This window comes from Camelus ferus, chromosome X (genome assembly GCF_009834535.1).
Source record: "Camelus ferus isolate YT-003-E chromosome X, BCGSAC_Cfer_1.0, whole genome shotgun sequence".
Classification (NCBI taxonomy): Eukaryota; Metazoa; Chordata; class Mammalia; order Artiodactyla; family Camelidae; genus Camelus; species Camelus ferus.
The window spans coordinates 22906867-23046279 of NC_045732.1; the positions used below are offsets into that span (position 1 = coordinate 22906867).

Here is a 139413-nt window from a genome sequence, read left to right on the forward strand (position 1 = left end):
TCTTGGGAATTGTCCACTGATGCCTCTCTTCCACTCCACCCCAACATCTTAGTTCTTCCACTCCTATCAATTTAAATTCTCAACTTCCCTCACCTCTCCGGCCATACTGGCCTCCTGGAGCTTTCTAATCTTCTACCTCCACAATCCATTTTCTACACTGCTGCCAGAGGGCACTTTCAAAAGATAAATCAGATCCCGAGATTCAACAGCCTTCAATAATCCCCCTTTGCCATGAGAATAGGATCCAGACTCTCTAGTATGCCCTTTGTATCTGTTCAGTTTCTCTTATGCCCTAAACTCTAGCTCTGCAAGCTACTCGGACTTCCCTGGATATGCCATGTTCTCTCCAACGTCTGCCTCTGCGCATGCTCTTCCCCTCTTCCTTTCCTGGCTAACCCTTTCTTGGCCTTCAAGAACCAGCCTGGGCATCGTGGCCTTTGTGAAGTTTTTTTAAACTGGCCACCTTGTTCTTACCATAGTACCTTGTGGATGCCTAGACCCTACCTCCTCTGATGCTTGATTATAACTGTCTTCTTCTCTATCCCACCTTTAACTGTACTCTTTGAGGGCAGATACTGTCTTTATTTTCCAAGAGTCTGACTTAACATCTGGCACATTGGTAAGTCCTGCTTAATAAAAATAGAACCCAGAAACTTGGAAGGTCACCAATGAAATACTCCTGGTGAGGAGGGGCAGCTGTATTAGAGAGCTTGATTGTCTGCCAAAATTGACCTCCCTGAGGAATTTCCCTCCATTCAGTTTCCACTACCACTGTTCCCATGTCTAGAAGGTTGATGCATGCATACAACTATCACAGTTGTCAACAGATAGTTCTTCCCTTAATATCCAGTATTTCTAATCCAGGCTGAAAATTTCAAGTAAGACAAGGCCAAAGTGTGTGGTGCAGATCATTACTTCCATGAAATGCTCTGTGTGTGGGGTGGAGGAGTGTTCAGCGGTCACCATAATCTTGAGAAACACTGTATGTCATTTTCTTAGAGAATCTCAAATATTAGCATACCAAAGGCTCCGAAAAGTCCTGATGTTAACTCATTTTGATTTTTGTTTAGCTCAATGTAAACAAAACATTTGACAATTGAGCTTTTTTTCATGGAATATACGTGATCCATGAATGTTCTTGAAAAAGCCTGGCTAAGGAGTAACTGGAAGAAAACAAGTACCAAGAACCACTAATTCAGGCACTCTGGTCTACAAAGGAGGACCTCCTCCTGCAGCTCCAGTTAGTTTCCAGGCTAAAGTCAACATTTTGCCAAGGTGACATTACCCTGGGATCTCATATCCCAAGGAAGGTCCCACCTTCTCCCTTCAGGAGTAGGATGAATTTGTATAATTTGTGCAACTTGTATCATTTAAGGAGCAGGACTTCCAGAATGGCCAAGTAAGGAGCTCAGCAAAACCTCTCCCTAAAAAGTAATGAAAAAACTGAACAAACTTGTCAAAAAAGAAAAAAATGTAAAGATTGGAAATTGACCAAAGGCATACAACAACTTGGGAAGCATGTATTCAAGAAAATGTACTGAACTTCCATGAGAACAGTGGGAGTCTGTGATGTTTTAGCCTGGGGCTGCTCCCATCACAACTCCCCTTCCCCCAGCTTTGTGTCACAGAAATTCTAGCAGGGCCATCGGAGGGGCCTGCCTTTATTTGGAGTGGAGTGTGAAAAATCCCATGTATGTCAGTGTGGCCGACACTGCAGCTAGCCTGAGGTCTCAACAGTGACTGGGTTTAGCAATAGACTGGTGGACAGACTCAGATCTTGGGAATGAGATAGCTACTTGAACCCTGGTAGTCTGGGAAGCTGTGCTCATGGACAAGACTATGTGTACCTAAGGGAAGACCTCAGAGGGTCCTAGCAAGCCACTTATCCCTGGCTGGATGTGAGGCCTTGTAAATAGAAAATAAAAGCTGGAATAGACTTGGAAACTGCTTAAACTTTGAATGCCTTCCTCAGGCCACACACAGATTGCTCAGCTAAGTGTGGAAGCCTTACTGGCTCAAGGTGTTTAAGTGTAACTTCTGACTAATCATTGGCTGACCATGAAGCTATGCTGACTATGAGCTTAAAAATAAAAACAAAAATTAAAAGAAAAAAACAGCTGAGACATCAGTGGCTATATGTGGGTGGGGGTGGGGGGGAGAGCCTCCACAGAATTCCTCCAGGCAAGTCACTAAACAAACACAACAAACCAAAAAAAAAACGCAAATGACCACACAGAATCCAGAGTTGCTACAATATATTATCTAAAATGTCATTTCCAAGGAGAAATAATGTCAAAGAAACAGGAAAGTGACCCATACCTGGGAAAATATGGAGTCAACAGAAAACTCTCAGGGATCAGAGTGTTATGAATATGAGTGAGATTAATTTTGTATCTTGTATTCCACATAAAATTTTATTAGAAACAATTTCACAAGTCATTAAAATTTCTTGGAAAATAATATTTTTAGTGACTGCTTAGTGTTCCATAATATGACTATACAATAATTTATCTAACCATGCCTCTATCGTGACACCATACTACATTAAAATTTTTTTCTTTCATTTGATTATATATATATATATATATATATATATATATATATATATATATATATATAAAAATTCCACACTTAAGATTATTTCCTTAATGTAGTTTTACAAGATGGAATTTAAAAAACAAACTAAAGTCCCAGACAAATAGTGCTAGATCAAGCTTCAGGGAAATTGTACGATATACCTGCATCAGCAGTTAAGGAGTTTATAACCACACTTTATACTTATAAATAAATTAGTGATCTACTAGGTAGAAACTGTATTTTAATTATTATGTCTTTGATTATAGTGAGGAGTAATTTTTCACATGTCTATTTGCCATATATGTTCTATGAATTCCTGTTCATGTCCTTTATGCATTTTTCAATGGTGTTTTGGTGTTTTATTATGGATTTTGAAGGGTTCTTCATCAAATATGCTTTGTAACACTTGAGAATACTATTCCAAATGATGACTAGGTATCTTTAATTATTGGGATGATTATCAAAAACCATATAATCAAATTTCATTAAATGTGGAAAGCAAATAAAACAATTTAGAGAAAACAAAGGGCTGTAAAGTACACTGACAGAAAAAAAAATGGTTAAGAATCAAGTATATTTGAAAGCTAGGAGAAGCTGATAAAAATATTAAGAAAGCCATGTAGTAAAGATTCAAAAGAAACCCATTCAAAAGTTAACAAACAGCATTCTCCTTAGATCTGGGGTATAAGAATTTTCTTTGTAGGGTTCCATCTTCTGTGATGGAAACATAAAAACATACATTAAAACTTTTATTGAATACCTGCTACATGGGTGCTAGCGGGAGTGAAAAAAAAGATCCACTCTGCTCTCAAACTAATGAGGAAACAAACACCTAAAAATCACTTAAGGCCAGAAAAGGTGCTAAGTAGAAGGAAGAACAGGATGCTGTGGAAGCTCAGAAAGTTAGTCACTACTGATGAGAATCAGTAAAAGGTTCATGGAGGAATTGGCATTTCTACTTGGTTATGGAGATTAAGTAGGATTTCTCTAGGTGGAGAATACGAGAAAGGGTTTTCAAGAAAGGATGTGCAAAAAAGCACAGGAGGTCACGAGAGGCAGGAGGTTCTGACCCAGGCATGCACCCAGATCCAATCTATCAGTTTTCTATTCAAGTGGATTCTAGTACCGGTAGAAATAATCAGCATAACAGCACCTCGTAAAATTTGTTATGAATGAAAAAATGGCTCATATTTATTTAATGGCTCATTTATTTTAACTCATTAATTTTTTTAAATCTCTGAGAATTAAAAAAAAACCAACCACAAAATTTTTTAGACTCTGTAAAAATAATCAACACAATAAAACTGACAATGTCAAAAACTTTATACAATTATATTTGTAGTCTTATGTTGGGCTCCCTGGAAGCTGACTCCAACTGAGATGAGAATGAGAGTGCAAGTTATCTGAGCAGTCATTCCAGAAAGCACCAATAGGGAGGGGGAAGTAAGAGAGGGATGGGGATGAGCCATTAAAGGGTGTGCCATCAAGCAGCTTTTCACTGAGGTTGACTGGGTTCAATCCCATCGCATCCCCGGGTACTACGAAAAACCGTGTATGTAGCACATACCTTAGTGTCACCCCACCAGAGGTCGAGGAAGCTGGGGTATTGATTCTCTGACTGCTGTCTGTCATTGACTTTAGGGTTATTCCCAGGCACTTTAACTTCCCAGCACTTCTGGCCTGGGATGTCTGAGTGAGAGAAAGCCCTCAGGTGAAGAGTTGCAGGTTGGAAGCCAACCACCATTCTTGTGTACTGAAGGGCGAGTGCCAAGGAGGTATGGGGAGGGCCACCACTATCTGCTACATTTGTCACTGACTCAAAACTATCAAAGAATCACATCTTGACAAAATTTAGGGCTACCAAATTTGCAACATGGGAATTGGTAGACATGATTGCCATAGAAGTAAACTCACTTGTAAGAGGTTAAAGTTTTTTTATTGGGACCAATTTTAAAACAAATCTTCATAGTGACATTTTTATAATAAGAATTTTCAAGGTGAAAATAATTTCAATAAAATAAAAGCAAATAAAAAAATTTAAAATATATACTAGAAACATTTTACCTGCATTATACAGAAAAATGGTATCAAGGAATTAAATTGATTTGAGTTTGCTCAGGAAAATATGTTCTTCATTAAATTTCATCAGTGTTGGCATGATTCTGATTAGAATGTTTGTACTCACAAACATGGATTCACAGTGTCCTCGGGCTCAAAACAAGAGGAGGATTGAAACATCCTGTTCTTGACTTGCTAGAGGCCAAAAAATGAGGATTTGTGCCAGGGGAAATTGCATGGGTAAATGTAGAGTGGAAAAGCATATGGAATGCTTTGGGAATGATGAATTCCTCACTGACAGAGCTATGGGAGCAGATGTTAAGCAAAAAAAAAATCATATTCATGAATATTCTGTGGATCTGCAGAGTTCTTTGTTGAAAGGCGATAAGAGAAAAATTGGATATTACAGCTCTCCAGTGAATTTCCTCACAACTTTTCACTAAAATAGCCCATGACCTTACAGAAAAGAATAAAAACCCATTAAAATAATGAGAGATTGACAGATAACATAATATAAAATTGTGAGCAGCCTTGAAAATAATTTTAAGGCAAATGGAGTTAGACTGAGAAAAACAGATCCATACGTCACCTTATGGAATATTCAGGCTTCCCTTCATGGAGAAAGATTTTCTTTTTTAAAAAAAGGTACATTGTTCTTGCTCCACCAACTGTGTCCTGACTCAGAGATTCGGGCCTTTACTAGCCAACGGACTGGGCCTTCATCTCTCTTGATTCTAAGGAGCTACATTGTGTGGCAGGCAGTTTTGATCCTCAGTTTTGCCCCTTGCCTTGAAACCCTTTGCCCCTACCCCTGCCAGTGCCCTCTGCCCCTGCCCCGGCCCCTGGCCCCTATCCCTACCCCTCAGTCTACCCACTGTCTTTTTTCACATTGAGACAGAACAAGCCCAGTAATCAACTAGGCAGGTAGTGACGATGGACTGGCCATGGTATAAAGCATATCCTCCCCCATTACTCACTCAGTGTAGGTGACCATAGACATAGAAGAACCATTTCACTTACTGCCATTGGCTTCCAGTACCAGAGGAGACAATGAGAGGAGGGCGATAACTATCAGAATACAAAGAGGTACAATAAGGGAAAGCCTATTAGAAGCGGAAATGTGGACTGGAAGCTGTGCTCAACTCTCCCACTTTCCAACTACAGATATATCAAAGAGATGGAACCACTACTCAAATGGATAGAAGCTGAGACTAAAGTCAAGCCACAAGTTCTGTTGTCACACTGAGTCTGGAAGGGTCTTCCCTTATTTGTATATGAATTAAAAGAAAAAAATAAATTAGAGTTTACAAACAAAGACGATGGGATAAGAGAAGTAGTTGGAAGACTCAGGGAAAGAAAATACTTGTGGAAAACTATTTGCTTTCAGAGCCAGAAGAAAAAGTCAAAACTATCTGGCATCTTCAAAAGATTGCAAATAATCATAACCTCTGCACACAGGAAGCAAAAGATCATAGGTAGATGAAGAGCAAAGGTGAAAAAGTAGCTGACTCAAAGAAAGAGTATAAGAAAATCCCAAAGGCAATAGGAGAATTAAAATCCACATGAAGTCAGCAAGGAATAGAAAGGATGCCGTAGAAAATTCACTTGCTGATGTGAAAGACATCTTTGAGATGCTTTCCCAGGGTGCAGATGAAAATGACAGAGATTCAGTTCTTCACCACATGCTTCATGAACACCTGCTATGTGCTGGTCACTGTATTAGGTGCTGGATCTAAAGGCTTTCACATTCTCTATCCTCAGAGTATGAGAGGCAGCCATTAAACCCTTAAATACAAATTAACATATAATTGCAAATTATGCTGGTTGCTGCAACTGGCACTATAAAGACTGCTCAGGAGAAGCCAATTCTGATTGGGTGCATAAGAAAGGTCTCTCTAAAGAAGGAATATATAGCTGGAGATATAAAGATGAGTAAGAGAAAAAAAAAAAAGTAGGTTAGGGCGTGTGGCTCTACAGCAAAAAAAGGATGTGGGGCAGCAGAGAGCCTGAAAGAGGACTGAGAAGAGAAAGGTAGGGAATGTGGTGCAAGATGTGTTGGGAGAGGTACTATGGCCAGATCACACAAGCCCACCTAAAGCTGGGTGAGGAGTTTGTATTTTATTCTAAGGGAAATGGGAAGTCATTTGAAGGGTTCTAAGTAGGTGGCTGATGTGATTTATGTTTTAAAGGGTCATCTGTTTCCCCAGTGGAGATAAGGATGGAATTGGGAATCTCACTGAGGGGGTCGGGGAAGTATGAAGTGTGATGATGACGTGGACAATGGTGGTGGCTAACACTGCAGAGAGAGAAGCGTATGGAGTTAGGACATGCGCTGGAGGTTACAACTGGCAGAAGTTGGTGATGGGTTGGGTAAAGGTGCTGGAGAGGGGACCATCTTGAATACAGTACATGTGATGATGCCATTAATTACAATGGGAAGATGAGCAGGAGAGCAATTTGGGGAGTGCAGGTTCAGGCCCTTCAGGTCTCAGATGCTTGTGAGGTGTTCATGAGTGAAAATGTCAAAAAAGTCCCTGGATATAGAAATCTATATGAAGTTCAGAAAAGAGATGAGAACTAGAGAGATAAATTGGACAGTCATCCACTATTACAGATAGTACTTATTTATTTTGGTTTTATGCACCTTTTCCTGATGGAAATATTCAAAGATACACAGAAGTAGACAAAATAGTATACTGAATTTCTATATACCCATCATAGTACACATAATGTTTTGTCATGAGAATGGTAAGTATCCTAAAGAGAGAAAGATCCAACTCCCCCTAAGTTTCTTCATCCTCAAAGTGGGAATATCTGAACCTACCTCATGGAGTTACAGTGAGAATAAAATGAGATTAACAGTGTGTGGTAACCAACTTTAGCCAGTAATATTTTGTTGTTGAGTGGGCAATATTGATCCAATATTGGAGGAAGAAAATAAATCAAGGTTAGTGAGTAGAAACAAATTAAGTTTCTAAACTCCAGAAGAAAGTATTCAAACCATTGCACTCTTACGGAAAGAAGAATGAAACAGAAGCTGCTGACACAGCTATGGCATGTTTTGTAATTCTCAAAAGGTGAGGCAAGCCAAGGACACAGCAGGAATCTGACCTAGTAAAATTCAAGTTTCAATGAAGTGTGAATTGTGTATATAAGACCACTAGTCCCTGGCAATGGAGCCCCCACTTTATGGCAGAAACATTACATTAAGGGAAAAGTCACATGACAATGAAGTACATAGTGAAAGGTCAGAACATGACAGGATCTGGTCTGGTGTGGGGTTGGGAAGGTTTCCACTGTAAAGAATGACTTCCTGAATAGACCAAAAGAGAGGGTTAAACTGTGCCTGTGCTCTAGAGCACAGCTTCTCAAACGTTAATAGGCACACTAATCGCCCGGGGGTGTTGTGAAGAAAAAGCTCCCTCTGCGGCAGTGGGTCCAGGATGGGGCCTGAGATTCTGCATTTCCAACAAGCTCCCAGGGGTCTCTGGGATCCTCCCCTGACTGCCTAAGTCTGTCACTGAGGAGTATGTGTGGCAGGTACCTGCCAGCACTGCTGCTAGAAAGACAGTAGCCCTGGGAAAATGGCAGAACCCATTCCTTCGGGAACCCTCCCGGATAAAGGCGCTGGCTTGTGGTGGCCAGGGGCTTTGTCCATCCCCCTGGGCCTTCTGTGGCCCAGGGCTGGGAGTAGAACAACGAAGGAGTCAACCGCTATTGGGATCAACACTGTCACCCACGTCCACGCCCCCAGGAACTCAGCATGCAGAGGTAGAGGAGAGAGAAAATGATGGGAGAGATGACAGATACGGAGAACGGAGAGTGAGCACTGGCACACAGGGACTCGCTGTTCCTAGCCAAGAGATGCAATGAAAGATCTTCTTAGAAAAAGGTTTTCCTAAACTTAAAGAAGATTTGTATCTGCAGGCTGAAAGAACTTACTACAGTTCAGGGAAAACGAACTACCTACACACAGACACATTTGGCAACAAGTTTTAACTACAAGGGGGAAAAACCTACAATCTAATGACAGGAGAAAACAAATCGTCATTAATTGAGGGCTTACCTTGAGTTCTGCACGCTACTTGGTGCTTTCCCTGAGTTTGCTCATTGAAACCTCATAGCATTCTAACAGAGTGCTGGTGTTGGCCTTTAAGTGGACTGGATCCAGAAACTCGGACGATCGTGTCAGGATCCCTCTGCTCTCCAGCTGCCTCAGCTCTCTCATTCCACGTGGGAGCAGGCAGGCTGCCCCAGACGCGGCACAGGCAGCTCCAGGCTCACGTTGTCCCAGCTCAGCTACCCCAGGAGGAAGAGAGTCCCTCTTCTGGTTTCACCATAGAAGGACACCCATTGTCTTGTTCTGCGCTTGCCCTTGGATCCATCACGGTGACCAAGAGGATGGAGTGAGATTATTTGGCCAGGGGCTGAGGGTCTATGTTTAGAAGTCCCACCAGAATTAAAAGGTTGGAGTAAGAAAAATAGACAAAAGAGAGGAAGGATGGTTTGGCCAACAAAAGCAAAATGTCCACGACAGGGGGGTCTATGAGTTGCCCCACTTTACAGATGACAACAGTAAGGATTAGAGGTCAAGTGACTTGCCCAAGGTCACACATCCAGTGTAACTGAAGAGCCAGGATATAAACCAAGGCAGTCTGAGCAGAACTCTTAACCACTGTGCTGTAGGCAACAAAGTGAGTTTGGTTTCAGACTTCTCTGCAACATCAGCTCTCAGAAGAAAATGGAGCAACAGTTAGACTTTCTGGAGAAAAAGACTAACCAAAGATTTCTGTGCTCAAATTATCTTTCACAATAATAGCTAACAAATGTTAAACATACACTGTGTGACAGTAACTGTTCTAAGTGCTTTATATATATTGACTCATTCACTTCATGGACAGCCCTGTAAGAGAAGAATTCTTATTATGCTCATTTTACAGATGAGAAAACTGAAGCCCAGAGAGGTTAAGTAAAAGGTTATCTAAGAGACAGGATGGTGCCTAGGGAATCTGATCTTTTAAGCCTACGCTGTGAACCGCTATTCCATACTGCCAGGGTTCAAAAGCATATTATCAACACACACTTCTTGAAAAAAATTAATGAAAATATACACCCCAATAACAAGAAAGTTAAAAAAACTGAGTTCTAAAATTAGAAAATTGTGTAAAAATGACAAAGTTTTTAAAAGTCTAAATGATTAATCTGTATCTTCATAAAAGATTTTATTAACAGAGAGAAGAGGGAGGGAAGTAAAAATGAGCTTAACCTGGGTGAATCAGAAGGAACTAAAAGATTAGCATTTCATTTTTCAAAAACATTTTTATAGGGGGAGGTAATTAGATTTATTTATTTCATTTATTTTTAATGGAGGTACCAAGGATTGAACCCAGGACCTTGTGCATGCTAGGCATGCACTCTACCACTGAGCTATACCCACCCCCCAGCATTTCATTTAAAAATTCTGATAATTTAAGAAATACAGGCCACAGAATGCCTTTTTTAAAATTGTTACTCAGCTTGAAAATTTTGTTTCTAAAAGAAAACAATAAGTTTTTTTTTTTTAAAAAGGTAAGCAGTAAGGGTTTTTGGTAATATGCACTTGTGGATGCAAACTTATTTGATGTGTTTCACACCACTGCTGTTATCTTTATTGGTGCTCAAATTATCACAACTGGGGCTAGTGGGAATTTGAAGTTGGCTCCTCAGTCCTTTTGCTGTGATCTAGTAGTCTCTAATAGCTTTACTGTTATCAAAATACCTTGTATGTGTTCTTCCCCAGACCCACAGGATGCTTAAAGGTCATACTTACTAGTCCTAAAAGGAGTATATATGCCTTCCAAAGCATGAGGAAGATAAAAGCAAAGGAAATACTCATAAGAGAAAAAGAAATCATAAACCAAAGGAAATGACAAAAGAATTTTTTAAATAGCATAGCAAAAAGATGAAACATAATAAACTAAATATATTAGTTACCATGATAAATATAAATAGATCCTGCTCCCATATTTAAAAATAAAATTTCCCAGACTAGATTTTAAAACATCAATTCTATGTTATTTAAAAGAATCACACAATGGCACAAAAAGATCAATGTAAGAGAATGGGAAAAAATATGCAAAACAGATACAAATGAAGGGAAACAAAGATCAAAATACTTGAATTAGTAGAATTTAAGACCAAAAACTGAATGAAATGAGACTGAAATGTATAAAACCAAAATATGAAGGATAGAGACTCAATAATAACAATTAGTAAGTCTTATTTAATAGATTCCTGGAAAGAAACATGTATACCAAACAATACACCTTTTTTCCTAGTGCCCATGGAACGCTTACAAAAACTGAATATATAGCTGCACTATCATGGCACTTACACAGGGTTCAGTTGCTGAAGGGGACTCACAGGACCCAAACTGGCAAAGCTTACAAATGTACAGTTTATTATAGGGAAAGGACACACTATAGCAAAAGCGTGAAAGTCAGAATATACATTGGGCCTATGACTCACAGCAGGGGTCTGTCCTCTCGCTGTAAGGGCCAGCCCAGATGACTCGTGGATCGGGAGCCACTGATGTATGCACAGAACACTCCAGAACCAGGGAGACTAAAATGAAATCTTTGCTGAGGTTGTTTATATTTTGCTTGTCACCTAGGCATAGCTCTGCTGCAGGACCAGCAGAACCCTGGGGCAGGGGCTGGAGAGTATCACACTAAGAGCAGGTGCAACTCTTCAATCTCATTGTTATTAATAAACAAAGCTGACAAGCTGGGTGAAACTACCCTGAAATTCTTTGGACTCATGGTTACATAGAGACACTATACATTAATGTTTCATGCTTTGACCAGGAGTCAGCGTCAAGCAGGAGCTTTAATATAACCAAACAGCTCAGGTTAATTGCAGATCTGCTGTGATTATCCTTTACAGCACAATCACAAAACATGAAGTATAGTTCAATAATTTCCAATATGCTGAGACCACACAAACTCTATTTTTGGATCACAATAAAAAAATTAATAAATAGGATGAGTACAAAGTAATCAAAAACACAAATTATAGTAAGGCACTTTTTTGAGAATATATGTCTGATGAAAATTGACAAGAATGTTAATATCCAGCATCAGTAAGGATCCAGGGGAACTAGGCCTCTTCATTTACTGCTCCTGGAAACATAAATCTGTAGAATCTTTCCCAGGTACATCTTGATAATGTATATAAAAATCCTTAAAAAGGTACATTCTTTCAGCTCAGAAATTATCTATTTGGCATTTCATTTTGAAAAAATAATTGAGAATATGGGCAGATGTTTATTGTAGCACAGTGCATAATAGCAAAATATTGGAAACAGTCAAAACGACCAGCAATATGGGGACTGTTTCAGAAGTTATATCCATGTCCAATTATTCAAAATAATTTTGTAGAGGTCTTTTTGTGGCAGGCTCTGTTAGTTGCAGGTCTAAAATCCTTTCCTGTCTTCTTCTGTAGTGACAGATCCCAGATATTGTTCAGAGCAGCAATGTTCACTTTCCAGGCAGAAAACCATAACAATCCTGTTCCCACTTTCCTAGCTTCCCTTCACCTAGGAATGGCCATGTGATCCGGTTCTGGCCAATGAAATGTGAAGAGAAGTCTCCTGGGGGCTTTGAGAAAGTTTTTTGCTTTTCTTATAAAAGGGCAAGATTCTGTTGATACCAATAATCATCTACTGCAGACCTTATATTTAGGGTGAAAAATTAACTATTTGTTAGGCAAGAATTGATTAGGTTTTCTTTTATTTGGAGCCCAAGGTGTCTCTCACTGTGGCAGATGCAGTGATGCGCTTCCTCAGATCTCCCTTCAGGACTCCCAGGTACTGGCAGTTCTCTAGGCTGCTGGTCTTCACCTGCCAACTATCTCCAGGAATTGTACTCAGGTGAAGTCAGCTGCCTTGCCCAGTGTCACATCCTCGTCCTGGGAGGCAGTCCACATCAACCTCTCCGTAGAAGTGTAAAGGCCCCACCTCCTTTCTTCAGTTTGCAGGGTCCTCCCAGCTCCAGGGCTGGAGCCCCTGTGACTACTGCACCATTGCCTAACTTCCCTTTCTGCCTAATCCTACTTTATTCCCTTCCCTGATGGTGTTGATTTTAAGAGTACTCTGTAATAAACTTCCTGCACTCAAATCTCTCAGAGTCTGTTTCCTGGGGAACCCCACCCACAGCACTGCTGACACATTTATTCACATAAAGGAGATGTTCCAAATATACTGCTAAATGACACAACAACAGGTTATAGAGCAGTATGTATGGTGTTTTCTTATTATACAGATTATATATCTGCAGTGAAAGAAATTCTGCAAAGGAAAACACTAACAATTTAACACCAGAACTTGTGTTTCCAACAATACATTGAACTAGATATTTAGAGAAACTCCTAATTCAGAACACATTAAATGCCAAAAAAAGAAGTTTTAGTATTTTAATACACATACTAGTGATGGGAAAGTAAGGGAATTCCTGGCCGGGGCAAGGGGAGGGAGGCAGAAATAATAGGAAAGCATAAATCCACAAGAGCTAGAGATCATATTTACTCTGGAGGTATCTGCTGATTCCTGATGGCCTTGAGCAAGGTTTTCATGAGCCACTGCTATAGGGGAGAGGAGACAAAGCCTAGAGCCCAAGCAGTGTGAGAGGTCAGGATGGAGATGCTTGCATAAAGGCAGGAAAGTCAAAGAACAGTAGCCTCAAAAAGTTTAGCAGGAAAAAGCCCACCTTGAAGACGGAGCTGGAGGAAGTAAACTTCATGGCAGTAGCCAAGCACAAGCAAACTCACATTGGTGTGGGTCAGATCTAAACTTGAATTGCTGTGGTCAAAATAAACCTTTTACCCAAAACAGAGTTCAAAGTGGTCCTTGGTAGTACCCTCAGAAAATTGTCAGAAGAAAACAAAAATTCTTCTTGGGAGGAATACATTTACCAACTTCAAAGAATTACCATAAAGTTACAAATTCAGAATAATAAATAAATCACTAAATCCATGAGGGTCAGCATAAATATCAAAATTCAGTATCAGGCACATGGACACACAAAACTATAGATATAGGACATCCAGATACAGATTACAAAATAATAACATTTGTTGTATGTAAAGAATTGAAAATAGAGTTAACAGAATAAGGGCAGAGACTATCAAAACTGACTAGGGTGAATTTGAAAGAAAGTCAAATAGGAGTTTATACAATAAAAAAGTAATAATTTAAATTAGAAACACAAAGAATGTTTCAAACAGCAGACAGGACTAAAAATAAAATTAGAGAATTAGAAGATAGATCTAAATAAATGACCAGTATAGGAAAAAAGACAATGATAGAAAATTTTAATTAGAGGTTAAGAGAAATAGAGCATAGAGAAGGTCCAATACATGTTCCAAGTGGAATTCCAGGAGAGAGAAATGATAATAGAGGAAAAGGCAATATACAAAGAGATAAGATTTCAGATATTACAAAGAACAACAATCTTCAGAGGCAGAAACCTAAGAACTCCAAGTAGGATAATTAAAATAAGTCCACATTTAAACACATAGTAATACAACTGCAGAATACCAAAGACAAGCAGAAGACTTTTCAGTAATGGCAGCCAGAAGACAATAAGATATTATCTTCGAAGTGGCAAGAGAAATTACTGTCAATCTAGAATTTTATACCTAGCAAATAAACTTTTATGAATGACAGTAAAATAGAGATATTTCCAAACAGAAATAGACATCATTAAAAGAACTTTTAAAGAACATATCCTGGAAGGATAAAAATGATTCTAGGAGGAATATCTGGGACACTGTCAGAAAAAAAGATAAGAAAAAGAAATAAAGGGTATACATATCAGAGAAGAAAGAAAATCATTTATATTGACAAACAACACTTCCATGTATAAAAACCCAAAGAGTCTACCAAAAAACTACTAGAACCAATAAGTGAGTTTATCAAGGTTATAGGACAGGAGGTCAATATACAAAAATCAACTAATTTCTGTATACTAGCAAAAGACAATCAGAAATTGAAAACTGAAAATAGTACTATTTACAAGAGCACCAAAAACATGAACTCTTTAGGTATGATTTTTACAGAATATGTGCAAGATCTGTATGCTGAAAATTACAAAACATCAATGAAAGAAATCAAAGAAGACCTAAATATATAGTGATATACTGTCTTCATAAATTGGGAGACTCATTGTTAAGATGTCTGTAGTAGGCAGCCTTTAAGATGGCCCTTAATGATCTCTGCCTTCTTGTATTCACGCCCTTGTACAAACCCCTGAACTTGAACGTGGGCTACACTGGGTATTGAACTTCTAATGAACAGAATAGGGCAAAAATGATGTCACCTCCTAGATTAGGTTGCAAAGAGTCTGTGGTTTTGTCTTGAGCACTTTCACCCTCTCACTCTGAGGAAAGCTAGCTGCAATGTTGTGAGCTGTTCTAGAGAGGCTCACAAGTAAAGGAACTGAGGGAGGCTTCCAGCCAACACCCCAAAAGGAACTGAATCTTGCCAACAACTACATGAGTGAATATGGGAGCAGATCCTCCCCAGTTGAGTCTTTAACTCAGCCTTGAATGACAACTTGATTACGATCTTATGAAAGGTCTTATGAAAGGCCCTGAGGCAGAAGCACCCCACTAAGCTGCACCCAGACACCTGATGCACAGAATCTGTGAGGTAATGAATATTTGATGGCGTAGACTGCTTAATTTTAGGCTAGTTTGTCATGTAATAATAGATAATACAATGTCAATTCTCCTCAAATTGAGGGATAGATCCCAGAAAGACTTTTGTAGAAATTTTCAAGCTGACTCTAAAACTGATATGGTAAAGCAAAGGAACTAGAATAGTCAAAACAGTTTTGAAAAAGAAAAAAAAGTTGGAGGACTCACAGTGCGTGATTTCAAGATGTGATATAAAGCTAGAGTAATTAAGTGTGGTAGTGGCAAAAAGATAGATACAATAGATCCATGAGCTAGAACACAGAGTCCAGAAATAAACCCACACATATATGGTCAATTGATTTTTGACATAGGTGAAAAGGCAATTTTTAAATAGATAATCTCTTCAACAAATGTTGCTGGAACCACTGAACATTCACATGCAAAAGAAACAAACAAAAGAGCCTCATTGTATACTTCACATCATATATACAGATGAATTAAGCATAGATCATAAACCTACATGTAAAGTTGAAAACAATAAAACTTTTACAATAAAATCTTTGTGACTTGGGTTAGACAAAGATTTCTTATCTCTGACACTAAAAGGATAATCTATAAAAAATTGATAAATTGGACTTCACCAAAAATCTGCTCTTTGAAAAACACTTTTTTTTTGAAAAACACTTTTAAGAAAAGGAAACAGACAAACCATAGTCTGAGAAAAATATTTTCAAAATACATATCTAATAAAGGAATTGTAAGCAAAATACATAATGAACTCTCTAAAGTCAATAATAAGAGCACAAACAATCCAATTAAAAATGGTCAAAATATTTGAATAGACACTTCACTAAAGGATATGTATGGATGACAAAAAGCATAAGAAAAGCTGCCTGACATCATTAGTTATTAGGGAAACGCAAATTAAAACTACAATGAAGTACCATTCCACTCCCTCTAGAATGGTTAAGATTCAGACAACTAATAACATCAAGGGCAAAGTAAGGTTGTGGGACTACTAGAACCCTTGCCTGTGGGAATGCAAAATGCTACAGCCACTTTGGAAAGCAGTTTGGCAGTTTCTTATAGAGTCTGACATACACTTACAAAGTTAAACATACATATAAGAATAATAGCCTTCCAAATATGCCCACATCCTAATTTCTGGAATTTGTAAAAGTTACTTTACATGCTAAAAGGAACAAGCTGCAGATGTGATAAAAATAAGGGATGAGGAGATTATCCTGGGTTATGTGGGTGGGCCTGATGTAATCACAATGGTACTTATAAGAGGGACACAAGAGGAGTCAGAACAAAAGGAGAAGGTAATTTGATGATGCAAGTAGAGATTAGAGTGATGCGCTTTGAAGATGAAAAAAGGGGCCTCCATCCATCCTCCTGTATTCCACCTGAAGAAGGAATATAGTGGCCACTAGAAGCTGAAAAAGGCAAAGAAAAGGATTCTCTCCTCAGAGTCTCCAAAGGGAATCAGCTCTACTGACATCTTAGTTTTGGTCACTTAAGACTCATTTTGGACTTTCAACCTCCAGAACTGTAAGAGAGTAAGTTTGTGTTGTTTTAAGCCACTAAGTTTATGGTAATTTGTTATAGCAGCAGTAGGAAACTAACACAATTTACTATATCACTCAAAATCCTAACTCAGTAGTCTTATTCCTAGATATTTACACAAGAGAAATGAAAACATATGTTTAGACAAAATCCTGCATGCATACGTGTATGGTAACTTTATTCACAGTTGTCAACAACTGGATACAACCCAGATATCATTCTACTAGTGAATGGATAAACAAACTGTGGTATATCAATAAAATGGAATAATATTCATTATTAAAAAGGAACAAACTACTGATGCTTGCAACACCCAACTCAAGATCACATTACAAAGATTTTCTCCTATGTTTTCTTCTAGCTTTATAGTTACAGGTTTTACATTTAAGTATATGATCCATTTTGAATTAATGTTGGTATACGGTGAGCATATGGTGTTAGGATCAAATGCATTATGGTAAGTAGGGCTGGGGGTGGGGGCAGTGGTAGAGGGTAAATGGAGAATGACTGCTAATGGGTATGAGATTTCCTTTTGCTGTATGAAAATGTCCTAGAATTGACTGCAATGATGAAACTGTACATTTTAAATGGATGAATTGTATGGTATGTGAGTTGTATCTCAGTTAACCTGTTTTTTAAAAAGTCATCCAGATTGGAAAAAGGGAGCAAAATTGTCTGGTACCAGATGATCTATGTGGAAAATTTGATGGAATCCACAAAGAAGCTACTAGAATTAATGAGTTAGTAGGATACAAGAACAATATACAAACATCAATTTTATGTCTATATATTCACAATGAACAGCTGAAAATTAAAATTTTGAAAAAGTAATTTCATTTATATTAGCATAAAAATATTAAATATTTGGGGATAAACTTGCCAAAAGACGTGAAAAACCTGTACACTGAAAACTACAAAATATTGCTGAGAGAAATTTAAAAAGGCTAAATTACTGGCCAGATATACCTAGTTCATGGGTTGGAAGACTCAATATAAAGATATTAATTCTCTCCCACATTCATCTATAGATTCAGTGCAATCCCAAAGTCCTAGTAGGCATTTTTTTTGGTAAAAAAAATGACAAGTAGATTAATGGAATAGTATAGAGAGTTCACAAACAAATCCACCCATATATGAACAACTTATTTTTTCAAAGGGTACAAAGGCACTGCAGTGGAGAAAGAATAGACTTTTCAACAAATGGTACTGTAATAATTGGTTATCCACATGCAAACCCCCCCAAAAGACAAAAGGAACTTGGATCCTCACACCATATACTCACTATATATCAAAATTAATTCAAAATGGATCATATACCTATATGTAAAACCTATAATTATAAAGCTAGAAGAAAACAGGAGAAAATCTTTGTGACCTTGAGTTAGGTGAAAATTTCTTAGATAGCACAATAAAAGTGTAAGGCATTAAAAACCAAACTGATGAATTAGACTTCATCAAAATTAAGAACTGCTCTTCAGAAAACACTTGTGATAGATTGAAAAGACAAGGCACAGACTGGGAGAAAATCTCTGCAAAGAAGATCTGATAAAGGATTTGTACCCAGAGTATATAAAAACTTTCAACATCCAGCAATAAGAAAACAAGTAACCCAATAAAAATATAGGCAAAAGATTTGGCAAGATACTTCACCAAAGATATACGAACAGCAAATAAACACATGAAAAGATGTTCAAAATCATTAGTCCTCGAGGAAATGTATGTCAAACCACAGTGAGATACCACTTCACACCTATCAGAACAGCTAAAATTAAAAAGACTGATGATATCAAGATAAATGGAAAGCCTATGTTCACACAAAGACTATACATAAATATTCAAAGTAGTAGTTTTAATTGTAATAGCCCCAAACTGGATACAACTCAAATGTCCATTTACAGGTGACCTACCCAACATGGATAAACAAATTGTGGTCTAGCCAAACAATGGAATACTACTCAGATGAACCACTGATATATGCAACAACATGGATGAATCTCAAAATTATCACATTGAGTGAAAGAAGCTAGACCCAAAAAGAGCACATGCTATTTGATTCCTCTTATATAGAACTCTAGAAAATGCAAACTAATTTATCCTGACAGAAAACAGATCAGTGGTTGCTTAGAGATGGGGGCTGGGAAAGGAAAAAGGGAGGGACTAAAGTGGCGTGAGGAAACTTATGGGCATGATGGAGGATACGTTCACTATTTTGACTGTGGTGATGGGTGTATGCATATGTCAAAACTTCTCAAATTGTTCTTTCAATGTGTACAATTTATCATATGTCTATTATACCTCAACAAAGCAGTTGAATTTTTTAAATTAAGATTTGTGTATTGTATATTGAGAATATTTTTCCCTGGCCCAATTTTCTATGTGAAGATTATAACCATAGTCATGCTTAACTAGGCACTCACCATTTATTAGTTATCAGAGGCAGAAAAACAGGGATTAAAAGCATGTTATTTTCCTCCTCTTTGAAAATTATTCATCTTTTTACTTGCAGAATTAAACTTCTTCAATCAGTATACTTCAACATTTGGCTAGAATGTGAAACGTTTCAGTAAAGTCCGGAAGGAAATAAATGACTTGATAAAACATAACATTTAAATTTGAAAAATTCTATCATACTGTTTTGTCCATTATATTGTTGATCTCTCATCTCAATCTGACTAAAATACTATTAAGTATTATTAATTTCACTAGCATGGAGCTTCAAGTCTAGAATCAACTGAAAAAAAATGGAGTTCTGTCAGAAAAGGAATGTGACTCTATAATTCAGCCCCTGTTCCAGCTGTTCTTCACGTGTGAAGGCAAACATTTCTGACACTTAAGGAGTCATGTCCGTTTCTGAAGCGATAACTGGAAGCAATAAGAATGGCATATGAAAAATTAATCAGAATGAAGCAAGCTCCAAATGTGAGAAACATTGGTGTGATGTTCAAGTTAATGTTCTTTGATTTTTGCTTATGAATGTCCAATTGATCAAGCATCATTTGTTGAAAAGATTATTCTTTTTCCATTGAATTGCTTTTGCATGTTTGTAAAAAAAATTAATTTGGTGCATTTCTGGGTTCTATTTTGTTCTATTGATCTATGTGTCTATTCCTCCACCAGTATCACACTATCTTGATTACTATAGCTATATAGTATGTTAACATCAGGTAGAGTGATTCTTCCCACTTTATTCCTCTTTATCAAAATGTTTTAGCTATTCTAGTTCCTTTGTCTTTCCATGTAACTTTTATTTTTTTATTTATTCTTTTTTAAAATTAAAAATTTTTGTTGTTTTGTTTTGTTTTTAAATTTCCAAATTCCATTTAGAATAAACTTGTCCATATCTACAAAAAAGTCTTGCTGGAATTTTGATAGGAATGGTGGTAAACCTGCATATCAATTTAGAGTTAATTAACATCTCTACTATATTGTAACATCTCTACTATATTGTCTGCCAATTCATGAACACAGTATGTCTCTCTATTTATTTAAATCTTTGATTTCTTTCTTCAATGTTTAAAATTTTTCAGCATACATATCCTTTACATGTTTTTCCTAGATGGGTTTTTTTTTTTGGCAGTCATTTTAAATGGCATTGTTTTTCAGTTTTCACATGTTTATTGCTAGTATATAGGAATAGACTGATTTGTGTGTATTTATCTTGTACTCTGCAGCCTTGTTGAACTCATTAGTTCTATGAGTTTTTTTGTGGATTCTTTGGGATTTCCTATGTAGACAATCACGTCATCTGCAAATAGAAATAGCGTACATTCTTTCTTTCTGATCTGTATGCATCTTATTTCCTAAGTGCTATGTTGAATAAAAGTGATGAGAGTGGACCTCCTTGCCTTGTTCCTGATCGAGGGAGAAAGCAGTCAGTCTTTTACCATTAAGTATGATGTTAGCTATATGGTTTTTTTTTTCAGTGCTCTTTATCAAGGTAAGGAAGTTCCCCTACGTTCCTAATTTGCTGAGTGTTTATTATGAATGGGTGTTTAATTTTGTTAAATGCTTTTTCTGCATCAATTATGTTATCATGTGATTATTCTACCTTAGCCTGTTGATACAATGGATTACAGTGATTGACTTTTGAATATTTTACCTTTATATCCTGGAATAAACCCCACTTGGTCGTGGTGTGTATACTTCTTTTTATATATTGTAGGATTTGATTTGCTAAAATTTTTTGAGGATGTTTATGTCTAAGTTCGTGAGTGATATCATTCTGTTGTTTTCTTTTTTGCACTGCTTTTGTCTGGTTTGGGTATTATATTGCCCTCAAAATGAGTTGGGAAGCATTCCTTCCTCTTCAATTTTCTGCAATAGTTTCTGTAGAATTGGTGCTAAAACTTATAGAATTTTAAAGCTGGAAGGCACCTTTGAAATCACTGAGTACTGACTGGGATCTTGATTTGACCATAGGGACACCAGAGACCCCATTTTTTTCTCTCTAGGTAGCCAGATTCAATTGTAGATTTCTATATCTTGGCAGATTAGCAAAGGAATTAAAACGACTATTCTTGACACAGAATTAAAAGAAGACAGTATGTTCAGAAGGCACTAAAAAGTCATTTACTAACAAAGCTGATATTTGTTCTCTTCAGTGCACTATAAAACCAGGAAATGATGAATGAATTCAAACGTTGAAGAAATAATGAACCAAAGCAGTAAAGGCTGGTGAGTCTTAGGTTGTTTTTCACCAGAAACTGACTCTGAAGCAAGGATTCCAGTGCAAGTAGTTTATGTAGAAGGTACAAAAACAAACAAATACCTCAGTAGGTGAATGAGGAAGTTACTGGGGAAGTAAGACAAGGAAGGTAGGGCAGCCAACAGAGTGAATTATTAAGTCCACTGCCACTGTGGGTGACTGAAACTTAATCATGTCAGGGAAATTCTGAGAACCAGTGTAAGGCACACACATGCCTCAGTTACTCCACCAAAGACAGAAGGAGCTGGGATATTTATATATCAAGTTCTTTCAGGCACTGAGTTAGAGTCACGTTTGAGGGGCATTAATTCCCTGGCACTTCTGGTCTGTTATGTAAAAACCAACAGCAGAATGCCCTAAACAAAGGTCTGCTTACAAAACAAAAACAAAAAAATCCACAAAAAAAAACTCCAAAACCAAAACAAAAGCAATAGTTTTACCTATGGGTCCCAAAATTACTATTGTGGGTTTTGCATTCCTCTCTTAATCCATTCTTCTCTTCTTTTTGTGGTTCTTCATTTGTCTATACTGACATTTTACAAAATTACATTTTCCTAGGTTTAAATTTAAAAAATTGTTTACCACTCGTACATTGTGGTGGTCTTCCTAATGATGCTATTAAATATGAATACAGAATTTTATGAATAAGAAAAAAAAGGTGGTCAGGGGTTGGTAAGTTGGAAGTTAGGCTGTGTGCATGAAGCGGTAAAGGCCAGGGGATACATGCTGCACATCTACAGCACCTGCCATAGCTGGGGAGGGGAATCACATTTTGAAGACAGTGAAATCACCTTCCATAGAAAGATTTGTGTGATTTTAGAGGGAAAATATGAATATCATGATTTAATTTATTCCAAAATTACTCAAACTATAGAAATATATTCCTGGGAGTGATGCTGTAAAACTTGTCAAAAATAATATTCCTTTGATGCTGTGCCTTCAAAAATAATCTATGAAGGCAAAAAGGGACTGACAATGCATAGTCTTTGCATAGAGCATTTTTATTCACTTTAAATTAATGCAAACCTGAATATTATCATCTTATGCTATTTAGCATGTTAAAAGAATTACATCAACTTATTTGTGCTAAATGAAAAAGTACTCTGAATGAGAAAAAAAAAGTAATGGATTGCATGCTGAGAATAACCTATGGATTAATATTTAAAGTTTCTCAAGAGATGATGTCATAATAAAACTTCCTGGGACAGAGAGTATAATGGCATTAGTCATAGATTTCCAGAAATGCTGATCCAACATCTTTTAACACTGGAGGATTTTTATTTATAGAAATCTGTAACAATTATTGATCCAAAGTAAGCTCAGGTTGTGTTTGATTCTTTCTTAATATTCCATGATGGAATGGTATAATGTTTGCTATTTATTTTTTTAGTCTGGTCCATAACCATCATATCTTGATTTTTTTCACTTTTCGAAGTTTCTCATATCTTTGCAAGTGTTGGAGAATATAATTTGACAGGTTAATTTTAATACCAAAGATTGTCACAATTTAATATTACCAGGGAGAAATGAATATTCACTCTTCCAAAAATACAGAAGGAAATGACTTACTTGTGGAGAACTTTAAAAAATGATACACATGAATATTTTAAACTTAATGTCATTTGTATGAATCATAGCTGAATATAATACTGTAAATTTATAGAGTTGGGTTGAAATTTCTTGGTATTTGGGCAATCTTCATTCTTTCTTATCGTTCTGGTCCACAGATTTGAGCATCTGACCTTACTTCCAAGCAAAGATTGAATAGTAGAGGTGAAGTAATTTCTTGTTACTAAAACTTCATTAATTTCATAAGCATAATATATATATACAAAACGTTCACTATCAAAACAAGCCACAAACTTATTTTAAATTAAGCCACACTTAAAATAATTTAGCCAAGTACTGTTTATGAACAGGAAGACCTGATGTCTTATTTAAAGCAAATCAACATTTCTTCAAGTTGTCAGTATTATTTTAGAAATAATTAGCATTAGTTAAGGAGACTGTATTATTGGTTTATCATAGGAAAAAGTTACAGAGAGCATCAACTTATAGAGTCTTATTATTCTGTGTCCTTTTTTAAACTTAAGGTTCTGATAACTTAGAACTATGTAATCAAATTTCCTCTTCTTTTAAAAAATCCTTTATTGCTGAGTTCCTACAAACTGTTCCTATAAAAGTTGCAGTCACCGTCAGTGGTGCCTGGTAAATGTACTAGCCTTGAACAACAGACAGAGGTTTCTATACAAGTGGTTATGCAGTTAATAATTTCTTCAGGAAGGCATTGCTGCACTACTTCTATGCTATTATCAGGAGTCCCTTTGTCAGTTAATATATGTTTCACATATAAGGCCTAACACTTGAAGATGCCTCCTAAGTTGGCGACCAAGCTAATGTTACAGAGTAAACTATAACAATTTGTCCCTCAAAAAGATTCTGTCAGTTGTCTGAAAATATTGAAAGTATTTAAAAATTACTTCATATTTTTTATAGCATCTCATTCAGGCATGTAATAAATGTTCAATATATATTCACTGAATTAGTATTTTTGCTGTTGTCATTGTTGTTAATAATAAAGAATGAGCCTTTAGATCCATCTACCAATTTACAAGAAATACAGGGGGCAAAAGAACATGTTAAGCTACCCCATGGGAATTTAATCAACAAAATCCAGATCATGGGAGATGCTACAGATAAACAATTTAGTTTTGTCAACAAATTGTAAGAGGGGGAAAGAGAGGTGGATGGGGAACCTACAGATTAAAAAGAGGTAAAAGATGTATAAAAATAGTAGGTGAAATTAAATCATAGTGTTTATGGATGCACACTTAGGTGAGGAAACTATAAAATAATGAAGTGATTACCACAATAGTCAGAAGGATGGTTACTCTTAGGAGAGGAGGAGCAGGTGGAGCACTTCTGGGGTGGTCAGCCATCGTTCTTTTTCTGACATGGATGGTAATTACAAAGGTGTCCCGGCTTCCAATAATTCATTAAATTGTATATTAGTTTTCTATAGTTTTCTATAGGTGTGTTATATTTAACAACAAAAAAGTTTAAGAAATAAACAAGAAATACATATATTTTCAAGTTAGTTACCAACATGACACCACAACAGATGTCCTCAACACCTCAACAGATGTTGAGAAGAGATGTCCTGTAGCTCACCATTATATAGTATAGACAGATACAATAGATATAAATAACAGCAAGGTCACAGAGCATAGTAAAATGTAGTAAAATAATTAGGAAGTGATGAGTTTTGAGTAACTAACTGTGCTTTTAATATAACAGTTTACTCACTTGTATGTTTATACAACTTAATTTTTAATAATGGCTATATTTAACAACTGGCTCACGAAATTCCTGGAAATGTAACAACCAGCTTGAGCAAAGCTAAGTATGAGCTGCTCTGGCACACTCCTGTCTGCATCCCAACAATTCTGCTTTCTCGTATTTTTAAAAGAAATTTAGTTTTTAAAATGAAATGCATACTTGCACAATGTTTTAAAAGTCAAATAGCTCTGCAATGATTGTTGAAAAATCCACTGGACTCTGCTCCTCTTCACCCCATTTTATGATTCTTAGAGGTAACCATTTCAATTATTTTAAGTGATTCTTTCTTATAAAGACACCAGTCCTATTGGATTAGGGGCCCACCCTACTCTAGTATGACCTCATCTTAAGTAATTACATCTACAACAACTTTATTTCCAAATAAGGTCACATTCTGAAGTACTGGGGGTTAGGACTTCAACATACATTTTCTGGGGAAGAGGACAGGACACAATTCAACTCATAACAGTGGGAAAGGGATTTTGTGTTTTAATTGCTTCTTAAACAGATTTTCAGACAATTTCTTCTCCTTCACTTCACCCCTTACTTTCAAAAATAGCCTGTGTGCTGCTGCCAATTCCTGAGCCTTCGGGGTGGGGGGGGGTGTCTCATGGTGTGAACTGCTTGGCTTCTTAGCTTTCCTTAGCCAGTTTAAGACACAGTTTTCTCAGATATGCTAAGTCAACTACTACTCATAAGTTTTCCAACTGACAAAATTTTGCCACTGTTTTCTCTGATCTTCTCTGATCTCTCTGTATCATTGAAGGTTTATGCCTTTAAGAAAAGTCTCTTTACCATTGTTTTAGTGGGTTTGAGGGGGTAACAGAGACTAAAATAGATACTCAAGCCAGCATTTTCATTCTCTCCTTCTTAAATAATGTCTTCTTTCTTAATTCTCTTGCATCTCAAACCACAACAAAACTTTTTAGAGAAAGAGTTTCTCTAATCTCTATATATGTGAATAATGGAGGGATAGAGAGAGACATGGGGTAGGGAGAGACAGAATCAGATTTGGTTGATTTAAATCCACACTCTATGATACTACTCTGCCTCCATGGAGTGGATAAACAAACATCGATATAGTACTCACCACTCAAAAAGTGAATGGCTGGAAAGCAATCTGACAATGCATATGAAAAACAATGCATATGTTTAACATCTCTGATGCATAAGTAGTACAACTCTCAACATTTTATCCTAAGGATATAATTTAACAGAATGAAGTGACACTGTGAACTTTCACTTATGGTGAATGGTAGACTAAATATTCTGAAAAACCATCCCACTACAAAAACCTACAAACCCTAGATAAAATACAAAAAACCAAAAAAACCTTTTAAAAGGTATAGTTGAGCTTGTAAGAAGGAAAATCCTCAGGAGTGAAAAATAAAGAGGGAGCTATAAGCTAGCATGGGATGTGACTGATGACCCTGAGTACATGTATCACTCCCAGGAACCTAAAGTCTCAGGTCTTCATAACCTCATGTATGTGGGAGACAAGATCTTGGGCTCAGATAAGGTTGGAATTGAGACCTCCACATAAAACCAGACTCTCAACAGACAGTAAGGTAAGACAAAATGTAGATAAAAGAGAAGGAATGCGGGAGACTCAATCTTCAGTATAACTAAAGAGCACATAGTATATTAAAGTTTCGAGACAGAAAAGAGAGAGCATCTAAAAGGAACAACAATTAGACAGGCAGTAACAGTGGAACAACTTCAGATTGCTGAGAGAAAACCAAACTACTGTCAATGTAGAATATGACATCTACTGAAATTATGTGTTTAAGAATAAGGGTAAAATGAGGACATTTTCAGAAAACCAAAAACTGAGCTATCACCAAAAGATGTTCATTAAAGAAGTTTTCAAGCGTATTCATCAGGATAAAAAAAAATAATCCCAGAAAAAAAAGTCTGAGATTTATAAAAACAACGATAATGTCTAATTTGGAGGTTAAAAACAAGATGGTGCTAAAAAAAATTGGATAACAATAACTTTAAAGACAACAGGATGATGATTAGCATTCTAAGGCCCTTGGATAGTTTGGGAAGGGAGGTGGGGCTATTGATTTAGATTTTACGGACACATTGCTAAACTTTAAGAGTAATTACTAAGAATAAAAATAGAGTTATAACTCTCAAAATAATAGAGGGGGAAATGTATAATCAAAAGAACAATCTGAAAGAAAAAAAGACAGGAGGGGAAGACAAAAAATCAAGACAGATAGCACAAAATAAAATGGTAAAGATAATTCCACATATCAACAATTAATTAAAATCACAATAAAGTGTAAAGTTTCCAAACTCACCAGTTAAAAGAAAGATATCCTCAGACTGGATTAAAACAAAACAAAACAATCCAGATACTTGCTGTTATCCTAGAGAAAACCTAAAACACAAAGAAGACATGGTATATCAGAATAATTAATGTTAGCTGCTATAACAAACCATCCCTATGATCTCTGAGGCTTAACACAACAATCAGGTTTATTTCTTGCTCACATCAGAGTTCATCAGGTCAGAGTGCTGCTTTGGCTGTTGTTCCTTCAATCAGTGACATAGGAATCTGGGGTCTTTCAATCTTAGTTCTACCATTTTGGAGTTTTTTTGCCTCAAGCCACGTGAGCAGGGGAAAGAGTGCATTGAAAACCACGTATGACATTTTAGGGGCCAAGCACAGAAAGGCTATACATCACTTCCACAACTGTAACTGTAAAAAGAGCTTGGAAATGCAGTCTTGTGTTGCCAGGAAGAGGAAATGGAATTAGTGAGCATCTAGCCAGTCTCTGACACACACAAATGTTGAAAATAAGAAAAGATGGAAAAAGGTATGCCAGGCAGACACTAACCAGAAGAAAGCTAGAGTAGCTGTGTTCATAATGGACAAAACGGTCTTCAAAGAAAAATATATTGTTAGGAATAAAGATAGTAGCCATATAACGATAACAGATTCAATTCGCCAGTAAGAGATGCAGTTTCTAAAATAAGGTGCCTAATGATATCTTCAAATAACATAAAGCGAATATTGACAATTACAAGGAGAAACCAACAAGTCCACTACCATTGTAGGATGTAACATATATCTTTCTCAGGAATTGATGTCGCACAGACTAAAAATGAGTAGCATAGTATAGGAAATAATAATACAATTAACAAGTTTGATCGAAAGGACATGTATCTAACTACAGGGAATGCACATTTTTCTGAAGAGTACAAGAAAGATTCATGAAAACTGACCATATACTTAGCTATAAAGCCAGTCTCAACAAGTTTCCCAGAATCAATATCATACAAATCATGTTCTCTGATTACAGTACAATTAGGTTAAAATAAATACCAGAAAGATAACCAAAATAAAGAAGACCGTGTATGATGATGTTCACTCTAGCATTAATTACCTATAATAGTGAAAAATTCAAATCACCGAAATATCCAATGATATGGGTATGGTCAAGTAAATTATGCCTTATCAACCCAATGGGGTATCATGTGGACATTAAAAATTACTTGTTTAAAAAAGACTATGTTTAAAATATAATATTAAGAGAAAATTTAAAATCTATATGTTACTTATGATTACAACCATGGGAAAATATTTGTGCATTTAGACAAAATAAGTGTGCAAATTAGAAAGGTATGAACAATTGAAAACAGTTGTTATAGTGGTGAGATTATATGTAATTCTACTTTTAAAAGGATTTTCTGTGATGTGGTTACATTGTTTAATGTGAGTTAAAAGAATCAATAGAAGACAGGCTCTCTGTCTGGCAGCTGATGCTAGTTATGCCTTAATATCCATTACCCCTTTCTTTTCTAACAATAGAATTTTAGTTGGGTACATAACTGCCCAAAACAAGAGTACATTTCCCTGCCTCCCTTCTAGCTAAGCATTATGATGGGACAAAGTCATAGCCAGTGAAATATGAGAAGTGGGTGCCCTTAAACGTAAAGAGTCTGTCCTCCTTTGACCTTTTCCTTCATCTTGTTACCTGAAATCTTCCTTTAGCTTTGTTATGGCCTGTTACATGGGGGTACTGAATCTGATATGCATTTGACTGGATGAGGGACTGCTTTCCAGTTTAATAAATGAGAATCTGTGTGACTCATGAGGACAAATATGTGTTTTCTATTCAACCGGTGCCAGTACAAGCTCTGAAAACAACAGGATTATCCATCCTATTTTTGGAAATCAAATGAGGACATATTAATATTGAAGAGTACACATGTATGTTGAATATATTCCAGTGGGAAATATACATATTTACTCCAATATTCTTTATCATTTAAGAGAATGTTTTAGGAAAGGATGGAATCCATTTATAGGCTACTTTGCACAATTTAAATCAGGAATAAACCTCCACATTTTAAATGTTAAACAAAATCAAAAACTATTTTTAAAATGCAATAAATAATGCACTTTGTTTAATTATCACAGCCTCAGGGAAGATTTGATATAATCTAATAGCCTGGATCACAAAAAATCAATAATTTGTACTATATCAGGAATGAGAATTTATCAATTCAAAAGGAAATTGATAAATATTACTCAAAACAGTCTTTATATTTAAAAAAATACAAAGCACAACATTTTTTTGGTAGTGGGAGGTAATTAGGTTTATTTATTTATTTATTTTCAATGGAGGTACTAGGGATTGAACCCAGGATCTGGGTTAGCATGTGCTAAGCATGCGCTCTACCACTGAGCTGTACCCTCCCTCAACAAGGTGCAACACTGAAGCGGAGACAACATTCTGCCCCAGGTGCTCACAATGCTCAATAATGATTAGGTATGCCATGTCATGCCTGCTGTAGCAACAAATTCATTATTATTTTTATTATAATTCAGAGTAGGTCAATCACAAGCTGTTCTATAAAAACAACATGCTACTAAAAAAAAGATACTGGAGGCTGACTCAAGAGCAGCCTTTTATTCTGTGAATTCTAATATTTATGCGAAGCATAGCCTGCTCAAATATTTTTTTAAATGAAGGAAAATCGAAATTGAATAAAAGGTACAGGGACTAAATACTCATCATCTTGAACAAAACCATATACAGCTAGACTGAGTGCATCTAGTTGAAATAATTTATTTAGGTTAAAATTCTGTCAGCAAGAAATATTTATACCTATGTTAATACAAAAGGGCTTAAAAATCTGCCACACTTTTGGTTAAGAGAGCATACCAAGGGCTTGTTTATATTTCGTTTTCCTTGAATGCACATACTCATCATTTATAGACAGACAAGCAGATTATTGAATAACTTGATTTTCTGTCAATTAGCTGTGCATTAACATGATGGAGAACTATTAATACACAAGTCTTGACACCAGGCAAATAATTCCTTTTCCTCTTTTTCCAATTCATCATTTGACACGAGTTCATTAACTTTCACAATGTCAAAAGAGGGGGTGGATAAAACGATTGTCTGTTTTTGCTTTGTACCTGATGTGTCCATTTGCAGCTCCTAGGTAGAATTATAAATAAAAGTGGAAAGTGTTTTATATTTTATTTTTCACTATTTTATGTTTTTATATTTGACTGTTTATACTTAGCCTCATCTCAAAATATTTTATAGCAGATTTTTAAAAAATTACAAAGTAAAATATGAATACATGTTCATTGTAAATATTCCTGCAATGCAGTATACTGAAGCAGATTTTCCACTGCATATAGTTCTTAGTAAGTGTAGATAGAAATGACTTCCATTTTGAGAAAAGCACCATTAGAGATGCGCTGAATCAACAATGTCAACATATAGAAATAGGGTTTTTTGCCAACTCATGCTGATGTGGAGCCAAAACGGCCGTTATTTACCAGAATAGCTACTCATACTGTTTAAGAATTTTTAAAATATGTGTTACCAAGAGGAACGTAGCTTTATACTATCCAGGGTATATACCAAATGTATGTATTTCATCCTTGAACTTGTAGATTAGGAAAATTCTACTTATGAAAGTAGAATTACTTACAGTTTGAATATTGTCCAAAAAAATACAAGTTAAACTTACACTTTCTGCAGAAACATTTTTCTCTTTAGCCATCTTATAAGCTTTTCTCATTTTTTCAACTTTCATTTGAGCTTGCTTGGATCGACGACCCAGATGTTTAATTTGACTTTGCTGCTGGTAGCGTCGATATAAAGGTTGAAGACTTGAGAAGGATGAGGGGCACCTAGAAAATATTTGTAGTATAGACAGAAAAATTCCATAAAATAATACAATTTAAATGTAAAGCAAGTTCCAAATTTTATTAAAGCATCCTCTAGCAAATACGTCATAAACCTCAGTGCTTAGAGCAATACTGCATGTAAGTTTTTAGGTCAAAGTTATCATTTCTGCCTATTATATAGCATGGTTCTTTATCTGCCACTTATGAAGGTGTATAGATAGATGATGTTTATGATGATGATGATGAAAATTATAAGACATGGTATCAATTTAGAATCAGTTTTCTTAGAAAACACCATGCAGTAGCCATTTGAATCTTTATATATAATCGTATATTAACATCAAAAAGGATTACATTGCATAATGGCTGAAACAAGCTGTTTTTATGTGTTGGGACCAGACACAGTTGGTGCCGTGCTCATAATCCCCTTGGCCATACCAATGCAGGACACGAAGGCCCAACTTATAACTGTCAGCATTGGCCTCAATTAGGCGGAGAGCTTTCTTACGAAAACAAGAGCCCACATGCAGGGAAAGTGCCCCAGAATTAATACCTCCCCTCCTGAGCTACCCTTAACCAATGACTAATGGGTGCTGGTGTATAAATATCTTAACTCCCTTGCCCGCTGCGGGATAACTTGAATTGCATGTTCTACACTGGTTAGGGCGTTCCCAGGAGGAATTAAGTTTCAGTTACCCACAGGGATAACCTGCTTGTTAACATACACTGTTTTGGCTGCCTGCTCTTTCCTGTTTCATTTCTCTACCCCACTGATGAGATCCTGGTGCTTCCTGGGATCACCTCCCAAATAAGCTACTCGTACTCAAATCCTTATCTCAGAGTTTGCTTCTGGGAGATCCTAAACTAAGACTTCATTAAAAGAAGCCTTTAAGAAAGTACTTTTTCCCTCTTCAATTGATATAGAATTTGGCTACTTATTTGCCTCTTTAAATGACTCATTCTTGGATAATCAGAGCAGGGAGCCTACAGTTACATATGGTGACAGAGAAAATTACACCATTTATTCAACCTTGGTGGTAATAGGGTTAAGTTCCATATTCAGTGCTTATACGGATGAGTTAGAGGAAATCTATTTCATGATGACAGACTGAGCCCTATACCAGGCCATCTGTCTGGTAAATGTATAGCTTTGATTATAAAATAAATGGGCTAAATTATGTTATTGGGTCAGCACCCACTCATTTCTACTTCTGAAAAAAGCCCAGTGTGTTTGCCTAACAGTGCGTCACCAGTGTCATTTCATGTACTAAAGGAGTATTTTTCATTCCAAATACGACTGTGTGAAAACAGACTATCAACAGGTCCTCTTCAGTCTGATTATCTCTTTTTAAGAAAAAAGGCTCAACTTGTAAATAAGATAGGCTAGGTAAGACTTGGTAATGGAAAGAAAAAAGGAATATAATTGGTGCAGTCATATTCTGTCCATGTTGTTCCAGATCATAATACAGTCTATTTTGCTACAACATACTTTTCTATAATGTGAACTGGCTCATATATTATTGGTAAAGAAGGGAATAATGTCACTGTAATTTATATGCAATTTATCCTCGGCAAGGGGAGCCAGAATAGCAAGAGAAGAATTACAACCTTCAGCAGAAAAGGAAAAAGTCTTGCTCTGTGCAGCATGGGCAACAGGGGCCCTTTTGGCTACATTTATGAAAACAAGAATTAACACCAGCACCTAGGACTCTCTCCCCAGAGAGGCCCCCCACGGCCAACAAGCACAATCTTACTGCCCTCCACCCTACTCCTTGCTTTGGGTGGTACATGGTTCTTGGCAGGTCACACTGCCTCTCATGCCCACTTAAAAGGCCATCACATTGGCCCAGGTCTCCACTTCCATCTGCACTGCCTCGGTGCCCACTACCTGCTCTAATTAAAGAGTGGCCAGTATTTCCACTCTATTGTACCTTTTTTTTTTTAATATTTTCTGGGGCAGACTGCCTAGTGATACAAGTTATCTCCCCAGGTACCAACTGTCCTTTTTGTTAGTGCTCTGTTTACAAAGTTGCATAAGTTTTGAGCAATCTGCCCCAACCTCATTTTTCCCAAATGCTGTTATTATCTTTTGTGAGCTATTTGGCAGAATGTGACCATTTCCAGAAGTGCCCCTAGTATTGCAAACCCCAGTGAAGGATCAACTTTTCCTAACTTCAGAAACAATTCGTAGCTGGTGCTGACGCATCTCTTCTGTTTTTGGTCTTTGTAACAGATACTTCATTTACTTTTTTAAGACGGTTTGAGATTATTCCAGTCTCTGCATAATCAACTATGTCATACATTATCATTGTCCTGGGAATGCTTTCGAGGTTTAACCTTCGCCAATAGTTATTTCTGCCACCAGAAGATGCAGGGGTCTCATCCAGAAGACTGGAATACTATATGGAAAAAATAACTAAGCATGATTAGCTGTAGTGCTTTAGAATGTTTGTAGACACATTTCCCAAGGTTCCACTCAAATGTTACTTCGTCCAAACAGCATTCCTTGATCCCATCTCTGAACTTTACTGGAATTCCTCTTCTGTGACTCTTATTTCTGACTACTTGATGTTTTAGCTCTCTGTGTATCTCTCAGCTCCCCTACTGGAAGGGAGGATCCTTCTCATACAGTATCATGTACATAATGTCACACTCACTAAATATATATCTAATGCATAAACATTACTATTTATTTAATGTATAATCTTATTTATTTAATGCATAAACATTAAACCTTTAAGGTAAATATAACTTAGATAAACTAAACTCAGGATGAGCCTAAAAACTGAAAATAGCTATGTGATCTACGTATCTGCCAATGTTTGTTTGTGACATGCTTGCATTGAGAAGACAGTTGCACAAACCTTTTTAGAAATAATTAGCTCATCTCTGGCGCTAAGTGGCGAATTTCACTATTTTCATTTCAAGTATTTGTAGAAATCGCACTTTTCTCTTTTTAAAATTTAAAATATCAAATTAGGAATTAAAAAGGTAAATACATGTAATCAATCAACCTTATCAATGTTCACTTAAGAGATAGAAATAGGGCAGGAGGAGCTACAATGCTAGGAAATGGAATAATAGCTACGCATTTAGGATATTACCCACCCCTCCATACACACACACTCTCTTGCACCTAAACAAATACAGGCAGTCCTCCTTTTGTATCATTTAGGTATGCACGAATTTCAATTACCACCATTTAGTCAAATGAACTCAGTCCTTCAACACCATGGTTCAAATTTCAGTTATCACAGTATTACTGAGTAATTGCATAAAGTACAAACTCTGCTGCTAGCTTTTCAGTCCATTGATTAGTACATAAATAACAGATATGCACGGTGGTAAATGACAAATCAGTTCACTTCTTTCAGAGTGTGTCAGTGACTGGTCACTGTGGATCTGCTATTTAGTTCACACACAGACAGCAAAGTATGTAACTGTGTTGCCTCTTCGTCTCCCAGTGATAAACCCATGTGACATTTTATAGATAAAGATAATCAAAGGGGAGAAAAGTCCAACAAAGAAACAAAGTGGTAAGACTGGAAATGAAATTCACAGACTGTTAATTGGAGTTCTAGAAGAAACAGGTGACCATGGGGATGTTGACACTATCATCATTCAAGAGACTGCAGGTAGGCTGCTAGAGGAACTTGGTGAAAGTGAATCTAGCAACATAAATGAGGAAAATGGCTGTGATGAAAAGGATGAAGTTTTCTCAGAGGAAGTAATGCTGGCAAAAAAGACACTTCATATTAAAGAAGCTCTGAGATATTCCACAACATTAATTTATTAAAAAAATTTAGAACATTTATTTTATCTTAGTACAATTAATTCAATTTAATTTATTTTAGGGGGAGGCAATTAGATTTATTTATTTATTCTTAGAGGAGGTACTGGGGATTAAACCCATGACTTCATACATGCTGAGCATGCACTCTTACCACTGAGCTATACCTATCCCCCAAGATATTCCACAACACTTAAAGTGCAAAGGACAAAATGTTGGTAGGTGATCCAAGGTTAGAAAGAAGTATGGCAATTTGCCAGGGCATAGAGAAGATGTTCACTCCTTATTGCTAGTTATATGAGAAGAACAAGAGGGCAAGCGCGGTTTAAATTACTCTTGATAAACTGGGTTTTAGGTTTTTATTTTTAAACAGATTTATTGAGATTCACATCTCAATAAAATGCAGAGTATAAAATTTAATAGTTTTTAGTATGATTGATAAGCTTTTTACAAAGAAGTTAATAAGCTTTTTACAGAGAAGTAAAACATTTTAATTCTCAATGTTTCTATTTTAAATTATAGTGTACTAAATACATGTTTTGCTTTTTTCCATTTTCCTATATATTTATAACAGACAGTAAGAGTTTTTAATGTTCTGACAAGATTTTTGAAAGGCAGGAAACAATCACAATTTTTCCCATTGATGACTGAGTTTGCTCTGCATGGTTTACAGCTTGTGTGGTCATTTTTATGGCCCTGAACTACTGTGCAAAGTGAGGACTGCTCGTATATTTTATTTCCAGAGAGTGGAGTGGTAAAATGGGTAAACATCTCAGAACTGTCAATGATCGGCTCTGTATTTATTGGCTATATATGACCTTGGGCAAGTTTTTAAAAATCTCATTAAACTCCATTTTTCTAATCTGTTAAAGGGTCACATAATTTACAAACTTGAAGATTAAAGCAGATAATATGCATATAAAGAACTAAAAACAATGCTGTGTCTGTCCATAAAGGGCTCAATGAATGTCAGCAATCATTATATCTCTCTCTTCCAATTCGTCAATCTGGTGACTTCTTTCTATGACACCAATGCTTGGCAGAGTCACAGTCTGCAAGTATGAGACCCATGTCCTTAGCAAATATAGTTGACATCCCCAAACTCTACTTATTTCCTGGTTCACTTCCCTATTCTTCCAGGTTTAGGCTCTCAAAGAAAGAAAACAGAATTGGGAATCTCTAAAGCACTGCATTTAATTTCATGTTTCACAAGGAAGCAACTGAGTGAACAGTTAAGGCCATATATTATCATTACTATGAGCTAGAATTTTGGGATCACTTGTTTCTTTAGAACTTCTAAAATAAAACAGGGTAATAATAGTACCTACTTCTTAGGGTTGTCATGATAATAAAGGGAGTTGGCATTACACAGCATTTGCTATTATTATTATTCAGGTATCTAGTTTAAGTTCCCTGAGTCAGCACTGCTGTCCGACCTGTTACGCAAACCAGAAACCTAGGAGCCATGTTGGACAACTTCTTTCGGCTTACCTCCCTGTCTTCAAGGCCCACTGCTTTTATTCTCTAATTATCTCTTGCATCTCCAGCCAGCCCTAAACCAAGATACCACCATCTCTCCTAAAATCTGTAGGAACCTCTCAACTAGGAGAATGCTTCTGCTGTCTCTAATCTGTTCTCTACATTGCAGCCAGGCGGATCTCTTCACTTATTAGATTATATCACCTCATTTCCTGAAACACTGCACCAGCTTCTCACTGGGCACAGAATTAAGGCAAAAAACAAACACCTTACTATGGTTGAAAGCCCTGCATGATGATCTCCTACCAGCCCTCCAGCCTGACTGCATACCACACCGTCTGTGCTCTCTCTTCTCCAGGTCCACAAATTTGCTTTCAGGATGTGCAGCTCCTCCTGCCACAGAGTCCTGGGGTGCACCACCTGCTGAGCCCCAGACTGAGGCTGTGATATATTGTTGATTGCCTGCCTATCAACCATTTCTCACTTTTCTCTTACGGAGCCGATTTTTTTTTTTCAGGTATGGAACTGACATATGATCCAGGAAGGAGGCCCCCAGCTCATGAACCATGAACGTTCTAAGTCAGTTGTGGAAAATGATCTCCTTTCCCCTTATCACTGATTGGTTTATGGGGAGCATGTGATCCACTTCTGACCAATGGTACCTGTGGGGAAGTCTGTTGAGGGCTTCTGGGAAAGTTTTCTTCCTGAGATAAGCAAAAAGATGCTAGGAATCCCCTTCTTCCTGCCTTTTAATGTAGTTGAGAATGTGATACTCATCTTGTTACTGTGTGAAGGAAGCCACGAGAACTGTAGAGAAGCTGACCCAGGACCCTGATGTCCTTGAGCTGTGGCATTAGCTAGCCCAGGACACACCTGTCCAGGGACTTCTTATATGGAACAACAAATGTCCTTTATTGTTTAAGCCTCTTGTGAATTGGGATATTCCATTACTTGTAGCAGAAAGCATCCAAACAATAATAGAACCCTTCCTCACTAGGTCAAATTCCCGTCATGCACTCTTAGCACCATGTATTTATTTTTTTCTGATGTTTTTAATTGAGATAAAATTCACATAATATAAAGTTTACCATTTTAACCATTTCAAAGTGTAAAATTCAGTGGTTTTTAGTAAATTCAAAGTATATATCACTACTAATTCCAAAACACTGCCATCACCCCAAGAAGAAACCCTACATTCCTTAGCTATCACTCCCCAGACACAAAAAGCCACATATTATATGATTCCATTAATATGAAATATCCAGAATAGGCCAATTCCGAAAGACAGTAGATTAGTGGTTGATAGAGGCTGGCGTGATGGAGGAATGGGAGGTAACTGCTTAATGGATGTAAGGTTCCCTTTTGGGTGACAAAAAGGTTCTAAAACTAGATGGTAGTGATGTTTGCACAACACTGGGAATGTACTTAGCTCCGCTGAATTGTACACTTTAAAATGGGTAAATTTTATATTGTGTGTATTTTACCACAGTAAGATAATGGATGATTCTTTATTCTTAGAGGATAGGATCAGATGGCTTATTTTGTTGTTTGTTTTCAGTATATAAATCTAAATTCCTTACTTGCACGTAGTCTTTCAGAGTGACAATATCTATTTTTTTAGTTATTTTGAACTTCTGGAAAAGATGTTCATCTTCCATAATTTGATGATAAAATTTCTTTTCCCCCATCACTTTGCAAGCATCAACCACTGCCTATAAAGAGAATAGAAAATACTTTTAAAATAGTAGTATAACAGTAATAACTATCAGCACACACTTTACATTTTTTTTGTGACAAATACATCAAATACTGTTCCTTTCTTCTAGCAGTTTGCTATTCAATAAAAAGACTGTATTTACAAAGAAAATATTTTATAGGATTTTTAAACCACTTAAAATTTGTTTCCATAACCATATCCACATAGTTTTAAAATGCAGCTAGAGGAGTAGTTGAATCTATAATCCTCAGAGGACCATAGTTTTTAAAAAAAAATCTGTTTTTCCCTCTATGAAAAACATTATTTTCCTTAAAAAAAACAAACAAACCTATAACGTCATTCATGCTGTCAATGCAGAGAAAACTTATCTGGTTATTAAGCAGGTTGCCCTAGGAACCGCACTGAAAGGTGGTACTGGGGCCAGCTCTCTTTTATGTGGTAGTTAATACATCGCCCCCAAACGGAAACATGTCTGTTTCAGAGTGCTTAGACCTCCCTCTCCTTCAAGCTTCATGCTCAGTAGCAAAAGAGCAGCAAAGGGTTTTTTCTTTTCTCTCCGAAATGTCAACATTTTGTACTCAAGAAAAGCACCTGAGAGGGCAGAGACAGAAGAATCACAGAAAATACGGAGTCTCAAATCGTGTCTGGCCCTATTTGCACCATACCCTTCCACATGTATCTACCCTTGTGCGAAGAGCTATACACAGACTGTGAGTACAGACTTAAGAGCTCCCCATCCTCCTCCCCACCCCACATCAGTATGTGCTGACTTTTCTAATACATATTTATATTATATGTTTGTGCTTTTGGCCACAAAGGGTATGCTCATGTGAAGGGAGACGTGGCATAAATGAAAATTCAAGTATTGTTTGATTCCAGATCAGTTTCTCTTTTTCTTTGTATCTTAGAATGTGATACTGTGAAAGTATGGGAACTCGGTGTTATAATGCTGATATAAGGCCACAGAACAGCAGTTGAGACAGGATTAAAAATCGGAATCTCTATTTTTTCCTTAATACACAGTACAACAGCAAGCCTTAATGTATTTTCTACTCCGATCCTCACTTTTGTTATCCAGAGTATTTCTTACTTATTTCTTTATTTAAATTCCAAAACTTAGAACTCAGACACATATGGAAAAATGAAAGAAAATATTCAAATGGTTGTAGTTTTATTCCTAATGTGCTAAATTGAAGGGACAGAAACAGTTTCCTAAGAATGTGATGGAACCTTTCTTTAGGCAGATTATTTTTGTTTTCCATTTCATTAGTTTCTCTATACATGATGCATCTATGGAAAGGGCAGTATTGGCACATATCCATTATGCGTTCTTGCAATTAATTTCCTGTGGGTTCAAATTAACCATCCCTACAGTGACATTAAAGGTAAAAGCAAATAGTTATACACTGAAAGGTCTGAAAACTATATAATTTCTGTCTTGAGAATTTCTTTAGATATAACTATATTTTATTTTAGCTCAAGTTACTTAGAAAAGGTATTTCTTGCCAGTTCCTCCCTACTCTACTCCACTCAGCCATCGGCACCATTCTCTCCAAGTCCCAGTTTCCTTATTTGTACAGTGTCTCAGCTGTGTGGCTCAGCTGTGTCAGGCCCACTCCAGTCTCTCGGCCAAAAAAACCCCATGCCTGGCAGCACAGGGCAGGCTCGTTGCCCACTTGTGACAGGGGTTTGAAAGAGAGTTTGTCCTCCAATGACCAAGATGTTCTTTATCAGACATCGACCGTGTATGGTCAAATTTAGGAAAGTCCTTCTGGATAGGAAGGGATAGGAATGAAGAGCCCAGCACCAGGAGAAAGGGAAGGTGAAACTAGGCAAGGATTCCAGGAGAGCAGTCAATCAGACAAGGATTCCAGAGGCAGGTTCCATTCCTAGTGGGTGACTCAAAGGGTCAGAAGGGGGCATCTCTAAATTTGACACCTTCCTTGATACCTGGCATCACTGTGGCCCAGAAGCCCCCACAGCCCTGCAGCTACTTACTGGCATATATCTATACTTGGGCTTGTCAAGTTACTCTAATATCTCAAGTCACTTCCCTGCCTGGCTGGAAATTCTCACTCACAAAGGTAGTAATAGCTGGGATCCCCACACAGGAAGGTTTCTTGGTTCGGTACAATTCAATCAGTCTCAGAATTAATAAAACCACCATAACTGCTAGTGTTCTTTCAACCTTGAAGGGTGCACAGTACAGTGGAAAGATGGAGAAGGGTTCAAGTCTCAGTTCTGGACTTGACAAGTCTCTCCAAGTTCCAGGTTCCCCTTTAGGCAAAATGGGATAACATGTACCTCATCCGAGTTATCAGGGGCCATATAAGAGAACATGCTTAGCGGGGTTCCTGACTCTGGAGTCAGGCTCACTGGGTCTTGGTGTCAGTTCCTTCACTTTGTAGTTGTGAGACCCTAAGCAAGACACTTAGTCTTTCAAAAATGAAGACAATAACAGAATCTACATTCTAGAGTTTATGAGAATTAAATGATAATGCACACAAAATGTTTAACATCATACTTGATAGTGCTCAATAAGGGCAGCTATTATTAATGATAATATATTTTTTGTTTTTTACATAAATGCCCAATCCTCAAAAAGAACAAGGATTTTCAATTTAAAATAATCGTTGCTGGATGTTAATGCTTAAGAATTGTCATTTACCCAGAGGTGTCCAGGCCACAGTGGGTTTGAGCACCTTTAGGACAGTGTTTGTCAAATCATATTGTGCCTAGGATCACCTGGGGGTCTTGTTAAAATTCAGGTGCTGATTTGGTTGGTCTGAGAGCCTGCATTTCTAATAAGCTCCAGGGGAAGCCAGTGCTGTGGGTCTGCAGACTACACTTTGAGCAGCAAGCTTTAAAATATTCTAAATATAGTTGGTAGACTAACTATAGTGACAACCCTCTGTAAATAAGCATTGCTCTGAAAATAGACCATTGAAGTAGGTAATTGAAAGGAGATCTCTTTTTTATACACATGGCTATCCAACTGTTCTAGCACCATTTGAACTGCTTTGCACCTTTGATGAAAATCAATTGATCTTCTATGCGTGTGTCTATTTCTGAATTGTCTTTTCTATCCCATTGATTTACGTATCTATCTTTTTGCCGTCACTTCACTGCTGGGATTACTGTAACTTTTAAAGTCTTGAAATCAGGTAGTGTAAATCGTCTAATTTTATTCTTCTTCTCCAAAGTTGTTTTAGGCTATTCTACATCCTTTCCCTTGTTTTTGCTTTTTGTTTGTGTGTGTGTGTGTGTGTGTGAATATATAAGAAATGCTATTGGAAAGCAGTAAGGAAATGAAACCAGAAATGGAAATAAGAACGAGGGGAAAGATGGAGCAACTAAAAAAGAATTGCTGAAACTCTTCTCCTTCATAAATGAACTTGATTAAATACCTGATTGGTCTAAAACTGACTTATTTCTTTCATATTAAGAAATAAATAAACTTAGGAAAGTTATATCAGTTTGCTAAAGACACAATGTCTACATTCAAAGAGCAGAGGAGTTGAGTGAGCTTACAGTGAGAAAATTTCCACTTCTACAGGTTTTATATTAACCATGAATCCAAGTTTTGCCAGAGTTTGTTTTGAAGCTGAAATAAAGGGAAAAGGAACCCTAAACTATTTTCTCCAAGTTGGGTATGTTCTGATTATTGCAAACCCCTTATAATGTTTAGTGAAAAACTCAAGCTGAATAGTATAATCACATTTTAAAAATAACAAAATTAAAAAAATATATATTTGTGTGTTTTCATGGAAAAAATGAAGTTTACACAGCAAATTATCAACAGTGATTACACCGTGTGAGTGAAAGTTACAGCACAGAGAAGAAAGGCATAAAGGCATATATGCCTTTAAAAAAAACTCTGTGCTATTTCCTTTTTTCAACAGTTACTTTGTAGTTAAAATAACATTTAAGCTATCATACAGCACTTTAATGCATTTTGATATACACACAGTACTTTCCAGTCACTGTCTCTAAGGTTTTTATTTGCTCCAGCCTGGGGATAGCAGGGGCCGCCAGGAACGGTCTCTGGGAAACTTCAGTTCTTAAAAAAGTTCTATTGTATAATCTCAGAGAGGCAACAATTGATGACATTTTATAGGGACAACTATAAACTTATTTTCTAGATAAATCTGGCATGAATTTATCTCTTGAATATAGAATAAATACCTACGTTCACATTTGAAGTCTTTCTATATAAATAAATATTAATGCTTCTGAAACACCATATTTCACATGAAACCACTAGTTCTTTTGATACATTTCTGAAACTGAGTTAAATTTTTTCTGATATTTCCTGAGAAGAGAGAGAAAAGCAGTTTCTTTTCCTTCTCTAATATTCGTCAGAGAATAAATGCTGCACATGCTGGATCTGATCAGAAACTGCCAGGCTGTGTGGTCTTCTATCCTGAACATGTGTCATTATTGATGATTTCATATGGGTCATACTTTTAATGTAAAATATTTCCAGAAAGCTACAGGAAAATAATCTTTGAGGTATGGTTTATAAAAGGCTAAATATGAGAATGTACATTATCTTTTACTCTATTAGAGTCATGTGTAAGGGTCACAGGAGTAAAACTTATGCTGCAGATCCTCGCTATTAAAATTGTGGTCAATGGATTAGCAGCAGTGGCAGCACCTGGGAGCTGGCTGGAAATGCAGAATCTCAGGCCCCATCCCAGATCTACTGAATCAGAAATTGCATTTTAACAAGATCCTCAGGTGAGTGCTATGTCGTAGACATAATTATGAAGAATTACATGAAACTTAAAAGTATGAGAACTCACAAAAAAGGATTAGTATTTTAAAAGTTCATTTTCAATACTGTAGCACAGTTTTTCTAAATATGCTATCAGAATCCAAGAAATAATGATAAAATGCCATTAAAACAAAATTGCATCAAATGTTCAGAATTAAAAAGCCCTGACTAATGGGCCACTTTAATTCATTATTAACAAACCCAAATTTTCATACAAAGAAAACTGATGGGTATTTTCTAGGGCCTTATATAAGTAATTCATTTCAAATTTTTTTAGCTATTAAACGCAGACAATTTGAAACATGATGCTTAAAAATTACTACCTGCCTGCTAGGTGGTTGAATGATGAAACAACTTAGCCTGTATAGTTTGAATGCAATTCGTATACTACATAGATTAACACAAAATGTACATCATGAAACATTACCTCACTTGATGGCTTTAATAAATTTTTTCCGCTGAAATACTTGTAACCATGGCCTTCAGTATGAAGGAAAATTTTAAACACGATCAAAGGTGGAAATGTTTCACCGCTAAATCTGAAATAGAGACCAAAAATTAGTTATTTGGCACCAGGCTTGGGGCTCAGTTACTTCTTCCCCTTGTACTTAAGATCGTTCACATAGTTTCTTGCATGCAGGGTAAAGGCTATGCCAGAGCACAGAAAGAACTAGTAATGAAACGGATCACAGAGGATAAAAGAGCCACACTTTGGCATGTGTGCTCACAACTATTCTCATATATGTGTCAGACATACTATGGGAGATGAGAGCCACTCTCAAGGCAACTTTTGGCCCAAGAGTCATGCCTCAGCTTCTTCACATAATAATTGTAAATAAGAGTAACACATTCAGTTTGTAATTATACCCTGAAAAGTTATGAGGACTTAAAATAAATTTCTAACATTTCTTCAAATTAACCAGTACTTCTTGAAATAAATCAGCATAAAAACATTACCTCACTCTAACTTTACACTTCATGCAAGGATCTTTAACAAGCTCAGCCTCTAAGGGGCTTACTTTCTTCAGAATTTCATGTGTCACGTGATATTCCTGAAATAGATGATGGTGCTATAAATGGAAAGTGGTACCCTACTCAGACACAATTTATTGAAAATAACAGAGCGGGCATGGTAAAGTGAAAAGTATACTGAACTTCAAGTTCTGAAGATCTGAGTTCTAGTCTTGGCTCCCCTACTTATCATCTATGTAGCCTTGAGTTAATTACTTCATCATTTTGGCCTTCATGTTTGCATATGTGTCCCTCCTTGAGATCCCAGGCACTGTTCTTTCCCTATGACAACACTTTTCACAATGTGTTGTAACTACCGATACATACATGTTTCTTGCTAGACTGTAAGCTTCATGAAGGTAGGGGCTATCTCTTTCTTCTTTACCATTGTATTCCTAGCACCTAGTACAGTGCCTGGAACACAGCAGGTGCTTGGAAAGTATCTGATGTTGACTGAATCACTGTAAAATGAGGATGATAATAGAAATGTTACTAAATTTTAAGTACCTCTTATATACCACACACTACGTTGGGTGCCTTATATACATAACGTCATTTAATCCTTACAACTCAGCAATATTATTTGAATATTATCATTCCCATTTTACAAATGAGTAAGCTGAGGCTCTGGGAGTGTCTGTAACTTAACCAAAGGCACAGAGGTGGTAAACAGAGATGCCAGGATTCAAACTTAGGTCTGTTTGATTCTAAAGCCCCCACGTTCTCCCTATACAACACTGCTCAACCTTTATGCCTGTGACAATCACATAAAAATGTACACCAAAGGGCTTTTAAAATGACAAAGCATTATTAATGTAAGGTAGTAACTTGAAGAGCTAGGGTAACAGATAAAAAAAGAATTTCCTTCTTTTTTTTACTAAAAGAGTCTAAAATTATGACAAACCAGCCTTATGATAATTAAATATAAGTTCCATATATGAAGATAAGAGAATGGACCTGAAATGTCACGAGTTTACCTAGGTGGGTTTTCTCTGAGGTATTTTGCTTTTACTGACATCAGAAATGGGTCTGTGGGTCAGATGGTGAAGTGTACACATTGCTGAGAGCTCACAATTTTTTTCAGAGCTGCTAAAATTCTCTTAATGTGACTATTACTATTTATAGACTGCTGTAATCACCGGTGAGTTTATTAGGAGAATATTTGGTACTATATGAAAGAAGGCTTAATACTCTGCCAGGGTCGCCAGAGTTTTTTCTTTGGGGAGTGGGGGGATATGCACCTGTTTGTTTTTGCTCAAATAGAACTACATTGTTCATAATGTTCTGCTGACTGCTGTAATCACCGGTGAGTTTATTAGGAGAATATTTGATACTCTATTCGAAAGAAGGCTTAATACTCTGCTAGGCTCGCCAGAGTTCTTTCTTTGGGGAGTGGGGGGATATGCACCTGTTTGTTTTTACTAAAATAGAACTATTGTTCATAATGTTCTGCACTTGCCGTTCTCACTAATGAGACATTTTAGCTACCTTTCTGTTGCTAAATCATATGCAAGGCTGCAAGATTTAAAGGTATGAAAGCACCAACATTTATTTAACCAGTATCCTACTGATGGATTTATATGGTTTAGAATCTTTGCTCTTAGAAACAACAGTGCAATGAAATTGTACATATATTGTAGAATGGATTTCTAGAATTGAAATTGCTGAGTGGAAGGCAAAGGCACTTTTAATTCAGAGATTTTTTTATTGTTGAAAGATCATTGTCTCAAATCTTCAAATAAGAAATCGAATTTTAAAAATCATATTGGTTCCAGAAAAAGGAAATAATAGTTACCCATGTTAAAGATAAATCCAGAAATATTCATTTAGGGTTAACCAAAGAAAAAAATCCCACAACCCCATGCAATATTATTAGATTCAAATAGAAGAGATTTTAAAAGGTTATATATTCTACCTTTACTTAAGACACCTTTTAGCTTGGTAAGTAATTAAACCTATCAGATCAAATGAAAAGCAAAATACATACCGCCGCACAAACTGTGTACTTAAGGAGTTGAAACACTGTTTTGTCCAGATGAGATAACCAAGCTCTCTGTATCCTGTGGGCTGAAATCTCTTTATTTCTGAGAGGAAGAAAAAAAAAGTTAAGATTTGTGAAGCAGTTTTCATTTTCTTAAAGTCTCGGGGGAACTCTGCATTTATGCTTCCTCCTCCTGTGCCTCCTCATCCCCCACCCTAAGACTGACCTAATGAGGAACATTTGGATGTGGTAATTAGAACTGGTCATCTGCAGAATCCAGTCAGAATGAGGATATGAAATACTTGAGAATATTTCCCTTGAGATTAAAAAAAGTCTTGGCCAAAACTTTATCCTTGAAAGGCATATATATACATATATTTTTATAAAATTAAAAAGTGTGAGGAGACAAACATGCTTCCTAAAAACGTCCATGACCTAAAATGATTCCATTATAGTTAGTTCTTTAAAATGCTGCCCAACTAGTTCAAGTGCTATGAAAATAGAATGTGGAATAGTTGAAGTTACAGTAGGCCCAATTCTCTTCCAGGAGCTGATGACCATGCCCTAGAAAAAGAAACTCCCTTCTCTGATCTTTCTTTGAACCAGGCTCATCCCAGTCAGGTCAGAGCATTCTTCTACTTCTGATCACATCCCACTCACTCTCCAGGAACCACCCCACCAACCCTGTCATTACTCCTCACAGGGCTACAGACAAAGAGAGGTAGATACTCCTGCATAATGCCACCATTGGCTGGCAAAATGCAGACTGTAAGATGTAGAGTAGAAAAGTCCTGAAATATAGAAACAAACCCTTGAATACTAGCTGATGCCATTTACTAGCTGTTTAACCTGCAAATCACTTACTTTCTCTTGGATGCTGCTTCCTCACTTACAAAATGTAATAATAAGACAGGTTGTGTCAGGATCAAAGAGATGTGTGTTAACATGCTTTGTCAATTATGAAATACTGTAATTATAATAATTATTATTCAATTCAAAAGTAATTTGAAAACACACAAAACCCCTCTAATTTACCTTGTTTGGTAAATTGGTAAGTGTTTGATATTAGCTGGGCAAATACCACACCAAAACTGTCCAGTTCAGGAAAATGACACAAGGCGAAAGGTGGTTAGTTACTGTTGTTCTCCCTTTGTCTTTACAGTATTTGACAAATATACTTTGTCACCTTTTTTCAAGCACGGATTATCTGATTTTGGAACACCAGTAACTGATGTCTTCAGAGAATGACTCATTTTCCTTACAATGAAGTACTCTGAAAGTACATAAATTAAACATTTGAGGTCTTAATCTTTATTATTACACTGTTTGGATGAGACTCAAGTGCTATATGATTGTTGCACTAATCCCAGAACCCCTTAAAAAGGAAGGTTTCATGGATCTCTTAATGTTGCGTATATTTTTTGTGTACTAAAAATATGCGGTATATTGGAAGACAAGTGGATCTGCCCTTAGCCTTCTAACTGGTCTTCCTGTCTCCAGTCTCTTCATCCTCTACACTGCAGCTGGAGTTAACTTTTTAGAGCAATAATCCAACTTTATCACTCTTCAACTTAAAATCTTTCAGGGACACCTTATTTCCTCCAAGCTAAAGTCCAGGCTCCTTAGACTTGCATTCAAGTCTTTTCACAATCTAGTTCCATTCTTTCAAATCTCAAAATATCAACTTTCTACTAAGATTCCTCTCTATATGGTAAGAACAAGAACTTGCCAAAATCAATGTTTTACAACTCTGTGTTGCTGATCATACCATTTCCTTTAGCTGGACTGACTTCCCTACCACCAGCAAACATCAATTCATCCTTCAAAATCCCAGCTAATTCATGCCTTTTCTCTGAAGTTTTCCACCTTTTCCTTTTTACAGAACTACTCACTACTGTCTCCAAGTCCTGTAATACTGTACATGTTTTTCTTTTATAGTACTTCTCATATTGCATCATAATTTGTTTTCTTGGCTGTCACCCCAACATACTTGTTGAAGGCAGGAGGCATCGTGCTAATATGGAATCCCTAATGCCTAACAGAGAGGAGGGTTTTTTATATGCTTTTCACCCGTTTTACCATGGAATAGCTGTGAGATTTTGGGCAAGTCCCTTAACCTCTCAGTAGCTCAGTTCCCTTCCTGGTAAAGTGAGAGGATGTGTACTGAGTGATCTGATTCCACCTCTGATTTTCCACCCTTTGACACATTATTCCAATTTGGATACTGCTCCCAAATTCTTAGCCTCTGCTTAGTGTTTTGTACTAAACCAGGGCCTCCTTATTTATTTATTTTTTTAGTGCCATGGACCCCTGTGGACAGATTCCTTCTAAGAACTATTTTTTTTAATGCATAACATAAAATATACAGGATTGCAGAAGACTCCAATTATATTGAAATCATTGTCAAAATATTTTCAAAAACAAAATTACAGAAATGTGTCTTCTTTATGCATTAAATAAAATGAGAGCTCTAATAACTATTGTCTCATGAAGTGGTAATGAGCAGAAATATTTCAAGAAATCTGCCATGACTGTAGCATGATATGAAAATATCTGTGCTTTCTACTGATGACAAAGTCACAAGTACTGCTGATACTACTGTGGTTTGTTACCTACACTATAATTGAGAGAAATGCTAAAGTTCAGTTAGAGGTTAGTGAAAATAAAGTTGCTATTTTTCCCCAAGTTCTTGTACCCCCTGAATTAAAAATTTCTGCCCTAATTTATCATTTATAAATCACACTTTTATATAATATGACATTCCAGTACTGATGTAGAACCTTCAGAGTTCCCTTAATATTCCTCCTTAGGGATGCGGATGGGGATAGCTTGGAATATACAATTCTCTTGAGAAGGAGAAAATCAGCCCTTAACATCTGGGAGCTGGCCTGGCACTCACAGCTGGGCTATGGTGTTAACCCTGGCTTACACCACCCAGCCCAGAGCAAAGCCCAGCTTCCTTGAACTTGCGCCAAATCACCCAACCAAAACCCAAACCCTACAACAAATCTTTCTAACACCCTCTTACTGAGATGCCCCACTGTTTCCCAAGGTGTGCATTTTCCTGGCAAGAATAATAAATAAAACCAACTTGTTCAACTACAGATGTGGTCTTTGGCTGGAGAGCAGTGACACAGCACCACTCAAACCCCCAAAATCTTCTGGATGCCCACCTGAATGGGTTTATACTTTCTATGGGGTTAGAAGGGGAAATACAGAATGAAATTTTAAACATACCTCCCATTATGGGACACTATAACAGTTCCCTAGGTGAGATCATAGAGTTTAAAGGCAGACTACCTAGGTTTGGATCCCGGCTTCCCAATTTCCTCCCGTGTGACCTTGTACATATTACCTCTTTGTGCCTCAGTTTCCTCATCTATTAGATGGGGGAATAATAATCGTGTCCACCTACTTGGGATGTCGGAAAGAGTGAGGAGAATATGTGTAAGGAATTTCGATCATAGCTGGGCCTATAGTAAAAGCTGTTGGTGCTTGTTATTCTTGTTAATAATTATTGTCATATTAAGGGATAAACATCTGATTCCCTGTGAGGGATAGACGCTTAAGAATTTTACAGAGAAAAAAAAGAGTCTTTCGAGGCTAAAGGAAGTAGCAAATTAGTTTAAATTTAAAATATTAGAAATGTCCAGCCCAGGGTAAAAAAAAAATTTGAAAACCTTTTGTGAGGTAAATCCAGGCCCCGAGGTCGGCGGCTTCCGGCTGCAAGGCTTTCGAGGCCGCCTGAGGCCTGCTGAGCGCCCCCGCCCGGCGGCCTCCGCACATAGGATTCCCAGCCTACGCCGCTGGGCGCCCAATCGCGGCGGTGACGGAAGATTCCCAGCGCCGCGCGGCTCCCGGCCCCTCCCTCCTTGCGCCCCCGCGTGCCGCCCACACTGAGCGGGCGCTTTCCTGCCGCCTAGCAACAGCCGGCGCAGGGGCGGAGCCTCCGGAAGGCGGGGCTTGAGTTCGCTTGCCGCCCGAGGCGCGACGCGCGGCAGCTCAACGACACCGCTTCCAGCCCAGGCTTCCGAGCTAAGCCTTCGCGGAATCAAATTGGCTGTACAGCCGTCATCCGCACCGCGGCCCACTTGCGGTCGGAGGAATTCGACCCTACCCGGCCGCCGTAGCTACCTCTCCCTAGTGGGCGGGGCCAAGGTCCGGGTGACCCCGCCGGAGCCGCCGCTGCCAGCGACATGTTCAAGGTGAGAGCGTGGAGCAGGGTCACAGCTGTCGCCGCCCCCTCCCGGCCGCCCGGAGCCCTCCCCGCGCTCTCGTGGGCCTCTCCGGGGACCGGGCCCCGCTCGCCCCGAGGCTTTTCCCGCCTCCGGGCCGGCTGCGTCTCGGCCCCGCGGTTCATTCACCGGTCCCCTTGGAGCGAGCGGCTGCCGGGCGGAGGCGTGAGACTGGGGGTGGGTGGGTGGGGCCGTTTGGGTCTTGCTCTCATGAATAAAACGCTTTAAAAAGCTAAAGTACCTCACAAAGCATCCACCCTTCGGCACGTGCCCTCTTGAATCCGTGGGTAGGGTGAGGCCAGCTCAGGACACTAAGGGGTCCAGCTTTGGTTTGGCGAGGTCAGGTTTCAGAACCTGGTGTATGAATGGGGGAGGGTCACCTTCGGAGAAGCTGCTGCAGGATGTCGGGGAGGCTGGCATGGAAATGGCTGGGTGAGAGGGGGAAGCTGAAACTTCTCTCCCCTCCCCAATGAACATTATGTAGATAGACCCCCTTCTGAACATTTTATGAATTATTGTCTTTTGAAAGAAATCTACTTTTATAGTGAAGACTTTCGAAAATCTGCATTTGAACATGAAGCTATTCTACTACTTAAAAAAAAGTAAATGTTTTTCTATCATGAAAAACAAATCACTAGCTACCAGAAATGAGTCTCTAAGAAGCATTGCACCCATTAAATAGTGCTAGGGAAATCTCACAATTGTACTACTCATTTAAAAGTTCTTTTGCGCTTCTGCAATGTGCTCTGGGTGCATTAGGACAGGCTATAAAATCAGAACATGGATTTGGCCTTCCAGTCCTGGCATTGCCACTTTCTAGCTATATGACCTTGGGCACGTCACTTAACCTTTCTGTGCCTGTTTTCCTATTAGTGAAATTGAGGGAATAGCATCTACCTTGTAGGTTTATTATAAGGGATAAATAAGTTACTATGTGTAAAACACTTGGAAAAGGCCCTGGCACATGGAATTGACATCTAAGTATTTGCTTTTATTTTGTTTTCAGACAGCTCACAGTTTAGTTAAGAAATCAGATCCCATAAGCAACTTGGGTTCACTTGATAAATTTGTGTTGAACACCTATTATGTGCTAGGAGCTCAACTCAGTTTTAGGGTTGCAACAACAAAGGTTATGCTGTGATCAGTTTATGACTATCAACAATGTACTGTGATAGTTAAAAGGAGAGCAGGATCTCCTCTGTCTTACCAGGGATTCTTAACCTGTGGTTCTATGCCTTCAGAGGGTCTGTGGATAGAATTCAGGGAGTTCTTGAACTCTAATGGGAGAAAAAATAATCTTTTTTACCAATCATTTCCTTCAGTTATGAATGTAGATAACTGTTTCAGTTATGTATTTCCAAATAACGACCTTAAAACAACAATTTATTATTTCTCACCGTCTATAGATTGGCTGGGCAGTTCTGCTGGCATCCCCCAATGATTGAATTCAGCTAGTGGCTAGACTCCAAGGTTGCCTTATTCCCCTGTCTGTGGGCCTGAAGCCCCTCAGTGTTGCTATCTTGGGCTTCCTCACATTGTTACTGGGTTCCAAGAGGGCTAGTCCCCATGTGTGAACAGCCGCTTGCATCACATTTGCTGATGTCAAAACAAGTTACGTGGCCAAGCCTAGAGTCAATATGGTGGGCACCTGCACAAGAGCATGGATATAAAGACATGTGGTTCATTGGGAATGATTAATAAGCTACTACAGCAACAAAGTATACTAGTATTAGCAGTACCTGTCACCAATAGAAGTCAACAGGACTCATGAATGTCAGACATTTTCATATCACATTACAGTTGTTGCAGATCTCAAAATAACATGCTCATCACTGCTTCAAAATTATAAGATTCACTATTATATCTTTTTATTTAATGAGCAAATAAAGAAGCACATATTACTATATCAGTTTTGGGGTTTTAAAAATATTTTTGTAAGTATATTGCCATATAATTGGCATCTTATGCAGTTAGAAGCATCATTTTGAGAAAGGGTCTGTAGAGCTTATCAGACTGTCAAAGAGGTCTATGGCACAAAAAAGGCAAGGAACCCCTGTGGATTTCAGGGGAGGCAAATTCTGAAAGATGGGAGTTTCCTCAGGGGAAAGTCAGCAGTGGTACTCCATTGGGGGAAGTGCCAGTAGCTCATTTCTGCTGTGTCATGGGAAAGGTAAAGGGAGCTGAATAGAAAAGCTCACAAGGAACCTTGGCGGACACCAAAATGTAAGAAAGAGAAAGAGGGGAGGCCAGGGCTGTTTGAGAAGCAACTTTTGATAAGCAGAAGTAGGAGCACAAGAGTGATACTTGGAAAATTAAAGGAAGAAAAGTTTCAAGGACAGACTATGTTAGGATGCTTTTAGGTGGAAAAACCCAATTGCTTAAATAGTAAGGAAAATTATCTCACAGAGTCCAGAGGAAGGGTGAACTCCTGTGGGTCAACTATGTCTTCAAGGAGCCCGTCTCTTCTTGGCTTTCTGCTATAAGATTGGTTCCCCTAATGGTTGTTAAGATGACTGCCAGTAACACATGTTTGCCCATTTACTAGAGCAAGAGAGAGGACAAAACGCCCATGTTTGGATTACACTTTTACTTCAGTCTCATTGGATCACCTTAGGTCAGGTGCCTGCTGAATACCAGTGCTGGGGGAATACCATACCCTGATTGGCTTAGACTAAACAGGATCAGCTCAGGATGGGGTCACTTTACCTTAGTCACATGGGAAAGAAATGAATCCATGAACACAATGAGGGAATGGAGACTGGATGTGCGCCCATGATGTCCATTACAGAAAGATGAGTTAGATGAGTTTGGAGCCGTGTTCACTGATTTGGGCAATTTGTTTGGAAAGCTTTCATGATCTTTTTTATGTAGGTTTTACTGATGGACTTGAAAGCTAGATTAGTATGGGTTGGTGACTGAAAAATGAGTAAATAAATGGACACAGTGTTGGGGTTTATAAGCTTGACTGTCAAGGGAGGAGGGAGAACATAGTAACTAGAGGGACATGTTTGGTCAAGATTCTAGAGTTGCTTTGTGGTTGTTCCAGTATTCAAGATTTGGCAGTGTTTATGGCTTAGAGAGGAATGTAGGGAGGGAACTTTTATAAAAGAGAATCCCTCAGCTTTAAAAAGGAGGAGAGATACTCCCTTCCACCTGTGAGATGGAAAGAAAAGAAGGGTGGGAGTGATTATAGACTAGTGGCTCTCAACTGGATGATACCTCCCGCCTAGGGTATGTTTTAGAAATTTGGGTGGTTCTTCACGTCTTTAATTTAGTTGTGTTAAATGTTTATATATTGAAATATAATTCTTGTAAATCTTTCCTTTTTGTTCTCCATTGTGTTCCCATCAAATCAACATACTGGTCTCTTTTTTGGAACTTATGTGTGTAAGTGGGTGATGAATTTTATTTCAAGAGAGCAAAAGAATTTAGAAAAATATGTCATAAAATGGCAGTGTCAGGTCTAGTAGGTGAGAACCAGTGCTTCTCAAACTTTAATGTGCGTGCAACTCTTGTTAAAATACAGATTCTGATCCAGTAGGTCTTGGGAGGGGGACGCCTCAGAGTGTCCATTTTTTAACAAGCTTCTAGGTGGTTTAGATGCTACTGGTCTTTGAATAGCAAGAACTGAGGCAGATTGGTAGATGAATGGTTTCTTGTGTTTTCGAGGTGGGTGATTTTATGAGCTGGTGGTGGTGGGATTTGGAAGAGGCATTGATAAAGAACAACAACAACAACAACAAACCAAATGAGAGGCTTTGAGGGCTGTGCTGAGAGCCACTAAGGGCAGCCTATCATGATTGCAGCCTGGGAGTGGGCTTGAGCAAATGGTAGGATTGATCTGGCTTTGAGAGTTATCATCTTGGGTCAACTAGGACTGGAGGGCAAAAGAATTGATAGTATAGGCATTGATGGGAAAAGTACAATGTGTTTGACGAGTTATTTGCATATGCAGTTAAAATATTTAAACTCTAATCATTGTTTTGATTTAGTTTTCCATCTTCAAGTCAGTAGGGGGCACTGCTGGATTACAAAACACATTGAAAATCTGCCCTGTGTTTGCATTCTGTTGCAGCAAGTAGTTTTTCCGGGTGTTGAATATTGGATACATACACCCAGTCTCCAGATTCACGTTACTAGATTTCATTCGTTACACAAATGTTTATCACAGTTCAGCTATGGGCTGGGCACTGTGTTGTACCTTGGCGGGTATAAATGAAAAGACTTGTTTCTTACCTAGGAGAGAGTCCCCAAATTTGGCCACACGTCAGAGTTATTTGTGAGACAGTTCCCAAGGCCCTGCCCATGGGTCTGATACAGTTTTTGGTGAAGTCCAGGAACCTCTAGTTTTGAAAAAGCCCCCCAGGGTGACCGTGAAACTTGAGTTTCAGGAGCTCACAATGCGGTTAGTGGCACAGACATGAAGAGTTCATTCAGGTGCAGTGGGATAAGTGCTCTGATATAAAAAGGTTGGGGAAACATAGAGCAGTATGTCTCAACCTTGACTGCACATTAAAATCACCTGGGGAGCTTTTATAAGTCCTGATGCCCAGGCTGCACCCAGACCGATGTCATCAGGATCTCTAGGGTTGAGATCTAGGTGTCTAGTTTCTAGGGCATGTAACCAACCTTGAGAACTACTGACTTAGAGGAATGAGCACCAGCAGGGGGCATCAGGACACTTTGTAGAACATGCTTGCCCTGGCCTTTGAAGCTGAGCAGACAAGGTTGAAAGGGCCTTCCAAGCAGAGCAGAAAAGTGCATGCAAGGAAACAGAAGCTGAGTGTTCAGTGCCAAGTTAAAACCTTGGACTTTACCATGTTACCTAGGTGTGAGACACTAAAGTTCTCTGTAGCTGTGTCCTCATCTGTAAAACAAGAATAAGACTAGCACCAACCTCAAATTGTTGTGTGGATTAAATTAACTCAAACCCAAAGTTCAGCACAGTGTTCGGTACAAAGGAAATGTTTGATAAATATGAGCTGTTACTAACTTTTAGTTGGTGTCTTGTAGGAGGCTGCTATGGTAGTGTTATGGTGGTGCACAGTCTTGGAGCTTTCCAAAAGTTTTTTGTTTTTGATGTCAAAAGTTGGTAGTTGACTGAATGTGGCAGAGTTGGGAGAAGGAGAATTTAAGGATGCCACCCAGGTTTTTGGCTTGGAAATTTGAGTGGTTGTTAGAACTATTCATTGAGGTGGGAAAGTAGAAGAAGGCTGAGTTTGGTTTTGGGGGAGGTGGTAATTTGCTTTTCAACAAGTTGGACTTGTTGAAGTATCTGTGGACATTAAGAGGTGGTAATCAGTTGACATGGAACCCAAGAGTATGGAGTTTTCATTAGACAGATGTGGGCTGGAAATGGGGGAATCATCAGATGCTTCAAAGGCCAGAAAATGGCCTAGGGAAAGCTGGTCTGCGTCATTTCCTTCCTGAAGGGCGGAGTTGTGACCTGTACTCAGAGCTCAGTGCTCAGAGGAGCCTGAGATGACCATAGCTTTGGCTATAAGGCATTATTACCTCACATACTTGTTTTGTGGCTGTTTGGTCTCAATATAATTCCTTTCTTTCTGAAATTAATTTTCTGACCATGAATAGTACATTACTAGCACAAACTGAGGGGAGAATTACACTGCTAAGTGGAAAAGGAAAATCATCTGTAAATTGGAAAAGAAATACTGTAACTTTATTTTACTTGAATATTATTTTCAATGTCACATATTTTGAAAGATAACAAGAATTTTCCCCCTTAGAATGTATCTCTGAGGGAATTCTCCTTGAGGAATTATAGCGAGTACATTTTTACTCACATAAATACATATTTGTATGCAGAATTAGTTGGATGTTCTGCCTTTCTTACCCTTCAGAGATGTTGGGTGGTAGATCACAAAGAAGAAAAAACTGCCCTTCGCTGCTGGCTGCAGTCAGAAAGCACAGGCTTGGGTTTCAGTTGTAGTTTCTGGTTTCTGGCTGAGCAACCTTAATGAGGTTTCTTAATCTCTCAGAGTCCCCACATCAGGGTACTGTGGGGACAGTCACATGCTCCTCCATATCACACAGGATTGTTGGGAGGTTCAAATGCGATAACATGTAAAAAGAACAGTAAACTACAAAGCACTGTATGAATGTTTCAGATATTTTCAATCCCTTCTGCATCACATCTGTCCACGGAAGTGATCTAGTGTTTTAGGTTAGCACTATGGACTTCGGACTGTAAAAAGTAGCTGAAACTTAAGTAAATTCACTTCTCATTTGGAACTGAATTTACTCAGGACCCTGTAATACTCTTCTATCTATTTCTAAAATACAAATAGCCTCTTATGTGCAGGTAACACTGAAAGAGGAGAAGGAAGAAGTAGATGAATTACACCTTAAAGGAATGGAGAGCAAAGACAAAATGGAGAACAGTAGATAATTCACTAGACATTTATGATAAATGAATTTATTACCCCCATGATCCCTATGCATATTTGTAGACTTTATTATGATTTAAAGGTTTAATTTTTAATTTATATGTATGTGTGTTCCACACCCATATCCTTTCTAGGCTAGTCTGGGACTTCTTAGAGGCCAAGAAATGAACTTTGATACCTGTTTGTATGGTACATTTAAAATTAGTGTAAGTAAGTAGATGCATAAGAAATCTCTATAGCAAAGGTACGTATCTGTTTCAAAAACTTGAGAGTTGACTTATTTATAATATGACAGGAACGTACCAAAAGATTTTTTAATGAAAGAATTAAAAGAGTTTGTATCAGTTGATTTCACCCAGTAATGCTTAAGTGGAATTTTAGTGCATACAACATGAAACTTTATGTGGATATTTTCAGGGGGGAAAACATGCCTAAAGATAGATTTTAAAATTTGGAAGCTATTTTTTTTTTTTACTTTTGCTGGGGTTTTCCTGATCTTTGCATGGCCTCATGCCATTTTTTTCTTTAGAAAACTTGAACAGTGCCAGTTTCTTAGTGTAGTGGGCTTTAAAACTTGTGTTCTTTGTGCCCTAAAACTTGTAGCAGCAAGAATTTAGAACAAGGGTTGTAGAGTTTTCAATATGCTGAGAGTCTATAACTTTGAATATTAAGCCATATTTTCATAATAGCCTTATAGGCAACGAGTTGTATTTTGAATGAATATTGTTTTAAAGGCGCTTTAGATACAGTTACCCTTTGTTTTTCTACTTATGGTAACTCTTTGAAGCAATGCAGTGTGTTTTATTCAAAGCCCACACTGGCTCCAATTTAAGGAGGTCTTTGGTTGGGTGAGGATGGGGAGGCCTCAGTGGGAGCTGGAGATAGGTTTGCAAGTGCACGTTCATTGCTTTAGTTGGGAGGAATACTCAGTGGTTTCTTTTTTCAGATGTGCCTTTTCATTCCTTTGAAGAGTGTTTTTAAATAGGATGTATGAAAATAATAAAGGTTCATTTGTCTCCCTCCCCATCCCACAGACGTCAATCCTTGTGAAAAAACAGCCTGTTTTTCTTTGTGCTTGCTGAAATGCGTCTCCTTTCCCATTAGGGGTGCTGCTTCGTGTGTCGTATGATGACATGGGTTAAACTGGTGAGTGAGTAAGTCAGCATCAAGTGATACGAGGACTCCACCAAGTTTCCTAAGTCTTCTGTTAATGGCTGACCTCACTTGGCAAATATTGATTCTGAGCCTGTTGGTAGAGTCACATCGTTTGGGAGCACTGTTAAAAGTTGCTGTGTGTAGTCCAAATATTGATTTTTCTTGTTTTCGTTCCTTATTCTCAGAGATTTTTCATTATGAATCCAGATTGTCATCAGCTGAGTTGAGCCTTGCACACGATTTTTTTTCCCAAAAGAGTTTTGTGGTTTCCTTTTTTCCTTAGAGAAGAAAAAGGCTGTGAATAACTGAGATGAGGTTGAAGGCAGTTATTGTCAGTTCCGTGTTCTCTGTGCACACAGTGATCTATTAGGAACCGAAACCTGGGTCTTTAAAGATAAACTTTACTAGCTCTTCCTCTTAGAAAGTGGAATTTTTTTTTAGTTGTTTGAAAATGTAGAAACATTTGAAAGGCAAGTTTTGTAGTAAATGTTCCCCCTATGATTTTTTTTCCTCTCTATATTTCCTTAACTCAGAAGAGATTGAATGGGTCTTGGGATGCCATTCCAAGAGGGAAAAGAAACATACATATTTTAGAGTTTTAGGTAAGCACTATTAACTTTCTGTCTGAATGAGGAAGTTCAAAATAAATTTGAAACATGGTAAATTACATGTCATCTGTGTTCCAAGTCTGTAAAACCAGTACAGCCCAACCAGATGACTCAAAACCTGCCTGAATGAACAATTATCTCACTCTTTGGCTCTGAGGTTTCCTTCCTGTTTATCAGACAAGTTTATTATTTTTTTGGCATGAATTTAACGAAATCTGATAACTAGCAGAAAATGAAACAATTGCAAATGAAACATCTTTGCTTTGCTGACCTAATTTTGTGGTGAATTCTGCCCTCCAAAGATAAAACAGAAGCTGGTTTTCTGTTAAAAAAATAATGTTAATCTTGAAAACAGTCTCAGTTTTCTTCTTTACTTATCTCTTGAGATCACAGTGTGCTTTTGCAGTGGATAAGGAAGAACTAGGAAGTATCAGTTACTCCAGTACAGAATGACAGAATCGAAAGTTTCTTGTAAAATAGCTGTTTGTCATAGTTGGAAGACATTTTTCTTTTCATTGGTTAAAGTCTGAACTTTAAAAATATTGGCTTCATAATTCCTTCACTGTGAAACAGATTGAAATGATTGTGGTTTCTCTTGTTGTTAAAGTGTAAGTGCTGTCAGATTTATACACCCAAATGAGTGCCTGTCAAAACAGTCATTTTGAGAGGACAGATTTAATTATTCTGTCACTACATCTCTTCCAAACACACCGTCACTGATCAATATATTTATTCCAAAAATATCATCACTGATCAAAACATTTTTGTCCCTTTTCATTTGGAGTTGTCATCATACTCTGAGGTGGATTCTTTAGAATATTCTCAGGAGCCAGCCATTTTCGTTTCTTGCATGTTTCAAAACAAATTAATATTCATTGCAAAAACTTTAGGAAATACAGATAATACTAAAGAATCTTCTTAATCCCACCACCTATAGATAACCACTGTTAACATCTTTCTCAGACTCGTTTCTGGGCATACTTATATACCCTCAATTTGACATTTTCAGAAATCACACAAATCCCTCCCCCCTGCTTTTTAAACAAATACCATTTTCTAGTCTCCTTTTATTTCAAATATGTTGAGACTGATTTTTTTATAGGCTTAAAATTTGATCTGAAGGCATTTGGAAATGGAAGCCATATGATCACATATCAAAAGTAATTTTCCTTTATTTGTTATATAAATAGTTGCAGTAAATTCTGACTCAGTATATGATATGTCAAGGTTACTACTTTGAAGAGAAAATACTTTTTTTTTGGAGGAGGTACACTTTTTTTCTGGCTGCATTTTAAAAAATCATCTTAAGCAATTTTTTTTAGTTCCATATTTTTGAATTGTGGTAAAAAAACTACATAATATGATATTTACCATCTTAACCATTTTTAAATATACTGTTCAGTTGTATTAAATATATTCACACTGTTGTGGAAAAGATCTCCAGAATTTTTTCATGTGGCCAACTTGAAACTGTACCCATTAAACAACAAATCCCAATTTCCTCCTTCCCCCCAAGCCTCTGGTAACCACCATTCTACTTTCTGTTTCTATGAATTTGACTACTTTAAATACTTCATATAGGTGAAATCATACAGTATTTGTCTTTTGTGACTGGCTTATTTCACTTAGCATAATATCCTCTAGGTTCTAATTTTCCATTGTGTGTATATACTGCGTTTTGTTTATCCATTCATCTGTCCACAGACACTTGGGTATCTTTCACCTGTTGGCTATTATGAATAATGCTGCTATGAAGGTGGATGTGTAAATTTATCTTTGAGACCCTGCTTTCAATTCTTTTGGATGTATATGCAGAAGGGGAATTGCTGGATCATATGGTAATTCTATTTTTAGTTTTTTGAAGAACCTCCATATTGTTTTCCTTGTTAATTGCACCGTTTTATAATCCCACCAGCCATGAACAAGGGTTCCAGTTTCTCTATATCCTCGTCAACACTTGTTATTTTCTGTTTTTTTGATAGTGGCCATTGGGTGTGAGGTGAGAAAATACCTATTTTAAAAATTATATAAGTAATATTATATTAAAAACTAATATATATTAAAATAGATAAACAACAAGTTCGTACTGTTTAGCACAGGGAACTATATATTCAATATCTTGTAGTAGCTTACAGAGAAAAAGAATATGAAAATGAATATATGTATGTTCATGTATGACTGAAGCATTACGCTGTACACCAGAAATTGACACATTGTAAACTGACTATACTTTAATAAAAATATATATATTAAAAATTGTGTAAGTAATGCTGAATTAACTTTTCCTTGTAAAAAGTCAGTGTATAATACAAGGGAATATATTCAATATCTTGTAGTAGCTCATGGTGAAAAATAATATGAAAATGGATATATGCATATTCATGTATGACTGAAGAATTGTGCTGTACACTAGAAATTGACACAGCATTGTAAATTGACTAACTCAATTTAAAAAAGAAGCAAAAAAAAGGTCAAACAGTGCAGTTAAGATAATTATCAGTTTCCCATCATCTGCTTCCCTCTAACCCTTTTCTCAGAGAATAGCCTCTGTTACAGGCTTGGTATGTGGCCCTCCAGATTAGAAAGGATGTGTAAAATACAAGTTCTGTACTGAATACTCGTTATGAGGGAGGCATAGTCTTCTGATGTTTGAAGAATGTGGACTCATTTAGTTTCTCTTTATTTTTAATTCAGTTTATGACACATTACTAAGGACAGCAATGCAACCTGTTTGGGCAATATTGTTGATTGTTTTCATCATTTTGTTTTACCCTAAATTCTTTCACATAATTTATTTTTTGTTTTATGTTCTTTTTTAAGAACAAAGATAACCTCAAAAGTATTGTCAGTTTTTTTAAAAATCCATTTCAGATTTTTACCTCTTAAACAACTGAAAAGAATCAGATTAAAAGCATTTTGTTTTTACATGAAAAATGCTTTCAGTTGGAAATTTGTGCAGAAAAGTTTAACCGAAGATCAAAGAACCAGTGTAACATATGGGGAAAAATACATAATTGTGCCTCATTTCCTATAAATAGGGGAATATTTAATTTTAAATGGCATTTACTTTTTTTTTTACATTTTTTATTGAGTTATAGTCATTTTACAATGTTGTGAAATGGCATTTACTTTTAAAATGTCTCCAAATGCGTTTATTTTCCACCCACAGTGATAGATATAAAAATGATGTTATTCAGTAACTTTGGCCATAGCTGCACATTTTAGTATATAGGATATATGACAGCTAAATGATATAATAGCTAAAATGCAATAATTAAAACATTAGATTTATTTATGCAGTTTTTGATACCAAGTTGTTTTGAGTAGATTACCAATGACTTTCCATCTGACCTTGAAATTAAAAGGGAACTTCTGGATTGAGAATGTTTGTGATATGCAGCAGCCATGGTTTATGGTTGCTTATATTTTCTCCATCTAGAGATTGTAGCTACGTATGAGTATAGCTGAACAGATTGTAGTGTGTCAGAAATCATCCTCATGTTCCAAACCTTCGGTTTATTTTGTTACAGCTCTTTACAGAGGCTCTTTTTAGTGAACTGAATCTTAACATCAATATGGTGGGTGACTTTGCTTAAAAAAAAATGGAAGGAAGGAACGGAGAAAGGCAGAAAGGCATAAACTTCTGATTGTTGATTCTGTCTTCTCTCTACAGTTGTTTCCCAGAATTACCAGTTGTGGTACATAATTCCTTTTTCTGTGTTACTCCTGTCCTTTGGTAGTGCATTTCTCATAGGTGGTGTAATTCTTTGCTTATTCACTTTATCAGATGACGGAGCCTGCAACCACATCTTGTTGTTTTTGAAGTCTATTTTCATTGTTTCATTAAAGAGTTGCTTTGATGTTGTCCTTTGACTGTGTGACTTGTAAGGCTATTGAATGAGGTAGGGAACTCAGAGAAAAACAGGTTTTTGGAGAAAGAGAATTCATTATGAGGCAGCAATTGAAAAACCTGGTGAGACACACAAGCCTGAGGCTTAGGGAGAGGCCAGGCTGGAAATATGATTTGGGCATCAGTAGCATAAGGTGGGTGTTAAAGACCTAGATTTAAATGAAATTGCTCTGGAGTGAGAAGAGGAGAGGGTTAAGTACTACTCTGACTCATTAACCTTGAAGAGATGGGCAGAAGAAGAGAAGGCCCAAAAGGAGAGTAAAAGTGCCCTGCAAAAAAAGCTTATAGGATGGGGCCAGAGTAGAATCGGAAGCCAGAGTAAGAGAGAGTTTCAAGATGGGGGAGTGGTCACAGTTTCAGGGTGCAGCCGAGGTACCACATGTCCATTGGAGTTTAGTAACTGGGAGGCCATTGGTGGCCTTGGGAAAACTGGTTTTAGATATATTGAGTAGTGAAGGGAGGAGGGAATAAAGTAGAGAAGGCAGACAGAATCTGTCTAACTTTGTGTTGACATATACCATATATACAGGAAAGTGCACAGATCACACGGAATTTTCAGAAACTGACCATACTAGTATATCTGGTACTCAAGAAGCCTTCAGGGCCCTTCTAGTCATTGCCCAGCTTGCTAAGGGTATCCACTATTCTGCCTTCTAACCAGACTTAAAAAAAAATTTGTCATTGGAGGGAGATGGAAGGATAAAATAGTTAGAAAGGGGATCAGGGGTGGGGAGGTGTTGTTTGTGTTGTGTTTAAGATGGGAAAGATTTTCTTGAATGTAAATAAATCCCATAATTTCTCTAGTGGGTGGCCAGTCACTGTTTCTTTTTAGGTTTAGGATGATTTTCATTTCATTTTTTCAAATGTTTTTAGAAATAAGTACGATTGAGTGTTTATACAAACTTAAGTTGAATAACTGTTCCCAAAGCATCTGCTTGTAGAATAGTGGTTTTCTAAACTTGGCTGATCGTGGGAATAGATTCTTGGAGCTCTCTTAGGTTTATTGAATCAGACACTCTGGGGGAAGGCATTGGAATCTGCGCTTCTAAAAACTCCCCAGGTGATTCTGAAACCTTCTGTGTATACAGGCCTGCAACGCGAGGCTTACGTTTTATTGAACAGGAAACATGTATTTTTAATGGAAGGTCTAATAAGATAATAGATCTGTAATTGTAGGAGAATAAAAGATTACCCTTCTTAATAAGGAGGGAGACTATATACTGGGTTTTTCATGAAGTTGAAGAAGAAAGCAAGTTATCAAGGATTTGAGCCCCACCATTCCTGAGCGTCCTTGAATAATTCTAAGGGTGACTTATTTAGCTTGAGATTTTTATTTGTCTTTAAAGCAGTTTTACTGGGACACAATCAGAAAGTGGTCCTGGAACTAGAGAGTGGGCAGTACACTTTTATTTGCAAAACAAAGATAGTTTAGCCTTCTGAATATCCATTATGATCTGAGTGTGACCTCATCCAATTCATACCTTGGTTAACTGTGTCCTAGAATCTGCCCTTGCTGCTGGTGCTGAAGACTAAACTCAATCTCATGCCTGAGTCTCTAGAAAAATATTTTTTTTTAAATTGTGACCTGTGTCTTTCTGAGTAAACGCATGAGCTTCCCGGAAACTCTGTAAGGGCAAGCAGGGATTACGTCTGCTTAAGTGTTGTGTCCTGTTTAGCACTGTGCCTGACATGTAATAGGTATATAGTAAATATTTGTTTTCGAAATAAAATTCTAGTTGACCTCTTCCAATTGTTATATCACATATAACCCCGCTTACCTAACCAGATTTATTTTGTTCTCATCAGTCCTTGATGGGCTTCATTGGAGAGACTAAGACGTGAAAGCCTTTAAGACAGTGGTGGCCTACTCCTTTGCACCACTTCTTGTTAGGGCCCCATCCAACCAACTGCCAATCCTGGTGCTCAGTTTCCATTGACATTTAAGCCCTCTGAGAACTATGTAAAATAAAAGTTGAAAGACAAAGAGAGTCCAGAGGTCTAAGATGGAGAATATACCTTGATAGGGGGAGAGTGTATAAGATATCTTGCTGGGGAATAGAATCAGACAAAAAGAAAGAGGGTTTAACCACATGAGCCAGGGAACTCAATGACACTCCCTCTGAGGTTTGCAAAGCTAAGGGTCACTAACTCACCTTTGTCTGAGCTAAATTTTAGTTTCCCCTATGACTATGGGTCTCTTACAGCTATATTCAAAACCTCAATCAAGCCAATAAATTAGGGTCCTTAATTTGAGATCCCCAACTAGCTGAATTCCAAGGGGGCATCTAATAACTGAAGGGCCCACTGCAGAGGAAAGGCTGGATCTAAAGCAGTGCAACTTTTGAATCTAGTTAGTCTGTGGCTGTGGCTTAGCACTCATTGAAGATAGAGCTCTTAGCAGAGTGGGCTTGACTTTGTTCTAGTAAGCCAAACTCATCTAATCCAAAGTAGAGAATGTTTAATTAGCTCTTAGAAAGTGCATATATACCCACTTACTGAGCCAGGCCATCTGCCCTGGGTGGAGAGTGAGCCTGGCAAATAAGAATTCTCAAGGACTGTCACTTGGGACAGTGAGTGCTCAGGCCATCGGTACCTACAGCCTAGAGGCTTCAGCTACTCATCGGAAAAGGTCCAGAGGCGATCTCACTTCCCAGGAAAAAGTCTGGCTGTACTATAATGGGTCAGAACCCGTTACTGAGAGAGAACGTCTTTGTGTTCATATCTGACCAGGCAACCTAGCAGGAGTGCCCTTGGTGATAAAGCCAGAGCTTCAGTGATTATTACCTGATTGGTTAAATCTTTCTTCAGGACATCTAACTTCTAGATTTGTATTTCTTTTCTTCCCTGGGGAGACAAAGGATTGAAGAAGGTTCTTCTTTGCCCCCCCTTATTGCCTTCACACTTTCCTGGCGTGATCTCTGCCAATTGTAACAACGTTTCCTTCTTAAATTGTAATATTGAATGGGTTCACCTGAATAATCAATATGAGCTCTGACAAATTATGATAGCCACCTGGCAGGGGCCCAGCATCTAGAATCCCCATTTGTGATAACTCTGGTCTGGTCAAGGCAGGATAAGGTAGTCTCTCACCAAGAGGAGCCCTCTTTGAGGCCCAAAAAGAAAGTGAACCACCCAAGATGATGGGCAGTGCATCTGCATCAGGCTTGTCTGCCTCTGGATCTTTTACCCAGGCTCTTCCTGTGGGTTTCCATTGCACAGTTCTGTACCACCCAGATCCTTACTACAGTCAGGTATGTGGCTGACTCCTTCCTAAGAATGACCCCCCTGGTCTGTGGTTCCCACCCATATTTTGGCATGAACTTGGCATGGTTTAGGTGTGTGTGGATTTTTTTTGAGATATAGTTTACGTACAGTGAGATGGACAGATGGTAAATTGTACAGATCATACAGCAATTTGAGTTTTGACAAATGTATACACCTTTTGTAAACCACACCCAATCAAGATATAGATCATTTCTGTCACCCCAGAAAGTTCCCTTGTGCTCCTTCTCAGTAAGTCTAACCCCCACCCCCACACGCTTCTCTCCCAGGCATTAACTGTTCTGATCTCTATCACTGTGTATTAAGTTTGAGGCCGTGGATTTTAAAACATACAAATTTTCTTAAAGTCTGGCAAGATACGTCAGAAAATAATATTTGTTCAGATAAATCAGTGCTCCCTAATGCAGGGGGATGCCCCCAGGAGACTTTTGACGGTGTCTAGAAACAGTTTTGACTCATGAGTGAGAAGGGTTCCTACTGGCATCTAGTGGATGGAGGCCAGGGATGCTCCTAAGCCTCCCACAGCGCCCAGGGCAGCCCCACAGCGGAGTGATCCAACCCCAAATGCCAACAGTGCTGAGGTTGAGAAACCCTGAGGTAAATCATGTGCTCTCTGCTGAGAGAATTGTGGCCCTGGGGAGTGTTAATCTGTGGCTCTTCCAGGCCTCTAGGGGTGAGAGGTGTTTTTTTTTTTTTTTTGGTTATTTGTTAAGAGCCTACAGAAAGCTCAAAAGGCAACTGCAGGAAGGGGCATTCTTGGGTGCCACCACCCTTGTGGCCACAGTCCTTGCTGTGTAGTGGGAGTGAGCATGGGCTTGGGCAGGCGGAGATGAACAGGAGAAGAGGGAGGTGAAGAAAACAACTTGGGCAATAAAGGGACAGGCTTAGCATAATATTAAAACTAGAAAAATGGACAAGAGGGGAAAATAAAGTGGAAATTAATGATACCTGAAGTACAAGCAACAGCATCAAAAATAAGCAAGTGAGGCTACATCAAACTAAAAACCTCTGCACGGCAAAAAAAAAAAAATCAACCTACAGAATGGGAAAAAATATTTGCAAACCATGTATCTGATAAGGGATTAATAGCCAAAATATATAAATATACATACAATTCAATAGCAGAAAAACTAATAACCCAATTTAAAAATGGGAAAAGGACCTGAATAGACATTTCTCCAAAGAAGATATACAAAAGGCTAGAAGATATATGAAAAGATGCTCAACATCACAAGTCATTAGGAAAATATAAATTAAAGCCACAATGAGATACCATCTCACTCCTGTTACAATGGCCATCATCAAAAGGGCAAGAGATAAATGCTGGCATGGATATGGAGAAAACAGAACCCTTGTTCACTGTTGGTAGGACTGTAAATTGATGCAGCCACTGTGAAAAACAGTATAGTGGTTTCTCAAAAAATTCAAAATAGAACTACCATATGGTCCAGCAATTCCACTTCTGGGAATATATCAAAAGGAAACAAAAGCACTAACTTGAAAAGGTATCTGCACCCCCATGTTCATAGCTGTGTTATTTACAATAGCCAAGACAAGGAGACAAGCTAAGTGTCTACTGATGGATGAATGGATAAAGAAGTTGTGGTATATATATATATATGTATATATATATAGTGAAATATTGTTCAGGCATAAAAAATGAAGAAATCCTACCATTTGCAACAACATGGATGGACCTTGAGGTCATTATGCTAAGTGAAATAAGTCAGACAGAAAAAGACAAATACTGTATGATCTCACTTGTATGTGGAATCTAAAAGCAAGCAAATAAAAAAACCAAACTTGTAGAAAAAGTGATCGGACTTGTGGTTATCATAGTTGGAGGAAGGTGGGAGGGAGGAGGAATTGGAGGAAGGTGGTCAAAAGGTACACATTTTCAGTTATAAATAAGTACTAGACATGTAATGTACAACATGATGACTATAGATAACACTCTTGTACAATATATAGGAAAGTTGTTGAGAGAGTTAATCTTAAGAATTCTCATCACAAGGAGAAAATTTTTTCTTTTTTTTCAATGTTTTTATATTTTTATTGAAGTATAGTCGGCTTACAGTGTGTCAATTTCTGGTGTACAGCCCAATACTTCAGTTATATAGGAACATACATATATTCATTTTTATATTCTCTTTCACTGTAAGTTACAAGATATTGAATATAGGCCCCTGTGCCATACAATATAAACTTATTGTTTATCTGTTGGTTTTTTTAATATATTAGTATCTGCAAATCTCGAACTCCCAATTTATCCCTTCCCACCCTGGTAACCATAAGTTTGTTTTCTATGTCTGTGAGTCTGTTTCTGTTTTGTAAATAAGTTCTTTTGTCTTTTTTTTTTTTAGATTCCACATATAAGTGATATCGTATAGTATTTTTCTTTCTCTTTCTGGCTTACTTCACTTAGAATGACATTCTCCAGGACCATCCATGTTGCTGCAAATGACATTGTTTTATTATTTTCTGTGGCTGAGAAGTACTCCATTGTGTAAATACACCACAACTTCTTTATCCAGTTATCTGTTGATGGACACTTAGGTTGCTTCCATGTCTTGGCTATTGTAAATAGTGCTGCTATGAACATTGGGGTGCATGTGTCTTTTTGAATTAAGGTTCCCCCTGGATATATGCCCAAGAGTGGGATTGCTGGATCATATGGTAAGTCTGTTTTTAGTTTTTTGAGGAATCTCCATACTGTTTTCCATAATGGCTGCACCAAACTCTTTTATTTTCTTTTTTAAAAATTGTATCTATATGAGAAGATAGACATTCGTTGAACCTATTGTGGTAATCATTTTACAGTATATGTAAATCAAACCATCATGCTGTACATCTTAAATTTATATAATGATGTGTCAGTTATTTCTCAATAAAACTGGAAAAATGCATTAAAATTCAAGAAAACGTTAAATTTAAAAAGCAAACGAGTTGAGATATAAAATAAAAGATGAAAGTGAGTGAGAATATTCAGTAAGAACATAAAAGAACATCTGAATTAAAAAACAGTAGAAGGCTGTGAGATGAAAAATGAAATATGTGAAAAGTAGATAGGATTACAGGTTGAAAGCAGGAATTGAGAATTAAAATGGTCAACACACGGCATTATATCTAATGAGGATGAAATAGGGGACAGTATGAACCCAAAATGTTTGGATGATGGAGTAGGAAAAGGGGTGGGGCACCAGCTATTGCCAGTAAGGAAGGGAATCTGAAACACAGTTGGGGCAGGGCCAGCCAGCTGGCTCAGTGGAAAGTCCCCAGTTTAAGCAGCATTGTCAGTAAGTTGTGGTCAGACCCAGAGGGCAGAGAGCATTGAGTTGGCACTTCCAGATACCAGCAGCCTCGTAGGCCCTCTCCAGGGGCCACCCTTACTGTCAGCAGTGGCTTACACTAACCTTTATTCTGGAAGCAAAAGAAATTAGTGGCAATATTGCCTTGAAAATAATACCTTTCAAGTATTTCACTTAATGCTTCAGGGTGTGTGAATTATTTTTAAACCAGTTAAAGTAATAACCACTCTTTTAAAAAAAATAGCTTCTAGCTTTTTATTTGCTTCTACAATACAGGAATTTCCTTTTTTGGTGTGTGACTCCAGGCATACATTTCAACAGATCTTTTTAGGTTTTATCCAGCATTATATGTTTTGTGAGGATTACAGAATAGCCTAGTCTTTCATATTACAGGCACTGTAATCTTAGGAATATGATTTCCATGGTGCTGAATCATGCCTAAGTAGTTAGAGCAAGTCAATAGCTCATTTATTTTTCTCCTCTCTTTTGTCCATTCACTTAGGCAATAAACAGTTATTGAGCATTTCTTTTGTGCTAGGCACAGTTAAGGGCACTAGAAATATAGGATAAGACACAGCCCCATCCTGAAAGGACTTCCATCTTGGTAGGGAGAACTTGGTAGACATAAACAAACGGGTAAGTGAGAAAAGAAAATCAGTAAATCTCCCTGCTCTTTGGTAGTTCTATAGAAAGACAAAGCAAATATAGAACATTCTAGCCAGAGGAAGCAGCATGTGAGAACCCATGATTCTGGGAAGCAGCATGAGAGAAATATTGAGAGTTCAAGTTTTGTGGGAAAAGGCAAAAGGACAGAGAGATGAAGTTAAGAAGGTGGTTGAGGTCAGATCATAAATGAGCCCTGTTTGTCTCACATAAAAATCCTAGGTAATAAATACCAAAAGATCTCAAATAAGGATATAGAAGATAATCAGGTTTGCAGTTTAGAAAGATCATTCTTTCGCAGTGTGGTGGTTCAAGTCATCAGAGGGCCTGATGAATTAAGCTGTTGAAACAATCCAGGAAAGAAGCAAGGGCCCAAGGGAAGATTGTACTGGAGGGCATAGAGAAGAGAGAGTGACTTGAGGCCATTTAGTAGGCAGAATTAACAGGACTTAATGGCCAGTGGGATGGGGGTGGTGCTGAAGATGACCTCAGAGTTTCTGATTGGGTTGTCCTGGATGGAATTACCATTCCTGAGAGAAGTAGAGGAAGAGGGGGCATATCTGAGGGAAAGATGCTAGGTGGTGAACTGCTGTGTAATACATTTTTAAAATGTATTATTTTTTGAAAAGCTTTCATGATTCCACAGCACACATCCACCCATCAGGCCTAGTGTGGACTCAGAGGCACAGACAGGATCCTGATGACTTGGTTTTTGGTGTGTTTGGTCTGGGGACCCTGTGTCCCATCCAAGTGGGAATGTCCAGAAATAATAGGATAAGCGAGTTGGGAGCTTGGGAGGGAACTCTGCGCTGGAGCTGCATATCTGGGAGTCACTGGCTTTGTGTCGAAGCCATGGGCATGAGTGACCCAGTCAGAGAGAGCAAAGCACAGAAAGAGACGAGTTCGGGAACTGAGATCAGGGGAGACCAGATCTGGATGGGAATGGAAAGGGAGAGCTGAAAGTTTGATTAGTAGAATTACAGGAAGAATCTTCACTCTGTTCAGGGAATCACTAGGTAGGATCGTTTAAAACTCCTTCCCTTGTTGTTATTGATGATTGTGTGTGTGTATCTTTTATTTCACTTGAAAGGCTAAGTAGAAAAACCTCAGGAACTACTGTCTTTTAGGAATTAGAATAAAGGTGACCTGAAACTTTAAGTTCGTGAGAACATGTTTTTTAGGTTCTGATTCCCATAAGACTTCAAGAATACATTTATTTCTCATAAAGTGCAATAAGCCTTTCAAGACAGGAGTGGCTGAGGTCACAAATGTGCTCACATTATGTACATTCAGTTTGTAGCCATGAGAGAAGACTTAAGATGGCTTCTGTGTTTCAGGTAATTCAGAGGTCTGTGGGGCCGGCCAGCCTGAGTCTGCTCACCTTCAAAGTCTATGCGTCACCAAAAAAGGACTCACCTCACAAGGCTTCTGTGAAAGTTAATGAGGTAACATGTTGTGATATATTTTCAATGTCTGATTTAGTTACTATAGGAAGTATACACATTGAATATCAATTCTGAAGATACGTTTTTTATAGTTTGTTTTTCTTTGTGGGAAGCCTCTAAACTATGGCTTTTTCAATTGATAAACTTTAATTAATGGTACTTAGCTAAGGGCATAATTAAGGAATATTTCCTAGATTTTTTTAGTGGAGAATCTGCTGTGTCCTAGTAGATTGTAAGCACAACTCACTTCTAAGTGATCTGCCCGATTCTAGACTGCTTATCAAGCCAGGAAAACATACGTGTTTTTCCCTCTCCTAGGAAATTAAAGACCTGGGCTCATTCTGCTTCTTGGCTGGATTAGAGGCTCATAAGTAGATGCTTAATAAATACTAAGTAAAGAAAACAAGAAATTGTCTCTCCATTGTTGACATTCTTTTTCGTCTATACTTCTCACTGATTATTTTGGATATCTGGTTTCTTTTGACTTTGAGTAAGTGTCATAAAGGTCTACCTCCAGTCATGGCTATGGTTACTTATGTGGTGCTTACCTAAAACTAAATACCTTACTTCTTTGCCCTTTACTCTCTTCTTCTCAGGCTTTGGGACAGTGGTATTTTTAAGGGTGAAGAAGGCAGCCAGTGGTGGCTGTGAAGTGTCACCAGTCTGTGTTGGGAGCAAACCTCTCCGGCTTTGGTTAGCACTAGACTGCTCATTAGAACTATGTCACATGCTTTTTAGTTACTCTCAAGCTTTTTTTCCTACCCTTCCTCCCACTCACCCTTTAGAGTAATACAATCCTTCCAAACTAAATCTAAGGGGGAATATCAAATACCAATATATAAAACGTGTCAAGGAAGACTGCTTTGTCTGCTACCAGTAGGTTGGTGGGAGGCTAGGGCACCTCATAGCCCTGCTCTCTTGGCCTGATTGATTAAGGAAATAAGCAAGGTGCCAAGATCCTCTGAAGCAAGGTGCACATAATCCTTGGTCACTGTAATTCATGAATTATTAGAGATACAATGCTTACAAATTTGATAATGATTATGTTATCTCATTCCTGTGTACACGTTTTGATTTTTGTTTTGTTTTTTTAATCTATACAGCTTTCACTCTACTCCATTCCTGAGGGGCAGTCTAAATATGTGGAAGAGCCAAGGACCCAACTTGAAGAAAGCATCTCCCATCTCCGACATTATTGTGAGCCATATACAAATTGGTGTCAGGTACAGCTGTTCTGAAAATGGAATGAGTGCATTTCTGTTGAAGTCAGTAGTGAAAAGTCTGTATTGGCTGATTATTTTCAGAAAAAGGCAGTATAAAGGGCCCTGCCTTAAGAGTGCCCAACTTAAAAATGCTCATCAGTCCCATCTCTGGGGGCGGGGCAGGGTGGGGAGCAGAGAGCCCTAGCTTCCTGTTGGTGACTGTTGCCACAGCCACAGAGAGAATTTCCTTCTCACTGAATAGCATGTGGCACCTTGACTAGAAAGCAGAGGACTGGTACCTATCTTGTTGGTCACAACTAGGAAAACATCACCCACAAGGGGAGGATATGGGGCTGGATGTAAACATTTATATCAAAATTAGAAAGTTTCCCTCCCTACAGAGATACTACAGCTCAGTACCACTTTAAACTGGAATGGGTTCAGAGCTTTTTGAATGCTGTAATAGGAGGGTACATAACTAGAAACGGGTGGAATTACATACTTGAGTGATCAAAGAACTAAATATGCAGATTGACTTCTACTGCTTAGGTTTTAGATCAGGCATTTGTCCTTCTGTTCATGAAGGCATGTCTGTGATTTTTAACATCTGAAACCGAAGTTTACAGTCTATAGAATGCTTTTGTGGGCTTTGATACACGTATTTGCCGTACTTGATTTTGATTTTAAAAGTTGATGACGGAATAAAAGTATGAGTGTGGCGTGGTCTAGATTTATTTTGCTTGAGATTTATAAGCTTAATTTTTATCTAGAACTTGTTTTAAAATTTTTAATTTCCTCTATCTGTGCCAGTGCTGAAGTTTTGTTCACCAATTTAGAAAGAAAATAATAAGCATAGACTCTGTCAGCTGTGTAAATTAGACCACTATACTTCAGTATCTTGACTGTATTACTGAGTCTTGAAATACCTAAAGACTTTATATATAATGTGTTGTAACTCACTTAGACTTTATTCTCTTGTTCTAGAAGATTTTTAAACCATCTGCTGGTGGTTAAGGTCAGCACATTTGCAAATATTTTTGTGTCATGTAGATATGACTACTGTTATTTCTCTTTGTTTTTGGAGGGCGGGGATTATAAAAGTTCTTTGTCTTTTTACCTTTCAACCTAAGGTTGATTTTTGTTTTTTACTTTGTCGCCTGTGCATGTCACTCAGTGCAGCAAAATACCCCTTTACCTGATAGAATAGTTATTACATATTTGTTTGTACTACTTCTAAATAAAAACACTTTCTTTGTGATTATACTGTTTTCATTTTCCTATAGATTGAAGTCTTTTTTCCCCCTTAACAGAGGCACTGGGGATTGAACCCGGGACCTTGTGCACACCAAGCACATGTTTTACCACTGAGCCATACTCCCCACCCCCGATTTAAGTTTTGATAAATGAAAATATTTTTAATTCCTTGCTCCTTTTTAAGGCCTACAAGTTCTAGTCTCTTTCTTTAAGAACTAATTTAATTTTTCTTCATGATAAACAGATTATGCTAGCAAAAGAAGTGGGCAGTCACTCTAGACATTGATCTGCAGTTTTTCTTTTTTTATGGGCAGAAAAAATTAATAATGGATTTTAATGAGACATATGCAGTTTTTGTAATGTTCTTTATGTCCTCCACCAAATTCAGCATTTAATATTTTAGGCCATTTTTAACAGTACTAGGGTAACTTGCTCTGACTTGAACTGAATTAAATAAAACAAATCCTTTTCCAAGTGGCAACTGGTTCTGTTACCTTCTGATACCCACGTATCTCTTTTCCCAGCCTTACTGTAGACTTCTTGAATGTGGGTCCCTTCTTTTCTTTAGGATCATCTGTTGTTCTTATACAAAGCCTTTGTTGTTGTTGTTGTTGTTAAAAGAATGTTAGCACTTCATTTGCTTCAGGATTGTGGTGTTTCTCCAAACCTGCATATAGACTCCTTTGTCCCATTAAAGCTGGTCATTCCTGCTTCAAATGGACAGTTTTCAGATATAGGCTCTAAAATCCAGGCAAATCAGGAAATAGACTTAATATGAAAGATTTAATCTCAAATAGAAAGGATTTCCACTTAAATTTTCAAGGGGATTGATTTTTGTCCATTTTCTTCAATTTTAATAGAAGACCAAAAGGGCTGGGTTGTTGAAACCACTTCACTTGAAATCTTTGCTTCCTGTGGCAATAATAAGCTGTTCTGCTGAGGAGTTTGCGGTGAAGGAGAAATTACAAAAGAATAAACAACACAAAAAACCCCAGATAGACAGTATATCCCTTTGTTCAAAAAGTGTTAGTAATATGATAATTTATTCAGTAAAGACAAATATATTTATTGTTACTTTCTAATCAGTAAATGCTACTCATTGATTTTTTTAATCTTTTTAGGAAATGTACTCCCAAACTAAGCCCAAGATGCAAAATTTGGTTCAATGGGGGTTAGGTAAGTTGATTTTTAATTAAGCATAATCAGTTTGTTTGACATTAAACTCTTTAACTGGGATTCCATGGATGGGCTCCAGGAGATCTGTGAATTCCTTAACATTATATGCAGAATTAAGAGCTATTTGGATTTTTCTGGAAAGAGGATCAATTTTTTTCATCCGATTACAGAGAACTAGTGTCCCCAAATACTCAGGTAAGTCTCTTCAGGATCATTAGGATTTTTGGCCTAGTAAGTGTGGATTTACTGGATTTTCTGTCTTTAAATCTATTTCCAGGTGCATGTTTTAACTCATCAATAGGTTTTCAGAATCAGGATAGCTCATTTGCACGGCTATTAACACATAGAAGTTTAGAGGCAGGAAGGAACTGGGCTGGTAGACCTGAGAAAGGCTTTATTACATAATTATTAGTGTTCTTACATTTTTCCTTTGTTTTTAATTGCTTTTGATTGTTTTTCACATCCACTTAACACATACACTCATAGGGTGGGTTCATAGTCTGTTCTAACTAGTTTCAGGAACTGGTGAATTAATAGACATAGATCATATTTCATTCCCCTTATTGGGCATCTCAGCCAGTCAACTTCTTGTTTATACAGTTGTTTGTTTCCGTGACAGTATAAAATAAATAAACGTGAGTGTAATTTATTTCTTTGTGAAGATCGTCATAGAGTATTGATGTGCAGATACCGCAAAACTACCAGATAAATTTTTCATTTGAAGACAGACATGTTAGTAGCTTACCAGTTCTTTAAATTATTCATGTATGTTAATTAACATCTTAATTTTATAAATATTTATTTAGTGCTTATTATGTGTCAGGAACTAGTCTAAGTGCTTTAAAAATATTAATTTATGTATAATCCCCATAACAACTCTGACAGGTACTTTTACCTTCATGTTTTACCTGAGGAAGCTAAAGAACTCCTGATCTTTTATTTATATATGTGACTGAGGTGGTCGCTTCATTGTCCCCTCTCATTTCCCATTGAGTCATAGCAGTAGACATTATCTGCAATGTGAGTCTTTTTTTTTTTTTTTCCTTCTCTTGGACTCGTAGTTACTGTAAAGACTCTTAAGAAGAAACATTCCATTATGAGTTGCGTTGTTGTCTGCCAAGGCAACTAGTCCATTTCCCAGCAGTCACAGCCAAGACATGTTACTAGAAGCTGGGCTTCAGCCTCATTGCAGTCTTCCAGCGTGTCTTCTTTCCCATTTCTTTGTGATTTACCCACTTTGGCTCAGCTTACCAAGGCTTCTGGATGTCCTTCTATCAGCTGCTCTGTGTGCGTGTCTAGAATTGAAAATACCATGCTGGTAGGCAAAGGGAAGTGGAAAGCTGCCTCAAATGACCCAGACAAGAAGATGAAAAGTTAAAATCAGGTTAAAGGCAAAATAAGTAAAAGTCCAGACAGGAATTAGTGCAAACAACACAAGCCCTATAGTAGTGTTTAAAATGACCACATTTCCTGAAGAACCCAAGAACAGGAAAATTGGCACATGTCTGGTATTATCTTGAGGAGAGAATTACTGAGTATTCAGTAATAAGTTCAGTTCCACTTACATTTGTTAAGTCACCATCATGGCAGGCATTGAAGAGAGAGAGAGAGGCTGGTTAAGAGAGTGGTCACAACCACTGAGCTGCATGTAATAAAGTATTCAGTACTAGGAGAAATACAGAGGTAGTCATGGACCACTATCAAAGATACAGAGGAAGGAGACTAGTTTGATAGAGACTGAGGACATGGGAGCAGTCAGGGAAGGAGTTCTGAGATGAGTCTTGAAGGAACAGAGCCACACAAAACGTGGGGGTGGGACTTGGGCAGCATTCCACTCAGAGGGCACGGCATGACCAAGGCTCGGAGTGGTGGTTCAGCGTTGGGTGTCCGGGAACTGAAAGCAGATAGGGAGTGTTGAAGATGAGGCTGAGAGACGTGAAGGCTTTTCAAGTCATGACCTGCCTGAAATCCATTGTTGATTAATTCAGTGTCCGTTAACTCCTAGCAGTGTTTTTAATAAATGTCTGTTGAGTGAACATCCACTATTTACCACTGGAGGAAAAATGGCATAGAAGTCTAAGCTGTCCACAATTAAGGGGCAGATATTCTCCTTGAGGAGACGTGAAATACACCCCTGAATAATTAAACACACGGGCTGTACAATTAGGTACCGAATGGTGGTACCGAGAATAAGTATAATGGGACTTTAGAAGAGAAAGAGGTGTGGACTGATGAGTGTAGGAAAGGCTTTTCTGAGGAGGTAGGACTTAAGCTGGCTCTTATTTGGTGGCATTGGCTCAGTGGAGAGGAGAGGAGGGGAGAGGGTAAGAGGCATCATGTGAATGAGTCATACGGCATGTTCAGGCATGGCAAATAGGCTCACGTGCTGCATTTATTTGTATTTATTTTACCTATTAACAGTGTCTGTTTCCCTCATATACTTGCACTACAAGTTTTCTTCATTATCCAGATTTACTCTGTTCTTGAGTTTGAATAATGAATTCACATGGCAAAGGATACATTTTTTTTCCTGAATCTAATGTTTTTGGTTCCTGAGTTTCAGAGCGTAGGCAACAAAGCTTCAGATAGTGACAGATCTATCTAAAGATTTATCCAAGTTTATTCTGTTTCTAGGTTTGGGTAACAAGCAAGGGATCCCTGTATTTGTATTTCTCCCCTTATGAATAGTTGATTCAGATTTATTGCCTTCAGGAATATGAAGGTAATCTAACATTACTTTATTGTCAGAATGTTGTTAGACCAAAAACTTTGAAAATTGGGTACTTTCTCTGTGACTAGTAAATCATGTTTACATGTGCATAAAAAGAATGTGTTGAAAAAAGTCTATTAACAGAAAGCAAAAAATAGGCATATGTTAGATATTTTGTTCTTTTTATTTTTATTTTGAATTGGAATATGGTTGATTTACATGTTTTATTTTTAATGAGCAATTTATGGAACTATTTCCCGTTTTGATTCTATTGTAGACAGCTATGAATATCTCCAAAATGCACCTCCTGGATTTTTTCCAAGACTTGGTGTTATTGGTTTTGCTGGTATTATTGGACTCCTTTTGGCTAGAGGTAGGTACAGTTTTGTTTTGTTTTTTTAACAGTTCATAAGAGAGAGATAAGATATATATTTGGTTCTTTCTTTTTATCTACCAGTTTTCAGAATACTGAGTTGGTTCCTGGATATGTCCTTCTTAGTATGTAATTGACATGATTGTTTTCTCCAGTATATTTGGTTTTAAGCATATATAGAAATTATTTTAAAAATAAAGTGAAAGAAATTATATACTCTTGGTTAAAGAAAGAAATTAGTTACCCTTTATAGGCACATTTACTTGGTCAAATTCCTATTGCCCTTTGGTACAGAAAGAGTGAACATTCTTTAACCAAAATCTGTCACACCTGAGAAATTGTTTCTGTTTCACTATTAAGATCAGGCTATTAATCATAGTAACTAGAACAGTGATTTCATAGAGATTTTATTAATTTCCTGATGTAGCTTCATTCAGTGATGATATAAAAACTTTTAAAACACTTAAAATTAAAAACTAACACATATTAACTTAAAACATTACTGTACTTCACTGCTGGATTATAAAATGTTTATAGGAAATAAAGGATGATAAAATACTTCACTATAATGAGATTATTATGAGTTACTTGAAGTTTCACTGATTATAAAATTCATACTTCACAAAAATCCCTAAAACCGGAAGACTGAACCTTGTGATCAGGTCCTCATAAAAGATAACTTTAGAGACTAGTTTGGTACCCAATTTCTCTGATATTAAAAACCTTTTCTGTAGATACCTTAACCATTCTTTTAGAATCTGGTGGAAAGCTGCCCTGGTACCAGTCCCTCAACCTGTGGAATAAATTCCTATTGTGGTTTCTGTGCCCTCCTCCTGTCTTGTGCAGAATATATAAGAATTGAATTTAGAGTTTATTTTTACTAATCAACTTGGGCAATAGTTGAACCAGCTTTTTTCCCCAAACTTCTTTCCCCTCCTTTCTTTAAAACTGTCCAGAAAAGCGTTCCTGTCTTGTTTAGATAGTGTTTAGAATTTATGAAGAACCCAAGGCCAGGGTGTTGGAATGTTGGCTGCAATTAAGGAGCCAGGAATGTGGAATCAAGTGAGATTAGCGTCTTTCTTCCTCTCCGTGGTTAGAGCACGTGGAAGAGTCGAACAGGCTTAAAGAAGGCTCTCCGTGCCGTACGTGCGTTTTCACTGTCAAGTGTTTATCTTCCCCGTATCCACTGGGGTGACCATCCTGAGGAGGATTGGCGACTGTGCTCTCCTGGGCAGAACAGCAGCATAAGGATACCCACTATGGTGGGTGGGTCCTAATCCTTTGTATTTTGTTTGCTTGTTTGTTTCTTTGTGCCTCTCTCTTTTTCCTTTTCCTAAGAGAGCTCAGTAGTATTAAAATAATTTAAAACCTTAATTCTTTTTCTGAAAAGTACACATGCACACATAGTCATGTGCACATACCAAGCAGCAGATCTCTTCCCGTGGGTGCTGAGGTACAAGGGCCTGAGGTACAACGTCGGGGGTGAGGGTGTCCCTAAGCAAGATGAGTAGGAGTGTAGGTATGTTTCTGGGTGGTCAGTGGTTTGCAGGCCCCTCCAGGTACATGATCCCCTATGCTGGCAGCAGTAGGATGGGCTCAGAAAGTCATTCCTGGGGGAGTTTCTTTTCTTTCTTTTTCAGCCTAACATTTCTTTTAATTTTATTTTTAAATAAACTTAGATATATTTAAGGTGTACAACATGATGTTTTGACATACATATACCTAGTGAAATGATTACTGGAGTCAAGCTAATTAATACATCTTTTCACATAGTTGCCTTTTTTGTGTGTGAGAGCACCTGGAATCTCCTCTCTTAGTAAATGTCCAAGGTTCAGTGTTACTAACTCTAGTCATCATGCCATACATTAGATCTCTAGATTTATTCATCCTGTATTGCTGCAGCTTTGTACCTTTGACCAACATCTCCCTGTTTCCCCCACCTCCCCACTCCTGATAACCACCCTTCTACTATCTGCTTTTATATATTTGACTTTTTTAGATTCTACATATCAGTGAGAATGGTTCCCTAGGGCTGGGGGTGATGGAGGAACTGGGGGGTAACTCCTAATGGATGTGAGGTTTCTTTTTGGATGATGAAAATATTCTAAAATTGATTGTGGTGATGGCTGTGCACTCTGTCAATACACGAAAAGCCATTGAATGGTACACTTTAGATGGTGAGTTGTGTGAATTATATCTCCCTAAAGCTTTGAAAATGTAGTGGTCCTTTCTGGTGTGTATATTAGGCACATTCTCTGTCAATCTAGGATCAAAGAAGTCTTTCTAGTGTTAGATGTACAAAAGCAAATTGTGATGATAAGGATAATGAAACATCTGATGGTGTCCACAACCTTTTATTTAATAGGTTCAAAAATAAAGAAGCTGGTGTATCCACCTGGTTTCATGGGATTAGCTGCCTCTCTTTATTACCCACAACAAGCCATCGTATTTGTCCAGGTAAGTTAGACCCAGTAAGCTAAGATGTTTCTCATACTGTATGGGTTTACTGCTTAATTTTATTTTATTTTGCAGCATTTGTCACACTAGACTAAAATTTGTTGGTACAGAATGAACTATAGCAAAGTTTAATGTTTTTCTCCAATATGTACCTCAGTTCTGGCTCTCCTTCCAATGTCAGTATTCAGAAAACACATGCTAATTTGAATATTAATCAAAGAAAATTTAAGATACCTTTTTTCCATAATTACATGGAAGTCTAGAGACTCAAATTCCAAAGCTGATAGTTATGGGCCATTCTCAGTTTGGGCATATCTGGTCCTTGGAGTTGCAGGCATGGGCCTGTGCTCTGGCCCTCTGTGCCTTCTCCCTCATCCTGGTGCCAGCCTCTCTATCCTTGCTGGGGACTTCAGGGAGTGCAGTCCGCTCTGCTGGGAACACCCTTCTCAGGGCTGTCACTTGGCCACTCCTTTCAGTAGTTTTCCTTCAGGCCTCAGCTTGATGGCATCCTGGCAAGTAGAACACAGAGTCAGGGACACGGGTAAAGCCGATGCCTGAGTCAGCTTGAGCTGCCATAACAAAATACCACAGACTGTGAGGCTTAAATAACAAGTGTGTTTTCTCACAGTTCTGGAGACTGAAAGTCCAAGATCAAGGTGTCAGCAGGGTTGGTTTCTCCTGAGGCCTCTCTCCTTGGTTTGCAGATGGCCACCTTCTCAGTGTGTTCTCACACAGCCTTGTCACTGTGCACACACATCCCTCGTGTATCATCCTTGTCTTGTAATGACACCATTTATATCGAATTAGAGCCCCACCCTATGACTTCATTTAACCTTAATTACCTTTTTAAAGGCCTTGTCTCCACATATAGTCACATGGTGGGTTAGGGCTTCAACATACAAATTTGGGGGACACAGTTCAGTCCATAACAGCTGGGCCAGCAGTTCTTAAGAGTGTAGTCCCTGGAACAGCAGCATCAGGATCACCAGGGAACTTGTTAGAAATGGAAATTTTCAGGCCCCATCCCAGACCTACCTACTCAGACACTCAAGGTTAGGGTCAGCAGTTTGTGTTTTAGTAAGCCCTCTAGGGGATTTTTGGCAAGCCCATGATATTTGAGAATGACCGATGTACTAGATTCCCTCAGGGCAGTGGTGTCTGCACATAGTGGGACTCTTCACATCGTGTCCCTTGGAAAACTGGTGAGACCAACGCAGACTGTAGGTTTTGGGGTCATAGACAGCTTATGGAGGCAGGGACCCAGTTGCCAGAATTGCCATATCACACTGAGACTTGGTCCTGGGAAGAGTAGCAGTGCCGTCACCAGAATTGGGCCCTGAACCAAACTGACCTGACATTGAGCTCCCTGGAGTCCTCGTGACAGGATTGAGCCTAGATCCTTGGATGGCACAGCAGTTGTCGATGGGAGCCCAGTGGCTCCAGCTGTGGGAAATTGTTGGCTTTGGGGGCAAATACCAGTAAGATCTTTCTAGCATGGGCTTGATGTTGTTTATAGCAGTCTTCGAGGGGTGAGGCAGATGGTTACTGTTCCTCTGCCTGCTTCAGCCCCAGCTCTGGAACACTGAATCATGTCTACCTGCCCTAAATTGTAAAAATAATCAAACATCATCTCAGTCTGTTACGGTTTAGATAGTAGATGGATTGGGTGGGGAGGGTGAGCTTGGCTGCTGGTGGAGAAGCATATGTAGCTGCCCTTTGAGGAGAAGTCTTTTTTTATCTTATGTGCCACAGCATATGTTGCAAAAGATTTTTTGTATTCACAATCAAGCTAGTAGGATGCAAATCTGAGTTGTATTCTGACTTATTTTTAAGTCAGTGGGAATGAGTTTTGTCTTTTATTTTGTACCTAGGGTAAGCCAGAACAAAGCAATTAACTATTTTCACTAGATATAAAACCTTAGTGATCTGTTTGGAATGATGAACAAATTCTGGAAATAAATGGTGGTGATAATTGTATAACATTGTGAATGTAATTAATGCCACTGAATGTACACCTATAAATGGTTAAAATGGTAAATTTTTTGTTATGATCATTGCTTTGATCAGCAATGATCTACATTTTTTTCCTTGAAATTGCTACAATAAAACAAATCAAATGTTAGTGATTGAAAGAGAATTTCTGATACTGTTTCAGTGTCGTTTAGTTCCTATTTTATATTTTCTTTTTTATCTGTCTCTGTCTCTTTTTTTAATGGATACTATGACCTTGAACAAGTCACTTAATTGCTTATATTCTGTTTTCTGTTCAGTGGTGTTTGGATAAAAGTACTGTAAGAAAACCCTTAAAGTGATGACATATGTTATTTTTCTCTCAGAAATTTAAAATACTGAGAAGAGTGCCATATTCGTGGTAAATGCTTGATCTGTCTACCAATGGGTCTGAGAATCATATCATATTTTAAGAACAGTTGGAGCAACTGGAAGAACATAACTTATAAGAAACCAGCATGTTCGGTTTACTAGCACTGTGATCTTGGATTAGTCACTTGGACTCTGAATATTTCCTTATAATTTTTGCTTACTTACCACATAGAGTTGTTATATAGAATAGAGATAAATCATGTGAACGTGCTTTGTAAGTTAAGATGCTATATATAGATAAATTACTATAAAAATTAGAGAATAGTAACTACTTTTATGAATTCAAAGTACTGTCATATGAAGGAGTAATCAACATTGTCATAAATAGGACCAATGAATGCAAATTATTGTCAGGATTTTTTTAAGAAATCTCAATGCTTAAAAGAAAAGTTTCTGACAATTAAAGCCAGCTACTAAAAGGTAGACAAGTGCATTTTAAGGTAGTGAGCTCCCTGACCCCAAGATATTCTCTGACCCTGGGGCCTGCCTCTCAGGGTATTGTAGAAAGGATTTTGGATCAGAAGGCAAAGTCCCTGCAGAAACTCAAAGACTTTATGTTTTGGGGGACCTGGGAAAACGGAGAGCATCTTTACTAGGTTCACCTATGTTTTTTTTTTAACCTAAACCCCTAAAGTAAATGATTGATTTTCATTTTGGCAGATGTTACTTGGTTGTCTGTTATGTGCTAAATGTGATAGGTAAAAGCCTTCTTTCTTGTCTTATTTTCAGGAATTTCCCATATCAGCTATTATCTACATTTTTTTCCTCGAAATTGTGAAGGTTTGAAATATACACCTTTAATTTATGGCAGATTATTTTGAACAATACTATGTATGGCTAAACTATTTTTTCTTCTTATGTTATCATTCTTACTATCTTTTTATTTGCTTACATTGCACACTTTTAATTTGTATGTCCCAAGGTTTCTGTGGTCGTCGTGGTTGTCATATGCGTAAATACAGTTCTTTTGGAAACAGGAAAAAGGAAAATGAAAAATTATCTTCCTTACCGGTCATGTATGGAATAATAATGAATTTTTATATTTTGTTTCAAGGTCAGTGGGGAGAAATTATATGACTGGGGTTTACGAGGATACATAGTCATAGAAGATTTATGGAAGGAGAACTTTCAAAAGGTGAGAAAGATCTTTTTCATTATCTTCCTTTTGGTTTAAATACGTAGTTTCTCTAGGATTTTAGAAAATTCTTGATAACCACGTTGCTTGCTCTTGCTTTTTCTGTTTGTTTTCCTTTATGCCTCAGCTCAGATTCTCTGGTGGCCTTTATTGGAGGAACAATAGAATTTCTATGCATTTCGTTATTTTCAGCAGGTCTGAATAAGTAATGACCATAAAATGCATTCCACCTCAGTCTTAGACCGTAATTTCCACTATATTGCTTTACAATTTGCTGAAAGTGTTGCATATTATCTGATAATTTTATCAAAACTAGATTTGGGGGTGGGGGGTGGGGGTATAGCTCAGTGCTAGAGTGCGTGCTTGGCATGCATGAGGTCCTGGGTTCAATCCCCAGTGCTTCCGTTAAGGAAAAATAATTAAAAATAAATTTTTAAAAATTAAAAAATAAAGAAAACTAGTTTCAAAGGGAACATGCTGTGCTCCCAGCAAAAGACAAATAACCAAGCCGCCTCCTCTTGCTATTTCATCATAGGCTTCATTCTTTCCTTTATCAGTACTGTATCTGCCCGTCACCTAGCCATCTGGGCTCAGTTAAGGGTGGAAGCCATGGCATGTTGGGGACCAGCCGCCAGTTATAGGCCATGTCCTCTGTGTTGACTGGCGGATGAGCAGCAGAGGGAAGGAGGTTGTGGAATTATAAGGACCTGTCATTTTTCGTCTTTTCTCACAGCCCATGTTTAGATGTTGCCCATGTTTGCTGGAACATTCTCTCTTTCCTCTGATAAGGCATAGAGCAAGTCATATCTCCTCCAAGTGCCTGTCAGGCACAGCTTGATAAGGAATAGTTAGGGTTCTTATACTAGCATACCTTCTATATCATAGAAGACTTTTCACTCCTGTCATCTCAAATCAAAATACTCCTTTACAAAATATAAATAACTATCTCAAAATTAAAATCCAGGATTTCACATTGGAATTTGGAAGTAACATTATAGAATAAACTATACACCTGCCCCATTTGTTACATAAATAGTCTTCTAGTGAAATCTCAAGACTAATTTTTGTACTGATGATTTTTAAAGGAATTAGTCTCTATCAAGCCTGTTTAAACTAGCTCTTGAATAGGAAGTTCTGTATTAATATAAAGTGCCCTTTGGCAATCCCTTTTAAAGAATAAACACTCATAGTTTTATTTTCATTTCTCTGACATTTTCTTTGGAAGCTTTCTTTCCTGTTTAAAAATCTCCTTAAGTCCACACTGAGTTTAATATGGGAAAGGAAACAGAATGTCAGGAAAGCTATACACAGCCTTAGAAAGAAATGAGGAAAATGAAACTCAGCCTCTGAGTGATCACTGCAGTGTTGAGCAGATGTGTGCACACTGATGGGACTATGGTTGGAATATAAGCTAAAAAGGCCAGCATTTTGTGATAATTTGAAAACATTAGATATTAAAGCAACTCAAATTTATATGCAAGTTGTTAGGGAGTGAGATAGTAAAGCTGTCTCATTAGCCCATGGTGCATCTGCGTGTCTTCCTCTGGGCTTCTCTCTGCGCTTGTCTTCTTCAGTGTCACGAGAACTTAGTGTTCTTCCATTTGTTTACTCTCAAAGCACAGTTCTCCCGACAGCTCTCTGTCCTGAATAGAAGGTAATAAAATGGATGTTGACTACTTAAACATTTAGTACAAGTTTTAAGTGAAAAATAGCAGAAGGCCCTATTAGTTCAAGATTTGCTATGCTTAGATTTCGGGAGTTATTTGATAGTGAAATGCCATTGTTTTTTATTGATTCCCTTGCCCCCCCCCCTTATTGGATCTTGTGGGTTTCAGTATTTTTTTGTTTTGTTTTTGCTTTATTAGAGCAAATATTTAAGCTGCCCTGAAACAGGAATCTTTTGGGACCTGGGAATTGTCTCTTTCAAGGGAATTGGGGAACACTTTATGAAGTACATTTTTGTTTCTTAGCTTATTTGGAAATTTTTTTTAACTTTTTTTATTGAGTTATAGTCATTTTACAACGTTGTGTCAAATTCTAGTGTAGAGCACAATTTTTCAGTTACACATGAGCATACATATATTCATTGTCACTCTTTTTCGCTGTGAGCTACCACAAAATCTTGTACATATTTCCCTGTGCTATACACTATAATCTTATTTATCTATTAGTTTTTAAGTCAAGCTTCCATTACCAGTTTCAGGTGCAATCCTATTCATAATTGTGCTATAATAATGTAACAGATGTACATATTTTCAGTTGTATGTAGTCAAAGAAATTTGTAGACATTGTGTTTAAAGTGGGGCCCTGAAATTTTAAGTGGTATGAATGATGGTTCAGTTCTCAATTATGTTATTTCCCATAATGTGTCAGAACTGTGAATCAGAGATGGCTGTGTGCAGAAATATTGTCATCATAGTGGGTCTAGGTTTTTGTTTTATTTTTTTGAGATAAAAGAACACAAAATATGTTATAAATATAACATATGTAAATAAAAAATAACTGTATATATCTATATACATACAGTTTAAAATCCAACAATATAATGACCACACATATACCAACCAACCACCCATCTTTAAAAACAGGAAATTACCAGTGTCTTCCAAGTTCTCCATGGGCTCTTCCAGCTCCCCATAAAGAACCACTATCTAGAATTTGGGGCTTTTCATTCCTTTGTGTTTTCTTTTAGTTTAACCATGTATATATTTTTTCTAAAACACCGTAGTTGAGCTTGCCTGTTTTTTGCCTTTGTAATACAAATAGCTATATCAAAATACATATAAATAAATATATAGTTTATCTAGATGGAGTCTTACTACATGTATTATTTAGTAAGTTGTTTTGTTCCCTAAACATAATGTTTATGGACTATATGTGGCTGTAGCTTATTAATTTTTGCTGCTATAGAATATTTCCTTGTGGGAAAGTACCCATGTTGATGGCTAGTTGGGTGGTTTTCAGTATATTGTTGTTGCACACACAGGTCTGAGCATATTTTTGTATGTGTGTCTTGATTTATTAAGAGTTTTTCTAGACCAGGATTCCTTGTTCATAGGATCTGCACATCAATTTTACTAGATGGCGGCAAATTTTCCATTTTTGCCAGTCTGGTGGCTTTATAATAGTTTTTCACTATGGTGTGTATGTTGTGTGTGTGTGTGTGTTTGTGTGTATGTATGTGTGCGGCTTTATTTTGTTCCCCAATTATTATTTTGAAAAAATTTCAAAACTACAGAACAATTATAGGAATGATATAAACGAATATATGCTTCACTTAGATTCACCAGTTAACATTTTGCTACACTTGCTTTGTCTTTTTATACATGCTCAGGCACTTACACATATGTGTATTTATTTTTATGCACCATTTGAGAGTTAGTTGTAGATATTGTGCTTTGTAATCATATCTAATTCAGTGTGTATTTCCAAAGAGCATGGACATTCACTAATATAATGACATTACCATTATCATACTCAGGAAAGTTGACATTTCATTGTTTATATAAACATTATCTAATATATAGTCCATAGTCATATTCCCCCAGTTGCCCCAATAATTTGCTTTCCTTTAACAATTTTTTCATTTCTTTTTTCTATAGCTGAGTGAATTATTATAAGGCACACATTCTTATAGCCATTATCTGGGACAAAAAACCAGAATTTTGCCAGCCTCCCCAGAAGCTCTTCCATGTAACTCACCCCAATCACACTCCTCTCTTGCTGTGCAAAACTACCGACTATCGTGACTTTTGTCATAATTACTTCCTTGTCTTTCTTAATGGCTTTATCACCTCAGTATTTATCCCTTTCAGTTAAGTCTTGCCTGTCATTATTATTTTTACTTGATATTCCTTTGAAGTCTTATTTTCCCCTTGTAAGTCACTTTTTAAAAAATATTTTTTATTGATTTATAATCATTTTACAATGTTGTGTCAAATTCCAGTGTAGAGCACAATTTTTCAGTTATACATGAACATATATATATATTCATTGTCACATTTTTTTCTCTGTGAGCTACCATAAGATCTTGTGTATATTTCCCTGTGCTATACAGTATAATCTTGTTTATCTATTCTAAAATTTTGAAATCCTGTCTATCCCTTCCCACCCTCCGCCCCCTTGGCAACCACAAGTTTGTATTCTGTGTCTATGAGTCTGTTTCTGTTTTGTATTTATGCTTTGTTTGTTTTTGTCACTTTTAATCTAGAAGTTCTCCTTCCATCTTCCTCTTTTCCTTAACGCTGTTATCTGTTAAGAGAACCTGGCATGTTGGACCTGTGGCATTTCCAGCAGTTTGGGTTGTGTTGATTGCACACTGATAGTGTAGTTGAACATGCTCCTCTCTTCTCTGCATTTCCAACAGATGGACTGCTGGACCTAGAGGCTGCATAATCAAGTCTGTGTTTGATCTTGTTGGCAAGGCTGTAGGTCTGTGTGGGCACCTACGCTTCACTTCAGCATTTTAGTGATTGTCGAGGCTCAGTGCCTAGATCCACTGATTCACTGGGAGCTGGAAATGGTGATATTCTACTTCTGTCATTTCATTTTCACATATTAGCTGGAATACTTTAATAAGGAGCTGCTTTTCCTCATCTTCAGAAGGTCACCAATTAGTTTTTTTTAAGTAACATGAATTTGTAGATTTAAACATATTTAGGTTTGAATTTTTTATAATCCTTATCCTTATTAAAGTTCAGATTATCCCATTTTAGCAAGTAGAACTTGACTCTGCATCCTTTTACATTACTCAGCTAGTCTGCAATAGTTCCCTTGCTATCTGGGATGTCACAGTGGTCCCAGAATTTCTCATTGTTGTTTTAATGTACATTTCTTTGATTGCTAATGAGGTTGAGCATCTTTTCACGTTTCTTGGTTTCTTCTTCTTGAAATGCCTATTGATGTCTTTTGGTCATTTTTCATGTGGGTCATTTGTCCCTTTCTTAATAATTTATAAGGATTCTGTACTTTTCCCCAGATGCTAATAATTTTGGTCACATGTTTGCAGATGTCTTCTCCCAGTTTGAGGCTTGTCTTTTGAGTTTTGGTATCTTTTGATGAGCAGAAGTTCTTAGTGTAGTTGATTCATTGATCTTTTCCATTATTCATTGATCTTCTCCATTTCACTCTTTGTCTCTAGAGGCTTAATAAAAGCATGAAACTCTTTATCGCTTGTCCATTGCTAATCTGAAGCCCTTTCAGAATAGTCTAAACCCAAGGTCTGAGTATCAGAGTTGGAGGCCTCTTGTGGGTGTCGGGTGCCAGGGTAACAGATGGCACTTTTGGAGTTGTCTTCTAAATTAGCCAAACACAGCAGTGTATCTCAGTAAAAGCCATGTTTAGTTTTCACTAGGGTTTTTTTTTTTTTTTATAAATGTAACAAGTTACTATCAAAGAAGTGTAGAATGACTCAAAGGCCAACAGTAACTAAAAAGAAAAATCTTAATAATTCTTTAAAGGACAGGAAATACATAAAGAAATATAAACCTGTTACTAATGTGAAAACTGAGCAGAACTTCTAAAGCTACACTTTGCACAGTTGTATTCACGCCCTTGCTGGCTCAGCGGGAAAATGAACGGGAAGCAGCAGCCATCATGCTGAGTAAATGTGGCCAGCTTCCTCTTCCTGCATTTGAAATTCCTCAGCTTTCTAAACACTCAAGTTTAGCTGTAAGTAAGTTACATGATTTAAAAGTGATCGTCTTTGAAATAAGGAGTCACAGAAGGTGAAATACAATATGATTCCACTTACATGAGGTGTCAAAAATAATCAAACTTGTGTAAGCTGAGAGTAGAATGATGGTTGCCAGGGGGTGGGGTTGGGGAAACGGGGAGTTGCTATTCAGTGGGTATAAAGTTTCAGTTGTGCAGGATGAATGAGTTCTAGAGATCTGCTGTACAACATCGTGCTTATAGTTAACAATACTGTATTATACACTTAAAAATTTGTCAAGAGGGTAGATCTCATGATAAGTGTTCTTAACCACAATAAAATGAAAATGAAAATAAGGACAATATGGTGGGTTTTCTGTAAAGCTAAATTTGTTCTGAATTAGTGCCCTTTCTAGTTTTTGCTATTTAAAATTCTAAGACATAAAGGTACTAGGCAATGATTTTTCTTTTTTCTTTTGTTTTTAAGCATCATTACTTAGCAAAATAAAAAGTAAGAAATCCTGAAAAATACATCTCTTTCTTCAAAAGGCATACACTTTTGGTATCAGAAAGGGCAGACAAGGCAGGCTGCAGCATGGCCTGATGGCTAAGAGAGTGGACTCCAGAGTGGGTGCACCAAGCTCTCCCATCACTCCCACCCCCACTTCTTACAAGCCTTGTAAATTGCTCCAGTGCTCTGGGAAATGGAGGTAATACCTCCTGGCACTGTTTTGAGGATTAAGTGAGTTTATCCACATGAGAAGCCCAAAATGGACAGACTCTAGCACCTGATAGCCATGATGGATGTCATGTGACGTATGCACATGAGAAGGTAACATCTCCTCATGGAAAATGGAGCCTTAGTGCTTAGACTCATTAGTCAAAACCTCCTATCAGTGTTTTCTCTCCTATTGCTGCCATAACAAATGGCCAAAAATTTACTGACTGAAAGTAATACAAGTTTGGACAGACTGGGATTTCAAAATTTGTAGATACTGACAAGCATATGCAGAATAGATAAACAAGATTATACTGTGTAGCACAGGGAAATATATACAAGATCTTGTGGTAGCTCCCAGCAAAAAAAATGTTACATTGAATATATATATGTTCATGTATAACTGAAAAATTGTGCTCTACACTGGAATTTGACCCAACATTGTAAAATGACTATAACTTAATAAAAAGTGTTAAAAAAATTTGTTATCTCAGACTCTAGGTCAGAAGTCCACTGCTAAGTTAGGGTGTCAGCAGGGCTACATTCCTTTCTGGAGGTTCCAGGGGAGAATCCACTTCCTGCTCCTTCAGGTTGTTGACAGAATTCAGTTTCTTGTGGTTATAGGACCAAGGTCTGTTTTGCTGGCTGTCAGCTGGCAGCTGTTCCCTGCTTCTAGACACTGCAGCAATTCCTTGGCTCACAGCCCTCTTACAGCCACTACAGATCAAGTCCTTTTCATGTCCCATTTCTTTGACCCTGCCTTCTGTCTTCAGCTTTCCTCTTAGACTACAGGAACCCATGTGACTCAATTAGGCCCACCTAGATCATTCAAAATAATCTCCCTATTGTAAAGTCAGCTGATTAGCAACCTTAATTCCAATGCCACCTTAATCCCCCTTTGCCTTACTGTAAGGTGGTACAGTCACAGATTCTGGGGCTAGGATGAAGACATCTTTGGGGGAGCCATTATTCTGCCTACCACATCCGGTGAACTGAAATTTCATTTGGGTCTTTAACAGGTCGTTTATCCTTACCATTTATTTCTTCATCAAAAAAGTTAAGTCACCTACTACATAGGATAGGTAATGTTTATTGAGCATTTCCTGTGAGCTTGGCCCTGGATGCTAAACTCTTTGCTGAGGAAGAGTCTGTGAGGCAAGTTCTATTACTATCTCCTTTTCATAAATGAGGAAACTGCATTTTGGAGACGTTAAGTAATTGATCAAAATAATTCAACTGGTAAAAAAATTCAGTTGGTGAGGGGATTAGACAGTCCATTGGGTTGCTATACCTCAAAGGTTTGGCTGGAAATCCCCTTTCACATGGCAGTGCATACTAATTAGGAATAAATGTTTTGATTAAAATGAATGTTTCAATTTTGCTGATAGAAATTATCATTCATGTTTGTGGACATGGTAAGAAAATAAAATTTCTCCTGTAGCTTAGCCAAGTTGACACATAAAACTAACCATCACAGTACAGTGTTGTTTAGCTTATTCCTCTAGCCCTTTGCAGTCCAATGTGGCAGCCACTAGCTTTTGAGTACTTGAAGTGTAGCTAATCTAAACTGAGGTGTGCTATACATGCAAATTCATACCAAATTTAAGACATGGTACAAATAAAAAGATTATAAACTATATCATGATTTTAATATTCATTGATTTTATATTGATTACATGTTCAAATAATAGTATTTTAGATGTGTTAGGTTAAATAAAATGTATTAATCACTTAAAAAAACCCAACGAAACCCAGTATGTATTAAAATTAGATTATAAGGAGAATGGTTCCTTTATACGGTATTTTAAATATAATTGACTGAAAACACACAAAAAATTAATTTCTGGCTTGTGCTAAATTACAAACTGTCTTTTGAAGTAGCAGTGTTGTTTTTGCTGGGATCATGATGATTTCTGCCAAGAGAGATCTGATTTGTAGTAGGATAGATAGGCTCAATACTTCATTAGTGAAATACTTGACTGTCATGTTTTGTTGTAAGTGATATGTAATCAAACAAGAAAAATTTCCTAGCAACAGAATTGTTTTCTTCAACCAGAAGAATGTTTTTATGTGCTCATTTTCTTAATGTCCAAAAGATAAAAAAGATTATGAATTTAGCATCTTATATTTTTGAGATTAAGATGCTGGCAAATATAGATAGTAGAATATATAAGAAGATCACTAGAAGTACTTGGCAAGCATTATGTTGAGGTAATTCATACCTAAAACGTATTTAACTAGGTAGGGAACCACATAGTTTTTATGACAGACCCAATTATTGGACATGGTTATCTCACTCAACCTTCATGAGCCTCTTTTTATCTCTTCTTATTCATCATTAATTACATACGCAAACTTTAACACTCATCAGATCTCTAGGTTTGACTTAATTCCATCTGTTTATTCAACAAGTGTTTGAATACTGTGTGCTAGGAGGTCCTGGGATATTGTGTCCTTGTGAAGCTTATATGTTAGTGAGGGATTCAAACATGAATGAAAGAATTACACAAATCAGGAAGTACATGGGTGCTATGAATGTGAGTAAAAGATTCTCATGTAGATCTAAGGGCAGAGGACAGGGGAAGGCCTTGATCTAGGGATGAATAGCATTTAACCAGGCAAAAATGAGGGTTGACCAGTTTAGGTCAAGGGATGTATTTTGCAAAGGTCTTATCTCAGGAAAGAACTTGACGAGTTGGAAGAGCAGCAGCAGGAAGACCTCTGGGGCTGTGTGTGTGTAAGTGGCTGTGGAGGAATAGAGTAAGGCACACAGACACTGAGTCCTGTAGAGCTCTGTTAAGAGCAACAAGTAGACCCCAGTGTTGTACGATGTTCCACCGAGCAGTACATACGGCCTTGTTCCCCAGAACTCCATCATCAAGTGGGTGTGGTCTGTAGACAGAGTGACCAATATAATTTATCATCCAAACCAGGATACTCTTGAGAGTGAAGGGGGTCGTTATTAATTATGCTAAGACAAGGGGTATAAACCAGTATGTATAACTTAAGCAATCCAGGGTGTATGCTCACTGTGCTGAGAACTTCAGTAAGTCTGAATTTGCCTGGAAACCATGCTCTGAAAATCCAAGCTTAGTTATGTGTTCATGCTTTCTCCCTTTCCCCCTCCTTCACCCATGGATAACTCTGAGAGAAGGCCACCGGTAGAACCTGCACAGAATCTAGACTGCAGAATCACAGCCACATTGTCCACTCACCTGGAGCCTAGTGTTTTTTAGATTGCCCTGTCATGAGAGCTCAAATCCTTGACTACATCAGGTCTTATTAAGGTGTTTTCAGGATTAAAGTGTTAGAAACATGTAGGAAAGAAATTAAGGTCTTAAACATTTAGCACATGAACTTTTCCCACTAGAATCTTTCCTACATCACTTCTCCTGGATGACATGACCTAATTATATGTTCCCAGATGGCAGCCAGCAGAATGGGTGTGGTCTGATTATAACCTCTTCAGAGTAAACATGTTTTGTGATTTGGCTCCTATATACAGAGTGGAGTACCTACAGGAAGCATCCCCATAGATGTAAAGCCTTTTTTAACAATGACAGTGGCATGAGGTAGTAAAGCAATCTTTTCACTGTTGATTGGATTTTTTTTTTTTATATAGAATCAGTTGTTGGCCAAATCTGTGTAGTGAGGATTAATGGAGCTTTATTTCTTGCTAGCCTCTGTGCCTGAGTCACTTTCTACAGCAGGGCCCTCAGGGAGCACTAGTAATTCCTTCAGTTTACTGAAAAATGGGTCACTTTGCATCATTACTCATACTAAAATATTTGCATAATATTCAGCCAAATACTGAAGATGTACACTTTGAGACAGTCCCCTATTTCTTTAGAAGTTTCATTATTTCTTTTGAAACTGCATTAATATTCTTACTTTTTGTTTTACAAGCCAGGAAATGTGAAGAGTTCACCCGGAAATAAGTAGAATACTCCATGCTCTGTCCATTTTAATCAGGTAAAGAACAAGAAAACTATGGTTATTTTTAGCATTGTTAGCAACAACTGAAATGACTTGTCTTTAATTAATTTAATTTAATTAATTATAGCAGAGTCACTTCATATGGAAACCTAAGGGTCAGGATGATAATTTCATTCCGTCTTTACTTTTTGGGCTTAAGTGCTATGACTTATTGTATTTGTTCCTGAGAAGTACCTGGACAAACTAGAACTTGACAGTTGGGATTTATCTACAAAACTATTTCAAACAGTTGAAAAATGCCATTATTTATTAGGCTTATTTTTTTTCAAACAGCACTTCACTGTAGTAAGCACACTTGTATTCATCTAATAATCGATAAACATTTGTTAAATGCAAGACTATTGTTGAGAAGCTCAAGATTATATAGAGATGTTATCATAAGTGACATAGGGAAGTCATAGGTGTAATTTTCTTTCTTTAAAGATTGAGTAACCTGAGGCTAGAGAAATTTAGGATGATATCAGATGACGTCAGAAAAATCGGTGTGATTTCTTCTGGTCTTATACTCAGTTCATCCTGCAGCCCTGAGCGTTCTCACTTTTCACCTCCACTGATAAGAAACTCACCCCACAGGGCAGGTAGCTTTGGGCAGTTCTAATTTTTAGGAAGCTGTTTCTTATACTGAGCAAAAATATGTTTCCTTATAACTCCTATACAGTGATCCTGATCCTGCCTTAGGGGACACAGAAAACAAATCCAGATCCTCTTTCACATCACAGCCCTTCATATCATAACCCCAAGTCAGCATTTCTCAAATTCTGTTACACAGATTACCTGGGGAGCTTGTTAAAAAGCAGAGGCCTAGGCCCCACCCCAGAATTGAAATCCCTGGAGAGTGAGGCCAGATGTGCATCAGATGTGCTATTAGAAGGGAGACTAGAGGGTCGGCAGCCAAGAAGCCACACATGTCCTTCAGAGATTTTCCATTGAATATGATTCTATTTCTTTACAGAGAAGATGAGCCACAGAATAAAGAGAAACTATGTAAATATCCATTTCATTTTTCAAAAATATTCTGGGCCAGAGTTCATCTTACTGTGTACACAACCTTGATTTCATTCTTTATTTTTTTAGATCTTTAATCAAGATACAGATTTTAATTATAAAAGTGATGCATATTTGTTGTAAAAAATTTTTTTGTTAGATATTTTTCAAGCTTGTCTTGTTCTCCATTCCTTTCCTAGAGGTAATTTCTGTTAATAGTTTGGTGTATCATTCCAGACTTTTTTCTGTATGTGTAATATACACGCACACACACACACACACCCTTTTGAGTTTTGGATAGAATGAGATCATATTCCTTATATTGTTTTCAAGTACATTGAAGCTCCATAAAGGGACATATTGTAATTTTATTATCACAGCTCAAGAAATTAACACTAATTCCTTAATATCACCTAAAATCCAGGCTGTATGCAGATTTCACTGATTGCCTCATTAATAACTTTTTACAGTTGTTCCATTTGAGTCAGCATCCAAACAACATCTGCCCATTGCATTTGACTAATGAGTCTCAAGTCTCTTTTAAACTGTAACAGTTCCTCCTCCCTCATTTTTCTCTTATCATTTATTTGTTGAAAAACCAAACTTATTTGTCCTTTAGTATTTCCCATGTTCTGGCTGTGGCCAAGTAAATCTATTTAGTGTCATTCTGTTTATCTCTTGGTTCCTCTCTTCTCTGCATTTCCCATAAAGTGATAGTTGGATCTGAACGCTTAATCAGATTTAGGTTCATTGTTTGGTTAGAATACTTTGTAGACAGTGCTACGGTTAGCTGTGTTGAATGAATGAATTAACTTCCTTTCTTTTCACGGAATATATTGTGTACACCTTTTCCTATCAGTACTTATGCATCTATCTCATTCCTCCTTTAGCTGCTTGATAATTTCCTAGTACGGACTACCATGATCTTTTGAATCCTTATTAATATAGATTGTTTGCAGTTTATAGTTTCTTCACAGTGCAGTAAATCTATTGAATTCTTAGAGAAGTCCAAAACTGATTAATAAACTGAGATAGAAAAGGTAAGCTAGTGATTTACATGTTTAATTTAAGAATTTTGGGTTTTATATCAGAAGATCTAGTGAATTATCATTGGCCTCTAAAATATTTATAAACCTCTAATTGCTAAGTAGATTCGTTACATATTAGGAAAAAGCAATCTGGAAAAGAGTCGGTGTATCTTTGGATTGATGTGTGTTTCACTCCAGAAAAGAATGATGTGTGTGAGGAAAGGTATATGTTGGACTAGCAATGATTTAATTATGCTCTCCTCCAGCAGATGGATGGAAATGCAGCTTGGCTTTCAGAAGGAGAGAGAGATGGTGTGTGCTGTGCCATTTAGACATTTATTTTTAATTTATTCATCCATCCATCTGTTTAATTACGCTCATATACACAGTCAGTTGAGAATCTGAATGCAGTATTGATGTAACACAAAACCTTTCTGTTTTTTAATGTACCCATTTATAAAATGGGAATAATTACATTTTTCTCTGGCTCACTATGATCCTCATGGTCATATAATGGTAATGCGAATACTTGATATAGTTTCTCTATTTAAACCTGAAGAATTTTCAAAATGCAAAATTTTAGAGCTGCTTTTATTGTGATGGGGCACTGTTTATTTATGTTTTTCTTTTTCTTTTAGTTATAGGTAAACATTGAAAACTCCATACAGTAAACCAATATTTCTACAGAAAAATGGCAGAAAAGTCAGTATTGAATGTAGTAAATTGGCATTCTTCTTCAGGAAAAACTACACTAGTCCTCTTTGTTCTCTTGGATGATTCCATACTACAAGTGGACTAATCGGAAATTCTTTCACCTAGAGAAAATGTATAAGCCTTAGAACTCCTCGTTCTCATGTTGCTATTTATGTACATAATTAAAATTCTAAGTTAAAAAAAAAGTTGTCTTACTTTTTTCTTCTGATATTATCTGAGTGACAATTTAAGTGTATCTGGTGTCCGTGTGTGTGTATGTGTGGTGTATGTCTCTGCGTGTACATGTATGTGTGTGCGTGGTATGTCTGTGTGAAAGAAGACCATTCACTCTTCTTAGGGCATTATCAGTTGGCAGTCTCCAGAGGTCAAGTTGAGAAGAGTGGCTCTGGAGCTGAGAGACGATGCTTCGAGGAACAAAACTTGTAAGTAATAGTTTGCCTGACACTGATTAGAAGACATACAAAAGAAAACAATGACCATGACCCCTTGTGTGCCCTTGCCTCCCAACTTGTACAGATCTTCAGGTTCTTGAATGCCAGTGGGAGATGCATCATAAAGTCTCTCCTCTGCGAGTGAAGGAATGGCATGTGGTCGTGTGTGTTGATTCTCTGTATGTAGCCCTTGTATTTGCCTTTGTGGCCCCTGAACGCACAGCTGATTGAACTCCATCTTCCCAGTGCTGGTGGGAACTGCAGGAATCTCTTGACTTGTCAGCCAGCCAGGAAGGATGGTAGGGGAACAGGATATGAAAGAAAATTGAGAATTTCTAAATTCGAGTCAAATTAGAAATAAAGGCCGCTCTCCCTTCTGAGTGAGACAGATCACACTCTGTCTATGGAGTGTGTATCTACTTTTACTTTAAACTGAGCACCTAACCCCTACACCTCATGGCCTTTCTCTCACCTTCTGAAACAGCCTGTACTCTGCCTATGGAGTGTGTATCTCTGAATAAATCTACTTTTACTCAAAAAAAAAAGATTTAGGGATTAAGAATCATCTTTGTATTCTTGTAGCATCGATTTATTTGCTAAATTGTTGACCTTCCAGAGTTGATAGCAGTTAGTAAGCAGTTAGTAAGTAAGTACGCAGATGGAACATGCCCATGTTAATGTTAAACACATTTAATAGAGCCAGGATGACAGGAATGGTGCCAGCACTGTTACTGCATTAATGAGCTGAAGCACGTTTGTCCCTAGAGTAATCCCCCTAGTGACCCAGATGTCTTATTTCCTTTTATACTGAAATACTTTTGTATTAATGTACTAGTCATCCAAATATATTAAAGCTGTGCCTAAATTACAATATTTTATTGTAAATATTCTATTATTATTTCAGACTTTTCCCATTGGCTTGGCTTCCCACATAACCACCAGAAAGTAGAGATTCCACAAGTTTCCTCATTCTTGAGATTGCTTGATCTAGAGAAGATGAAGGAATGGCCCCCACCACACTGTGCTCTGGAAATCATCAGTCAAAAGGTGTTTCAGTGCCTCCTAGTTGGAAGGTATTACTTCCATTTTTAACCCTTTAGGCATATTGAAACATTGCCTTAAAACCTCTTAACTCCTTCAATGGGAAGGTGGGGGTGGGTCTCAGAGCCAGTGCCTGGCCCATATGTAGGATAACAAGCAAATTGCCTCCTACACAGGGTCACTCACTTGCTTTTTTATATTATTATCTTTTCCTTTCATGTTCTTTGCATCCAGTGCTACCTTTTTAAATTTTTAAAAAAATTTTTTTATTGAAATATAGTTGATTTACAGTGTTTCAGCTCTGTGCCCTTGGGCCGGCCAGCCCTCCAGCTGTGGGGCCTCCCTGCTACCTTTTTTTAATATTCAATACTTTTTGCATGCTTTCCATTAACTTTGAACTGTAGAGAATGTAAAACTTGCATATTATAATATCTTGCATTTCCCTAGCTCTGTATAGTTTTCAAAGTGTTATTTTATATCTTTCTTTCCGTGGCTTATGTTTTGACCTCAGTGCATTTGTTTTCTCTGTTTCGAGGTAATGCTCTCTACTTGCATTTACACTTTTTATTCTGTTTCTTACGACCATTTTTTCTTATAATAAGGCTGTGATTCTCAATCCAGTTTAACTTAATCAGCATAGTTCTGTTTGAAAAACTTCAGGGCTTTGGAGGGAACATTCTTTACCATACAGAGTGATTTAAGCTCCTCTACAAATGTGGTATGTTCTGTTCTGTGATAATGTGTCCTAAGAAAGATTATGTTGTCAAAATCAAGGTTTAAAAGCAGTTGTTTCAATGGAGAAAAAAAGGGGGCTAGGGGCACCAATTTATGCCTTCATCAATCTTATCTGTGTCACACCTTAGGACAAAGTCACAATAATAGTTGTAGATAGAAGAATCAAGGCCAGCTGAGGGACCACCCACCCAGGCACGGGAGTAGCAGGTGCCTGGGCTGCTGGGTCAGCAGCTTTTGTCCTGAGTGCAGAGCTGGATCCCAGCCCTGTAGTGGCCCATGGAATGCAAAGTACTTCCCTAATGGATCGGTGGCATTATATCCAAGTGGCCTAAAGAAAATTCAAAATATAGGTAAGATGCCTGTGTTTACATACAGAGATGGAAAAATGTGACTTGCTTGTGGAAATATAGCAAATCTATGACAGTTATAATTAGGCCATGTAATAAGTAACAATGATTTTCATTAGTTCAAAGATGAAATTTAGAACGCTTGAGTTTGGCAAAAAAGAGAGACAATCTTGTGTTTTAATGGGGCTCTCTTGGTGAACGCACTTTGTCCTCATTGGGGAAAGGCTTGGTATTTAGAGGAACACTTTTTTTTGTAACCAGCACTGTTTATGCCTATTTATATAAGCTGAAGGATTTACCATGAGTGTAAGTTTTCACTTTTTAATTCATTGCACCCATCTAAGTTAATGCAGAAACCGCCGTCAGAGGGACCAGCAGTATGAATGTGGGATTAAACCCTCATCTGAGGATTAGTTTTAATTAAAAGTAAATATTTGGAATAATGGTTTTGCTCACTACCGGTCAAAAGAAACTTGCTTGAGGTTTTGGTTTTCACCCTGTACACCTCCTGCCTGCTGTTTTGTTTCCGTTCTGAGAGGTTCAGGTTTCAAGTCAATAATTAGCCAGCACATAGTTCTAAAGGTACAATTAGGTCAAACTCCAGACACAACTGAAGTTCAGGCTTATTGATATTTATGAAATGATAGCAAAGGAAATTTCTCCATGGGAGAAAAGTTTGTTTTCACAAACAAGTGTTTCACTATTTCACATTTTGTTTACTTAGCAGTGCTGAATTAGTCACCTGTGTTCCACATTTAAGGGCCTTTATCTTAATCAGCTCTAGAGCTTAGTTGTTGGACTTTAGCTGAGACTCTTAAAGGCAAAAGAAAAGCAAAGGAAGTGACTGTTACCCCTGCCCACCCTCCCACCTGTGAAGTCTGCAGACAGTATTTGCAGTCAGTCCGTAAACTCTCTTCTCAGGTAAACCTTGGAAGACTCCCTTCAGTGCTGGCCCCTCTCAGGAGTGTACAGGACAGATGGAAGCAAAAGCAAAAGGCAAAGATGGAGGAAAATACAGGATTCAAAGACTGCTCCCCATACTCAAAAGTGAAGTCAGAGTGAGTCCTTTCAATATTTGCTTAGATGATGCAATGCTGGGATTTTGTTGGTGATCCTAAGTTTGAGTGTGGTTGGAAGAAAATGATTTTAAATGCTTTCTTCACTACAGGGAAAAAATCAGCTAAGTATCAGCCATCTAATTTATCTTCCATAGCTCTTCTACGTTGAGAAAATGGCTTTCAGGTAAGGATAGAGCCTGAATACACACATTACTTTTTCCTGAAACCCCAGCAAGACAAGAGGAAAGGGGTTGTTTAGATGGCATTAGCACACAAGGAAAGGCTGGGGAGAGGGAGACAATAAAACTCTTGTTTTGGGTTTTTTTTTTAATTATTTATTTATATTAAAAAAATTTTAATGGAGGTACTGGGGATTGAACACAGGACCTTATGCACACTAAGCATGTGCTCTACCACTGAGCCATTACCTTCCCCCCTGTTTTTTGCCATAGACTTAGTGGACTCAATTGACTCTTGAAACCCTGTACCCGTATAACATTGACACAAAAATAACAGAAACATTTAAAAGCAAATTCTAAGAAAAGGAAGTTAATAGTAGAAGTCTCATTTTTACTTTGTAAACTTTAGTTCCATGTGTCCAATGGAGCTCTTCCTGTAATGAATGCAGTATAATACAAAATAACATTTCTTGCCATTTTTTTAAATTTGAGAAGGTTCTGGTGTGTCTTTGTATCTCTGGACATTTTGTGGGTCATATCTCTGATTCATTTTCTGAATCTTTCATCAGGAATGTAATCCTCCATTGCAACATTGCTCAAGAGGGAGGCTGTGATACATTTGGGGGCGTGTTCCCCAGAATGGGAAATCATGTTGTTTCTGTGAAGAAAAACAAACTGCTTAGTCTGTCGTTAGCCTGGCTGAGGCCTTTCACAACCCAAAGTGGCCGTGGTGCTCCCAGGGCCTTCTCTGTGTCATGTACCTCACTTGCCTCCTGTTGCTGAGGGTGGAGAGGAGACTGTGTCTCCTTTCTGTACCTCCTCTCTGTCCTATCAAGCAGACATGGTACTGTTTGCTGCTCTTCACTTTGTGTTACTGGCTCTTTGTGGTTCCACTGACCTAAAGATGCTTAACTTATGACTAATAGATTTCTTTGTGCAATTACTGTTATCCCCTTGAGACACCTTCTGTTCTTGTTACTCATTTCTAGGCAGGATGTGAGGTTTAGGAAAAGCTTGCACCCTTACAAAACCTTTTAAACTTATTTATACTCCTGCTGAATTCACTATCACTCTTCAGGTATGAGGAACTGAATTTCCAGACATGAAAACCTTTCCTCTCTGAACTCCTGGATCACTTTCTGGATTTCTTATGACTTCATGCATGTTCTACTATTGTTGGTTCACACCTGATCTCTAGTAGACTATAATCTCCCTGAGGCCAGGGCAAGTATCTTTCTTGTTAGTGTTCCCACAGTGCTGACCTAATGCACTGACATATACATTGCAAACTGTGTGTTGTATGAACTCTTTAAAGTTCAAAATTGCATTATGATTTTGTTTCAGTTGAGCCTTTGAGGGTACCCATAGGCATTGGATTTGTTTGATTGCCACCAGCCTGAGAGTGTGTGTTGCTGTGTTTCTGACTTCCAAATCTAAAAACAGAGGAGACTGGGCTAGGCACTCTGTAAAGGCCTTCAGTCCCTGTAACTTTCCCCTCTTAGATTTATTAAGCACCCATTGAGTGTATGGTCTAGATATTTTGTTATGGTAGGCAGGGAGGAGAAATACAGTTTGCAATTCAGTTGCAAAGACAAAGCGGGTACACAAAACAGAATAATTATAGGGCAGCATCATTATAACATACAGATTAACTATCTAATAGATAGTGATTCCATATATTCGTCTTGTGCAAAGAAGTACCCAGGGATATTTGTCTAACCCTTGAACTTGTAATGTACCTAGGCAGTGATTTTACTTTTTTTGTGTATGGTAAGTCTTTTAAAGAAGGAAGAACAGTAATCAGAGGAAACAAGCCTGGTAAAACAGAGGACATTGACTTTGGATGGATGATTTTACTTTGACCGTGTTAGGACTTAACTTGTGCTCTCTTTGTGATCACTGTTTCCCCTTGAAACACTTTCTGTCCCCGGCAGGTCCAGCCCAGGGCTGGGCTTTTGAAGCACCCTTGATATGTTCTTCTAGCTCATTCCTTAATGTTATTGAATATAGATAAGATTTAATGTCTTATCACTTTCAATATGAATAGGAATTTAAATGTCTGGCTAATAATAGTACCAGTTCAGATCCTGCACGTCATGCTTTAATGAATAGATATGTTTAATTTAGTGTTTATATTTATTTATTTATTTATTTTCCGTGGGGTAATTAGGTTTCTGTATTTATTTATTTTTGATGGAGGTACTGGGGATTGAACCCAGGACCTCATGCATGCTAGACATGCATTCTACCACCGAGCTATGCCTTCCCCTTTTTAATTTAAATTTAATACCCATTTGCATAGTAAGATATTCTACTGTCCTTTAAAAATCTCTTAGCTTAAGCATGCACCATACAAGATCTATTGTTATAATATACTTGTTTTTAAAATTCATAGAAAGGATGAGCTTCAACTCTCTAAAATGATGACAAAACCAGAATATACTAGATACCAAAGCTGAATATTTCCTTAAGTAAATTTCAAATTAGGACTTGAGTGAGCACCAAGGCCTCTGTGCAGAAGAGGGTTAGCATAGCAGGCCTGAGACTGCCATCTTTAGAAAGTCTTGCTTGCTGGGTTGACCCTTAGGAAACTCAACTTCTTAAAAGTTCCCCAAGCTGATAAAGCCTGGGGCACCAGATTCTGCTCTATCAGGTCACATAGATTGTTTGTGCAAATGTTGTGATTTATGGCAAACGCCTCATTTCCTCCTGGGAATTGTGAATTTTGGTAGTTGCGAGGCAGGGGCTGCCTATATGACCAGCCCCCAATAAAAATCTTGGGTGCTGAGTCTCTATAATGGATTTCCCTAAGGTAGAAGCTTGCACATATGTAGCTGCACTTTTTCTGCTGGGAAAAGGAAGATGCTCGTGGATCCCTCCCAGGCTGGGAGGGAGAGAGCCTCTGAAGCTTGTGCCTGGATTTTTCCAGACTCTGCCTTTGTCTTTTTCCCTTGCTCGCCTTGTATATCCTTTGCTGTGAAACTAAGCCACAAGGACAACTGCGTGCTGAGTCCTGTGAGTCATTTCAGTGAATCGCCGAATGTGTGGATAATCTTGGGGGGACCCCCCCCATACAGCATGTTGAAATGGTATTTGTTTTATTTATGTAATGCCATCTTCCCCTCTGCTTTAGAGGAAAAACATAAATAAAAGGACTATTATATTTATTTGCATTAAATATTTCCAGGTCACAAGACATTAAAAAACAGGTTTTATTTGTATTCCTTAAGCAAAGAGAAAGTAGTTTTTGAAAGCCACCGAAAACTCTTAAGCTCCCTTGTTTAGACCAAATTAGTGATTGGATTTTTTTTCTGATTCTCACAATAGAGTCTTTCTTCCTTCCCTCGGGCTATGGAGGCAAGCTGTTTGGGCTAGTTCATAAGTAAATAGGTCATAAACTGCTCTCCATTCAAAAGTGACGTACTTATTAAAGCATTTATTTGTCCTACAGAGAGAGCACTAGCTCATTTCAAATATTGTTCACAGCCTAGATCCGAACGTTAAAGAGTACACATTGCACATTTTGTTTTAAACACAATAGTTTGTTTGTTTTTTGATGGTGCCATAAATATTTCCCTGGGAAAGCACTACCAGATAGGTAAAGCTTTTACATTGTGTGGGATCATAGACCTAAATGTAAGCACTAAAACTAGAACTCTCAGAGGACAACATAGGACTAAATCTTGGTTAAGGAGTAAATCATGACCTTGGATTGGACAATGGTTCCTTTGATACAACACCAAAAGCACAAGTGACAGGATAGATAAATTGGGCTACCTCAGAATTTTAAAACTTTAGTGCTATAAACAATATTAACAAGAAAATTTAAAGATAAGCCATTGAATGTGGAAAATATTTGTAAGACATATATCTGATAAGAGACTGTATTCAGATATATAAAAAACTTTTATAACTCAACAATAAAAAGACAAAAAACCTAATTAAAACTGGACAGAGGATTTGAACAGACATTTTTCCAAAGAAGATATACTAATGGCCAATAAACACATGAAAAAGATGTTCAGTATCCTTAGTCATTAGGGTGATACAGATGAAAACCACAATGAGATACCACTTTACATCTACTAGGATGGCTATAATAAAAGACAGACTATAACAAGTGTTGATGAGGCTATGGAGAAAACAGTCCAGCAGAACCTCATATTATTAAGCCTGGAGTTATCATATGACCCAGAAATTCCATTCCTAGGCATATAATCAAGAGAAATGAAAATGCAGTCTTCATAAAAACTTGTACACAGATGTCCATAGCATAATTATTTATAACAGCCAAATAGTAGAAACAACTAAATGTCCATCAACAGATGAATAAACAAAATGTATTTTCACATAGTGGTATATTATTCAGCCATGGAAAGAAATGACATAGTGATACATGCTACATCAGTGACACTTGAAAACATTATGCTAAGTGAAAGAAGCCAGTTATATACTGCATTGTAAGACTGCATATTGTATGATTCCATTTATTTGAAATGTCCAGAATAGGCAAATCCATAGAGACAGAAAGTAATGGTTGCTTGGGACTCTGGAGGGTGGGAGTGGAGTTGAGTGTATCAGTCAGGATTCAACTAGAGAAACAGAACAAGTGGAGATCTGTATTGAGAGGTTTATTGCAAGGAATTGGTTCAGGTGATTGTAGGGATTAGCTAGGCAAGTCCAAAATACATAGGGCAGGCATCAGGAAGGGTAGGCTGGAACTTTCAGGCATGAGCTGAAGCTGCAGTCCATAAGTGGAGTTTCTTCTTTAGGGAAACCTCAGTTTCTGCTCTTAGGCCTCTCAACTGATTGAATCAGGCCCACTTAAAATCAACTGATTATAGACTTTAATCATACCTACAAAATAACCTTCACAGCAATACCTGGATTACTGTTTGAACACCTAGGGACTGTAGTCCAGCCAAGTTGATACATAAAACTGAGCATCATGGGGTGGGTATGGAGGGTGAATGACCACTAGTGGATTTCTTTTTGAGGTGATGAAAATGTTCCAAAATTGTGACGATGGTTGCACAACTCTGAATATGTGGAAAACTGTTGAATTGTATACCTTAAATGGGAGAATTGTATGGTTTGTGAATTATATAAAGATTAAAAAAAAAAAACTGTGTGTACTTGCATACCCATGTTCATAGCAACACTGATCACAGTAGCCAGGAGGTGGAAGCAAGTGTCCATTGACAGATGAATGGATAAACAAAATGTGATATATCCATATAATGGAATACTACTGACCTTAAAAAGGAAGGAAATACAAAATAATTTTTTTTAAAAGAAAAGAAATCCCATCACATGCTACAATGTGGGTGAACCTTGAAGACATTATGCTAATTGAAGTAAAGTCAGTCACAAAAGGACAAATACTGTGTGATTCCACTGATATGCTATCTAAAGCACAGTAGTCCCCCCCCTTATCTGTGGTTTCACTTTCTGCAGTTTCCCTTACCCAGTTTCAGTTACCATGTCAACCGAGGTCCAAAAATATTACATGGAAAACTATAGAAATAATTCATAAGTTTTAAATTAGCATTATGAGTAGCATGATGAAATCTTGTGCCATCCTGCCTGAGACATGAATCATCCCTTTAGCCAGCATATCCACGCTGTATATGCTAACTGCCTGTTAATCATTTTGGTAGTCATGTAGGCTGCCAGATGGACTGTGGTGGTATCATGGTACTTGTGTTCAAGTGCAGTGCAGGCATACCTCAGATACAGCAGGTTTGGGCCCAGACTACTGTAATAAGGCAAATATTACAATAAGGCAAGTCACGTGAATTTTTGTCTCCCAGTGCATATAAAAGTTATGTTTACACTGTGCTGTGGTCTGTTAAGTGTGCAATAGCATTATGTCTAAAAAAACAATGTACGTACCTTAATTAAAAATAGGTTATTGCTAAAAAATGCTAACCATCATCTGAGCTCTCAGCAAGTCATAACCTTTTAATAATAGTAGCATCAAAGATCACAGATCACCATAACAAGTATAATAATAATGAAAAAAATGGAAATATTGCAAGAAATACCAAAATGTGGCATAGAGACATGAAGTGAGCAAATGTTTGGAGAAATAGCACTGATAGACTTGCTATCACAGGGTTAGACACAGGATTGCCACAGACCTTCAATTTGCAAAAAAAATGCAGTATCTGCAAGGTACAATAAAGTGAAGCCAATAAAACAAATTATGCCTGTATATAGGGTTCGGTACTATCTGTGGTTTCAGGCATCCACTGGGGGTCTTGGGACATATCCCAGTGTGTAAGAGGGGTCTAGTGTAGTCAAACTCAGAAACAGAAAGACTGATAGTTGCCAGGAGCGGGGAGGAGGGGGAGATGGGGAGCTCTTGTTTAATGGGTACAGTTTCAGATTTGTAAAATGAAAAAATTCTGGAGATCTGTTGCATAACAATGTAAATATACTTAACACTACTGAGCTATATACTTAGAAATGGTTAAGACAGTAAATTGTATGTTGGTTTTTTATCACAATTTTAAAAATGAAAAAAAAAAAGACTGTCCTGCATTGCACTAGCAGCACCCCTGTTAACTGTGCCCCAACACCCTGTCTGTCCCATACCGTGTTGTACATAGTCTCTGAAATTAGAATGAGGGAATTTCTCAAAATGTAATAAAAGCCTACCCTTAGGGAGTTCCAGTGATATTGGCTCAATTATTTCTATTTGTGGCTTATTTATTAACCTGTTTCTAGAAAGCTGATGGTATTTAGAGATGGTGAGTTCACATGATAAAAATTTGAGGTAGTGTTTACATTTATTTTTTCTAATTAACCAAGACAGCTGCTAAAAGCAAGTAAAAACCTGGTCTTGAATGATCAAAATGTGGCTGCCTGGCCCTTCTCTGAATTTGGTGGACTGCTGGGGGTTTGTCTTCAGGGAAATGATGCAGAGCCCAGACCTGTGGTACCCGCCTGACTATGTCCCCTATGGTATTGTGATTCTGTCTGACCCCATTTTCAGGCTGATAGTGAGGAAGAAGAGCAACTCATGCTAAAGCCTTGAACCCTGGTATTCCCACTTCCTGGTTTACCCCTTTCATCTTTAAGATCTTTTGCCAGTTGCCACAGTTGATAGATTCATCCAGAGGGAGGGGCAGCTGGAACTGGTGACGCCAGCAGGCTGAGGGCCCTGCTCTTTCTGCCAGGAATGCCTTTGCCTTAACCCAGTGGTTCTCAATCAGGCGATTCTGCTCCTCAGGTGACACTTGGCAATGTCTGAAGACATTTCTGGTTGTCTCAACTATGGAGAGGGGGTGCCACTGGCATCTCGTGGGCACAGGCCAGGGATGTCCAGTGCACAGGACAGCCTTACAACAAAGAACGATCTGTCCCCAAATGTCAGTAGTACTGGGAGTGAGCAACCCTGCCCTGGGCCTTTGCAAGGCTAGCTCCTTGACATCCAGGTCTTGACCTAAATTGATCTTTTGTTGGGTGGGTTCTGATCAGCCAGTGTAAAGGTAGTTTTATTTCCCTCATTGCACTATCACTATATTTTGTCTATCTTTTATCTACACCATCTTTCCCCCACATACAATATACTAATATATAAATTCCAAAAGCCTACAAAGATTAGAGACCTCACTCCTCTTCACTGCTGTATCCCTAGCTTCTTGCATAGTCTTTGGGACCTAGTGAAATGAATCAGTATTTGTTTCATCAATGAATCAAAAGGACTTGACTAGCTCTAGAAACTTGGCCTCCTCCATGACCCCCAGGGCATGCCAGCTCCTTTTTCTTAGTCCTAAAATCCCTGGTCCCTTCCTGCCTCCCCAACTCCTCCTCTTACCATGGTGGCAATGGGGGAGGAGTGAAATTCTTGGAGGAAGCAGACCTGCAGGGCTCAGGGGAAGTCTCTGGAGCATTTACCACCAGAGGAGTGGCGGAGAGGAAGGACTCATGGGAAATAAAAAAAGCTAAGTGGGAAGGGCAAGGTGGAAGAGTCTGAGTTTGCCTGGCCATTCAACATCTTCAAATGAGAAAGAAAGGAATTAATATTTATTGAGTGCTTTTTAGGTACAGGGCAAAATAATCTCATTTAATCATTTTAATTCTTCTTTTTTTCCCTTTTATTCAATTAAAAAAATTAAAGTATAGTTGATTTATAATGTGTTAGTTTCTGGTTTGTATGATTCAGTCATACATATATATACATATTCTTTTTCATTATAGGTTATTACAAGATATTGAGTATAGTTCCCTGTGTTTATCTATTTTATATATAGTAGTTTGTATCTGCTAATCCCAAACTCCTAGTTGATCCCTCCCTTTCCCCTTTGGTAACTATGAGTTTGTTTTCTATTTCTGTGAGTCTGTTTCTGTTTTATAAATAAATTCATTTGTATCATTTTTTAGATTCCACATGTAAGTGATATCATGTGATATTTGTCTTTGTCTGATTTACTTCACTTAGTATGATAATCTCTAGATCCATTCATGTTGCTGCAAATAGCATTACTTCATTCTTTTTTATGGCTGAGTAATATTCCAGTGTGTGTGTGTGTGTGTGTGTGTGTGTGTGTGTGTACACAACTTCTTTGTCCAGTCATCTGTCAGTGGATATATAAGTTGCTTCCATGTCTTGGCTATTGTTAATAGTCCTGCTTTGAACACTGAGGTGCATGTATCTTTTTGGATTAGAGTTTTCTCTGGATATATGCCCAGGGTGGGATTGCTGGATCATATGGTAGGTCTGTGTTTAGTTTTTTAAGGAACCTCCATACTGCCCTCCATAATGGCTGTATCAAACTACATTCCCACCAACAGTGTAGGAGGGATCCCATTTCTCCACACCCTCTCCAGCAGTTTATTGTTTGTGGACTTATTAATGATGGCCATTCTGACCAGTGTGAGGTGATATCTCATTGTAGTTTTGATTTGCATTTCTCTGATAATTAGCAATGTTGAGCATCTCTTCATGTGCCTATTGGCCATCTGTATGTCTTCATTGGAGAGATGTCTGTTTAGGTCTTCTGCCAATTTTTTGATTGGGTTTTTTTTTGTTATTGAGTTGTATGAGCTTTTTTATATTCTGGAAATTAAGTCCTTATCAGTTGCATCATTTGCAAATATTTTCTCCCAGTCTTTAGGGTTATCTTTTCATTTTGTTTATGGTTTCCTTTGCTGTGCAAAAGCTTGTAAGTTTAATTAGGTCCTATTTGTTTATTTTTGCTTTTATTTCTATTGCCTTGGTAGACTGACCTAGGAACTTTTAATACTTCTGAGATGAGGACACTCAAGTCTGGCATAATCAATTAACATGTATAAGACCACACAACTAGCAAGTGGCAGAGTTGAGATTTAAATCGAGGGTTATGTGATTCTAAAGACCAAACTTGTTGACTCCTTTGCAGAGATCAGATAAGATGAATACTGTCCTTAAAGAGCTTCCAATCTGGTGCAGGGTTGGGGGAGGTAGGCCCCCAAATTAGCATGTGAAAGTTGTAGTGGGTATGACCTCTTCACCAACTTGGAGGTACAAGTGTCACTTCCCTGTAATCAAGTTAATAACTTGATTACAATTGGCTCAAACACCCACATACCCAAATTAGTAGTCAGTCCAGTATTGTACCCTCTCTCTCAAACCCCCCACCAAACTATATTCAAGAACCTCAGGGGTTTACAAGATCTGAATTGGTCAGTCCTAAATGAAAGGCAGACATGTGGTCATTACCACCTGGTCACTACTGAAATTAGTCATTGCCAGAGCTGGAGTGGTGGCCCAAGATTGCGACTGTTAATATTCAGGTAGCTGGTTTCTACTCATGGACTCAGCCATTGTCCCAGAGGGAGTCCCCATGCCAAGATAGTTCCAACATCAGGCATGTACCAAACCTGCTATGATCAGATATGGCCACAGCAATATTTCTGGTTCCACATGTTCTTGTAGAACCTGACTGTCCTCCCACCAAAAGAATCTAATTCTCTTCCCTTTGAAAGTGGGCCAACCTTAGTGATTTCCTCATATCAAATTGGATGCAGCAGAAATGAGCTGCATGACTTCTGAGGTTAGGTCATAGAAGGCGATGGGGCCTCCAGCTGATTACTTTGCTATGCTCGCCCTCAGAACCCAGTCACCATGCTGTGAGGAAGCCAGAGTTGCATGGAGAGACCACGTATAGGTGTTCCACTGACAGTTCCAGCCGCAGTCTGGCAGACAGCCAGCATCAACTGTTGGACATGTGAGTAAGCCCTCCATCAAGTCCTCCAGCTGAGACATAGTGGAGCAGCAACAACCTGTCCCTGATGAGGTGTGTTGGAATTGACGACTCACAGAATCCTTGAGCATAAATAAATGGTTGTTTTTCCGCTCCCATGTTTTGGGGTAATTTGTTTTACTGCCATTGCAATGGAAACCCCACGTATCACCTGTGAGATTTTCAGCTCTGCCACTGAGATCAACAGTCCAGATATCCCCATCTTCATTGTTTTCAAGGGCCTAGTCAAAGGTCAACTATGCTCATTCTGATGCCTCCCAGGGAGATTTCATCTGTTGTGCCTCTGTTTTGACATAATGTTTGCCATGGAAAGCTAGCTACTTGTGTCTGCCTGCCTGATCGACTGTGAGCTGTCTTGGAGGACGGGCCCACATTGTATTTGCTGTCTTCACTGGCACCTGATATATGGCAAGGCTAACAGCTCCTTCTCTACTCACTGCATGAACCATTGACTCCAAATTCAACCCCCTTATACAGTAGCAGACCTCTTCAGTGGCTTTGTTATGTCCATATGTATGTTTGTATCTTTTCTTTAAAAACAATTCCTATATATACATACAATGGAACATTATTCAGCCTTAGAAAGAATGAAATTCCAACACATGCTATCACATGGATGAACCTTGAAGACATTATGCTAAGTGAAATAAGCCAGACACAAAAGGACAGGTGCCATATGATTCTACTTATATGAGGCATGTAGAGTAGTCAAATTCACAGAGACAGAAAGTAGGTTGGTGATTGTTGGGGGGCTGCAGAGAAGGGAATGGGGGCTTAGTGTTAAAATCAGGAGAGTTTCAGTTTGGGAAGATGAAGAGTTCTATGGATGGATGGTTGTGGTGGTTGTACAACAAGGTGAGTGTATTTAATGACACTGAACTGTACACTTAAAATTGGTTAAATTGATAAATTTTATGTTACGTCAGTTTTACCACATTAAAAAATGATTTCTATATTATCTGTTATTTCTGAATATCACCAAGAAGATATGGGACCCATACCAGAAATTCAGCCCTGGAAGAAGCAATGGTGATGCCTTCTGGACAGTTTCATCTCTTCCTCAGAAGACTTCCATTTAAGAGCCATGCAAGAGAAGTCACGTGCACACAATGGGAGCCTCTTCTCTTTTTATCATGTGCCACTGAGAGCCTTCACATTGAAAGTTCAGCCTGTTATCCTCCCCGTGTACTTTCCACTCCTGTGGCTTTGGGTCTGCCAGCAGATTCTAACTTGGCAAAGCTCCTAAGGCACATGTCTTAACTCTCCACATGCTCTTTGTGGTGACCCTGGACTTGGTAGTAGCATACCCAACATGCCTGACCCCTTGGCTTGAAGGAAAGAACACTGAACGAGGAGCTAGAAGGCCTGGATTCAGGTCCCAGGCCTGCGCCTCACTGCCTGTGTGGCCTCACAAGCCGTTTTACAACCATGTTCTACTCTCACTTTCCCCGACCTGTTACAAATGTATTCTGAATTATATGCTCGTAGAATGTGTGCTCGCCTACCTTTCTCCCCAGATGAAGACTGTTAGTCATTCACTCTCATTGTGAACTGGTTTAATCAGATTACAAGAGGGTGTTGGACAGTTTTGTTGTATGGAGAAGACAGGCCTAGAAGAGGTCAGGAGTGAGGGAGGCAGAGGAACCAAGAGGAGTCTTTGGTAAGCACCATGGCAGCACTGGCTTCTAGGAACAGGGAGAGGAGTCAGGAGACTACCAGTCAGGTTAAACTACCTTTGCAGTTACACAGGAAGAGATCATGAAAACAATCTAAGGTAGGTTATCTTTGTGAGGTAGAGGACTGGTACCCTCCCTAAACTGAGTCTGATGTCTTAAGGAGAAAAAGGGGAGGGTCTAAAACCTCTTCCCTAGTTCTTTATTTTCTGAGACCATAGCTGTATCACTTAGGATTGGGCTCAGCTGTGACTAATAGAGACCCTAAAACTAGTGGCTAAAAATACAGAAGTTTATTTCTCAAAAGAAGTTTAGAAGTAAGTAGTCCAGAGCTAGTGTGCCAGCTCCATGGTCATAGGGACTCAGGCCACCTTCAGCTTTCCCCTCTGTCATCTTTAGGATATAGTCTTCATCCTTATGGTCTAAGATGGCTGCTGGAGCTCCAGCCATCACATCATAGTTCCAAGCAGCAGAATAGAAGAAGAGAGGAAGGTGCACATGCCACCTCCCTTCCAAGGCTTCCCAGAACTTCCACCCATTACTTAAGCTTACTTGTTAACTGTAACTTAACCTAGCTACAGTGGAGTCTGACAAATGTAGTCTTTTAGCTGGTAAGCAATACGCCAAGTGAAAAACTGGGGTTCTTTTCATTTGGGAGAGAACTGGAGAGTAGATAGTTGGTAGGCAGCTAGGCCCTGCACCACAACTGCCTAAAAGGCAGCAATGGGCATGGTCACTAGGAAATCCAATTCATTCAACCACACATTGCCTTAGCATTTATTGAGCAGTTGGAGTGCAACAACCACTTTTACTTTAAAACTTTAAGCTCCTTTTCATGTGTATAAAGATATGAAATTTATCTGTCTTACCCAGCCAACAAAATTTACTGAATGCCAGCAAATGGCAGCATAGCACTGGAGAGGACAAGATGAGTAAGGTATAGCTTTTGAGCCTTCCCTCACTTTATCACTACTGCTCCTATTGCGTACATTTGTGATACTCTACACTCTCATGTTCTATAAACAGCTGTGACCTCCTGCCGGAGGGGAAATATCGAGGTGGGAGAGAGGAGGTCATGACATTTGAGGCAGCACTGAGAACCCAGAAAATGTGGAATGCAGTGTGAATATCTATTGTTTCAAACTGGAGAGAGCTGTTTCCCTGAAAGGGAAAAAGTTAGATTTAGTACTAAGAATAGAGCAAGAGAAACATCGCCCCAGTGCCTTCAGCTGAGAAATGAATTTCATTAGAGTCACAGTTATTGTCTATTGTCCCCATTGGTTGTTCTGGCTGGGCTGAGATCTGATTTCCACTTCAATTCTCACACTTGGCATTATTATTTCCCTTTGTGTAACTTTTGGGAAAAAATTCAATATGAATCAGATTTTGTTTTTGGTTCCCACCAAAGAGAGACTTTTTTTTTTAATACGCTGAGAACAGGCTCAGACTTAGATCAAAATACTTCCATCACAATGGAATACCTTTTCAGAGTGCTGTTGAGTCCTCTGCCGTTCATTGTTTCAGAGTCTGCATTTGCACGACTGTTCCCGTCCTAATTTAGAACGGAGTGCACCTGCTGCCTAAAGCTTTGACTTCCTTTTGCTCAGTCTTCCTCTTTTAGTTTTTCTTTTTATGATATTTACAAACCTGAGATTTATTACTGGATGCTTCCCGGTCAAAAGAACCCATAGAACTCCCCAACTTCAAGGGAACAGTCAATTTCCTGATACCCAGTCTTTCTTGTTCTTACAGGCAAAGTTTGGATCTTCAGCCTTCTCAGATTTGATCCATGAGTGATCAAATTGGCTTCCAAATTTTCTTCCTTTAAATTACCCAGATTCTGTTTCTGATATTTGAAACCAAGATTTTAAAAAGTTGTGGTAAAAAACACATAAAATGTACCATCTTAACCATTTTTAAGTGTACAGTTTAGTAGTAGTAAATACATTCACATTGATATGAAAAAGATCTCTAGAACTTTTTCATCTTGCAGAACTAAAACTTTACTATTGGGAAGAAATTTCCCTCTGCCCTTCCTGGTTCTTCTGGCTGGTCTAAGAATTAAATTGACAGGAGACGGATTAATAGGAAAAAATTAAACAGAAGTTTAATAACATAATATACATGGGAGAGACGCAGGAAAGCTGAATCACTACCCAAAATGGCCTAAGCCCTCACCTTAAGTATCATCTTCAGCTAAAGACAAAAGAGGATGTTGCGGGTAGTGGTTTGGGACTTCAAAGGTGAGGAAGACAATGCACATTGGAGATGGAAAAGCAGATGTTTCATAAACAATGTTTGCTGGGGCAGACAGGGACAATGGGACACAGCAGACTCTGATCTCTAGGCCCTTCCCTTCTTGTTTTTAGCTCAAAATAATCCACTTTTTGGGATAACAAGTTTTGCTCTTCTATAATTCCCATTAAATGACAACTCCCTTTTTCTCCTTCCCCACAACCCCTGGAAATCACCATTCTACTTTCTGTTTCTATGAGTTTGACTAAATAGATACCTCATATTAATAAAGTATTTGTCTTTTGTGACTGGCTTTTTTAACTTATAATATCCTTGAGGTTCATCCATGTTGTAAAATGTGACAAGATTCTCTTCCTTTTTAAGGTTGAATAATATTCCGCTGTACATAGGTACCACATTGTGTTAATCCGTTCATCCATCGATGGATATTTGAGTTACTTCCACCTCATGCTGTTGTGAATAATGCTGCTATGAATGTGAGAGTACAAATATCTCTTTGAGACCCTGCTTTCAACCCTTTTGGATAAATACCCAGAAGGGGAATTGCTGCATCACGCGGTAGTTCTAGTTTTCATTTTTTGAGGAACTTCCATACTGTTTCCCTCTTTCAGTTTTAACCCAGAGGTATGTAAATCTTTATCTCTTTGCAGATTCAGAAGTGTACATCAAGGAAATACCAATATTTTTGGCAGACATCGAGAAAAAAAGGGTGGAGCAGAATTTATATCAAATTGAAATTATCAAAATGAAGTTATAGCGAAGTCACAGCTATGAGCCTTTCATTTTGAGATCAGACTCAAAAATATGTCTTCATTTTCCATCTGATTTTCACTTCTTTATACTATTTTTGACTTCCTCTCTTTAAACCTCATTTTCCTTTACTAGAATGAGTTCTCAGAGATAGGGAGTTAGAGATCACTTTTTTCTGGCTTCACTGCCTTTAACTGTTAGGTGAAATAAAACTAGACAGAAACCAAAGGCCCTGCATGTGCACCATTACATGAGTAGTTTTATGGCTAAAGCTACATGGCCTTCTGTTCAGACGGTGGTAGCGATGTTTGATGTCAAGCACTGCTGTGCTACACCTTTACACCAGATTTCTCTGATTGTTGTTAAAACACACACAGGCAGGGTCCCGTCTCTTAACAGTCTTAACTTTGAACTTTTTTCTTTTGATTCAAACTCAGCCTAAGTGGGCATGAGTAAAACCAGTACGACAGATGCCAGCCATGGAAGTTTTCCCTTATACCTTTTTCTCCCAGACATTTGAAAGAATGGGAAAATTAAAGGGTGTTTTTTTGATGCCCAGATTTCTTGGAGTAGTAGCCCTCTGAGGATACAGCTGGGGTGGAGGGTACTAAGCTAAGGGAGATGGAATCCGGACTGTGGATTCGACCTACCTCAAGAAATTCCCTTCCTTCTCTGAGCAGCTGCCTTGCTTTCTAAGCAATCCTGAGGACACTGGTTCTCACCCTTAACCACACATTTGAATCACATGAGGTGATTTTTAAAATTCCCATGTCCAGGCTGCACTCAGACCAGTGACATCAGAATCTTGGGTGGGAGGAACGCAGGCATCAGTATTTTTGTAAGGTTCCCCAAGGCTGGGAACCACGGTGCCAAAGAGCACTATGATTTATAAATTTACCATTTTTATTAAGACACAAACTTTCATTTCAAAACTGAAGTACCACATAATCTGTGATATTTATGGTCTGAAAAATATAAGAGCAAGTATCCCTCGAGGATTATTCTTTGCCCCAAAAAGAACAAATGGGTAGCATGTGTGGGCTGGAAATCAGTATACCTGCAAATTAAGTTCCATTCAGAATCATTTTTTCATCTTATAAATATTTTCCCTCACTATGGCTAACGTTTTATTTCTCACATTTGTATGCAAATTTATACTTTCCAAAGAGCTCCAGGTCTGCTCTTCCTTGGAGTGTCCACTTATAGGTTCCCACACAGACTGCTTCTTGTGGTTCTAGTGAGTATTGAATGCTTGTGACTCACTGGAATGTTTACTTTTTAAATTCTTTTTCACAGTTGGCCTCCCTGTCTCCTTCTACCTTTGATGTTAACTGGCTAACACTGTGGTTCATTTCCTGTTATTTGCAACTTTAGAATCAAAAGCATAAATGAAGTCAAGGAAATGAAAGGCCCAGGTCAGCTATCTTGTTAAGGGTCACAGCTGCGGTTCTAGAAGGTCCCAGTTCAACAACTGGCTTGTCGCCCCTCCCTCCGTTCTCCGAATGGAGGCCTCTCCTGTGGAGGCAGTTATTAAGGTTGGCCCAAGGCTCTCTCAGAAACTGTGTTATCTTCATGAGTGGTTAGTTTTTCCTATGCTGCATCACATGTTTTGTTGCTTGGGAAATGTATTTGATGAAACAAGTGGATAATTTGTCCCAGTTTATTCAGCTTATAAGTCCTTGTCCTTGGACGTCCTTTATCCCTGAGATACCAGGAATAACTAGACAGTGCAAGTTTGCTTGTTGGTTAGGGGGAAGGGGTGAAAAGGAGGCGTTATGGACGGCTTTTCTTATGCAGAATTTGGAGGCAGAGGGACTTTCATTGCAATTTATAACTTAGTTCAAAATTCCAAGGTCATAAACTTAAACATCCACCTCTCAGGTTGGTTGTGCGGATTAAACAAGATAATGTAAGTTTGGCCCGGTAAATGTTTCTTAAGCAGCCACCTAGTGTGCTCACTTATTAGAAAAACATTCTGGTTTCAGTATACTTTCTGTCACAAGAAAAGAATTGAATTGAACAAGTCTTACCTTTTACCCTACTATATGCCAGGCTGGTTTTGTGGGGGGAAGGAACCCTAACATGACTTGCTACCAAGCTATTTAGGACCTAGGTGGGGAGAAGAGCTCCCCCCGTGGGGTAGATTGAGGAATATGAGGCAGCCTGTAAGTGGGGGCTGTGGTTCCTGGGGAGACTGATCCCCATAGACTAGGGTGGACCATGGAGCTGAGAGTTCAAGGACAGAGAATGAGCAGGAATTCCAATGAGGAAGAACATCTCAAACTGCTGTGCTGTTACCTCAGTGCTTGGCCTGACTCCCAAGGCCTCGGCTGCGTTTTGCAGCAGGTACTCCTTCAGGGCAGATGGCAGCCGACAGCCCCAGGCTACAGCCTCCAGCTTGTGAACTAGTAGGAGCCTTGAAACCCGGGTATACCCAGCCCTGAGCCAAGTCCTGGCATGAGGGGAGCTTAGAGAGGAGCAGGGCATCATGGCTGATAATCTTACCAGGACACCAGGACCATGGAGTCTAGTAGAAGGGGAGTTCTGCAAATGAACAAAAGAAGGGAAATGGGGAGTTGGTTGGGCAAAGACTGGAGCCACTACAGGCCATGATAATTTCAGTTCTGAATTTTTGTTTTCTAGACAGAAAACTAAAAATCTGGACTGTTCCATTAAAAAAAAAAAAACCCAGAAACTAAACAACCTTATATGTAGTCCCCTTGCACTGTCTTCAGGATGCTGCGTTAAGATCATGTGATACTGACCCCTATATTGACCCTTCAAAAAATGTTCTTTATGGTGCTCGCCTCTCTTTTCTTGCCACTCAGCACATTTTCTCTGCGATGTCTCACAACCCCTCTTTTATTTCCCCCTTGCTCTTTCCCTGCTTGCAAATCATGTGATTCTGTTTTTAAATGCTGTCTCCTTCTCATCTTCTGTATCCTGTAGACTTTTCACCATATCCTCTTTTGGACTTTTTCTAAAACAAAACACTAATAATGAAAAACTTTCCTAAAAATTGTTAGGATTTTGTATACAACATACACTGGGAGAGTTGGGGCTTTTACCACTGGAGTTGCCCCAGAGTTCACCCTGAAAGTCCAGGTTGGGAGAGTGTAGATTGTGATGATGATGTGATTCTAATTTTTATAAAAAGAAAGAACTCAGGCACAAATCCAACAGCATCTGCCACACAGCTTCAAAAGTGATCTTCCATATAAATACTCACATTAGAAGATATATTTTTTCAATCAGACCAAATAATCCCCTTCTTAACCTTTAAATAATCCTGAAAATGTATTAAAGATACTATTCCCCAAATATGCATCAATGTGTTTCATATGTTTTTTTTTTTTGTTTATTTTCAGTACTGAAGCAAAGTAGCAAAGATTTATCTGAGTTCTGAAGACACTGTTTCCCTAGCAGGAAATGAAACTGCCAATGTTTCACAAAGTGCTTAAGTTGATGAAGAAATCATGCTGATTCACCAGAAGAAAATGGTCTTAATCGTAATCAACTGAACACTTGTGTAAGTGTTTTTAAAATTAAGTTGCCTTAAAAAATCAAATTGCTTTGTAGACAAAGTCATGTAATGGTATAATCCACAATTAAAAATGTGTTTTTAGAATTTCTGACTTAACGTGCTGAATAGAAAACATGAACGTCACAACCCTTTAACATTTTGGGATAGGGTGGTTGAATTGGGAGTGGAAAGAGAAGTCATTGGAAATTTTTAAGAAGAAAGCAATGTCAGGTCATATATACCACTTTTTATTTTATTGAGCGTCTGCATTTTTTGGTGAACTGTTTATATTTTTGCTTTAACCCAGTTAGGAAGTTGTGTAACTTTACACAGTGTCAAAGGTTTATTTTGTTTTGGTAACTACTTTTTAGCTGGTTATTTAGTTTACCTTGTAGTGTTCCAAATTATGTCTAAAACTATAGCTTGTTATTTTTCCAAAATATGATTTATCACTTTGCTAACATTACACCCATGACCTTTTCTGCAAGAGTAATCAGAAAGTAACATACTGAAAGTCCCAGCCTCCCTTGCCACCAAGAGTTGCCTTGTGACACATCTCAGCCAATGAAGTGTAGGTGTAAGTGATGGTTAACAGAATTTTTTTTAAAGGCCAAGCTGTATAAGGACAGGCTGTATATTTTACCCTCTGCCTGCGCCTTTTCCCCATGTAGAAAATGAATAAATAGTTTGGAGGTGCCTGAAGTAACATTTAACCTGATTGCTGAGGAAAAATAGGGATTAATTAGGTGAAGGAGAATGGAGATCTTCAAAGAAGGATGGTGCCCCACCAAGAAATTATATATAATAAAGAATTTTTGAAGGGCTGGATATCGGATGTGTCTATCTTGGGATCATCAAAAGCCGGCTCAGTGAATAAGGGGGTATTCCAGCTCCAGTGGCAGAATTAAGGCCACAGTTGGGTGAATGGAAACAACAAAGAGACAGCTTTGACCCCAGGCTCGCTGAACTTTTTTACCAATGGAACTTTCCAGCAACACTTTGAGCTACCATGTAGGTAGGTAGTCATTTCCCCATCACCAAGTGTGTTGAGGCAGATGCTGGCTGATGTCCACCCAGGAAGAGTAGAAGTGGGAGTCCTGTGTTACTGCAGTGATTGTCCTGTTTCAGTTTCGTTCAAGCATTTTTGTTCGCATATGCCCAAAAAGAATTTTGAACAACTATGTACCCCCTCACATATTTTATTTTGTCTTTTAAAAATTTAAGTTTTAAATTTTCTCTTGCATATTTCAATTGACATTTTATATTTTTAAAATCATAGATTAAATAGTTGCAAAGAACATGATTTTTTAATTGAAGTATAGTTGATTTACAATGTTGTGTTAGTTCCTGGTGTACAGAATAGTGAATCAGTTATGTGTATATACATAATACATATATATATATATATATATATATATATATATATATATATATATATATATGTTCTTTTCATTATATGTTATTAAAAGATACAGAGTATAGTTCCCTGTTCTCTACCGTAGGTCCTTATCGTTTATTTTATATATAGTGGTTTCTATCTGCTAATCCCAAACTCTTCATTTACCCTCCCCAACCCTTTCCCCTTTGGTAACTATAAGTTGGTTTACTATGTCTATCTGTTTCTGTTTTGTAAATAAGTTCATTTGTATCTATTTTTTTAGATTCCAAATATAAATGATATCATATGGTATTTTTTAAAAATTTATAATAGACTTTATTTTTTAGGGCAGTTTCAGGTTTACAGCAGAGTTGAGCAGAAAATAGAGTTCCCACATAGCCCTTCCCACCCACACATACATACTCCTCTACCCTCAACATCCCTCATCAGTGTGGCATATTTGGTACAATCGATGAACCAACATGGACACATTATTATCAACCAAAGTCCGTAGTTCACATTAGGGTTCACTCTTGATGTTGTACATACTATGGGTTTTGACAAATGCATAATGACATGTAGCCACCACTATAGTATCATACAGAATAATTTCATTGCCCTAAAAATCCCTTGTGCTCCATCTATTCATTCCTCCCTCCCTCCCTCTCCCCTGGAAACCACAATCTTTGTATTGTTTCTGTATCTGTGCCTTTTCCAGAATGTCATTTGGTTGGAATCGTACAGTTTGTAGCCTTTTCAGACTGGCTTCTTTCATTTAGTAATAGGTCTTTCAAGTTTCCTCCATGTCTTTCATGGCTTGATAGCTCATTTCTTTTTTTTTTTTTTACTGCACATATTTTTTAAATTTACATATATGTACTGTTCATTGTTTCTAGGAACGTTTAGAGCTTTAGCTTTTTTAATTTACATAGTTATCAAAGGAATAAAGCCAACCACAAAATAAGAATTAACTCAAAAAGATACATACACCCTGCTGTTAACAGCAACATTATTTATAATTGCCAAGATATGGGAGCATCCTAAGTGCACATCAATAGTTGAACAGATAATGGAGATGCAGCACACATATATGTAATGGAATACAGCTCACCATAAGAAAGAAGGATACTTTGCCATTTGCGGCCCTTCACTCACTTTATTTTTTTGCACTTCAAAAAGCAGAATTTTATAACCGGCAGAAACATTTCCATTACATCAAAAACAACAAAATACCTAGAAATAAACCTAACCAAGGAAGTTACCTATACTCCGAAAGCCAAAATGACACAAAGAAATGGAAAGATTTCTCGTGCTCTTGGATTGGAAGAATCAACACTATCAAAATGGCCACACTACCCAAAGCAATCCACAGATCCAACGCAAGCACCATCAAAATACTCGCAACATTCCTCACAAAACTGGAACACACAATTCCAAAATTTATAAGGAACCACAAAAGACCCCGAACAGCCAAAGCAATCTTTTGTAGGTCTTTTTTTCCCTCTTTCTTCTTTTTTGTTCTCTTTTCTTATGGTTTGGTGACTAGAGAAGTTTCTTTAACATTTGTTGTAAAGCTGGTTTGGTGGTGCTGATTCTTTTAGCTTTTGTTTATCTGTGAAGCTTTTGATTTCTTCATCAAGTCTGAACGAGAGCCTTGCTGGATAGAGTATTCTTGGTTGTAAGTTTTCCCCTTTCATCACTTTAAATATATCGTGCCACTCCCTTCTTGGCTGTAGAGTTTCTGCTGAAAAATCAGCTGATAACCTAATGGGAGTTCCTTTGTATGTTACTTGTTGCTTTTCTCTTGCTAATTTTAATATTTTCTCCTTATCCTTAATTGTTGTCAATTTGATGACTATGTGCCTTGGTGTGTTCCTCTTTGGGTTGATCCTGTGTGGTACTCTCTGTGCTTCCAGGACTTGGGTGACTGTTTCCTTTCCCAAGTTGGGGGATTTTTCAGTGATTATCTCTCCAAAAATTTTCTCAGGTCCTTTCTCTCTCTCTTCTCTTTCTGGGGCCCCTATAATGCAAATATTAGTGTGCTGCATGTTGTCCCAGAGTTCTCTTAAACTATCCTCATTCCTTTTTATTCTTTTTTCTTTTTTTATGTTCTTCAGTAGTGATTTCCACTAATCTGTCTTCTAGCTCACTGATCTATTCCATTGCCTCATTTAGTCTATTTTTGCTTCCTTCTAGTGTGTTGTTCATTTTAGTGATTTTATTCTTCAACTCTGTTTGGATGTTATTTATATTTTCCAACTCTTTGCTAAAGACTTCACTCTGTGCATCTGTACTCCTCTTGAGTTCTCTGAACATCTTCGCCATCATTACTTTAAACTCTTCTCAGGTAAATTGCCTGTCTCCTCATCACTTATTTCCTCTTCTGGGATTTTATCTTGTGGCTTGGCCTGGGAGATATTCCTTTGCCACCTCATATCATCTATCTTTCTATGTGTTTGTAGGTTCCTTCCACAGGCTTTGGGATAGTTGTTTTCTTATTTCTAGTATCTGTGCCTGGTGGGTGAGGCTGGACTAGAGGCTTATGCAGGTTTCCTGGCAGGAGGAGCGGTGCCTGCCCACTGCTGGGTGAAGCTTGGTCCTGGACCTCTGGTGGGTAGGGCTGTATCCAAAGGCCTTTGTGGTTTAGGAGGTCTGATGATGGATGTGGCTGTGTTCCCACCTTGTCTGTTGCTTGGCCTGAGGCTTCCCTACAGGCTGTTGGGTGGGGATAGGTCCTAGTGCTAATGATCCAATCAAGATGTCAGCCTCCAGGAAAGCTCATGTAGATGAACGCTCCCAGAATGTCTGTGACCAGCTTTTTGTCCCCTGGGTGAGCCACAGCCGTCCCCTACGGCCCAGAAGACCCTCTAAATCCAGCAAGCAGGCCTGGCCCAGGTTCCTATGAAGTCACTGCCTCTGCCCTTGGACCTGGTGCACACAAGTTTCCGTGTATGCTTCCCAAGCGAATGGAGTCTCCATTTCCCCCAGTCCTGTGGGGCTACCGGCACTAAGCCCCCTGGCCTTCAAAACCAGGTGTCCTGGGGTCCCCTTCTCTTCCCAATGGCCGGACCCAACCTGAGAAGCCTGACATGGGGCTTAGAGCTCTCACTCCTGTGGGAGAGCCTCTGTGACTTAACTAATCTTCAGCTTGTGGGGCCCAATTATATTGTGAACACGCCCCTCCTACCATCCTGCTGTGGTTCCCTCTTTATGTTTCCAGTTGCATAAGATCTTTTTTGCTAGGTTCCAGCCTTTTTTTCGATGACTGTTTAGCATTCAGTTGTGGTTTTGTTGTAGTCGCGAGGAGAAGCGAGCTCATTGTCCTACCACTGCACCATCTTGACCGGAAAATCTATCATATGGTATTTTTCTTTCTATGACTTACTTCACTTAGTATGAGGATCTCTAGGTCCATCCATGTTGCTGCAAATGGCATTATTTCATTCAAAGACATGCTTTTTCATGTACTGTGTATCATGTACATACTATAAATCTATTTTTATTGCTTTGAAATCCCAGCACAGCTCATTTAGCTCATTCAGTTAATGAAAAGTGCCTGCTCTATACCTCATGGCACAGCCAGTCATTGTCAAACCAATCAGCCAAATCTAAGTTTTAAAGAATTGTGGAAAATATTAACCCTCTCCCTGCTCACCAGTCAATGGTGGACCTAAAACTGACATGATTCTTGCCCTCATGAACTTGCGCTATTATGAGACACAGATCTGAAAGAATTCCACAGATAAATAGCAAATCACAATTGGGAAGAGTGCAGTGAAAGAGGTGTTAGTGGAATGTATAATAGGAGGTGGATGAGTGGTCTGGGAGGGCTTCCCTGTGGAAGTGACATTGAAGCAGAGAGCTGAGGAGGAGTAAGAGTTCGTTATGTGAAGGGGGATGGAAATCCTTAAAGAAAATCTGCCTTTATTTTTCAGTTCAAATAAATGTTAAATACTATCTCACTTCTAATGCTTAGATAAAGCAGTTTGTCACATGGATAAAATAAGTTGCTGTTGCTGTTTCTCTCAATGTTTTTCTTTTACCAGAAGATCTCTTATTTTCAGGTCTTGAGAGAGAAAATTGTCCCAAATTTAGTCTGGGATAGAACTTTTATGTCTAATGTAGTTACAGTCTTTCCTGGGAGGTAAAAAACAATCCTGACAAAATGCTTGAGTAAGCAATCTCTTTCTGGAAAGTTATGGTTACCCTCCCTGCCCCCCTGCCCCCTTGTCCCCAGCCAACTGCTGACACTTTTTAACCAGTAGTTCCCTTATTGTACCACTTATATCTATTCCAAGAGAGAATCTTTGAAAGAGAAAGAAAAATACCATGTGATATCACTTATATGTGGAATCTAAAAAAAAGACACAAATGAACTTATTTACAAAACAGAAACAGACTCACAGACATAGAAAACAAACTTATGGTTACCAGGGTGGGAAAGGGGTGGGAAGGGATAAAGTGGGAGTTCGAGATTTGCAGATACTAACTACTATATATAAAATAGATGAACAGGGTTCTTCTGTATAGCACAGGGAACTATATTCAATATCTTGTAGTAACTCATAATGAAAAAGAATAGAAAAGGAATTTATGTATGTATATGCATAACTGAAACATTATGCTATACACCAGAAATTGACACAATGCTGTAAACTGACTATACTTCAATTTAAAAAGAGAGAGAGAATCTTTGAATTTGCTTGCTTAGGAACCTTTTTCTGTGTGGAGTTAGAAATAAAGCCTTGGTTTGTGCTCCTAAGCAATCTGAGAAGCTGGTGGAGGGGAGCAGAATATGCACCCCCCACAACATGCCTCTTTGGCATAAGAATTATTTTGGACTGATTATTTTTAAGAACTAGCAGACATAGGCAAAGCTCTGAAAACCAAGTAGAAATTACCCTTTTATAAGAGACATTTACACTTAAGGAGAAATCTCCATTTATAAGGGTGTCTTCCTCCCTGTACCAGGAAGAAGAAAACGTCTAAATGTCTAGAATCTCTCTTATCATTTGGAGAAGGCAACAACTTAAATCTGCCATACTTCTGTTTACTCTGCTTTTCCTGATAACTACCCATAACTGGTTCCCCTCACCTCCAGCATCGTTCTTTTGTCCTTTGCTGGAGATGGTATTGAAGGTGGTCGCTTGGGCCATTTTGTCTCGAGAGTTACTCAGTTTCCCTGGGTCTCTCCCATGTATATAGGAAGTATACGTGTTATTAAACTTCTGTTTGTTTATCTCCTGTGAATCTGTCTTTTATTACAGGGGAAATCTCAGCCAAGAACCTTGAAAGGTAGAGAAAAAATTATTTTTCCTCGCTGACACTGGCTTAACTCTCAGAGAACTCCCTCAGGAGTTGGACTTCACTGAATTATCTTTGGTTTGGTGCCTAGAGGTTTTTACACTTTGAGGTAACACAATCTGCTAAGATTCAGGGTGGATGAGGGATACACCTTTGTTTAGTCACGTGGAAGAAGGGCTGTTATGAAAGGGGAGATGGGCAAGGGGAACTGAGCGTGACCTGTTTACCTCAGAGCCATCGTCAGGCAGGTTATTTCCAGAAAGAGTTTATGTGGTATTTGAGGTTTGGAAACCAAGTTCCTAAAACTCAGTCACCTGGAAAGTTCTCATATACTTCAAGTGGCAAATATTTCCCAGTTTGAAGGCCTTGAACTAGTTGACTCTTCTCTGCATGGGGCAGAGGCTTATATAAGTAACTGTAAAGTGACTTATCAGAGATCATGTCAAGCTATGATTCTTGGGGTTCTGGGACAGAGGCCCCTGGGGCAGCAGCCTACATCTTTTCGAGTATCCTCAAAACCCACTCTTGTCAGTGGCTCCTTTGAGGACAGAGTGATTATTATTCAGTGGTTATTGTTACAGAAAGATCACATTGTGCTGTAGTTTCTGAAATGTAGGCCTTGATGAAGTAGACTAGAAAGAAACATAATATTTTGAGTTTCTCCCCTAGGGTTTGTTTTAAAAGCTAAGTCTCAAATAATTATCATTTGAACCAAAAGACCATATATATTTCATTGGAAGAAAGGCATATTATTAAAAAAATACTTTTGGTTTTGTCTTATCACTTGTAAATATTAAATTTTGACTTCCTTTCTCAATCCAAATCTCATTTTTTCCTACAAGCCATTACCAGGAAATACCGAAGTTTTAAAACATACTATTTGTTTTTTTCCCATTGAGTTTTAGTTAGAAAGAATAATAAACTTCATGAAATTCAAACCTAGGACAATACACCCAGAAAAATACTAACACAATAACCTGAATTGCAAAACTTGTTCAGCAAGTTTCAGCTGGAGGTTAATTAAAACCTGCTCCGAAACCTCTTAAAACACAGACAGGAATGTAAACCACACACACCACCACCTAGATTCTTCCCTTGGGAGTTTTCTCCTCCCCACTTCCCTGGATTTCGATGGGAACTTTTCCCCAGAGTTCCATCTGGTTTGGCCTGAGACCAATAGGATTCTGTTTCTCCTATCCCAGGGGAGGAGCAATAGCACGGTGGGTAGGCAGCCTCTCCTTAGCAGTTACAACTAACAGCGTGCTACAGCACTCCTGAAGCTTTTAGCTCGTCTGGGAGGTGGAGTGGTGTTGGGGTGGGGACTAAGGGGTTGTAAGAATTTCCCCTGGTGTTTCATGTTTTAAGATACAGAGGAGTTAAGTGACATTGTTCTGGACAAGACAGCACAAAGAGAGGTCAAAGGCAGAAGAGGAAAAGGTAGAAATGCTGCCTGACATTTGACTTGCCGGTCAGAGAATATTGAACTGACCGAACACTCTAGAATTTTAGCTGTATATTCTTTCAGAAGTTCCTCGGGGTTACCGCTATTATTTCTTTTGTCCAGCCTTGTTTAGAGTGATTGTCAGCTAACACCCTGTTGGTGGATAAGCATCTGCGAGATGTGCAGGAAACAAGGCCGGGGTGTGAGCATAACATAACGCTGTAACAACATTGCACAAGACTGCCTCAGTACTGCATGCCAGCATACGGACCGACCATCTCGCTGACAGGCATTTGGATGGTGATTATTGCTGGATCATGTCCCGGAATCAGGCTTGAAGCCAGAGGAACTGGAAAATGATTTTTGTTGTTCAACTCCTTGGAAGCCCATGTGGAAAATTTAGGAGAGCACATTTTTGTTTCTAGTAACAGAACTCATATATCATTTGAGGAAGAGAGAGTGAAGTGGGATATTTCCTGAACCACTTGTCTTGCCTTGAAGCTGGTTTTCTGTGGAACAGTCGAATTTTCTTTCAGAGCTGGCTGAGGAGTTTTGAGGTAGGGAGCAGTCGACAGTCCCACATTCCCCAAGCTCCTCCACAACTAATCTAAGCACAGGCAAGACCTTTTCCAGGTGACAAAGAAACAGTCAGTCCCAAAGCACCACCAGTTTTAATGACTAAAAGCCACTATGTATGGTTAAACTAGACAATGAATTGTGGTTTGTGAGGTGTATCTGGGGCCCGGCTGTCCAGTTCAGATCTCAACCACATTACCTTCTGGTTGTATAACACAGAATAAGTTGCTCCACCCCCTGCACCCTACCTTTCTTATGCACAAAAGGATGGCTTTGTTTTAAGGATGAAATGACATAATCCATGTGTAACACGTGGGATGTAGAAAGCACTCTATAATTATTGGCTTTCTTTTTTTTTCCCCATTAATTTGTGACTCTCAAAATGGATGCCTGCTACAGGTAAAGAATGACATTAAAGTTGATTCTCTCAATTTCTCCCTAGAACTAGGGCTGATTTATTCCATTTATTCATTGACTGTTCAGTGCCCACTGTGGGCCATGCCTGGAATGAGGCCCTGAGGATATAAAGATTATGGGACCCCGTCCCTGCCCTTGGGATGTTGACAGTCAAGGAGGGAAACATTTTTGTTCTGAGTGTTATGGCCAAAGCATGCATCATTCAATCAATCAGTCAGTCAGAGATCAAACTGTGGGTCAGCTGCTTTGAGGAGGGCCAGGTGTGTGGTCGAGAAAGCACATGTCTGTGGAGGCACAGACCGGTGACAGCCCCAACCCTCACTCCCTGTAGTGAATCCAAGTTGCTCAACCTCTCTCAGCCTCCATTTCCTCATCTTTAAAATGGGCTTGATTTAGTGGTGTGCCAAAGCCTGCTGCTACTGGCTTGGGAGAGCTTGTTAAATTTTCAGGAACTTTGCATTTTCCAGTTGTTAAAACCATTAGTAGTTTGAGATCAGCCTTGGTGGAAGTATTGGCACCCTGTTAATCAGCAGGTTCTACAGATCAAGGTTCCTCCCTAACCCCAGCTGTTTGGCCAGCACACCACGTGAACATGTTGGGGGGAGGCCAAACTTGACCTTTTACCCTCTTGGGGTTTTTAGCTGGGCCTGAGAATTTAATTAACATAGAACAGATTAACAGGAGAAAAGCATACAAATTGATTGACTGTTTTACATGACATGGGAACCCTCAGAAGGAAAAGACCCAAAGAAATGGCAAAACCTAAAAGCTTCTCTAACAGGTTGGACGAAGAGGGACGATTGTAGAAAAGTAACTGAAATATATGGGGAGGCTAAAGGCAGAGGAGGATTGTTTTAACAAGCTCTGTTTGTACAGAATTCTCTCGGACTTGACTCCCAGTTGACGAATGTTTCTTTTCTTCTGGTACACTGAAGGGATCTTTCACATGGGAATTTTCTCTCCTCTTTTGAGAAAAAAAAGGGGGAGGTTAGAATGTCCTTCTTGCATTTGCTGTTTTTCAAGTGCCTTTAGCTCAAAATAATCCTTATGCCAAAGTAGCATATTTTGGGGTGGCATATTCTGCCACCCTTCAAATACCCTACACTATGAAGATTGTTATGAAGATTAATGAAAATTGTTGTTATGGAGATTAATGAAATAACAAAATCACAGCATCTGGCACATAGTAGATGCTCAACATAGCATTACTGTATCACATAGAATATATTAATCATGTACATCCTGCACTTTCATATTCATAATCTTATTTAGTCCTTATAGCAGCTCTGAGGTAGTTTATTTTTAAACCCGTAAATGAAGTTTATTTTTATCCCCATAAATGAAGAAGAGCCAGGATCTAATTCAGTTTCCTTTGACTCCAAGTGGAGCATTCTTTCCACCAAACCCAAACTGCCCCTGGACCATGTTGCTCTGCAAACAAGGATCATTGTCATTGTAGATTTAGCTGTTTTGAAACCACTTTTATTGTTGTTATTGACTGGATGAAAGAAAGCAGTATAAGCACTGAGGTGGAAGAAGACAGGCCTGGCCCGCAGCTGGTAGAAGGCTGCCTGAGCTAAGCTGGAGGTGAATGCCACCACTCCCAGCCCCCCTTTAAAAGGCTCTGCCTGCCGTGCCCGTGTCATTATGAAAACAGAGAGCTGTGAACACTGCTTGCTCCCAGAAAATGTTGCTTCCCTGGAAACCTCTGAAGTTCAGAATTACCTTGCCATTGATGTCAAGTCTGGGGTAGGGAATGTACAAGATGAGCCTGGGACATTTTAAGAGCAAGGAAGTTAACAACGAAAGGCTTTTGGGGTCATGTCCCAAGGATTCTGAAGCCAACTTGAAGAAGCTCCCATTGGACAATTAGGGAAATCCAAGCTTCAATCAGAAAAATGATGGCAATAGATCAAGAGACATCGGAAAAAGTCCATGAGTTAATAAAGATACGTGAGGGGGGGAACCTAATTGGAAGATGCTGGGGAAGCCAATTCAGTGTTTTAAAACCTAGTAAATAAAAGGGCAGTCTCAAGCATTTATCCTGCCTTTGCTGGGTCAGCTGTACTTCATGGTAATGAAATACACGATTGGAGAAAGTTCTCTTTACAGAAGTATTTTAGGTAAGAAATGAAGAAGGAATGATAGAATATCACATTTTGAAACTCCTAATGAATCAGTGCACCTAGGTATTAATAGCAATGGCTGCTAGCATCACAAAAAAAGATAACCAGACATTATATGCGTCTTGATGGGAAAAAATATTATCTATGAAATATTGTTGCTGAAAAATCAAGCCTAAATCTGATCAAGTTGGGGCTCAATTGGTAAAAGTTTTACCTCTGACGCCTTTGGCCTTTTTTTAACCAAACAAAAGCAGACAGTATTGCTTTATGGTCTCAGCAATGTTTGTCAAACTCGAGTAACATGGACCCCTTTCAAAGGAAAGAATTCTTACAGAGCCCCAGTGGTGATTGAAATTATTCTTGTTGTATTATTTACTATAGACATACAAATAGATTTGAGCATTTTATGTTTGTGGCTCCTATACAACTGTAAATCATATACATTTATGAGTCAAATGCAAACAAAACTACTAAACTAATAAAATTCAAAGGGACAACACTGATTTAATGTGAGAGGAAGGTGTTTTGCTGAATGAAGTTGCTGCTTGCAAAGGAACATGGTACTGATGGCTGGGGTGGATGTTTTTGGTTTCAGCACTGTATGCCATTGGCTGACACAATTCTCCCACCATTTTTCTCTAAAAACTCTCCAGGAGATTCTCCTTCATGCAGTGTAATGTCACTTCACTTGGTCTTTGCTTGGCAAGAGCTTGTTGTTAATGACGTGGTGCCAAGGTGAGCAGCATAAACACAGACTGAAATGGTTGTACTAACAGTTATGACTAGGATTTGATTACAAGGTGATTATCTAGATCAGTGGCAGTGAAACCCGGCTTTACTTTGGAATGCATATTAAAATATAATTAAAATAAGAGCCTCTCAGGGTGGGGCATTAGGATTTCTTAAAAGCTTTCTAGGTGATTCTGGTGTGCAGCCAGTACTGAGAACTACTAATTTCAGTGATCCAGAAAACGCTTATGCAGTTGGCCCTCCATCTGTGAGCTCTGTATACGTGGATCCAACTAACCGTGGATGGAAAATATTCTGAAAAATCAATTCCAGAATCCCCGTTGGATACTTAGGGACAACTGTACTGATTATTCTTTGGAGTATAATCCAAAAGAAACACCAAATTCAGTCATTCTTAGAGAGAATATGAGGTCCTCTGAGAATATGGCAGTGAACTCTCAGGGGTTTGAGAAATTTGGTTTGGAGTTTGATTCCCAGGCCTAGTTGTGTGGCCTTAGGCAACTTAACCTCTCTGAAGGTTAGTTTCTCATTATAAAAAGAAACTAATAATAGTATCTACCTCACCGGATGTTTGTGAGAATTAGGTGACATAATAACTATACAAAACACTAAACAATGCCTAGTTCCTGGTGAATACTTAGTAAACGTTAGCTCTTATTAACTATTATGTTGATAACCACGTGGAAGGTACTAAAACTTTTGCTGAGCAGATGTGAGCCACAAGAAAGAAAGAGATGATGGAGGAAGAGTGTGTTGGCAGAACCCTGTGAGGAAAGGCATTTGGTGGCCGTTGTTAGATGAGGCAACAGAGGCAATGTTGATGGGGGCGAGTGGCAGCTGGGTTCGGTAAGGGTGTGGGCCTATCAGCCAGAGCTGTGGGTGACAGCTGATTGGCATGAAGCCCAGACCCACGGCACAAAGAAAAGAGATGAGAACGAAGCACAGAGTCACCCTGAGATAACAGTCCAGAGGAAGAGATGATGAAGCAATGATACTGAGCAGCACCCTGTGGGCTCCCCCACCACAAACCCCTGCCTGTAGTTTATGGAAAAGCTGAAGTCTCCCAGGCCTCCTTGAGTCATAGATGAGTAGCCCAAGCAGTTGATTAGGACAAGCCTGCAGGCACTGGGGGATGGCGATGACTCTGACCCCCTGTCTCAACAATTAACTGAGATTTCCTTTTAAAACTTTCATGGCTGAACAGAATCTTTGGAGATGGTTTTTTGAGGGGGATGCTGGATCCACCAGATTGAAGGCATTCTGATTAAAAGCAACTTTCCATTTTTGTTATCAAGGCTGTTGCCCCCAGGATCATATCCCTGCCCCTCCCTCAAATAGAAACCAGTTACTCTTATCTAAGTCTCAGGAGGCAGCTGCAATGAGAAGAAACAAGAATTGGTGAGAACCAACGGAGCCCAAGATGGTGGAGGATTTGACTTCCAGTGGACCTTGAGCCTCATCCACTCATTGTAATGTATTAGCATGCTAAGTGACACACCCACCAGCGCCATGACAGTTGACGATTGCCATGACAACAACCGGAAAAGCCCATACCAGGACTGAAAAGCCCATACAAGGGCTGATTGGCTCCATCACACCTGGAAGGAGGACATGATGGCAGAAGCCTCTCATAAAAGTCCACGTGGCCTGAGCCACAGCTGGAGCTGTCTCTGCCGGCCTTCTTGGCTGGCGACTCGTCGCTCAAGTGCTTTTCTTCCTTTTCCTCTTTTGGAAAATAAAGCAACTTTTTCACTTTGTCCCTCTGCCTCTGCTGCTAAATCTTTCACAGCCAGCGGGAAGGACCCACACTTTGGTGGGCCTTCTAATTTAGGGGGTCTCAGTGTCCACTAACAGCAAGAAGACAAAGATAAGGCCAGTCAAGCTGGTAGAGTCCCAGGAGCAGACATGGCTGCCTGCGGACTCTGAACAGGAGCTAGGGTCTGGCTGGTAGGTGGTGGCTGGCTTCCCAGGGCCCTGCCAGCTCCCTCAGCTGCTCTGAGCAGCCACTTGTCTCAAGGAGCAATGCTAAGTGCCATCATTTAGGGCTTGCTGGGGACTCAGGACTGGGTAGAGTGGGTGTAAAGCATTAATAAATCATTAGGTTTCTTCTGAATTGTTGCTTCTGCATTTCTGTGAAAAAGACTCTTACTTTCTTTCCCTAGAAAGGCTGCCCCATGGAATCTAAGCAGTTGATGATCTTGGACTCTGGTTTGGACCATGACAGATGGTGCCTCTACTGTCAACCCTGTAATCAGATGTGTAGCAGGATGTCTCGTAAGTCTCTGTGTGGACAAACCCAGCTCCTTCCTGTTTTAATAGTATGAAAAATTTTGATTTTATAATTCTTTTAAGGGAGATAACTTAGTATATAACAGTTTAAAAAAACAACTACATAGAGAAAACCCCAAAATATCCTTATATAATAATTGAAAGTCCTTAGGCCTGAAGTACTATTCTTCCTAAATGATCATGTCAGGTATAATATTTTAGTAAAACAGTAATTTAAAAGTTATCTTTACAGAGGCATTACTTACATGTACCCCTCCCCATGGCCCCCTTTCCAGGTTTATCAGTGTTTATTATTTCCTTTCATATAATTTCCTCAGAACATGTTCTCTTGCCTGGTGATTTCAAGCTTTACAGATTTGTTTTATGGTTCAGTTTTTAAAGAGGTATCTTTATAAAAGAGTTGAACATTCAGTGGGCTGTTGCTGTGATGTTTTTGGTTCTAAATTTTTAACTTAAGGGACTTCTTTAAAGTAGATACAGAAACTTCATAAAAGCTTTGATGGCGGCAACACTGGGCCTTTAGAGCTAAGCTCTAAGAAGACTGAGAAAACAAAGAGTTACATTGTAACTCACTTGGTTAATCTAATTTATTCACATATTTAACCACAGTCAGCATGTAGTTGTTTTCCTCAAAGAGGCCCACTTTCCAAAACACAATTTTCAAAATGTCTTCTTTCCCCACAAAGCTCCTTCTGTTACTGTTAACTCTTTTTATGCCTGCCAGTGTTTCTCTCCTGTAGTTTGTTATTTGCCATCCTAGCAGGACCCTGGTTGAGAATGGACTCAGTCTGTTTTCATGACGTGCTCTCTAAGCCACCAGTAAATCCCAAAGCTCACCTGTTAAATACAGTCCAGGAACCCACTTGTTTATATGGCTACTCTCTAATTTAGGAAACCATAAAAGACACTGAAACCAAGGGCTGCAGGACGAAATCCCCCTTGGACTGAGAAGCCCAGTATTTATTTCCTGGAGAACACAGAAAAGAGTACTGCTTTTTAGTTATCTGATGACTTCTTTTGGAAAACAGTAATCTTGGAAATCACTGCAGTGGTATTAACTACCACTTTCATTATTGTGGGAATTAGTGGGTTTAGGAATTTAGGTCAGTGTTATGAGTAATAAAAGGAGTTCACCTGTCTAAAACTGTCTCCTCTTCAAGCATCTTTAGGAGTTTCTTTTTCAGTCTTGGAGAAAGCTTTTATTCACTTCTTCTCCCCACCCCCCAGTTTTCACTCCTATTGTTTCTGGACATAGAAACCCGTTGTGTTAACGCAGTACCAAATTTCCGATTGGTACCTGTGTCCAACTCCAGCCTTTCTTTTAGTTTACAAATTTCCTATACAAATGTGGAATTTTTGTTGCTGCCCGATTAGCAGTTTCCCTCCAGAATAGTATTTTGTGTGGGATGAGGTTGTTGTGGGCAAGATGTTTTTCCCCCCAATTTCCAGTGTTTCAGAATCCCATTTCCACCTCTTTCACTCGTAAAAGAAATAAGCTTTTTCATTGTGGGCCTTAGTTTCTAAGCTCCTGCAAATTCTGTTGGATTAAGTGTACAATGTCCTCAATGTAAAGTTATATTTTACATGTTGCTACATATATAACTTTGGGATTCAACTGGCTTCTTTCTAGACTTTCAGAGTACCAGCACAGCACAGCTCCTGACCATAAGGCACTTTAAATTGGGTTAAAAACTCTTAAAATAATTTTAAAGTTATGTTTCCTGGCCATTTTTATTTTGCACTCAACAGAGAGAAGTGTCTAAAAAATAAGGGATTAGTAAAAAGGCTTACACCAAACAATTAAATCAAAGGGTAGTTTATTAAAAAAGAATCAAAACAGAAACTCTAAGTACCAGTGTGTACATTGTACACATTTAAATGACTCACAAGAATGAAGTTTTTTCATAGACATTATCATACCACCTTGTTGTTTATCAAAAGATGTTCAAGAGAAATCTGACTCCAACCTGCATACAGGATTGCCATCTTAAACAGACCTTATTTCAAACATGCAACAACGCCACTGGTAATAAAGCTTTGGAATGGGTGCTCATTCTATTATTTCACTACGAATAGGATAGAAAGCAGAATAAGTTGAGAATTTAATCTAAAATAGAATGGAAGCTGTCATTGTCTACACCAGCACTCCTCACTCCTCTGCTGCCATTTTTAACAAGTACTCCTTGTCGATCTTGAAGAGTCTCCATCCCTCTTCGCTGGACAGATCAGAAGCACCTCTTCTTTTGTAGAAGTTGATAGATGGTTCATTCCACTCCGCTACCAAGAAGTGCATGCTGCTGCAGCGACATTTCATCGCAACCTGGTACACGGGAGAGTAAAACACAAACTCAGTGACATTTCACCTGCTTTTCAAGACCCAATTTTGATTCAGTCATTCAGATAATCCAGTACCCCTTGCAAATCTAGAAACCAAAAAACCTAGACGTACCTGGCTTAGATTCTTCAGAATTTCTGATCCTATGCCAAAGCCTAAAGGAAAAAGAAGTACCATTTTAAAAGTCATTTTAAAGCACTTCAAGCCCTGATTTCTCTTTAGAGCAGCTACCCCGCCAGAACTCAACCATACCTCTGTAATCACTCATCACGAAGAAGTCCTCAAGATACAACAGTTTGCCAATCCATGGGTCATAGGTAAAATAGTACATGGCAAAACCAACAATGCTGTGTCCTGTAATAAGAGTATCACACGCGTTATGGATGAAAGACAATCTGTCAAAGTTGTAGCTGCAAAATCAGAAGCCTATCATAAGTTTTTAAAAATATACATGCATGTATTATACAAATAAGCTACTGGACTGAACTGTCTTGACTTTTATGCTAGTGCAGTCCAGGTCACTGTTGGATGATCTCACTGTTCTTAGAAAATGTATTTGCAAAAAGCACATATTAGAGCTAGCTGAAGCCAGGCTAAAACCGTAGACTGGCCACTCTGCAATCTGTTGGATCTCACACTCAGGAAGTGAGAATGCTTTCATTACTTGCCAGAGAGAAAGTGCTATGGTCTTAAACACACACATTATTCACATCCTATTGATATACTGGTATGTTGACTTGGGAATAAGTCAGGTTTACACGGCAGTTCAGAATAGTAAGTATTTGTAGTTTAGAAACTCTGCTTCCTTAAGGTCAGGACATCAGGCCAAAAGTACAATGTTTAATTTCAGAACTTGCCTTCCAATTCACACATTTTCAATTTGCTCTTCTCAGTTTTTAAACTGGAAGCAGCAGAGGTATCCAGGTATGATGTAACATCCACATACCTCTAGAAAGTACCTCATCCCTTATGTTTTCTGCTCATTTTTTCCAGCTTGAGGAAATGACCTCAGAAAAAAAACTTAAGTGCCCTTCCCCCCGCCAACTTCCCCTTTTAGCTCTGTCTTCTGACCAGTCAACAAGGACCAGCAAGGAAAAAAGAAAATACACAAAAACAAAAAAAGGAAGAAAGAAAGAAAAAAAAGCATCTGACTCCCTTTTAATGGGTGTCTGTAATTCCAATTGGAGGCAAAGGTTTCAAATTAAACTTTCTAGCCATTTTATAGTCCTTTGCAAACAGGAAGCGAGTACAATGGAGCTTCTGATCTACCGTGTTTTAAGTGTGTGATAGTAGGGCCTTACCTCATTTATCATGATCATCTACTTTATTGTGTAAAGGATCTTTTAGTTACCTCCCCGCCCATCCATGTACACGGAAGGGCCATGTACATGGCGAAGCTAGAGACTGTAACCTGAAGATTGGGACAAATTAAAGAAAAAAATGTGATTTAACACAAATACAAAAAAGGTTACGTTAGGGTCAAATAAGAACCATTTATGAAACTGAATTACAACAAACGACTTTATGCCTAATTTTTCCGGGTCTCCACAGCATTCTGATACTTACTTAATCAGCTCAAATTCTTGAGGGTCTCCACAGCGCTGATACTTAAATAGCTCTTTTAACCCGCCCTAATATTAAGTGCAGCACATTTATTTTTTTTTCCCTCAGTAGTTGGAACACTGGCTGGCTATTTTTCTGGCCAACTTCTCAGTAGGTAACTCGAGCCTGTGTTGCCAGTGGTTCTACACAGCAGACACTACGTCTTACACAACACTTGGTCTCTCCAGCTTCTGGAAGTGGGGGGCAATTACCTTCCGGAGTCAGGTTCTCCTTGGGCACTTCTGCAACCAGGCAGTGGTAGAAAGGGTGCTCTCCGAAACCATCCTCTAGCAGATCTGAAAGAAGGGGCAACAGGGACAGTGTTGGCCTCGGTCAAGGTGGAAAGCACCGGACGCTCGTCGCCCGCCCCGCCACTGACGCGTTACCTTTTTCAGTTAATATTACTTGTTCTTCCATGTATTCGTATTTAGCCAATTCCTGGGGCGATGCACATAGAAGAAAGGGAAAAAGAAGAAAAGTAAGTGAGGCCCCGACCGGGCCAGCTCAGAGGGAATGGGGTGGGCGAGGCGGCGATTCCTTCTCGGAGTCTCCGGCCGGGGCGGGGGAAGGCGGGCGGAGAAAGCGGAACCTGCCGGAGACAAGGACCTCATCCCCTGACTCCCGCCCCGGGAGGATCCCGTGCCTCCCGCTACCTTAATCAGCCGCAGGATGTCACTGCAGTCGGCGGCGGTGGCCGGGCGGATCACGAATTTAGCCATTTTCGTCTTTTGCTTTTCTTCCCTTTGCGGACCAGGCCCCTGTACTTGAACAGCAGGAGGAGGTGGTTCCTCATTCGTCTCCCGGGAGCGTCCTCTTTCCAGTCAGGATGGCACCATGACCCGACGAACCTCGGCAAGCAACGTAACAACAACAGCAGACTGCGACTAGAGCCGCGCCGTCCAGCGTCCGGGCTCTGCTTTTTAGCGTGAAGTAGCCCCGCCTCCGGCCTTGAGGCGGAGGCGCCTCATCCAATGAGGCCGCGACCGCCCCCACTTCCGGGCACCTCCCTCTCTTCCGGGCGCGGGTGTGAACCCTGCCCGCGCGGGCGGGGGCACGGGCGGCGGGGCGGGGCGGGGCGGGCCGGGCCGGGGCGGGGGCGCGGGCGCGGGCGCGGGCGCGGGCGGCGAGGCACGCGGCGGGGCTTTCTAGCGGCGCCCTCTAGCGGAGCCTGGCGGAGCCTTCCCGAAAGCCCGACCTCGGAAACTACGCGTCCCTTTGTAACCTTTGCAAAAGGAAGAGAGGGGTTCCTCTTTTGGTCTTGGACCGGTGACTTTGCTGTTTCTTCCTTGGCTGGCTAGGGAGGGAAATTTAGAAGACCTGGCCTTGGGCGATGGGAGGATTAGGGGATTAGAGTAGCGGTTCTCATAGGGTGGCCTGGGGGGCCCTGTGGGTCCCAAGAGCCTTTCTGAGAGTCTCCGTCAAAATCAGTTTCATAGCAATAGTAGGATGTCATTTGCCTTTCTTACTGTCGCTGGAATTTTCCAGAGGAGACTTGATGTCTGATGACGTCATCAGTCTCATGACTAAAGGAATGTGTGCTTGTATGTTCTTGTGTTTTTCTAGAATTTCCTAAGGTAAGCTATTTGGATTCTTCAATAATTTTTTCCCCTTCGACTGGTAATTTTTAGAGTTAACAATGTTTTCTTTCTTTCTTCCTTCCTTCTTATTCTTTCTTGAATCTCTGACCTTCCTTGTGAAAATACTTTTCTTCTGCCTGGGGTACCCTCCTTTAATACTTCTCTTGGTGAAGGTCAGCTTTTGTAAAATTTTCTGTTTTGCTTTTCCAAATATGTCTCTAATTCATCTTAAAATTCTGGAAGGATTTGTTTTGCTGCTCAGAGAATTTGAGGTTGGAAGTTTTTTCTTTCAGTATATCAGTGACAACCTGTCTTCCGGCTTCCATTGCTGTTGAAAGTTGTGGTCCCTACTTGCTCCATCCACTGTGCTTCTCTTTTTTCCTTTTTGTTTTGAAATAATTACAAATTTCCAGGATATGTGATGACATCATTGCTCTGGTGACTAAACGAATGTGTGCTTGTGTGCTCTCATGTTTTCTAGAAGTTTCGAAGGCAAGCTTTTTGAATTCTTCAATAATTTTTCAGTGTCCTGAGAGCAAAATGTTTGAGAACAGTTGGATTCGAGTATAGCTATTCCTGGAATGTACCCAGGGAAGAAGTATTCAAGCCTCTTGAAGGTAGTTTTTCTTTTACAGCCCACCTTCCCAGACAGAGCCTCCGAGGGCCCTGCTTTGGCTGCCCTGCCTGGGTTCCAGGATGAGCCAAAGAGAAAGCATAAAAGGGGCCTGCAGT

General features: G+C 38.5%; 3 protein-coding genes, 1 long non-coding RNA gene and 1 other non-coding gene across 5 annotated transcripts; 3 read left to right on the forward strand and 2 right to left on the reverse strand.

Moving 5' to 3' along the window:
• Window positions 1-20843: 20843 nt before the first annotated feature.
• CXHXorf58 (chromosome X CXorf58 homolog) lies at window positions 20844-50044 on the reverse strand. Its single transcript, XM_032475670.1, is given in 10 exon segments — window positions 20844-27311; window positions 30932-31087; window positions 33259-33333; window positions 33335-33490; window positions 37941-38072; window positions 43282-43393; window positions 43812-43906; window positions 45853-45949; window positions 49527-49765; window positions 49913-50044. Coding segments are annotated over 10 exon segments (1254 nt in total). The 3' UTR covers window positions 20844-27251.
• On the forward strand, window positions 49805-96825 carry APOO (apolipoprotein O). Its single transcript, XM_032475468.1, has 9 exons — window positions 49805-50051; window positions 70752-70859; window positions 71963-72082; window positions 74437-74491; window positions 77479-77574; window positions 79940-80031; window positions 83468-83548; window positions 93825-93890; window positions 96565-96825. The coding sequence occupies exons 1-8, from the start codon at window positions 50043-50045 to the stop codon at window positions 93858-93860; spliced, it is 597 nt and encodes a 198-aa protein (XP_032331359.1). The 5' UTR covers window positions 49805-50042; the 3' UTR covers window positions 93861-93890; window positions 96565-96825.
• TRNAA-GGC lies at window positions 83882-83953 on the forward strand. The gene has a single exon. It is a non-coding gene; the product is annotated as a tRNA-Ala (tRNA).
• Window positions 96826-110440: 13615 nt separating the features above from the next.
• LOC116662073 lies at window positions 110441-125765 on the forward strand. Its single transcript, XR_004318067.1, has 3 exons — window positions 110441-110648; window positions 118732-118892; window positions 125532-125765. It is a non-coding gene; the product is annotated as an uncharacterized LOC116662073 (long non-coding RNA).
• Window positions 125766-134967: 9202 nt separating this feature from the next.
• SAT1 (spermidine/spermine N1-acetyltransferase 1) lies at window positions 134968-138040 on the reverse strand. Its single transcript, XM_032475842.1, has 6 exons — window positions 137758-138040; window positions 137491-137542; window positions 137317-137400; window positions 135755-135856; window positions 135617-135657; window positions 134968-135487 (listed from the first exon to the last, which is right to left on the reverse strand). Exons 1-6 carry the CDS (start codon window positions 137821-137823, stop codon window positions 135317-135319), a joined length of 516 nt encoding a protein of 171 aa, XP_032331733.1. The 5' UTR covers window positions 137824-138040; the 3' UTR covers window positions 134968-135316.
• Window positions 138041-139413: the final 1373 nt, after the last annotated feature.

Coding starts and splice junctions, on each gene's coding strand:
- APOO (XM_032475468.1), top strand. Junction 70,860..71,962: donor CTTCTGTGAAAGTTAATGAG/GTAACATGTTGT, acceptor TAATCTATACAG/CTTTCACTCTACTCCATTCC. Junction 77,575..79,939: donor TGGACTCCTTTTGGCTAGAG/GTAGGTACAGTT, acceptor TTTATTTAATAG/GTTCAAAAATAAAGAAGCTG.
- SAT1 (XM_032475842.1), bottom strand. CDS start 137,823: ATGGCTAAATTCGTGATCCGCCCGGCCACCGCCGCCGACTGCAGTGAC. Junction 137,543..137,757: donor ACATCCTGCGGCTGATTAAG/GTAGCGGGAGGC, acceptor GCATCGCCCCAG/GAATTGGCTAAATACGAATA. Junction 137,401..137,490: donor AGTAATATTAACTGAAAAAG/GTAACGCGTCAG, acceptor CCCTTCTTTCAG/ATCTGCTAGAGGATGGTTTC.